This window comes from Oenanthe melanoleuca, chromosome 4 (genome assembly GCF_029582105.1).
Source record: "Oenanthe melanoleuca isolate GR-GAL-2019-014 chromosome 4, OMel1.0, whole genome shotgun sequence".
NCBI lineage: Eukaryota > Metazoa > Chordata > Aves > Passeriformes > Muscicapidae > Oenanthe > Oenanthe melanoleuca.
Window position 1 is genome coordinate 22,450,065 of NC_079337.1, and position 121,896 is coordinate 22,571,960.

Sequence of the window (121,896 nt, forward strand, 5' to 3'; positions counted from 1 at the left end):
GGGCTGCAGGAGCTCCTTCTGTTTATCCAAAGTCCGTCCCTCCTGTGCACAAGAATGGCTCTTTAATTGGGGAAGTAAGCAGGGCATGCCTTGTGCAGGTCTGGTGCACCAGAGCTGTTTTGCAATGAAATACACTGCATTGTGCAGTGAAAACATCTTCATTTCTGCAGGAGGGTTGTTGGCAAGGTGAGAGAAGCATTCTGGCACCTGCACCAGGCCAGCCCTTAGTGAATGGGCAGGGGTGAGAGTTTCATTCAGGATCCTTCTGGGAGAGAGTCAGGACAGGACTTACCTGGATCACTTTAGGTCTAGTAGAAAAGAGATGCTCTTAAGGAGGCTCTGCAGGCTCAGTGCAACACACAGACTGTGCCAGAGGTGATGGTTTTCCACAGAGCAACCTCTGAACACGCACCTGCAACATTGCCCAAGCGTAGATGTTGCTTCATAGCAGCACACCCACACAATTCCTGACCACCTCACCCCTCTCCTGGCACAGGCATTGCAGCTCTGCACTTGCACACAGGGAAAGAGCGGTGGAAGGTTGTTGAGGCACACAGGTGCAGCCCCACGGGAGGTCACCAGCAGAGCCAGATTTACAGGCAAGGTTTTGGCCAATGCTTTAGTCTACACCAGATCACTACGTGCAGCTTGTTGGGATCCTCAGCATACAGAAAATAAAGGGAGGGCAAGGCAACAGCGGTGAGAGTAGGAGTTAAAGACAATCCATCCATCCACCACTGGGACCACATGTTTTGTCCTGGTTTCCATTATCCCTCCTTTATCCATGAATACACTCAGGGCAAGGCTCTGAGCCATCTGGTCCCTCAGACTTTGCAAGGACGAGTTACAAAATAACCAAGTAAAATGCAATGAGTTAAAACAAACACCTGGTGTATCTTGCCTCACTGAGGATCTATTACACCTTTGGATCTTTCCCCTCTACTCATCTGTACAAGGTAGGCATACTGAACTGCTCACTGGTTCTTGATAAGAACTTCATATTAATTCAGTAGGTCTGCAGAACTCGAAGTTTGTTATGGCACATGCTTGATCATACTTTTAAATTTAAATTGAAAGAAAACAACTATCTTCCAACTATGCAAATCAGCTATTTAGAGTGCAAGAATGATCACAGTATTTCTTCAGTGTTCTCAGTGTCAGAGCATTTTTTTTTTCTTTTTTGGAAAGCATTCAGATTATTTCTTATTCTTAAAAAAAAAAAAAAAAAAAAAAAAAAAGATTTTGCTATCCTTTTAGTTTCAGAAGAGCTTCCTGAGTATGCCGTGTAGGTAGCAGCATGCTGAAGAGCCAGAAGTTTTGATTTCAGTATTACTAAATCAGTTTGGTATTTGTGGTAAAAATGTGTCACTTCCACATGTCTGTTTACATGCAAGCATCCAAATATTCCAAGCAGAGTTTAATGCCAGTGTGGCAGCAGGGCTCTACAGGTCGAATGTGTCCTGCAGGAACAAGGCATGGAAATGATGTGTTCAGCATGTGGTAGATTGTGCCATCAGTACATAGTGGTGGTGAAGTTCTGCTATTAATAAAAATATATCTTTTACAGTAGGTGAACCTACTTCAGGTATCAGACAGGAAAAACCTTATTTTATTCATTCCTACTGCTGAAGTGCACATTTGTCACAAGACAAACTTGGTTGTTTTAAAGACATACTAAATCTTTGCAAAGGGGCATTTCATTCTGGAGAGAGGAAAATTGGGCAATACAGCTGTACGAGTCATAGAGCAGAGCATATAATGACTCACTATTTATCAACAAAGACACAGCCATAAGCAGGATGTGATGGTCTGAGATGGGCTGATGTCACAGCAAGGAGTGGGAAGACAAGACAATGAGACTATTATGACTATCTTTAACTACATAGTACAATCTGACACTTTATTACTATTATTAGTCAGTACAACTCTGTAATTCTACAAATCTACTCCATCCATGTGCAAAGTTGTGAAAAATTTATATAGCAGATCATTAATTTTTCTTACAAATTCCTTCTCATTTAGTTTTTCTAAGAGATGTCTAAACTGGGAAAAGAAGTTTTGAAAGAAAAGCACTGAAATTATCCCTTATGAGAACAAAAAAAAAAATACCATATAACCTGTGCAATCCATTCAAAAGAATGAATCAGCCTCCTGGAGAAAGAAGTAGTTCAAAACATAGGACTAAATTAAAAATCCCCCTCATATTCTTTTTATTTGCTTCTCTTGCTTTGCATACTTTGGGCTTAGACTTTCAACCTTTTCTTTGCAATCACAGCAGCCAGAAACTTACTTTTTTATAATGGAAAATGAGAATCCAGTTTAATCACACAAATCCCAGAGCTAATGCTTCAAGGAAAGTTCTTTCCCCTTCAGTTTGTGATTTGGCAGTGCTAAAGGTATAGCCAGACAGTTCTGAGACTTACAGGGACAGTCCAAAAGAGGTAAGCATTTAATAAGCAACCTTTGGTAATACTAAGGGGCTACATAGGAGCAAATTTTCATCCCTCTAAGAAGAGTGAGCTGAGAAGTACAATCTAAGACACAGAAGGTCTATCAAATCCCACTGTGCAATAACCATGATTGAAACAGAACAAAATCTTAGATGCTTTTTACCCAGTGACCTAGAAATCAACAGCCCCATAAGCTTTAAAGCACAGCTTGTCAATACAGTAAGTTTCTCCCTTGTGCATTACCCCACTGACATTCCCAAAAGAAAAATAAATCACAAGCCTAACCTTGGGGGAGCACTCTGAATTCAATGGTCAGTGCAGGGCATCAGGGAGGGAACAAAATCTTTAATTTTTCTCCTGCCCTTTCCTTCTGCAAGCCCACACATTTTTCCATTCTTTCCTTTCCTTGGGTATTATTTTCTGGAACAACAAAAATCTGTAAAACTGAAGCCGTTTTTATTGACTTCTGGAGCCACATATTACATCTGCTCCAAGCTTTTCAATTAATTAGCACATCTCTTAATCACATCTGCTTTAACTCTACTTAGTAAGTTCTCTGGCAACAAAATCTGTTGCCAAAATCTCCAAAAATTCCCTGTCCCATCCAATTGCCTACTGGCACCATTAGCTCTTAGCAGATACTTAGGGGAAAGAGGGAACAGAGAATTTTCCACTGACAGGTATTTTGAGTCTGCTTGATTTCAGCACAGGGAATGCTTTCTGTCGGGGTACCTGGTGACACTTCCTGGGCAGCCAACAACTGCAAGCCAAGGGAAGCTGTAGCACTGCACCAAAGCAGGTCTGTCCCACTCCCTCCTGAAACACTTGGTCTGGTTGGCAGGATGGGCATCCCAGGACTGGGGGCAACACAGTCCTTGCTCTGGGTTCTGCAAATTTTGTTTCATGAAGCATCTGGGCTGTTTCACGTTCCCATCCTTCATATCCTGTCCTGGCATCAGGAATGTGCCCCAGCCAGCAGTGAAAGCAGCAGGTTTTCTCCCCCCTGAAAAATTAGCATGTGTTGGCACAGCACACACCCCCAGGTAACAGCACTCCCTGCCTCTGCAAGTGCCACGCTCTGCTGTGAGGGCATAAACTGCTGCCTGCTCTGCCCTGCAGGAAAGCAGCAGGCACACGAAATGAGGTTTTTCCTCCTTTTCAATTTAACAGTCTCTTGGTACTACTCAGGTAATTATACCAGTGTGTCTCTTTTGTAAGCTTTTTTTATTGTTCCTAGTATTCCCCCCGGCAAAGAATTAAGGAAAGCATTCATTTTGTAAAAGCACTCTGGCATAAGCTGGCTGCCCATGATGTAATGTGGCCATCCCTGAAGTCCAGAGTGTACAACTATAACCAAAATGAAGTTATTTCTTGTTTCCAGAACAATTTCTTTAGCACTGCTAAGAAAAGTCTGTAGAAGAGAAAATGTAACTGAACTGCCTTTTTTTTTTTTTTCTCCATGGGTACAAGAAAACATTTTTGAGGGTCTATTCTGAAAGGTATTTTGGTAAAATGCTTACCCAACAAAACTCAGTGTCTACTATCTGGCCTCTACCAGTGGAAAAACACATATTCTCAGCCTTGATGCTTCCAGCAGTAGGTTTGGATTGGTGATGAGGACGGTATTTTCACCCCAACAAGTCATTCTAGCATTATCTGCAAATGAGGGACAAAAGCATTTTGTAGTAAAAGAAGCACAGCAAAGCAGCATTATTTAAGATGAATGATGGCTAGTTTTGAGATGTCCAGTAAGATAAAAACACAGGGTTTTTTTTAACTCATCTCTTAATATATGTTTGAAATTTCAGGTACCAATCCTTCCAGTACAAGTACTAATGTTAATGCTAAAGAATAAAATGCATCAAAGGGCTCAAACTATTTGATTGCCAAAATATCTAATTTCACTCTTCTGAATGAAGCTTTTCTTTCAGTTTTTAAACAAACCAGACATCAAGCTTATCAAGGTTTATATAATTGAATAAAATTTTTAAACTGTAACAGCTTCATGTGATCCGAAACAGTATTCTGTGGTACCAGTACATTCTTAATTATTTTTGTTTTCCTTTTCAATAACCAGATTTCTCCTGCTGTAAAAAAGTGCAAATAACTGTGGTGAAGTGAAATGAGCCTACTTCTCTTAACAGTACAGCCATAGATTTGCTGTCTCTTTAGTGTTCCCCCCAACTTTCAGAACTGTTCCTCTGAATTCATCCTGTTCCTTAAAAGTTCCCGCAAAGCCCAGGTAACTCCCACACCTCACCCTGTGGCATATAGATTGGACACTCTGAGGCTTACCCAAAGGGCCATTTACAACATGTCAGTATCTTCACCCTCAAATAGTTTTGGAAGACTCAGGGCAAGCTGGGAGATGTGAATTCCCCCTGTTCTCAAAACTGCTGTGAATGAATCTTTTGGTGTAGGAACTGGGTATTGACCCATTTGTAAATGAGGATTTACAGTGACTTTATAGTTCCCACAAGTCCTTACACAGTCTTAGGAGCACGTAGTGCTGGTGTAGCTGCTGCCCTGAAATCTGCAGGTGAAATTACACCCAGACTCTGCAATCCACCCCACTGCTCCATCCAATTGCCTCTCCAGCCACCCTCCCCTACACACATGACACCAAGTCTCACCCACAGCAACTGAGAAACGGCATCGCCTGCTCCTCCAGCCTTCCTGCTGTGCCACTTGTGAAACAAATTACTGCCTTACATAGGGCTCCACATTTTAACTCTTGGCTCGCCCTGCCTGGCCAGTCTCCAGTGTGCTGCTCTAAATATATTGTCACTTTCTGCCTATTAGCAGGAGACGTCTCCTTCAGTCCCAGTTAACTCCAGGGGCACCTAGGCATGTGGAGAAGTTACTGTGACGACCACACAGCCTAAAACTCCTCTCCCCTTTCTGGGACACCTTAACAGGAAGGTTTCCTTCACACTTACCCAAGAAATTTTTCTTTGCTAGTCTCCCAGGCTTAACACCGCATGGTTTGTTTCCACAGTAACAGGATACTCAGGAAGCCAGCCCATCCCATCCATGCCAGCAAAGGGGCTCGGCTCCTTCATCTCTTACTCTAAGGAGCACCCTCATTCTGAGCCATGCTCATCCAAGGCGTGTCCCACCTGCCCTCTCCCAAAGGCTCTTCTAGGTGGTGGAGCTCCCTCTGACAGCGATACCCTCTCATTCATCGCATGCAGTGAGTTTTCAGTCAATGTGCTCAGCATCATTCAGTGCAGAAGGGCCTGGGTGAGGCTGGGTCCACACGGCACGGCAGGGCTGTGCTGCTGTACTCCGGCTTTCCTCTAGGACACACACAGCTCCACCCTGTCAAAGTTACATCGTACCTAAAGGATCTCCAGCCGCAGCCCTCAGGGCTGGACTGTGCTGTGCAAGCACACACCATTTCTCCTGGTGTTATACTCCACAAACAAATTTGGGTTTGACCTGCACCTAAAACCAACAAACAAACAAACCAGCAAGGAAGAATCACTATTTAGGCTTGTTAAAGGCTCAGTAGTGCTTCCTCCTCTTAGCTGATTCTTAGATTTTTTTTAAAAAGAAACGTCTGGTAGGTATAATGGGTTTAAATGCTCTATTACCCTTTTATATTCTTTCTCACCAAGTTCTTGTAGAATATATAAGTCTTTAGGCACTCAAAATGCTTTCCAGCCAACAGTCAGAAAACAGCCTTTGCTGAGCTGCATTTTCTATATCATTTGCATAAAAATACAGTTCAATTCTCACTATATGCTGCAAAAATCTGACTCTTTTATTTCCATTAAGTTGGAAACTGTCCATATTGCCATATGTAGCCATTTTATCTTTCCTCATTCCTTTCTTATAAAGCACAGTCCTTGATGCCAGCTTGCTTTATGTTTTTCCCATTCACAGGGAAGTGAAAAAACCAGCATGATTCCTGAAGAGACAGCAGCAGAACAATAACTTTGCTTACAATCCAGAACAGCAAAAATTCACCAAATCTAACCATTTAAGCCACCCTACTGCAAAAACAAGGTTCAAACTCTGTATTTTCCTAGTAACTGCTCGTTTGCAAGTGTGCTCTTAAAATATAAGTGATAGCAGTTTCCCAATGTCTCATGAAGTGCAGTGTTTAAAATAAATACTTGTATTTATAAATTCAGTCATTTAACAAAACAGAACTTCCTATTTCTGGTTTTATGTGCTACATTGTACTTAAAATCTGTGTGACAGAGATGCACTTCTGGCAGCAAAGTAGAATATCTGCAAAGATTTGCAATAATCTGGTATGAAGTTGGTTCTCTTGCTGTTCCAGCAGATTTCATTTATACAGACAGATCACAGCATCAGCTTTAGCAAAGTTACAGGGAAAGATAAATTCAGTCCTTTTAGTTTGTGTTTACAGAGTCATACATTTTTTATAGGTCTACAGGCAGAGATTTCTGTTTAAAACGGCATTTTTCTGGAGAAGACTACAACACCATCACATGATTTCAAGATGATTATATATAAATGGAATAGATAATTCAGAAGGCAGCCCCTTGTACTCATCACAATGAGTGAGAGCAATGATACAGTGTTTGCAAAAATGTTGACCTTGCAAGAAGAGTTGTTTTTACTAATTGCACTGATTTTGGTCTGAATGCCAATTTTGTATCCAGCTTTACCATCAACATACTGTACCAGCTCCTCAAATAGTCCCATTTTCCCTGGTTTTACACATCTAACAACACCCACTGCTACTCAGGAATCATTAAGTCTAGTCCCATGTCAGCCCTTATGCCTTGTTTGCACTAAAAAAATAATTATTTAAGCCTTAAAAAGTTCTGACCTCTGATTTCTTCACTTTGACCCCACTACAACTTTGGAGAATAGAGCTCAGGAGAAAACACTTTCATCTGACTCATTTTATTGTAACACCCTTACTCTATTTCACAGAGCCAGGGTTCGGGGTTGGGAAGGGGGGAAAGCAGGATTGGGTTTTTTTTTGTTGGATTTTTGTTTCTTTGTTTTCAGGGAGGCAGAAAGATGCCTCTTGAACACAACCAAGTGTGGCTGGAAGAAGGAGGAGCTCAGTTCAGCACCGTGCACGTGTCCAGGTGTGAGGTGACACTGATCCTGGCAGCATCACACAGAGAAGTCTGCTTGGTTTTGGGCAAGTCTCTGCCAAATGACTGTCCTGTCCCTTGCATGTCTGCCCCGGGCAAGCCCCCAGCAGGCACGGGCAGGGAGATGAGCTCCAGGCTGCCACTATTCCCTTGGGCTGGGAGAGGGAACAGCTGAGCAGACAAAGGGGGCATCACCAGTTTGGAAGAGTGGAATGGCTGGATGGGGAGGGAGGGAAAATGTTATTTCCTGAATGAGTCACCTGGAGCTAAAGCCTCTGGTCGTGTACAGCAGCTGAGGCTGGTGCTGTCACTCAGTGAGTAATAAAAGAGATGCCAGCTCCCATCTGAACTCATTTTTTATTCTGGCACTCAGAGAACTCACTCATCTCAGTAACTCTTTGCAGGTCTTGCTTGTCACATGCTGGGTGAGAGCTGCCTGTCCCAGAAAGGCAGGCACCTCCCCACCAAATGGAGAAGCAAAGCCAAGTCCAGAGGAGAGAAGTTTAGCCATGGTGTTTGTTTTGGGATTTCCATCTCAAGTGACTGTACAGGTCACTCCCTGCCCAGCAAACCCTTCCCTCCTAGACTTTCACACAGGCACAGACACACACAGGAGGCAGGGGAGAAAGATGGACTTTACCCATGCCAACTCTAAACTCTCATGTGCCAGAAAAATAGCCATTTACCCTCTCAGGCAATAAACAGCCAGTATGTTTTGGGGGTTTTCTTGCTGCTGTTCAGCAGACACCTACTTTCTCTGTAGGCAAGAGCCAGCCCTGCTCTTTAACAGTTTTCATTGTGTCATATGAGAACCAACAATCTCACCCAGAACCCGTCCAGCTTCAGCTTGGATCCAGTGACACAGTGTGGGCAGGAAGCTGCAACCAGGGCCATTTGGCTCCACTCATTTTGGCACACTGGAGTCCTCAGGGCAACGTTCCCACTGCTGGTACATTTTTAATTTTTTAAATAAAAATATAAGTGAAAGAGCATCCAAATAGCAAAGCTTCCCAAGGAGGCACATTGCCAGTGCTCCTCATTGGCCAAATTGGGCAGAGGAGCAGGAACATCCCTGCAACAGCAAAGGCATTGAGATAGGCAGGGGCTGGATGAGGTGGACTTCTCTGAACAATAACAGGTGAAAGTGGGGGCTTGCAGAAAAAAAGAAAAAAAAAAAAGAAACAAACCAAGAACCCCTAGCCCCAACCAATCAACCAAAAAACACCCCAAACAAAACCCCTAAAACCAAACAGGAACAGGACAAAGTATATAAGGGAAGCTGTATGGTAGTAAGAAGAGTTATACTGAAATTCTATCTTAACTAATGCCATCATCTTAGTTTTCCTTTCTGCTTCCTTCAACACCTATCAGTCATCACATCCTCTTGCTGATCTTCAGCTGCTCATCTTCCAGCAAACTCTCACATGGTTAACTACTGGGAACAATCCCATCCCAGTAAAAGAGAGCTACTAATCTTAGTGAGAGCTAGCACCTAAATTACTATTTCAGGACTAGAGCCCTGGCACATGAAGCCTTCCAGGCAGCATCTGCCACAAAACTGTTCAGCATCTAAAGAGACCTATACAAATTGCTTAAACAATGTTAAAACCACTCAACAATAACCCACTGGATTTGTGCCTGATTGCACAATGCCAGAGCTGGAGCCCTTGCTCCTGCCCAGCCTCCAGCCCCACTGCAGCCCTTGGGCTTGGAGAACACAGCCCTTCCCAGGAATTAATTTATGGAGCTTTTGAACTTTGCCTTTATTTTCAAACACCTTGGCTGGGGGTTTTATTTAAATGTGTTAATCACTTGTGTGTTGTAATTGCAGCACAGCTACAAGCTCATCTTGGATTTCTGCCACACTGATGCACATGGCTTCCATTTAGCAGGCTTACCTGCATGCTGCCCCTCTCTGGAAATTGAGTGGGTAATGTGAACTTCAGCACAAAGAAGTCAAAAGAGTCTTTCTGGTCACTCAAAAGTGATCAGAAAGCATTCTAGGAGTATTTCGAATCTACATTTTCAAGAGAATGAGCAAGATCCACAGGTGTACTATACCAGCAGAATGAAAGTGGTCTTAAAAGAGATTAACTTATGCCAGACACTAATCCTGGACTCTAAATAAATACAAAATAAAAATACAGAAAGAGCAACAGAGTGAGAAGTTGAAGTTCATCTTGGGTGATCACATGTGTTTGTGCCCAAGAGAAGGTAAATCGCCCCACTGCATTGAGGGGGCTGTCTCACATGCTGAGCAACACTCCACAATTTCCATAATGGTAAAAGGTCAAAGCCCTTCCTGGATGAGGCCTGAAGTGACTGTGCAGCCTCAGAAACAACAAGCAGCTAAACCAGATTTTGCCAGAGGGCTAAATAACAAAGATCAGTGTTTAGCAAGTAACTTCTGCAATAACATCGTCCATTTCTTTTTCACATGACAGACTTCTTCGGAAGAGTGAAGAAAGGTACACTGAGTAATTTCTCCAGCTGTAGTGAGCTGACTATGTCAGCCATGATCAAGATCCCTGAAACCTCCATGCAGAGAGTTTCAAGCTTGTTTCCCTGACAGCCAGAAGCACGAGCACACAAGGGATGCCATCGGCAAGGAAGGGTGAAGGAGGCAGGAGAGGGATGCCACTCTGCTGGTGGGATGAGCCTGCAGCTCCCCATGCTGCTGCCACAGCTCCAGCCTGCACCACAGATGATCACCTCCTCTCCTCCACACTGTCCTGGCCTACCAGGCTTACATCTCATCTCCAGCACTTAAAGATGGGAGAAGATCCCTCACCTCAGGGTGAGCTCTGGTCTCCTTTGCTTGTCTATAATACTCCACACTTAGGTAAGTGTGGGCTGGGCAGCAGCCTGGCAGCTTGGGGAAGCACAGGTTTACTATTAAAGGCACTGGGCTGAAAAGCTGTATATCTTCTTGTTTCGTTATCCTTCCTTCAGATGAGGATATATTTAAAGTTTGGGAAAGGATTCCAGTCAGATGAGAAAAAAAAGCCCAACCACTTCCAGGCAGAGTTATAAAACAAGTAGTCTCTTTTTTTGCCTATCGGTTTCTTCTTGCACAGGCTGTGCTTTCGTAATGTGATCTTTTGGCTTGTTTTGTTGTGGTGTTTTTTTTTCTTTAAAAGGAAACCAATGAAAAAAATCATCATCCTAGTGGCTAGTAATTTTCAGGTTAGATATGAGGTAAAATTAGAAGCAGTGATACAACTTTTTGGAGGGTGTACAGAAACAGAAGTGCTGCTCATTTGCACCGGGCTGTGGTCTCGCAAACCACACACAGACCTAACAGCCTGTATTTCTGGTGTGCAACTGTAGATCATATCCTAATGCTCTGCCTTCCTCTCCAGAGCTTTTAAATGGAGCCAAGAGGATTTTTCTGCCACTGACTGGATTCATTCAGTAAATGGGCAAGATGCGCTTGGGATAAAGACTAAAATTCCCACTCTGGTTTTTTATGTTGGTGCCTCCAGCAGCGTTCAACACCCAAACTTGCTCTTCTGGGAGCCTTGCTGATGAGCAGGTTTTCTGCCCCAGCCATAAGGAACATCTTACAGCAAGGAAGGACCTACAGTCCCTGGGGGCAGGCTACACAATGGCCCAGCCACCCCTATCCAGGTTATTTCAACAAAGCAGCCAGTCATCCCTTTTTGTGGATTTTCCCCCACCTGAAGCAGCTGCACAGGACACCCCAATCCCATGGCTCTGGGGGTGCTCTCAGGCACCACACTGTGCCTGGCTCCTGCCACCCTAAATGTACTGTCAAGGCTTGGGGCAAACTTTGGCTGTCTTTGATGCCCATTACACGTATTTTCAGGCAATGAATCCCTGCTGTGACAAAAAATACAAAACAAGGGAAATAAAATTGCATAGGTTGTTGTTTCAGCTTGGGATAATGACTCCAGCAGCATCTGCAGGCTGACACACTGCTTAGATTAATGCTGCTTTCAAGAAAGTGGCTTGATTTTTCTTTTTAACATTTGTCTTTACCAACAAGCCCCTCACCCTAGCACCAAATAATTGACTCTGCCGTGAAGATACTAGAGCTTGTCACGATGCTTTCAATATTGGGCTGCAGCTCTTCCAAAGCCAAGGGAAGCAGCCAAGGGGACACAAAGGCCTCACCTGCCTGTGCCATGGTAGGTTTGGGCGTGCTGGACCACTAGATGCCCTGGTGAGGACAAGCAGCTCCTCACCACTGCTCCCAGACTTCACTGCTCAGGCTTCCCAAAACATATCAAAGCTCAAGGTTTCCCCCAGGTCTGCCTGGTGAAAGGACAAATGGGAAGCACTGCTTGTCATCCAATCCCCCACAATGATAGGCCAGACAGTTCTTCATTGCTTTCTTCCTTTCTTTAACTTTTAAATATTTTAATTAATAATTTATATACACTTTTAGTTCAGTGGTAAAAGTGACCAAGTGCAATCACTGTATAACAGAGCCTCATGATCATTTTCAACCACACACCAACCATTTTCCTGTGCGGAAGAAAACCCACACCCACAAAAATCATCTTGACTGCAAACTACCTTAGCACTTTCTCCAAAGAGATATTTTTCAGTGGTATTTTAAGCACCAAAAAGAAAAGAAAGAAAGAAAAAAAAAAAAAAAAAAAAAAAAAAAAAGGAAACTCTTTGAAGTCAGCAACAGAAAGGTAAGATCTGTTCAGATAAACATAAACGTGACAGCACAATTTTCTTTCGTCTTCTTTCTATCAAATCTAAAAAATTATTTTTTAATTGATTCTTGAGGCAGTTTTTGAAGTTCAATAAATGCTTCAGAAATCAGTTGGGAGTCCACAAATGTTAATAGTATTTAGCTCATTTCAATAAAAATGGCCTCATTAACATGCCAGCTGCTAAAATGTGTGATACCAACTGTGTCCTTCTGCCAGCCTGCAGGGAAGCATTCCTACTTACTACTCAGTTTTGCTTTAAGAGACCATTTAGAAAACATCCCTATTTTACGGTGTGTATGCGTTCAGACAATAATTACTTCACTACTGCCCTACCCCCAAAAATGGCTTTAAAAGTCCCTGTCAGCTCTTCCAACAAGCTGAGTTCAGGCTGGCTTTCTTTGAGAATATTTTTTCCACAGGCAAGTAAAACCTCATTCACTTTCCCATCCATCAGAACAGAAGGAGCCAGGTGAGCGCCGTGTCTGTCTGACACAAGAAGTTTTTCATTATGGCTCTGCTAGGTGGAAATAAATCTTTGCTCAGCTCTGCTGCTGTCAAGCCAACCATTGGCTGCAGCTCCCTGAACTGTGTGTAAGCACCCAACCTCCAGCTCCAAAATTTGAAAGTCACATTGCAGTTAGCACAAGAGCAAGCACCTGTTGCCTTCACCCACCTACACGAACTAAGGATGACCCACATTTTGGTTTTAGAAACATCTTTTCAAGTAGTGTTTATGCATTGTGGCTAGATTTCTGAGACTCTTGGAATGAAATCCATTAGGAGCTTTCAGGAGTGGGGTGATGCCTGTGTTTGAATGGGCACAGTATCCAACCCAGGTTCAGGGCAGGAATAATATCTGGAAACTAATTTTGAAACTTAATTTGCTCCTTCAGGCTCCTTAAGTCAACTGCTGGTGCCACCCTCCTGCCCAGCTGTGGCACGCTGAGGGCTTGAGACACTGCTGTGGTGCTCTGAGGACACACTAACAGTAGCAGCATTAATGATGTGCCAAATTAAACCATGCCATTAGGCCACAAGGTAAGTAGCACTGCACAAGTACTTCCAGAGAAAATGCTGGACACTATTCAACAAAGTACTGATCAAGTCAAGGACATTGGCAAAACCCAACTCAGAAAGGTCACCAACAAGTGGTAACACCAAAACTTCCACATCTAATACATATCTCCAGCATAAAGCTGCATTAATAATTCAAGCTCCCAGCTCAGCAAATAAACACACTGGCCTTTAAGAGCCAGGGTTTGATTTTCAGATGATGTGAATGCCTCTTCCTCGTGCTTACATTTGTAGCTGTGCTTCCAGCAAGCTGCTCACACAGTTAAATGGTGCTGGATGTGCCAAGCAACAGTCATTTTACCCAAACCAGCTTGGATAGCAGCACACACACCAGCCTGCCTGCAAAGCCCTGTCCCCTCTGCATGGCAGACAAGCAGCATGTGACTGGCTGTGCCACAGGTGTCCCTCAGTGCAAGCCAGAGGAGAGGCCAGCAGCCACACCAAGAAACCCTTTTCTCACTGTTTTAGAGCACCCCAAAAGCTTTACCATGACCATTCTATCCCATAAGAGCCAGCAGAGAGGCTGTGAAAACCTTGTCATGCTCAGATATATCTTTGATGAGGAATCACAGAGGGAATTCAGACCCCCATGGCTGAAGAGCAGCTGTGCAGGACACAACCCCAAAAAGCAGGCCAGAGTCTGCAAAAGGCAGAGCAATGATAAGCAAGATTATGCAGCAATGAGGAGCCACTTCAGCAGCAGGTCCTCCATACGGCTACCCAGAAGCTGGGCCCACAAGTCCTTGTCATCCTGCAGCTCCTGCCCTGGATGCTGTCCCTGCAGGATGCAGCTTAGACACTTCAGTGCAAGGATCTGAGTCCATATTGCCAATGGAAGTGGATTTAATCTAAAACAAGAGCCACTAAATAGGCTTATTTGGCTCTCCTACCTCATGCTGCAATGGGAAAAAGGGAAAAGAAAGCAGCACAACCCATTTGACTATTTCCTTGTGCAAGTAGAAACAGTGTCATATGCCTGCCCTCATCCTCTTTTTTACCTACTCACAAATGCCATCTAGGACTGTTACAAAGGTAATGGATTTTCCACTGCTCACATTAGCACTCTGCTGGGTCAGAGGCACAAGAAAAACCTTCCACTCCAGCACCCTCGGACCCACCACAGTTTCAGGCTCTGGCAAACACCAGAGAGACACCCTACCTGCATCCCAGCTGTGTCCCAGCCTCTGAGAAACCTTGCCAGTGAAAAGACAAAGTAAGTGCTTCAGCTCAGTGCACTGCCAAAATTTAGGCAAAGTACAGCACTGGGGGGACTGGAGAGGGAAACATGTCCTGCAACCACGGTGAGCACAGGGCCAGCAAGTCCCATCTGTGACTCTGAGGCCCCGAGTGCTTGGTGCCTTTCAGCACAGATCTGACTCTGCTCCACCTCCTGCTGAAATGAACCCCACAGTCCCGTGGCAGGCAGGGTGACACCCCGATGTCTGTCACCACCTCTGGGCAAGGGAGATGGAGGCGTCAGCCCCTCCCACAGTGATCAGAGCTTCCGAAATGACTCCACTGCCTGTCAGGAATCAGTCTCAGGGCATCTCAAGTGCACATATAAAGCATAACTAAAGAGAAAGTGAGACAGACCACAAGCAGAAAAAGCCACAGGAAGGCTGAACTGGTTATAAATAGCCAGTTCTTCTGAATTCACTGTGAGATGCTGAGCACAAAGCCTGGCAAAGATCCTCCAATGCCACACAAGGAATCAGGGTAAAACCACTTAACACGAAGGTTAAAACACAAACAGCTTCAGAAAGTGATTGGAGATATTCCACAGGAGGCCAGCCTGTCCAAGACCATGGGGTGTAATTGCTTCTGTGCTGTCCTTGAGGAGATCTTAGATGACCAGAGCACAGCCACAGGTCCATGTGCAAACACTGGGACTCTGCCACTGGGCAGTGGCAGCCCAGGAAGGCAGGGCAGAGGACACTGGGGAGGCCCCTCTGCCTCTGGCCACCCACCAGAGGCTAAAGGTGCCCTCCTGGAGGCCGTGGTGGTTTGTGGAGCACATCAGGCAGTCTGTTACCTAGTCCAACCATGGATTTCAGCCATCAGGGACAACTTTGAAGAGTTACAAACATTTTGCTCAACAACTAAGTACATTTTTTTTAGATTTCACTTACCACTCTCTGTGGAAACACATCTCAATAGCTGCAGCATTCTCAAATTTCTCAGCTAAGCATCTTTTGAAGTGCAATTATGAGGGTGTTTTTTTGCATTACAGACTCGAAGGTGCAGGCAGCAGTTTGGTGTTCTCCAGACCCACATGTTGAGAGACTATTCCCTGTAAATCATCAGTCCCACCCCATCCATAGTGCCAGCTCCCATCCTGGGCACCCAGCACAGTCCCAAGGGGGCAGGCACCCTCTTCCCCTCCTGCTCTTTTTTTGGGTCACCCGTATTTCGCTGGAGAGGTCAGAGTGTGGCAGCACAGCTGCGGCTGAGGCCCTTCCCAGAGGCAGGAAGGGAGCACACAGCTTTTGAAGCAAAGATAAGAGAGAACACTGCAATTAGGGGTTTGCAGTTTCTCCGGCAAATTTGCATTTTAAATTACGTTTTGGCATGACTGTGTTTCATCTTTCTTTTCACTCTGACTTCTGTAATTTCTATCATTTCCTAAGGATGGTTTGAAATGCTGTATAAGACCACAATTTTTAAAAAAAGAAACTATTTTATATCAATATTTTTTTTTCCTCAAAATATTCCTTTGAGATTAATCATTAGGGCTCAGGAAGGTAATCTGAGATGAAGAGGAGCAAAATAAGCTTCACCCTGAGGAAGGAGCCATGGGTTCTGACTCGTTACCCCAAGCTCAGTAGTAAGTAAGGGGGGGCTTTAGCAAAGATTTTACCTCAGTCACCTCCTGGCCAGGCAGAGACCCTGACCCCACCATTGGAATAATCCAAATTACCAGCCCCTTCACTCCAGAAGTTCACAGCTTGGCCCTAAGTGCTAGATCTAATTATCTCTAGGTCCCATTATGCAAAGATACCTTGACAGCTCTGCTGTCAGGATAGATTAACCCAGTCACAGACCCTGCATCCCCTCCATTCTGCTGCTGATTGTGTGAAAAGTCAAACAGTACCAGTGTGGCCGGTCTGTTGCTCCTTCATTTCCCATCCCTTCCTCACAGCTCCTTGCCACTCACCAAATACTCAGTGTTGCTCTTGAACTGGGAGCAGGAGCCTTGGCCCCTGACAGGGCTATGAGCGTGCTGAGCCCCCACAGCTGGCTGTCCATGCCATGGGAAAGAAGTGTGAGTTAAGAGAATTGCCACAGCTCCCTCAATACACCAAAAAAAGAATATCTAGATCTCCCCAGCATGCTCTGAAAGGCAAAGAAAAGCCAGTCAAGATGCACTTCAATACATAATAAAACAACACTGCTGCTGTAGTCAGGCATCTGAATGGAGACATGAAGGTTAGATGAGCCTGTGTTATATTTAATGCTGTCAAATACTGTTTGAACACAAAGTTTGTCTTACTGCTGCACTCCCTGCCTGCAGTCTGAAAGGACCTCCAGCATGTAATGGGCTCATTTTTTTGTAATTGCAGAATTCTAGTCAAGAAAATTATGGGGACTTTGTATTTGAATGTCACCTCCAATATGTCATGCTAATTTTCCTTTTTTAAGACCCTCATCTGGATGCTAATGCCAGATGATTATGTTGGTATATGAAACCAATGCAGGCAGGTCTAAGTAAAAGGCCACCAATCCATATCCCATCAGGACAGTGGTCGTGGGTTTATTGGCACAGTGGTCCTGACTTTGATCTGAGTTAAGCCGATATAAATTAAAATTAAAAAAAGAAATTAAAAAAAAAATTGATGTCTGGTGGGGGAAGGTCCTTGGCTGGTATTAATCTGCACATCTCCTCCAAAAGCAGTGCTTCTGCAGAGACTGACCCTGAGTGGACATGTCCATCCCAGCCAGCAAGGCCACACAGGACATCCCAGGGGCTGTTGAGGCAGGGGTAAATGCTGCTTTCATCTTTGTTTGCAGAGCTTTTCTTTGTAAGCTACTTCAGCTGTTTTATACACACCAGGTCTCTGACCAAGGTGAAAGCAGAATGGGGTTTTCCTCCCTCTTCTCCAATCCTCCAGCCCATGCAGCAGTTTCATTATTACTAGATTTTGCCACTATAAAAAAACTTCACTTCTGGGGTTTGGTTTTTTGGGTGAGGTTTTTTTGGGAGGGGGAAGTTTTTTCCGTCTTATAAGGCAGGGGAAAGAACTCAATAAATCAGTGCTCTACTTTACTGCATTGGATTAAGACAATATCCTTAGGATATCACTATTAATTAATGATCCAATCCTTATAGCTTTTCTACAATAGGATAAAAGTTGGCAGAACAGAGAAGCTCCAGATGGAGGAAAACTTCTGCATCAGATAAGGCTTTATGAGTGACAAGCCCCTGCTACTCATGTTTAGGGCCACAGACATAAGCTGCTTGTTATGCTGCAAATCAGCTAAAAATACCCTAAATACAAACATTCCTCTTCTCAAAGCCACCTGTTACATCAGAGGCATTCAGAACATTCTGATTTGTGTGTAGGAAGCACCTTGTTTTTTCTAATGAAAGAAAGTTTAGAACACTAAAAACTAAAAAATAAGAGGGAAAAAGATGACCTCTGGCCATAACCCAGCTTCAAATGCATCCTGTTAAAAGTTTATAAATAAAAAGCTACATAGCACTAGCAGATCACCTGCAAGCTCACACTGGGTGAAATTTTAAGCTGATTGACTTGCCTTTTTTCCTTTTTCCCTGCAAATGCTAGAATTTATTCTCAACTCTAAGCTTTTTGGAGAAAGCAGCTCATGTGTGTTTAATGCCAAGTGCACTGCAATAGTAACAGCCCTAATCCAGAAGCCATAGGCAGGAGTGCAGAGCTCTTTACAAGAGCTCCAGTTCATGGGCAGGAGACCTCCAAGCCAGCACCTGAAACCTGACAGGTTTCTTGAACCAGTAAGGGTGGCTGTAAAACCTCTCCAAAAGAACTATGTTTAGCAGATTAAAATGAGGGCAATAAAACACAATACAGACTGTGACCAGCAATCCATTCCCACACGAGCTGTACCAGCCAAGCCACCACTTTGGCCTTGCTTCAGCATCACAGGGACACTCATGGCTCACCCTGCTCCTTGGAGTTATTCCAACATTTTGGAACTTTTTGGACTTTGGACTTTTCCTGCATAAGGGGGGCCCTGGGTGGGTCAGGATCTCAACTTACACAGTCAAGTCTAGAATTCACATGCACTGACCCCCAACACTGAGTTAAACCCAAACCCCCACTCACATCTCCTGCCCCCAGCTCCCACAATCCTGGTTTACTTAGGCTGTAGTGACCATTTAAACCCTCTCCTCAAAGTTACATAATCTTCTGTGTATTGAAGTGGTGCTTTTTTTAACTGATGAAGATTAAGTATTTCATTTTGCCTCTTAAAATCTGTGCTCTGTATCATCTCATGGTCTTAAAATGTCTGGTAGGATTAAACTCAAGACTTTTCTCCATTAGGACCACTAAAGCCTTTTCAATTTGAATCTGCATTTTTTTTTTATAAGACAAGAGGATACCATATAAATCACTGGAGTCTATTATTTTTAAACAGTGCCCCCCACCCCATCTTCAGAAAGGAAAGGATAATTTGAATTTTAGATTTTAAACACTGATCTCACTTGAGGCTGCTTCTAGCCCAGATAGTGATGTTATGCTTGCTGTCTAATTAGAAAAGATGGATTAACAGATAGATTTATCACCTACCTTGGAAATTACCATAACCATTATTATAATAGTAATGTCTACATCCTGCAGGATCCAAAAGTGCTTAACCAGATAAAGAAATCCTTTTTCATTGAACACAATCAACAACACTGGCATCTGGAACATTACCAAGCTAAATAAAAAAAACAAGCCAGGATTCCATCTAGTGTGTATTTGTGCTAGGTGTAAAGTACATCTGAGGGGTCCTCACTCTTGTAAATTTTCAGTGTAATTCATAGGTTTAAAAATAAATGTGTATAGAAGAAACAATAACAATCCAACCTCCACAAAGTAAAAGATAATTAAAAAATAACCTTGCTTGAGATGGGTTTACATAATTTAGGTACCTAAAGCCATAGTCAGACTCTAAAATTTCTGCTTTGGATGTTGTGGAAGTCTGTATGCATCTCTTTAATAAATGCAGTGCTCCTCAAGGGTCTTCTGGAGAGACAGAAGTATTTCAGCCAAGACAGAGATCAGGATTAGATATTAGAAAAAGGTTCTTCACCCAGAGGGATGTTGGGCATTGGAACAGTCTCTCCAGGGTGGTCACATGGATCCTGTTTGAGTTTAAGAAGCATTTGGACAACACACTGAGGCCCACCACTCAGTGGTGTGACTCCTGGGGATGCTCCTGTGCAGAGCCAGGAGCTGGAATCAATGATCCCTGTGGGTCACTTCAGCTTGTTATGTGATGTTGATGTCCTACATACACCAAAGCCCAAACAGGGTAACAAAAGTAATAGCAGATAGATACTCACATGCCCAAAGGTGCCAGATGTAAAGCCTGTAAAGCAAAGAGAAGCCAGTGCTGGTAGCTACTTTAGCAAGGAAGGGGCTCAGCAAGGGTTTCTCACTAACCTCATCATTCCTTATCCTTCAAGGCACAACACAGCTGCAAAATACACCACCTCTACCTGCTGCTTTGCTCTTCAAATCCTGCATTCCCACAGATCATCTCAGAGACTCCTTAAGGCAGCAACTATAAAACCCCACACCTTTAGAGCAGCAAACCTTGATAACAACAGGCAGGAAGACAGCACAGGCAGGGTGCTGTTAACAGGGCAAGTTCTGCCTCCCTTCAGGAGGCTGAGACAACTCTCCACCAGAGGAGCAATGCCTAAAAAACTACTGGCTGCACCTGGAAGGTGGATGCTCAACAGGTGTCTGTTGTAAAGAAGAGGGAGAACCCAAATGCTGCATTTAATCTTCTTAATTCAGAGGAATGTGACAGAGAAGGTGCATTTTAGCCAAGCGTGTAAATCAGGGCAGTTTGCAATTGTAGCTCTCTTCATAGAATCGTGTGCTAAAATCAGTAATTCTTCCTGGCCAGGAGGAAGATTATCATCTGTTGTAAGTTGTCATACTTCAAAATAGCACATTAATTGCTGTGATAATTTACACCAGCTGAGAATCTCCCCTGGGGACTGTGTTTATTACTCAGCTTTGTGTTTCAGACAATAGCAGTCCCTATCAGGGAGGGGGTCCTGTGGTACTTTCATCATACTCAGAATAATGGAAAGAGATAGAAACCTTCTGTCTTTCCATTTTGGGTAACTAATGCATCAGCTGAACTGGATTTAATTGCATAACAGTGGAAGTGAAGCCTGGAAGCACTGATGGAAATTACCTTTGGGAGTTTTCTTCCCCTTCTCTCCTGGTTATCTTTTACTAAATGATCACCCACATATTTATAACATTGCAGAAAACACATGATTCAGTGCATAAATAGCCAAGCTACATTTTTCCTTTACAAAACCAATTTTGGAATGTGTGTAGTGAGCAGATGAGGAGGGTGCATTGGGGTTAAACTGCCCAGCACTTGAATTTACCCAAACAAATAGTGACAACATTTTTGGCTGGCTTCCTCGAAATATGACTTGTCAGTTTTGTTCAACTTAATAAGATCTTTTAAAGCTAAAAGTAGGGTAGGGCTGGCAACACCCTGCAAAGCTACTTTGGCTTTTCTTTTAAAAGCAGAGCCCTGTGAAGCATTCTTTACTAAAGCAGAAAATGTTTTACAGGAAAAAAAAAAAAAATTTGCAACTCAAATAACCAGCGTACACTGATACCCCAAGAAAAATGCACAGGTGGGGGTTGCTGGGCTGCCTCTCCATGCATCCTTCCCTCTGGGGCCCACACTTGGCCTCGCTGTAGCCTGGGGCAGGACATTTCCAGGAGAGACACTGGCAGGGCTGGCTGCTCCCACAGAGCCCTTCCATGTCCCAGGCACAGAGCAGGGGCTGCCCCACGCTTTCAGTCACACGAAGTCCAGGAGGTCTTTGCTGTAACCAGCTCACCTGCAGCCAAGCTGGAGAGCACTGGAAGATTTACAGGAGCTCTTTTGTTCACTGCATGGCCCCTTTTCCCCTCTCCTAATGCAAACAGGCTCTTAACGATCCAAACGGCAGCCCGGAAATGTTTAGAGCAAATGTATTCCCAACGCTGGCAGGACTGTGACTGCCTGCCAGCAGCTGTGGGGAGCAGGGAAAGGAGCCAGGTGAGGCTCCGAGGATGGTCAGCACCTCTCACTTTTAAAGGTCTCCAGCTTTTCTGGAGTGATGGAGCTGCTTTTCCTATTACCCATGCAGGCTGGATGTGGTCAGCCTGTGTGCTGCAACCTGCAACCTTGCACGCTTGGCAACCAGCCCCCTCCAGAGACAGATGTTCCATCTGTGCTGTGCGCTCCCACTTCTGCCACACTCCTGGATATCAAGAGCAAAGCTTCTGCCTAGAGAAGTGGTGTTACTCAGCTTCAGCACAATATTTGGACCCTAACCCAGCACTGCTACATCTAAACTCTGATGTCCGTATTTGGAATAAAACTTTGTTGTATGAAACGTGAAAAAAAAATCCAGAGGAAGTTTGAGGCATGCTATAAGATACCTGGTATCAAGACAATCTCCTTCCAAGTTCAAAAAGACAGTAGCAGCCACAATTTAGCTCACCCTCATTTCCCTTCACTACCAGGGTAAAAAGCCTTCCCCACCCCCAGCATCTGAAAGATTTATGTTTTGCAGCAGGCTTGGGGAAAGGACCCCACAGCAGTGTTCACTATTCCCATCTCTGTTAAAAACAACATCACATTTGGAAAACACACTGCAAAGGACCTTTGCTTTTAAAAAATTACAGGCAAACAAATTAGCCAGTACCCCTAAGTGGGTAATCTCCAGAGACACCAACTACCCCAGAATGGCTGATGTAATGTCACTTTTAAAATGGGAATGAATTGTCATGGGAAGCATCACACTGCACTCACCCACTTGCTATAGAGCAAGAGTTCCATAAATCCTGATCTCATTCCTCTGATGATGATCTGTCAATTTGCACTGCAGGTGACAAGGACTAAGTCGTTGCCCTGTGCCTTTGTTTTCAGGAAGAATCAGGTAATTTTAGAAGTTTCACATACTGTTTTCAATGTAGCCCAGCCTGACAAGAAAACTGGAAATAGTGGTGACATTCCAAAGTTTAAAACTTCTAACTTCCAATACCATCTTCCCCAGCTGGTATGATCAGCTTCCCCAATAAACAGGCTGAGTTGTTCCAAAATAACATTTTGGGGCATGGGATCAGGAAAAACAGTAAGGCATGAAATAGATTTCACTCCCAGGAGCCATGCTGTGGGGTAAAGATAGCACCTCAAAAATGCACCTGTTAGGGATCCCCTGCCTCCCTTGCACCAGCACAGTGACAAGACTGGGCAGTTTCCTCTCTTTTCCCTCAGTGCAGCCCATGGTGCTTTGCTTTTAGGAATGGCAGATCCCAGATCCCAATGGAGCGGGTACCACCAGTTTTCACTGCTGGAGCAAGGAGGGTTAAGGCTGATGAGTGATGCAAAAGGCAGCAAAAGCATCACCACCTCCCTGCCCACTTCCAGCTGAGCACGAGGCTGTGGGAGCACCCATTCCCTCAGGTTTGTACATGCCTAATAACTAGTAGGCTGTGGCACTCAGCAAGTTGTTGTTCTCAGGCTTTTTATTCCTGGTTGTTGAAGCACAAATGTCATTCCCTGTGAAAACAGGTGATTTTGCTCTCAACCTGTTGGTTCAGGTTTGTACTTCTGGCACTGCCTTAGCAAAAACCTAGGAGGGAAGGAGGGAAGTGGCTATTAAGCTACACAGGTCTTTGATCTGCTCTGTGATGGTTTATAAGGCTTTAGAGCTGGATAAAAGTTAGAGCCTGCACCTCTCATCCACCACTGCCTTGGGAGGTAGAGCAGCAACAAATGCAGCTGGACAAGCTCCCCCACCCCATCCTATGGGCATCCTTTGGCTTCCTTAGGTTTTTTTAAAATGCAAGATGGTTGACCTAGGGGCATGGTAGGAATTAATTCTGGGAGGGCAGGGCAGCTGATAACTCTACTCCATCCCAGTCATGCAGCATTTCTGTCCTCCAGAAAAAGTCCTCCATAGAGGAAGCTTTTGGGGGCTGCAAGGGAAGGAAGAGGCAGCAGGGCTGCCAACAAGCCTCCCTCTGACTGCCTGTTCCTTTGCTTGGATGGACTTTGCCACCACATGACTTGTCTTGAAGCTTAGTTAAAAGACAGCATGTCTGATCTTGCCCAGATGTAGCCCATTCATCTCATGGGATTGATGACACACTTTAATACAAATTTAAATGGTTCAGTTAGGTATTCTTAATGCATGGCAGGGTTTCCTTCTGTGTGTACTCCTACAAAACAAATCTCTTTAAGAAAATTTACATTCTACTTAGCAGAAAGGTAAAGTATTTTCAAGACACTGTGTGGCAGAGAAGAAAAAATAACAGAAAAGCATCTTCAAAATAGCCCTGGCTACTGGGAGAGCTATTTGTGCACTTTACAAAACATGACCTCCTCTGGGCCAGGAGAAATAATATGGTGAGCGCATTGCAGCAAAGAGGTCAGAGAATGTGGCTCTTTTCCTTCCCTCTCATTTGACATCTGCAAAAGCAGCTGCTATTTTTCTCACACATTGGCTGTGGTGTGCTCAGCCCATGGGCTTGTTCCAGAGCTGCAGAGGGTCCTGCCAGGGCCTGTGGGGAGCCAAAACTCCCCACCTCTGTGAGCCAGCACCAGAATAACCAGCCTGATGCACACAGCACTGCATGCTAGAGGCTGCTCCTGAACGTGTGGGGCTAAGGGATGAGGTTCTCTGCTGCAGAGAATCAGAAAGTCACAGCAAGCTTGGAATGTATCATAGTGGCCTCATTAAAAAAAACCAGAAACCCTGCACTCTTCTGTACAGGAAAGACAAGGCAAATCCTCTCTGCTCCAGGGAGGTGCTCACACTGAGAAAACTCAATCTCTAATGTAACATGTTCACAGAGTTCAAGAGAGTTTTGTAGCGTGCAAAAACACCCCAATTATGGTTATGTTATGAACACCTGCAAAAGCAGATTAGATCAGTCTGAGAAAATGCTTAAATAATACCCCAGGTTCATTTTAGTGCAATTACAATCTCCTGCAGCAGCTCATTAATGGAGATGTCAGTGACACTTCACTGCATGGCATGTCTTGCAGCAGCTCCGGTGACCCTCACTGCCCCTTCTCACACCAGTCTGAGCAGCAGCAGCAAGTTTGCATTGAAGCATCCAGTCCCCTGCTTTGGATCCCACAAGATAACAAGGAGAGCATCTGAAAAAGGCCTGAGGTGTCTTTTACTTGACAGTCTTATGCTAGCATTAATTGAGGATGACTCTCTCTCTGACTGTAAACTAAACCAATAAGATGTGAGGTTTAGCAGGGACAAAGCATGTCCTACAAACATTGAAAATCCCAGCTAGCTGTCAATTGCACTGAGTAATAAAAACATTCATAAAAATCCCTTTCAGACATTAAGCATATTAGTCCTGCCTCATCAAAAAGTCTTACTGATCTTGGGAAAGGGAAAACATCCTGTGGCTGCACCTGCCCTGGCTGATTTCCCTGGCAGGGAAATCCTCTTCATGTGCCTAAGCAGCCCATCCCCAGAAAGGCAGCACAGGTGCCTGTCTGCAGTCAGCCCTGCTTCCTGTGCACTGTGGTGCCTTGATGAGTGTCCTCTGCCCATCCACTCCTCTGTGGCCTCGTTTTCCTCTGCTGGACAAAACCAGAGCAGCACAGAGCTCAACTATCCCAGTGTTCCAGTGGAAAACTCCTACTCCAGTATTGGCCTGAAGTAAGCCATTTGTCTTCTCCCTATTTAATAATAAGGTGAAGGACATATTCCTTGTTTGAAGGACACTGATGTTTAAGGTCTTGCCATACATCCCAGGAAGGAGAGATGAACTTTGCCCATTTTCCATCTGAGTTGCATCCACCAGAGCCAACTCTGTTGGTTCAGAGGTGGGGATGAGAGGTACTACTTCTTTGTTTCTGCTCGGTGCTAGTGAAAAGAAAATTCTCATATAAAAAAAAGAATTTCCCCATGTACAAATAAAGATTTGGCTGAAGTCTCTGGGTGAGATACATCTGTGGAAGTCTTTCCAGTGGATGTGGAAATTTGTTAAACGTTTCCATCTGCTGAGGAGTCTGGCCATCAATTTGTCCTCCTAAATTCTTAAGTGGCATTGGTTTTTCAACACTGAAAAATGGGAAATTTTATTTGTGGAATATCCAAACCAATAAATATTACAGAGACATACACATAGGCACACAGGGGAAAAAAAAAAAAAGGGTGGCAGGTAATGCACAGGCTTGCTCTTGCCAATTAGTATGAGAGGTTTAGGAGTACTCACAAACTCTTCATGAAAATGGCCTTTTAGGCAGGCTGACATCACCCAGATGTTTTTAATTACAATGACTCTGGGACTAATTTCTCTGCTTATCTGTCACTGCCCTCCAGCACTGGTTCCTGTTGATTAAATCTGCCTCAGTAACAGAGTGCAGCTTTGGCTGGAGATATTCAGTTTCCTGATGATTGGGTGTTAAGGCTTCACTGCATTTCCACATAAGTTAACAGAAACAAGGGAGGGCAGATCCATAGCATGTAACCTCCTTTGCCCTGGCACGGGTTCAGAATGTGTTCCTGTCCCTCTCTCCACAAAAGCAGCCCTATGTGTCCTCTCAACCCCGAAGGCCAGAAGCCAGTGGCCACAGTTTCCAGAGGGGATGAAGATGTGCAGCTTCATGTTGAAGGGCAAGAAGATCATCTTTGAACACAAGGTCCTCTGCTCTCAGTGTTGGAAATAGTTCATCCTACAAGTGCAAGCCCTTCTGTCTTCCACAGAAGGAAACCTCACAGGAATACATGAGATTTCACAGTCTGAGACCAAGTCATGCCACTCGAGCCAGTGAAGGCATCATCATTGGACTCAGCAGGGTGAGACAAAGTTTATGGACTGAGGCCCCAGCTCCCAACTGGAACAAAGCAGCTGTACCAACACAGCCTGGTAAGAAAGCAAAAGCAACATGGATCACTGGCAGCCCAGAGTCACAGCAGCAGCCAACAAGCAGTAGTTTTTCTTCTAAACCCTTAGTAATTCTCCAAGTTTCTGAGCACTTTAAAAAGCCCTTATGAGTATAGAGCAGGATTTCGGCTTATTAAATTAAGTGCAATTTATTTTTTTGTAAATCTCTGGGAGGACTTCACATCAAAGCCTAGTCTTGAGAGATATTTTCAGTCATTAATTTTCATTGACTTCACTGGGGAGGAGTATATTGCATACAGCTTAAACTGTTTCTGTGAGCCACTTTAAAAAAGCGACAGGGAAGAAAAGCCTCTCCTGACCACAGGTGACCCCTCATTTGATGCCCCTATTACACGGGATCTGGGGCAGTCTGTATCTCTGTTTTGGTCCAAGAATTTCCTTTTCAGGGCAACACTATTAGCTTTTATGAACTTCCCTTTACATATTTAAAGTGACTGTAGTTCCACTAATGGCTATAATTGTTCCAGACACCCATTAATTTTGATTTATTAACTTATTCAATTTCCCGTATTGTAGTCTTGCCCACACTGTAAGTAATTTACTGTTTTAATATTGTGGGTCAATACTAATCATATCATCTGTAAGTTGTTTAATTAATAACAATTAGCACCTCCCATCAAGGGCTCATTTTCCTGAATGAGCACTATTAATATGATTTTTCATAATCATTACCTGTACCCACTCCCAGCTGACTATTCAACGTGTTTCACCAGTAAAGACACTTTAAGCAGCTACAGTAGCTTGTCATCTCCCATGATTTTATCAAGGAAAAATAATCTTGTCATATTTACTTTCCTTAAAGCCTTGGCCCTCCAGATGAGTAATATCATGTGGACCTCACTTTCAATGTAATAAAAAAGTATTCATACAGCATGTGAGTATAGGAAAAGAGTTTGCCAGCATAAACAGCAGCTCAAAAACCAAAGCATAAATAAGAACTAGAATGGTCTTTCTACAGATGTGTGTAAGTATATATTCCTTTCCTTCTTACGATTTTAAGCTGACCTCTGTTTTTTCTGAACCCACCATTATTTTTTAATATCAGCCACTGGCATTACTGTGGTGTTTAACAAGGAATGCATGAGTATAACAGTATTCAAGTCCCTTTCATAAAGCTCTCTCCAATCCCTCTATGGCGTGGCCACTTAATCTTTCATGTCCGAAATAAACACAGAAACAAATATTCAAATTAGTGATTAGTATCTATTTGCAAACCAAATACTCATCTTCTATCAGTTTTCCACCAGAAAAAAAACCTAAATCTAGTTTCTGAATTTAAACTATTAAATTAACCCCCAAAAACCTTCACATTAATATGCAGTGACTTGCCCGGTGATATAGCAAAGGCAATGAGCTGTTATGCATCAACAGACATGGATTGGTCACACTCATTTTAACATAGCAGCTAAGCAGGAATGGAAAGAAAACCTAGCAGGCAGTGTGTTGTAGATGGGAAAGAAACTCATCTGCACAGTGGATGGCCAATCCTGGCAGCACATCCTCCTGGGTGCTGAAAGCTTACAAAGGTTTGAAAGAGGCTTAGATGAGCTCCTACAAAAGAAATCCCTCCAGCACCATTATGGAGCACCTTTTTTGCTGGAAAACCCCACTGTAGCTCTGCTTTCCCCTGGGTGCCCACCAGTGCTTTGGCCAGAGGAAAAAGAAGAGCCAGAGGCTGCTACACCCCCACCCATTGTTGGGTGTGATTCCCACCAGCAGTCTTACCCTTCGTGGCTTTTACATCCAGAAGTGAAGGCAAGGGATCAAAAATTCTGTCAGAGGATGCTACCTGAAGGGCTCAGAAAAGCACTGCTAGCACAAAACCCCTCAGCACCAATGGAAGCAAAATAAAAGACAAAATACACACACAGCAAATTTATACAACGTGATCATAACCCAAATGATTGCTTCTCATCTGACTTCCTGCTCGATTTCACCATGAGGAAGGTGTGTGCTCGGTGTAACCAGCTTAAGTCACTTGCAAACCACACATCACTTTTGTTGCCACATTAGCATAAACCCAGACTTTCCATGTGGCCAACAGAAATGTACACAGGACAGCAGCTCTGGTGCTCTCACAGCCTCCCAAACCACCCCAGGAAATGTGGTTAACCCCACACGAAGTACAGCAACGCTAGCAGTGACATAGCAAACAATGTGGCGTGGAAAAAACAATCAATATTACTATTTTTACAAGATAGGGTAATGCAAAGAGAGGTGAAAGAAGAGATTGAGTAGAGTGGAGAACCCCATTTTAGACCTGAGCCAGGTCCTTCATCCATCCTTCTTCCTTGTGGTCCCCAGCATGGGACGGTCACTGCTCTTCACCACATCCTCACCTTTCCTCCCCTGAACTGGCTCTGCTGTGGCACGTGCCCATGCCAAGTATGCTCTTTCCCAAAGGAGAGAGAGGCAAGAGAGCAATTAATACAAAGTTTCAGAAAAACACCAGACATGGGAGTTAACATGTCAAATGCTGTCAAAAAGATATTTACCCCAACATAGCTGGAAAAGGTGTTACAATACAACCCTTGACAGTCATTTTATCTTAATCTTCCATGTTAAAAATTAAAGACTGTATTAATACAATGTCAGACTAACTTAATAGTACTCTTTTATCAAGTTGATATGATGGTAGCTAATTATTAAATGAGTTAATGTATATCTTGTTATTTAATCTACCATGACTGATAGTGAACTGTGTCAAATACTTATTAGACACTCATTCCCTCTACACCTAGCTGACACTAACATGGCCCACAATTAAACACCCATGCTTCTCTCACTGCCAGGCACAATCCCACTGCCCAATATTAGCCCACTAGATATTCCCTGGTCCAAAATGGGGGCCTCATTCTCCATTTGCCTTATTCTGATATTTCTTCATCCAGTTCAACATCAGCTTTTTAATTTAATTTCTGGCAGAAACTCAGATACAGACAAGATGCTTAAGAAACTCATCAGGCTCTAGAAACTTCATTGAAACATCCTTGAAGCTTCATTGCAAGAAGCTGAGCTGGAATCCATTCAGACATGGCTTTGGGTCACAGCACTGCCAAGGGAGATGTTTCCTTTGACCACAAGAGGTCTTGCACTGCCAAAGGACGACTGTCCTCAGCAAGAGGCAGCTGCCACAAGGCCACAAGTTATTGCTCAGAGCAACCAAACTCCTTCCCCATTCCTGGAAGTGTCCAAGCTCATGTTGGACAGGGTGTTGAGCAACCTGGTCTAGTGGAAGGTGTCTCTGCCCATGGCAACAGGGTTGGAACTGGGGAATCTTTACAATCACTTCCAACCCAAACCATTCTATGATTCTATTATTATATGACTCTTGGACCACATTCTCATTGCTTTTCTTCACTGCCACTCAGTCCACCCAGCATCAGCATTCATAATCGTAACCAAAATCATAAGAAGGAAAGGAATATATACTCACACACATCTGTAGAGAGACCATTCTAGTTCTTATTTACCCTTTGGTTTTTGAGCTGCTGTTTATTCTGGCAAGCTCTTTTCTTATACTCACAAAAAAACCCAAAAGCAAGCTACCTACCTGCTCTCTTCTTCAGCCAGACCCACTGGCCACTCCTTTTGGGGTTGCTATTAGGGTCAAACTGAGCCATGATGTAGGAGTGGTGAATGCTGCTGTACTGAAGCAGTGCTACTGCTCTTGGGACCAGAAAGAGAGAAGGAGAGGAGGAGGAGCAAGATGCAAAGATCAACACACCTAGTTTGCTTTAGGTCTTCTCAAATTGCTGCTCTTTCACCTCTAAAAGAACAATTTCCAGTCAAGCTGACAAGTAACCTAATATTGCATTCACTTCAGACATCAAAAATTACATCCCTCCTTAGCAGAAACTTCTCACAATCACCTAAAGCCACCAACAGAGTGGGGCAATTCCAGACAGGCAAGCACTTTCTAAACACCTGTGTGAGCCATCCTGCCAGCACCCCAGCCTGCCCCATCACTTTGGCTTTGTTTCAGGGAGCTGAAGGTGGGAGAGCAAGTGCTTGGCTTTATCACTCCATTATGGAGCTGGCTTCAGCTCATGTTCACTTTTGAGCCTCCTGGCCAGGGGAGTGAGTGTGTCTGCAAGCAGCCCTGAAGTTCTGACTGTGTGAGCTTGCTAATGGGATTTAGCAAAGCGCCTCTCTGTCTGTTTATACCTCTTGAAAACATCCCAGTGGGCTTTCAGAGGAATCTGAAGGCTAGGAAAGTGAATGCTTTGAGTTATTCACACACCACTCTCACTTCTCTGGAGAAGTTTTTATAACTTCTAGCAGGCTTAGGACAAATCTTTGCCAGAGCTTTTGGCTTCTGTGTTGTAAGGTGGCCTTGCAACATGCCAGGGCATTTTGAAGTTCTTTCTACTGGGAAAAATCAAGAGTGAAGCAACTGGGTATTTTATTTTATTTGCTGACTTACTTGAAGGAAAGGGCAAAAGTCAGAAAGTGTAATATTAAAAATCTGTCATAACTTCAGCTCATATACAGTCTCAGGAAAAGGCTTAGTCCTAAAAATGGAAGAAAGTTGTTTGTCTGCTTATAAAGAAGTCAATTGAAAATAGATTAAAATACAGACTGTATGAGAACAGCTTCCCACCTGCCTGTGAACGCCTAGGGGAAATTACCTGAAAATTCAGAAATTGTTGCACAGATCAAACAAAAGCACTTATCTATAATTACTGGACTTATCTGTTTGTCTCAGGACTAGCAGCAACAGCTCCCATTGTCAGGAATAAATATGTTGCTGTGATTTGTATTCTCTTCTTCTATCTCTTCCACCAAGATCACTCAGGAAGGACTCAGTTTATTTTAAAAAAGTTTCCTTAACCTCACTAAATAAAGGCAGATTGAAGAGATTTGGCCTGATAAACGAGGAAGGGAAAGAGAGCAAGACAAATAGCCAAAAGCTCTTTAGAGAGAATTTTCTGCCCTTTTAATAACTTTAGAGCTGGACCTGCTGGTATCTCAAAGACTTTGGAAAGCCACCTGGGAAACTCCTCACATTTCTATTATGTCCTGGCTCTCATCCTACTTATTCAATAAATAATTATTAAAGCTTTAAGTATTCACAGAGGAAACTTCCTGTTGCTTAGACTGAACAGGCTCCTGCCAACTTGACAAGCCAACGCTGCACCCATGATACCGAAGCCAAAGGAAAATTATCCAGTTTAAATGAAGCTGAAGGAAGTGAGTGCCCTGCTGGTTTGTAATCATTTACTGTTGGCCAGTGGCCACAGGGACTTGTCTCCATCACACACCCTCAATTTACAGCTTTCTTCTGGGATGAGATGTGCCTGTGCAGCTCCCTCTCAAAGGTGAAAGTGGTTAATCATGCTCTACTACTAGAGTTAAGGAGGCAGTTTTAAATACAATAGAATAGAATACCAGAAATATGTCTGTTACCTCCTAGGTATGCCCAAAATGCATCAGTGTACAACATTGACATCCAGAGGATCTGTCTGTGCCACATCTGGCCCTGCACATGGATGGAGACCCTTCCTCTGTGAGTGGTCTCACCTTCAACTGCAAATGCTCACGAGTCTGTGGCTGCTGAGAGAGGACAAGTCACTCCTGTCTGAGCTGCTGCCCAGCACCACTGTGTCCCCAGTGCCACCACCACATGCTGAGGTTCCAGGTGAGAAGTGAGGTGCCTGTGCCCCAATTCCTGCACTCTGCAGCCACCCCTGCATCTGCCAACACCTCCCATCCTGCCCCGCTGGCTTCAGCACCCAACAAGAGACTCAGCACAGCCCTTGTGCCTGGGCCAGGGTGGGAGCAGTTTGCATCTCTATGTCACATCTACAGTGTTGCAAGGAGGTTCTCATGTGCAAGTGGGCAGCACAGAGGACAGAGCAAGGGGCTCAAGCCGTGGGGTCAGATGAAGCTGAGAGGGATGGGGATGTTGGAGGGACGAGGTGGGACTGTCCGAAAACTGCACAGGCTTGGTGATCAGAGCAGCTCCCAGTAACTTCTAAGCCATGAAACTGTCATTTCAGAGAGGATGTATTTGCTAGAGGAATTACTTAGTTAATCATCAGGGGACAGGACAGATCCATTATATAAAAAGAAGGAAAGCTCTGTCCGCAGGGCTCCCAAAAAATCAATTACTGGAAATGGTCTGCTGGGGCTCCCTGGAACCACTATTGGCTTAACTGATTATTTCTAATTTAATACAAATCACACACTCCCCCTCACACTTTCATCCACCCACTTCCTGGAAGCCAAACTGATGCCTGTGCCTGGATAAAACATTTGATGAATCCTGAACCAGTGTTGCTGCAGCCTTTTAGAGATAAGAATTCAGCTGTTAGATACTTTTGAAGACTTGACTGTGCCTTTAGGTGCAGCACTGAGCTCCTCCTCCAGCTCTCTGGACAAGAGCAGGCCCCAGAAAATCCTGAGCCCATTATCCATTTCCAAGGATAGCTCCTTCATCTTCCTTTCTTTTTCTCCAAAGATGATAGAAAGTTGGTACTAAGGTGCACAACAGCAAATTGTGGTGCTCTTCTGTGGAGAAAGGTCCATGCTCTGGTCATCTTCCTACCACTTTCTTCTCACAGGAAAGGTGTAAGCAGATAAACACATGTGTCTGGGCACTGCAAGTCTTCAGACAAGGGTTAGGATGAATTTCTGAATTAAACACACTTTTAGGATAAAATTAGATTTCCCACCAAGTAACCTTCTGCAAACCTTTGGCAAGCTTGCTTTTTCAATAAACCATCTAAAATCCAAATCCTTGGGTGAGGAGGAGGAGTGAGAAAGTGAGAAATTTTGGCTATAAAGGTTTATATTTTAAATCTCTCTCTCCCAGGAGACCATCTCATGCTCCCTGGAAAGATTTTCCATCGCAAACTGTCCCACATCCCACCAGTAACCCTGGAGGTGGTGCACCTGCTTAGCAATGAAGTGCTGTACTACCTAATCACGAGAGCCTGTGGAGAGAGGGAGGTGAACCCCACAAGTCCCTTTAAGGAACCCCAGTTCCCTATGCTGCAGCCACCATCTCCTCCTGCCTCCACCAGCTCTGAGCCCAGCCCTGGCTGCTTAGGAGGAGCATTTCATCATGCACTACAGTCAGGGAGCTGACAGGGAAAAAAACATATGGGGAGAAAACCTGGATCCTGCTAGCTCTGGAGGCTTTCTAAGCAAGTATTTTTGTATTTGTAAGGAAACCAGCTTCTGTCTGCAGCAGCTGTAATGGGTATTCGGGCCAAGCTGTGGCAGATGTGAAAACCATCAGTTTGCCTCTGCACTCTGCCATCCCATGGGTCTCAGTCACTCACCCCTCAGCCTTCTCCCCTTGCTTTCTCCAGCCTCACTGTAGCTCCTTACAAAACAAAGCACTGCACAATGAGACAAATTATCAAAATTTAGCCTTTTCTGGTTTTTTTTTTTGTTTTGTTTCGTTTGGTTTTTTTAACGATGGCTACATTCAGAGGCCAAGTGTATTTGAATGGTGAGAGTGCAGTAGGCTGTGTGATGTCAATGTTTTCCCTTTCAAAAGCAAATGATACTGAAACTAGCCTCTTCTTACCTTCATCTATTTTTTCTAGCTTTGGGGTTTCCTTAATATGCAGCAGGGAGTCTTTTAGGAAATGTGTTCTCTTCACAGCTTTTTTTTTGTCCTACAGTAACCCTTTTTAAAATGCTGAGAATATGCTTGCTCAGATAAATGTGTATCTGAACACACAAGCAATTATCCTATTTTCATATAATTAATTTTTTTCAAGCTTCTATATGCATTTCCTGCTCATTTGACCATGCAATAATTAATTAGCATTAATTATCTTAGATTACACCTTCTCCATCTACACACAAATTCAATTAGAAAGGCACGCTTTTTACAGCCCGCTTCAGAGGGAACACCACAAGCAGTGAAAACATATCTGTGGTGAGGACATATTTCACACCTGCCAGAGTATTCTGAGAAACTATTACTATTTTTCAAGAAACACTAAAATCAAAATCAAAGCCAGAAACCCACAGAGTCTCTGCTGCATCCATTCCAGGGACTGGACCTTCCCCCTTTTCTTTCACCATCCCTCTTTTCCACATCCATGGGGATATTTCCTTCCTGGAAGAAAGGATATTTCCTTCCTCTGGATATATCTGTACTTTGAAAGCTTTCTTGCTGTCTGGACCAATATCATGGCTCTTTGATGTCCTCTTGTCCATCTCCAGCTGGTGCTTGCAAACACACAATTTAAAGCCCTCATGTCCCCCACTCTCATTACTTCCAGCACCTCTTTCTCTCCACTTCAGGAGCCAGCAATTACAACTGAGGACCAGTATCTAACATTTCTGGCAGATGAAAGGGTTTCACCTCTGCTCTGCTAAAAGCTGAATATGTGTTTTTCCATGCTGGGTGAGCATTTTGGTTTCCTTCCGGAGGGGCATGCCCACTCAGTCCAGAAAGAGGCAGCTGGGGAGACTTTTCTGGTAGCATAACACATTTTCAGCCAAACCATTTCACCAGCTTTAGACCAAGTCCTGCAGGAGTGAGATTGGAGGATGTCGTGGTAATCACTGTCCTCCTAAATTATTAGGGATGAGTGGCAGGGAAAATTATCACTCCTGGATAGCTAATGCCATCTGGATGGTACAAAAAGCCAACCATAAGCATGAAAGGAAGGAGCAAAGTGCAAAAACCCAGACAGTACAGCTTAGCACAGAGGAAGGGAAGTGGTAGCACAGTTTTCTTTAGAAGACCAGCCACATAAGAGAGTGCCCCTGGGACTGAAGCTTTTGAAGTTCCAGCACAAGGAGATTAATCATCCCGCCATTGAAAAAAAGAGAAAAATATATAAAAAAACACATCTAACCTGAGACTGTGCAGATGAGCATCACACTGATGCAGGAGATGAATCATCTGCCACCTGTGCTGACTCAGAGCAGCACCACGGGAAGCAGCTGGTGCCAAAGGCTGTGCTGCTGAGCCCCTGCACCCACACACCAGAGGAGACCGCCCCTAAAACCCCCAGAGGGAGAGAGGGAGGGAGCCAGGGATGGTGGGGAACGTGTGCCATGACATGACATCTCCATGCCACTGAGTCAGACCCAGCTCACTGATAAAAGCTTTGGGTGCACATGCCATACACATGCATATGTGTGTGCATATAAATATGCACATATATAAATATATATGCACGTGTATGTGTGTGACTGCCTATGCATCCTATGTATACCCCGAGACAATACATGTAATTTGGCAGCTATAGGCACTGAGGGATGCTTGTGGCTTCTGAGAAACAGAGCATCCTTCACCTGGAAAAGGGAAAGGAGTTTCCCCTCAGGGCATGCAAGCAGCTTCCTATCCTAGCCTTCCTAGCAGGGCTTGGTCCAGTCACAGTCTCCTGCCCAGTCTCTGACTAGGGGATTAATTTCCTTGGCAATGTTTGTTGCTTCTGAGATCTCTGCTCCCTTGCAGGGGAGATGGCAGTGATATAATGCCTTAGCCCCTTCCTTATGAAGCCCCTTTCTGTGGCAGGAGCCATTTCCTCCCCACCAGCTTCTGCAAGGAACAAACTTGGCCTCTAGGTACAGTGGTAGGTGTGCAGCCCACACCTGCCCATGCAGCTGGAGACTCAGTTTTGGCAGGAGAACACCACCAGCACCCCTCTCTCCCAACAAAGCCAAGAGGAGATGGGAAGGGAGGTGGGAGAGGCATGCAGTAGCCACTTTTCCAGTGTTTTGATCTGGTCCCTTGCAGAGCTGGGTGAGGAAGCAAGAGCTGCCTGAAACGAGCATGATGAGGCTGTATTTTTGAGTCATGAGCCTGCTGTTCAACTGATGGTCATAACTTTGCTTCTGGAGCACTTCAGAGCATCTACCAAAATGCTCTTTGGTTCTCCTAGGGTTCCTACATTTGCCTGAGTATTTTTAGCATGTATCTCCCGGCAGCACAGCCATTAGGCAAGCCAGGCATTCATTTGTCTCCTCAGACTCCCTTGAAACTGTTTTTGGCAGATGAGATTAAACCAAAGGGCCCCAAACCACCCAGCAGTTCTCCTTCCCACCACGCACATGGGGACCAGCCCCTAGGCCAAGCCTACCTCCGTGCACAGAACTGAAGGAATGAGGGAGGATGGTGTAAAGCAGGTCAAAGGATGTGCCATCACCTGAGATGTATCTGCACCTTGTGGCTTCCCAGGCCCCTCCAAAAAAGTGTCTCCCATGGAGGAAATATGCTCCCCAAAGCATCCCTCAAGTCCTTGAGCACAGCTTAGGCACATGTGATGGCGCTCCTCGACTGGGGATGTGTGTGTGCAGCTCTCTCTCAGGAGGCAGTCAACAGGACAGCTGTGGTTCATTACAGACAAAAAATGAGGCTGCCAGGCTTTATTTGCTTATAGAATTTAGCTGTGTAAAGCAGCACCAAGGAGCTAAATTTTGTTGGGCAAATTATTTTACTTACACTAGGTTAATGATTTGTATACAGATAGATATGCCAGGACATGGTTACAGTTCATTATCTCATGGAGCCATGACAAAAAATTAGAAAATACTCCCTCAGGACAAAGTCTCCCAAATCCAGCAGCTGGGCAGATAGTATTTGTAAGAAGGTTTTCCACATCTAAGGATCCTTCCCACATAGCAGACCTAAGGATGCAAAAGCTGCCCTCAGGGCTGGCATCCCAGCCAAATCCTACAGGAAACCTCCTGACACCTTCACAGTTGTGCAAAAGAGAGAGACTTACACATAAGCATTCAGGAGGGGAAATCCATGTCCCTGCACACTTAAAATCCTCTGGAAATGCCTTTCTCGCAGTTAAATGGAGTAAATGAATTAGTGTTTAACGCCACCATAGGCTGTGCCAGTAGCTGGCATCCCCAGCGGTGTCTCTCGCCGGTGGATGCCGAAACCGCAGGCACCGAGCGGTGCCGCTGGCAGCAGCAGCCTCTCACCTCGGGCAGAGTTTGCACAGGGAAACCTTCCACGAGACTGAGAGGCGGCTGCGGGGGCCGGGGCTGCCGGCGTGTCAGCAAAGGGCCTTTCATCCGGGCAGGGCGGAGGTGATGGGGAGGAGGGAGGGAGGCTCGGAGGAGCCCTGCTCGTCAGGCAGTGACTCCCGCACGCTGGGATGGCCCCAAGGGTCGGGACTGCACGAACGGGGGGATGAGAGAGAGGGGGCTCTCCCTGCTCCCCCTGCTCTGCGTCGGGAGGAGGAGGAGCGCAACAGTTCGCGGAGAAAGAACCTCCCTGTTCGTGTTAGGACAGCTTCTCTTCCCCTCACTGTCCCAAGGCAGATTTAAGCTTTTCCTTGTGCCTAGCCCAATGCCCAGCTCCATGAGACCCAGCTCCCCCCATGTTCCTCATGCCGTCTCCTTGCACCACGAAATGCCGCAAAAAGGCTTGTGCCTCTCTGGGCTGAGGAATGCTGGCATCTCCTTCTCCCGCGTCCCCTCGGAAAACAAACCCAGTAAGGGACAGTGACAGAGGATGAGGACAGAGTGGAGCAGCACACTGACATCTCCCACACCTAACCAGGCTCACCCTTCCTCTCAGCTGTCCCTGCTGTGGACTACACCAGCCTAAAAGCAAGTTCTTGCTGTTCAGCTCCAAAGGAGACCGAGCCCTTCCCGAGGCTGCCCTCTGAGAACCATAACATTTTGTCAGAACAAGACAAAAAGCCAGAGAAAAACCCAAAATGTCCCAAACCAAGCGCTCCCAGACTTTTCTAAATGAGAATGTAAATGTCTGCCAGCCTATCTGCTAATAGCAGAAAGCAGATTGTGAGTGTAACAGGATGCAATCGAGGCAGACAATTCCAGGGAGAGCACCAGAAGGCTTAATATTAGAACTATTGGCATTCACAGCCTTTGCTAATGCTTAACGATTGTTTGTGGTGATTTGGGCTGGCTTGCAGTGCAGAGAACAACACTGTCTATTCAAAACTCTGAGAGACCATCAAGGCTTTTACTGACTATCTTGGTGGCTGCTTTCTTGTAAATATGTATTTTTCACACCTTAATGTTAAATAAATACATCGACAAAATTAACAAACAAAAGTCAACTCCCCAGATTGTAATCTCAAATTATGGACGTTTATAGACAATTTTCTACCCAATACCATTACCTCAGGAGAAAAAACACACCTGCAGGACTCAAAGGGATTTAATGGCATTGAAATCCTGCAAAAAGCACCAAAACAAGACAAGAGGTTTCTGCTGCCTAGGGCTACCCCTCTCTTTAGGGAAATCCATCTTTAAATTGTCCCTGTTGCAACTGGGAGCTGTGCTGCTCTCTTCAATTTGGTGTTAAAGTGTTAAAGCCCAGGCAGGCTGGGTCACACTGTCACTCTCAGAGATTGCTCCCCTGACTTTAAAGTGCCTGTGTATTCAAATTAAAAGCATCTCTCCATGCTTTGGAGGTGAGTTTGGCTGCTCACTGAGCTGCACCAGTTGGTGCCCATCCTTCCTCAGGATGCTCTGCCCTTAAGATTCATCCTGTACCAGCACAGAGGTACTTTGGAAAGAGCTCCAAGCCCTCACCTCTGGGGAAGGGGCACCAAACAGAGTAGGTATGTGGGGATGGCCACCACATATGAGACTCCCAGCCACACATGTCAGACTAATCAGCACATGCAAGCTAAGTACAGACAGCTCAGTGTCTATTGCTTAGCACCTAACAGCAGGAAAAATGTCAACACCTTTTTGCTGGCTTAGAAATAGATGTTAATCATTAAATCTCATTTAGTGCTTCCCATGGGATGAGGCCTGACATACTATGAGTGTTTTTTTTTTCTAAATCCACTGACAGAAGGAAAGCTAAGTGGGGAAAAGTGGGGGAAAATATTTTCAAAACCTGAATAACCTTGAAAGCCACAGAACAATCAATGAATCTATTAGGAGGAACATCCCCAGACCCTCAGCAGCCTGCAACACCCCACCTTGAGCAAACCAATGTTTGCTTCCCCCTTCCTTGGGCAGTAGTGCTGACAGCATCCTGCTTTCCCCACACTCAGGCCAGCCCCAATTTGTGATACCCTAAAACAGGGCTGGTTTTGCAGCACAAAGAAAAGGAGATGAGTGCAGGCCCCTTGCTTTCTCAACTGCCCTGGGGAGAGGAAGGATGTACCTAAAAAGAAGCTGTCCATGGCTGCATTCTGTGGTGATGGGAATGCCAACCAGTTCCCCGCAGAAAGCAAAGGCTGTGGCTTTTCTGTGGGAGCACAGGGTGGACTGGAAAGGTGACTAGGAAAAGGGATGAGAAGGAGGAAGGATGAGAGGAAGATGAGGCCAGGACAAGCCCTTTACCTGGCAGGTTTCATTAACATCACATTTCATACCCAGCTCAGTGCTCTGCTGAGGGGCAGCTCCCTTCCTTTACCACTGCCATACCTAAAGATAGAAAACAAATCAGGAAAGCAAGACAGGGAGCAGGTAATGAGGGCATTGTTAAAAAAAAGGAAACTCCTTGCAGCTGCTGGATCAATAGAATATACATACAAGGTCTCTGCATGCCCATGCTGCTCTCTACTCTTCCCCACCCACAGATACCACTAAAGGTATGCATGGGCCAAAAGGGCTTGGAGGCATCATTAAAACAGACTGTCACCTCCCTCCACAGGTGATGCATGCCAGGTACAGCAATGCCATGAGGAGGCTTCAGACGGGGATTTTTACCTCCCCATTGCTGCTGATCTGCATGTAGCAAAACCATGGAGTTGGGAGAAATATATCAATGAATTTAAATTCTAGGTGACGTTCAGCTCCCAGACTGGATCTTACCTTCCTTGCCTCAGGAAAGTTTGTCCCTAGTGAGACTCAGACTCTGACCTGCACTGAAGCCCCAGTGACACAGTTCATTGCTCAAAAGCTTTTCCAGAGAAGAACAGTCTGAAAGAATCAGCACGCTGTGGGGGACAGGATAAATATTACCTGCTGGGAAAACATCATTTTCAAAGCAAAAGAGGAGCAAATGAGAAATTAAGAGCTTGCTTTTCAACATGCAAAGTGTGGGTCTCACCTAAGTTTGGAGTGAAGGGGCATTATATTCACCAAACTCCTAAGCTGTCTTTCCTGAGAGCATTTATGCATACAAAAGTTTACATCCCTGTCACAAATCTAGTACAGATACAGGGACACATGTACACACGTGCAGGCAGTATCTACCTTCACTTGGGGTCAGCATTTTTGCCCTGAGTGCAGCTGAGCTGGTGAAATCCCCCAGCAGATGCCCAGAGCTGTGACAAACATCAACCTCAGCAAACATCAGCTCTGCTGCCCGTTCATTCTCTCTAATGCAATTAGGACAGATTAACATGGGTGACTAGATGTGAAAGACAACTGCACCTCACCATCTCCATCCCACCCACAGTTATTAATTTGAATCCTACCCTTTCCATAAACTTGTTGCTCTCTTGACCTCCCTCAGATAGAGGGTTTTTTCTTTCTCAAAAATTAAGAGTTCTGGCAGGGAAAGACAGCCAGCTGAAACAGCCAAAGCCACAGGAGCCCAACAGCAATAGCCCACAAAGTTTCTTTGATAACCAGGACATGTGGGAGCTCCCTAGTGGGCTAGCAGCCACCTCTCTTGACTCCTCTGTCAATCCCTGACAAAAAAAAAAGCCCTGGAAGGACTGTGAAATTAATACCATTACAATTCTTTTGCATGGGACATCTTGATTTTATCTGTTCACTTTGGCAATCCCAGGCATCTGCTCTCTGCATAGACCTCCAGCAACAAGGCAGACATTTTCAGGTTTGTGTCACACTTTAGTCACAATAACAGCACAAATGGCTTAAAAGTGTGATCTACCAACTAAATTGGACAACACAATCATCCTTTCTGGCTTCTCACACAGCACAGCCTTTAGGTAGCCAGCTAAAGAACCATGACATGTCTTTTAGACAAACCCTTGATGGAAAGGCTCTGGCACTTCCCCTGCTAAATTATTTCACAATTTCACAAAAAAAAAATGCCACTTGCGCTTAAAAATGAGAACCTTTCAGGCTGAGATTCTCCAGCTTTAGCCCTCATCTACTGTGTTTTGTTTTGTCTTTGATCCCAGGTTCAGTCCACTCCCTGGCATCCTAGCAAAGAGCAATGTAAGGTGTGCCCCCTCCTTCCCTTGTGACAATATGTTCCCTAAGTGTGGACAGCCTAGCAAATGGCACATCTCCACTATTTATCTTACTCCAAGCACCCAGATTTTATTTCCTGCATATTCTCCAAAAGGGACACTATTGTTCTTCCTGAGACTCTTAAAAAAAGTCCATCATTTTCTTGACATGAAGGAAACATGGGTCTGTGACTGTAGGTGGTTTCTGGTCCATCTATGGCCTGTGTGGATGTTTCCTGACATGCCTTACCCTGCTGAGCCTCTGGTGTAATATCTTCTCCAGGCAACTTTTAGTGCAGAACAATCTTTCCAGTCACATCTATTGTCCTGGCAATAGATGTGCATGGCTGCCAATTAGCCCAGGTTTTTCTTGCTTTATTTCCAGAGGCTGTGAAGGGTAGTCGCTGCTCAGCATTTTAACAGAATTTAACATGGAGCAGATGACTTACCATGTCCTCACAGCTGCCAAAATCCCAATTCAGCAACTCCAAACCCTTCTGCTCGGGGGAGAGCTTTGCTGTATAAGCTGTCATTCCTGCAGACCTCCTCTGAACTCCCTCATCCAATATATTACTGGAAGCAGCTCTCCAGCTGGCTGCATTTCTCCATCCAAAGCTTTACCAAGCTGTGAACACGAGAGGATACCTCCTTGTGGGGGACATTTGCCCTTGGACAGCACCATTGGGCTGGCTGGCTCCAGAGCAGCCTGTTCTGCTGAGGCTGAGCCTCTGCCCCTCCTGGAGCTCTGGGCAGAGGCAGGTGTCCTTCACTGCCAATGGGTGACTGCTCAGCAGCTGCTTGGGCAGCACCTTCCTAAACACCTCCCTTCCCCCAAGTGGGCTGTAACAACCCTCCTCTTGACACCCTCCTCTCCTTCCTCTTTACCTGTCTCCAAAGTCATTCAATAAATCTTCCTCTTGCTTCCTCACAAATGTCAGATGATGAAGAATATTTCCTGGTATTTGCTGCAAAATTTAACCCCCATTTTCTCTGCTTAGTTTTCCTAAATCAGCCGTGCCCTTCCATATGCATCTTTCCAAGCTGTAATCTGTCCCCCAGAGTCTCTGTGGTGCCTGTTAAATCCTGGTCTGCTTCTGTGCTAAGTATCCAAATACTTCCTGTTTATTTTCTGTACTTCTGGCATGATTTCTGAAGGAATTAAAGCCAAATCTGTTTATCTTTGCTAAATCCCTCTCCTGATAAGGGTATTACTGTTCTTATTTACAAATGGAAGAGCAAGGCAAAGTAGGACTGGAAGTAAAAATCTCATAAAGTGAGTCTCTAATTTCAGATGTCCTGAAAACATCCAGCAGTTGAGTTTTCTGAAAACGCCAGATAAATATCCTCTAATTCATGCCCCTTAAGGTGCTTCAGATTAGGGACCTCCAAACAGTGGCATCCTGGCATCCTCACTCCCTTGGTACTGAAAAAAATTGAGGATCCTGCCACAGAGGTGGACAGCTCACCCACAGTTCTTTTGTGGAAAGATATAAGTACATTGCAGGCTATGTGGCAGTCAGAGTCCTCAGTCACAGATAACCTTCTTCTATCAGAGCAATTACTTTTTAATATGTCTCCTAACTTTTCAGAGATTGAATTAGCAAGGCAGACATCATCCCAACAGCTATAATGTTTTTAACTTTTTACAGCTTCGTAAAATCATTATTTTCCTTGTGTCTCAACACCTTATTAAGGGAAGCAGAAGAGGGCAGGTTGTCACCACCAAGAAGCACTACAGCTATTTCATTTTGACAGTGCATACTACATTGGAGGCAGTGGCTGTGTGCAAAAGTACTTGTTTAAGGTTGATGGTTAGTTTAGGGCTGACCACTGAACATGCTTTGGACTCCAGCCCTCAGCCCTGCCCAAAGTACCTGCTGATGTCAGCAACCAAAAGCAACTCCCACCTGCATCACCCTGCTGCCAGCCAGAAAGGGGCACACAGTGGTACATTCTGATGACAGAGGAAACCTTGTGATAGTGAAAGTTGCCCACATGAGCCAGGAAGGCAGCTGCCTCTTCCTGAAAGAAGAGAGAATTTATGGGGTTTTTAAGCTGCTCAGGGTGGCAAGGGCTTCTGCTGGTGCCTAACAGCTGCTGAGCCCTGACAGTCTACTCTTGTCACTCTTCAAATCCTGAGATAAAAATGTGCCTTTTAATATAAAGCAGTGACTGTGACTCTGATGTATGTTTGCATCTCTCAGCAGAGCTTCTCACCACCTTTTTGAAGAAGGGCAGAAATGAAACTGTTTATAATCCCCACATTCACCCAAAGAAAAAGGATTGAATGCCCAGCTCCTTCCTCGAGCTGCAAAACCCCAGGCTACTGCCAGTTTGTGTCCAAACAGGAGATTCCTTGGGTGCCTTGCCCCGATGGGATACGGTGCTGACTCCCTGCCGCAGGCACGTAACAAAAAATCAAAGCAAGCTGACAGCTCAGCTAGGACCACAGACAAACTGCTCTGCCAGAGAAGGAAATCAAAAGAGACAAAGACAGATACAACATTTATCTTCTCTATACAATGCTTCTAGATTAGAAAATCCACACTAAAGATATCACCGGCACGCACACATTCACATTGCTTTTGAATACTATTTAGCTGCTTAAATGCATGCTGCAAAGCACTTAGCTTTGCATATAGCTTTCATTTACTGGGTAAAATTGATTTAAGCAGAATTTAACTCAATATAATTGTGCCTGCACTAAGGGTATGACCAAATATGACACTTCTGCTCAAGGTCTGAGAATTTCTGAGTCACAGAGCAATGGCAACTCTGTTATAAGATTTGGGTTTCTCATCTAGATGCACTGGGAGAACAGCAACTAACAGGTAAAGTCCTATTGAGATTGTTAAAAAGACTAATGATTAAAAATGTAAAAGTAAAGCTCTTTGAGTCACACAACCTTGAGGGCCCTGCCTTTCCCAGCTCCTGCCCAGGCACACAGCTAAGGCTCCTTCCAAAGACTGGGATTTGATGCATCACATTCCAGGTGTATGTATATCAGCCTGTCTAACTGCATCATCAGTCTCTTTTAGTTTTCCCTTGGCACTTTTTCCTATGAAGACTTTCTTAGGAACCAGCTTTAATTATATGCCAGGAAATCACAGGATGCACTGCAAAAAGGGGCATATATCCTCAACTTCCCTCAGTTAACAGCAAAACCTCCTCCTTCCTAACTGAGAGACAAACTGTAGAAAATGACCAAATTCCTGATACCTAAAGCTGTATGTTTAAATATATACATTGGAAAATATCTAACCTGAAAGGTTACTGATTACTGAGACTGTCACTAGTGTCACCAGCGGACATCAAGCTCACCTGGAACAGACACTTTTCCTCAGTGCTACAGACATGGGAAGCCTGTTTTCAGCCACCTAATTTGAAAATATGGTTTCAGAAGATCAGTGCTCAGTCACTCCTTCATTTTCTACCATGATGTTCTGAGGAATCTGAAGTCAGTTTCCAGGGAGAAAAGATATTGAACCCCTCTCAGAGCCCAGCAGCTGTAGGAATTTAGCCTTCCATCCATCCTGTTCAATTTATAGTCAAGCAAAAGTCATGTTCAGGGACAGAGGAGAGAGAGGCCCTTGAAAACAAGCCACTGTTCAAACTGGGACACTTTTTGGTAAAGCTGAGAAGGCAGACTGAGAACACTACTGATTTCCAGCAACAGAATCTCCAAATTCCTGCAAAAGCCTCCTGCACCTATCCCTGCTTCACATAAGCCCTAAGGTATTCATGCAGCCACAAAATGCTCACAGTTCAGGGGTTATCAAAGGATTTTAATTCCTCCAACAATCAGAGAATGGATGGATACAGCTACCAAATGTTGCTCTAGCCCAGCAATTCAGTGAGAGATGCACATTGTCACATTCAGAACCTGACACTAGTGTAGTAGTCCTGGTGACATGCCATTGCTCAACGATTCTGAGGAGGGTTCAAAGCACAGTTTTCCTCCCCAGAGCTGGATTGACTGATGGTGTAGCTTCAAGCCACCTGATGGCTGCGTTATGCACTCGACAGAAACACAGCACAGCTCACCACACTTTGCTGTGACAGGCATTTGCCCGAGGGAGAACATTCATTCACAGCAAGCCTGACTGATGGAGTGAGACCTGCTGCCCTCTCTGCTCACAGGGAAGTGTTTTGGGGAAGGGCAACCATGCACTCTGCTCCTGTCCCCCTGTGTATGTTGGTCTATGGTACTGGGTTAATGCACTTGTTTTCCCAGCTTTGCTGCCTTTCCCAGAGGTGCTGCAGTCCAGGAGTGAACACAAATGAGCAATGCTGGCAGGCCAGGGAGTGGGATGAGCAGAGCAGAAAGAACTGATTTTGATCCCGAATGTCACCAACTCAGTTTCATCTAGGATCTATACACACTGCTGAGCACTCTTCCTTTGCAGACCAGCTTCTGGCCCTTTCTTGGAAAGTTATTACCAGAAGTCAACAAAGTAAAGTGCCACTCCTCAGGAGTAATCACAGACCTGGTGTCCATTCCTTAGCCCAGACCTTCCCCTACATCCTGTGAGTAGAGCTTCTGCTTCTCTTGCATGGAAGATTCGAGATTTTACTTCTACAACCATGAAAAAGCAAGCTTGGGATCCCAAAAGGACAAGCTGTACATTCAGAAAGGGTCTTTCTGCTTCACCTCTGTTTTAGCCTCCCTTACCCCTTCTCCTCCGCCAGGGGCTTCCTTCCCCCAGGGCACTCATCCCAACCATGATCCTGGGGGCAGGAATTGCTTAGGAGATGTCTAACGTGCCAAAATTCAAGCTTTCCAGCCATAAATACCTAGGAAATTACAAGGCTACAGTCACTTAGAGCCATAAACACTGAAGAGCAGCACAAACACATCTACACCCACTGGCAAAAGCCAAGGGTTGAAAAGGTGAGCCATCTACAGGAAACACACATCTCCCACCAACAGAATGACAGCACTGGGCAGACAACACATCACAGCATCCCTAGAGGCATCCCAGCCACAGGGCACATCCCTCCCAAACAAACAAAACTCCCACGTGTTTCCTCTGCAACTTCCTGTCCAGGGTAGGAATGCAAAGAAATGACAAATAATGATCTTTCATGAATTCAGGGGAAAAAAGTGAAGTGGCATCCTGTCATCAACATGAGTCTGGCAGGGCCACCTCCCACTGTGTGCTGGCTTGGCTGCAGCCCCAGCATCAGTGTGATCCCCCAGCTCTGAGGCTGGACTTTCAAGCTCATGGATGAGCAGGTGTCTCAGGACCTGAAAGAGCCCTGCTGAAAGTATAAACCGAAGCAAAACAACAGCTCACTGAACTGGTCCTGTTGCCTTTCCCTCACCTTGTGCCTCTAGGGCTTCTGGTGGATGCTGCTGCCCATGAGAAATCAGTGTCCCTTGTGACAGACACAAATGTCTGTGTGGAGAAAAGACATGAGAGATTTTCTGTAGGCCCATCATATTACAGCAGACAGTTCTCTGGGCTCCAGAGGTTTGCTCAAGCAGGTGAAATGGGGTATCTAGCAAATTTCTTTCCTCTCACCTGACATAGCTGTTCACATTTTATTATGGGGGCAAGACAACATGAATAAAAACAATGTGAAAAGTTGAAATCTCAGTAGAAACAATTGAATTATGGCTCTGAACTGGTTATTGCACAGAAATTTAAAGTCAGAGTTCAATTTGTTCCTGCAAGCTATGTGAAGTGGGTAGCTAATACAAACTCACTTATTCTGCAATGCAGGGCACAGGATGAAATATTATCTGCACTGTACATCTCTCTGGATGTTTCATTTGGGGCTTTGAGGAGGCCAAGTACATTACATTCCTTCAGTAAGTCAGTCAGGTTCGCTCCCTGCAGCTTTAGGAGGAATCTGGCTTCAGCTCTCGTCTTGGCCACCCTGACATCCTTGACAGTGAGCAAGTTTTCCTCTAGCAGAGGGGCAAGCCCCACACTCTTTGGAACCACTGGATTAATTGTGTGCAATTACACGCTGTACACACAAGCCCTCTAACTGCAGGATGCTTTTTACCTGACGTTTTGCTCATGAAAAATGGTGTGGCTGGGATAGCTCTAGAAACAGCTCCAGAACATTGTTTGAGCTAAGTGCATTCCAGCACATTTCCAAAGAAGCTGCATATCTGGTTTTTACAGCAGATACTTGCTTTGAGGAATGCATACAACCTAAGCCAGGGAACTGCATGTTTGAGAGGTAAAAGACTTTTTGCCCCCAATCTTTAAGGGTGAAGAAGTGTGGGGGGTTTTACACCACTTCTCACTGTGGTCATGTTCAGTCACTTTTCTCCCCGTTTGATAGATACGACAAAGCAAAATGTCTCTTTCAATAAATACATTAAAGCAAACAGAACTACTCCAGGGAGAATTTAGGTTCATGTGCCTCCCCTCAGGCTGCTAACAGATACCAAGTATCATGCATTGTAGAGCACTCTACGTTTGACAGAAACAGAAATACAACAGAAAGCCATTGTCTTGCAAGACAAAAGATCCTGGCTTGTCAAGATGCAGCAGGATGGCACCGGGTCGCGTAGGTTTGTAGGTCGGGACAGCTGAGCACAAGCTGGCGGTGCAGGGGAGGCTCCGGTAAATGCGCCCTGTGCTCCGGGAGGCAAGACGGCTCTGCTGGTTCAGCAGGACTGCTCCTGAGTTTATTGAGCCTCGTGATTACAACAGGCTGTCATTAGGGCAGTAAAGTTTAAAGAGAGAGAGAGTGAGAGAGCAAAGACTGGGGAAGGGAACCACACCTATGTCAGGAAGCATTTAAAAAATGCACGCGTTTCTCACATTCATACGTGCAGGTTACACGTGCATGAGTGGTCCCTTATCTTCAGCACAGGAGCACAGTCAGAAAACAAAAGAATCCCAACTCAGTTCCAAACTCCTGCTTGTGGCTTTTGGGCTTGGTGGTTGTTGGAGAGTTTTTCTTTCTTTCTTTCTTTTTTTTTTTTTTTTTTTTTTTTTTTTTTTTTTTTTTCCATTTTACCCACCCCGTCAGTTACCCAGGTTTGCAGCTGCTTGCTCATGCAAAGGGAAGAGAGGTCTTTGCTCCGATACAAAGAGGTCCTGCCAAAACCAGCCACAAAGGGCTCACGGGCACCGGAGGGATCTGAGCCATGCAAAGGAGGGTCACCTCTCCCAGCGCAATGCAAATTGCTGGAGAAAAGCACAGAGAGAGGAGCCCCGCCAAACCCTGTCGACGCCGAGCAGAACAAGACGATGAAGAGGATGGAGGTGTCTGCAGTGCCGTAAGAGCAGCTCTGGACGAAACAGCGCTTTGAACCCACTGAGAAGCTGAGCATGTTCGCTCCTTGTCGTGTCAGCTGGATGTGCTACACCAGGGGATAAAGCAACCCCAGGCTTTAATAAAACAGGCAAACTTAAAAGAGTTTTAAATACTGATTAAAGCCCGCTGGAAATCAAGCAAGGGCTATGAAAGCACAAAAAAAGGGGCAAAATTGAGGCAGATCTTGACCGATATTTTGCATTACTTACTTTTCCAAAGAGAGAGACCTGAGTCTATTTGCATAGATTTAGGCTACACTAAATGCTGCTGAAGTTACCCCTGCAGATATAAACACAAAGGTCTTTGTCAGAAACCCCACGCATTTTCCTACAGGATACGGCTAGCCAGTCCAGCACCTTTCCAAGGGCTGGGGAGAACGAGCCGCCTTGCAAAGGTACAAAAGTGACACTGCCACCATCACAGAGCTATTTTAGCAAGTTGTAAGGGCTCTAGTGTACTTCTGAAATGTTTCACAGAAATTAAAGTAAAACCAAAACTCAGGCAACAACCTGTGACATGAAAAACAAATTACTCAATGATGACCTAAACTTCCTAGAAATCACTCCGATCTGCATCAAATGCACCAGATTTGTCATCTCGATGAAGCCCTTTTTCACCAGCCCGCCTTTGCCAGGCAGGGGACAGATGAGGATTCAGCATCTCTTGGGCACCACTGATGAACGCAGCGCTTGTACACGTTCTCTTGGCACCCGCTGGGGTGAAGGACACACCGGAGAGGGAGAGAGAGTCCGGCCGGACAGGTAATGCTCTCCTAAAGCTCTCCCGGGCCCCGCACGCGTCCCGGCCCGGCCGGAGGAAAGCGGTCTGGAGGCTGCTCTCCTCGGCGCAGCGGGAAAAGTGGGACCCGCTGGAGGGGACGCCCCGGGGTCCGTCCGGCTCTTGGGACTCCGGGCGGTGTTTCGGCGGTGGGAAAGCCCAGCGCCTGTTCCCAGAGAGGCGATTTTGCGTACTTTTACTTCTGCTCCCCGCAGCTGCCCAGCTGGGAGGGCTCCAGCTCCGCCGGTGAACGGCGGCGAGGGCGCACGGAGCGGACGGCAGCGGGGACCCGTCCCCGCCGGCGGGGCTGGCAGGGGGCTCGGGGGCACCAACCTCCGCTCCCGGGGCTGCGGGGCTGGCACCGGCAGCCAGACCTCCTTCTGTAGCCCCAGCTGGTTTCTCCTGCGGCGAGCCACGAGCCCATAGTTTGGGAATGGTGCCGCTAGTCCCGCTCCTCACGCACCGAGCCGCGGGGCTGCGGGCGCTCCCGGGAATGAGCGTCCAGCTCAATCCCCGCTGGCGGCCCGCTGTCTGCGGGCATAGGGCTTTATTTTGGGGAAGCCTGAGGAGACTTTGTCGGGTTTTCCCCCCACTTTTGTTCCTTGGCTTTTCTTTTACCGTGTCAGCGGCCACCGAGCACTACCACACTGCACCCCCGAGCCTCCCGCCGCAGCCGGGGGAGAGCAGCCCGGGCACAGCAGACGGACTCTCGGAACCGTGGGAAAGCGCCGCCGGTCCCCGGGCATGGGAGGGATGCGGGATGAGGGGAGTCCCACGGGGGGCGGCGCGGGAGGGCGGGACCCTCCGCCCCGCCGCGTCCCGCGAACCCACCGGCGAAAGCAGAAAAGGCGGGGGGGCGAGAGGGCGGGGGTGGGAATCCCCAAAAGGCAGAAAGAGCGTCAGCAGCCGGGAAAAAAAGCCCCGCGCGGTCGGGAGCGGGGACGGCGCCGGTGACGGCGCTGGGGGCGCCCCCGCGCCGCGCGCTGGGGGGGCCGGGGGGAGCCGCGCCGCGCGCGCGGGGCGGTGCGCGGGGCGGGCGCCGACGTCAGGGCGCCGCGCGCATATTGATGCGGGGGCCCGGCCGCGCTCGCCAAGGAGCAGAAGGAAGCAAGATGGCGGCGCTGTAGGAGCGGGGAGCGCGGCGCCCGGGCTGTGCGTGCTGGATGTCGGCGAGGCTGAGGGACGCGGCAGAGGTCAGAGCGGGATCCCCGCGCCGGCCGCCTTCCCCGCCCGGCACCGCGTGGAGGTGTCGCGGGGCAGCGCCGCGCCGCGCCGCCGGGGGTCGGCGAGGAGGGGGCGCCGCCGCGGGTCCCCCAACATGGCTGATTGACAGGGCCCCCTCCCCACGGGGCCGGACCCGGGCTGCGCCTCGCCGCCCCTCCCCGCGCCTTTGTCTGCGGACGGGGGCCGGCGGCCGGAGGCGCCCCGGCTTTGTGCCGCTCCCCGGCCCCGGGCGGACACAAAGGCGGGCGCAGCCCGGGGAGAGGGAGAGGGGCGGGGGGCTTGCGGCGCCTGGGGAGGGCGAGGCGGTGGCGAGCGGACCGCGGTGCCGGGGGCTCGGGAGGAGGAGTGCGGGCGAGGCGGGGGCTCGGAGCGAGGCCTCCCTTTTCCCATGCGGTGCTCCGCACGCGTGTTTTGCCCGCGTTGCTAAACCCCGCCGTCGGGGCACAACGTGACCGCGGGATGAAAAGGAGAATCACTTTCCCGAGCGTGTTCCCTTGAAATAACGCTTTCGGCGAGGTCGGGCTCGTTCCCCGCCAGATGACAGGCAAGAGCAACAACCTCAGCACGCCCGAGTCGGACGCGCGGCAGTGCGCGCTCGCTCGCTCGCATCGCGGCGTTTATCGGCGTTAAATCCCCCCTCAGACACCAGCACCCATTCCCGTGCCCAGAGTTAAAAGAGGGCTTTTCGGCTCGCGGTCTGAGTGTTGGAAATTCAGCAGACTCTTTTCTGTTAAGTAATTTTCCTTTTCGGAGTGAGGTGAAGGGAAAAGTGATGTGGTCCAGCGTGCTTTCACCGAAACGCTGCCGCCAAAGATCTCATCACAAGATTTTCTTTCCGTGATGAGCGGCATGAGAATGTGCAGGCTCTGAGCAGTGATCGGCAGCTCTGAATATATGTTCAGCATCATTTTCTTTTCTGTTTCCTTTCGATGTGAAGTTTAAGAGTTTCAGAGATGAGATAACACTGTCCCTAGTGAAAGCAGGTCAGTGGGTGTTGTTTGTCGGCTAATGAGGCCGTTCTATTCGCGTGTTAATGGCAGGTTGACTTACTGCAGCAGGGGGTGAGTGCAGTCACACATTCACTTGTGTATCTGCGTGTGTATTCCACTATGGCACTTTGGAGGTTGTAAAGTGCAAAACAGGACGTGGTTGCCGAAGATACTCAGCAGGGAGATGTCAGTGGTCAATAGTCATGTCCAAACTCGAGTTATGGGAGGGAATCTGACTGCTGCTGTTAACTCTCTGAAACAATGTACCCGCTCCTGGATTTTATCCCGCAGAAAACCACCATTGGGAACCAATGAAAAAAAAAATCTCTTGGCAGTATTTTGTCTCTCTCATAGAGAGCTTAGTTTGAACCCTGACAGTGAAGACAGAAAACATTTAAATCTAGAAACCAGGGTGAGGGGAGAAGGGAGAAAGGGAAGGCAAAGATGTGGAAAACAACGATGTTTTGGTGGCGGGACTAAACTACTGTTGAGATGAAAAACTCAAAAGTCACCTTTCAGTGGAAAAGGGTTGTTACATCTTGGGAAGTGACATAAAAAACCCTTTGTGAATGCATCCAGGGAACCTCAGAAAGTGGTTTTGTATTGCCTATTCCAAACAAATCTTGAAAAGAAGACAAGGTTGAACAGGAGACACTGAGGCACCTGAATCTACCCAATTATCACTGTTGGTAGCAAGGTTTTTAGCCAGAACTTTGGCATTGTGGTGATTCATTGTGGTGGCTTTTAGCCAGGAAAACTGGTATTGTTTTGATAGAGTACACATGGTCTTAGACTTTGGCATGTCAGCATTGTTTAAAGAACAAGAAACGTGTGCTTGTTGCGAGTTACTGAGTTACTATGATGGTCTTTTCTTGGTACCAGTGCTGCACTGGGTAGCAGAAATACGAGGCTGTAAATGTTTTGGCTTTTGCATGGGGAATCAGAAGAACCTGTAGTTGCTGCTGGAATGGACATTTCAGCTGCCAAAGTTGGATGGGTCTGTTTCTTCTTGCCTAAGCACTTTAGATGCTGCTGACCTGTGTCTTCCATACTGTTCATTTAAATATTAGCAACAGCTCTAAAGAAAAGAAAAGGGGAAATAAAGCCCTCATCATGTTTTGGAACAAATCTGCTCCTCGAAAAAACATGAAGGTCAGGTTGGATTAATGTTACTGATCCTGGTCAGGTTTACAAGGAGTGCCTCACTCCTAAGTTACTTGCATGGACAGTAATGTTTTTATCAGTGTGCCTAAGCAGTGACTTTAAATCCCTTGTTCCATTTCATTCCAAATGGAAGACACATTTTACGTTTCTATAAGAGCCAAGTAAGGTCCTTTTTAAAAAGCTGACAATTTGTCAAGGTGGAATTCCAGAAGAGCTGTCAAATTTGGCTTGTCACAGCGAGTGACCCCTCTACCTCTCTCACTGGGCTGCTGCACAGTAGCTCGAGGCATGGTAGCAGCATCTGTAAGCCAGCTTCACAACTGGAGCTTGAAAGTGGTAAAACAAAGTTGCCAAGTTTCAAGTAGAGTTGGTGGTTATCTTGGAAACTGCACTGGAGAACACAACCACAAATTATTTTGGCAAATAATATACAGTATTTATTTAGTCCAGCTCTCTGATTGCTGTTAAGGCAGTCAGCCAGCAGCATTAAGTGTTGTGACATCATTTTGAAAGGCAATGTGCTGGTTCTGAAATGGAGTGGGATGTACTATGATTCATTATTAAAAAAAAAGCTGTAGTCTGAACAGAGATAAAGCATATGACTGCATCATGGCTGAAAGCCAAAAACAGAATTGTGTGAATCAATCACACTTGCAGCATTATTCCCATCCCTTACTTCATAAGGCAGTGAATACCATCTTACTCATTTAGTGATATTCTGCAGCAGAAATATACTTTTGAACACTGAACAAGTAACTACTAACAAGTTGCCATAGTTCTGCTTACTTTATCATCACTGCTTACATGTTCAATTTGCATACCTCATCCCAATAAACCTAGATAATAAAACTTTACAAATGGAAAGTACTGTGAGTAATCATCCTCACAGTCACCCATTGAAAAGAAATCACTTCTGCCTTACCTTAGGGTAGATGAGTTTGCTTTAAAAAATCTATTATATATATATATATATATATATATAAATATATGGAAAATCACCCATTTTGCCGAGGAACTACTCAGTGAGTGGATACAGAGATGGTGGGGTTAAGGAATGAAATTATGACCCTCCAGCATCAGCTGGACTAATCCCAAGGACAGCTGATGACTGACCCAAAAAGATTGTTTGGATTAAAATACTGGGAATGTGCCTTGCATTATGTAGCAGGGAGGAAGAAGGTAGAGAAAAATAAGGTCTGAAATAGAAAGAACAGCTAACTAATTTTATGCACATATCTCACACTGTTCTTGAAATTAAGAAGAAAATATGTCCTAACTTAGAGGTGGATGAGGAAGAATTTTATACTAGTTTTTTACTGTAAATAATTTGAAATCTGAGGTCACTTTAAAGACAATTGCCTTGCTTTGAAAAACACTTGAACAAATAAAAGCCATAAAGATTTAGATTCCTGTCTGTCTTTTCAAGCAGGCTTGTTCCTCTCTGTAAAACATTTTCCAGAACGCTGAGTCATCTTAGTTACCTGAACAAAATTGAGGCTGTCCTTAAAAAGTGAAATTTTCTGTGGAGATGGGGATTCCAAGTTGGAGTGTTGTTGCCTTGTAGTATACACGTGGCAAGAAATCCTGGAAGGATTATTCTAACAGATAAATAAAGGCTTGCAGTATTTGACCTAATTCCTTGTGTGTGTGTTTTTCCTCTTACTAAAACAAAAATATAAAATTAAACGCAGGAGGCATTTCTGCTGCAGTGTGGGAAGGAATAGGCTTGTTCTCTCTTCAGGTTCAGCAAGAAAGGATAATTCAGCATTTTAAGGCTAATCAAGTACAAAGTTTTGTTAAACCTCAGCAGACAGTTTCAAAGAAGTGAGCAGGTGAGTGTTTAGATAGCTAAGATAACCAGAAGTAGCTCAATAACCAAATACCCCTTGGAAGTGTCTTCCCCATGTACAGGGCACTATCATCCACACTCTGATTAAATACTATGATGCAAATTAGACAACATGAATTAATCTTCACGTGTTCTGCAGCATTACCTCTAACCTCAAATATATTCCACGTTTTCCCAGCATACGAATATTGGTTTTACCAGGTGTATGCATGGGGGAGGGGAAGTTTCCAGGTTTAAGTTGAATTTTTGCAGCTGTATCAAGAACAATATCTGCATCCTTTACTCTATATGAGTTACCCTGTCCTTAAACTCCCATTTTAATGACTAAAGTTGAAACAACTCTTCTGCCTAATCTCCTTTCCAATAACGCATCAGCAGTCCAAGTTTGTGTTCCAGTGTCCTGGCGTGAGCTGCTCTAAGTCACATCGTGTTGGGAAAGGATTTGGCTCCATTGCAGCGAAAGCCCGGCTTACCGAGTGGTAGGTTTAGGTCAGGACGATGACTCTCCATGTGGTTGCGTGCACGTGGTGTGAGTGTTTACAAACAGTGTCCCAGCATCCTCGCAGCTGCCTTGACGCAGCCAGTGAGGACAGAGTTCTAGGAATGTCCCTGGTCCTCACGGACAGCGGAGGAGGGGAAAGAAATAAAAAAATGCTGAGTTTTAAGAACACATATCATAGTTTGGGTTTTGGCTGAGCTTTCTGCATCTGTGTTACATTCTAGACCGCTGGATCCTTTGTCAAACGCCACTGTTTTTTTCCCTCTGCACTTGAGCGCAGTCTGGGCTGTGTTGACGGGTTTGTCTGGAACAGACTGACCCGAAGTATCAGATGGGGGTTAAGGGAATTGTTGCAAAGGTTTCAAATTATTTTGTGCCCCTCCTCCCCTTTTAAAAATGTATAATTCAAGTCCCAAAAGCTTTTATCGCAAAACAGCTCTTTACGATATAAGAGTAAATGGTTATATATTTTTTCCTTAATTAAGTATGATTCACTGCCTGTTAGGATTCTAGAACAATTCCCTTTTTAAAGAACAAGAAAGAAATCATGAATCCTACCAACTTTATGAGTAAAATCAAATAGCTGAAAGTCCTCATTACTTAATGAGGCATGTTGACACAAAGAGGTGTTGCTGTTACGAAAGTTTTACCTCTGCAAAGCAAGTTTTGGATCTCCATTAAGTGTAAGAAGCCTGGTGGAAATTTCTGCATTTACCCAACCAAGTGAATAATGCCACCAATCTGTTGCTAAAAAAAAAAAAAAAAAAAAAAAAAAAAAAAAAAAAAAAAAAGAGTGGGGAGAAATACAGTTGGTTATTGGGGATGCCTTGCAGAGATGAAAAGGCCCTGTAGCACAACGTGTTTCATGCTCTCCCCTGTGGACCTAAACCGAACCTGTCAGGCCAGTTCTGGTCTTCAGAGGTGCTTGAAGCTTATGCCCTGCATGTCCTGTAGGGTCTTATTATCAGAGGTTCTAGCATTCCTTATCCAGTCCCGTGCACATTTTTCAGACTTTCTTAGGCAGTTTTGCAGGAAGCACTCAGAACATAGTGCAAAGCACATCACTTGCTTTACAAAATGAATCCTAAGATCTGTTTTCTCCTCATAGGGAGGAAGGAGCTGGTACAAATGCCTCTTCCACGTTCTGAATTTATCTGGATGAGTCATGGTATTCACTGTCATGCAACAGAGTAGGAAGGCTGATCACAGATCTTGTTATACACATGGCTTCTGCTAGCAGTTGTATGTTCACATTGTATGCTCCCATTTTCTGTCGATGTCTATTACAACACTGTAATTTTGTAATTACACTGCAGTAGTGTCTTCTCATTTGCAGGACAAAATTATTTGTGTCACATCCAGAATCTGCTTCTGTTTCAGTAAGCTCTTTATTACCTCTCATTTTCTTTTCCAGCCTGTTTTTTTGACCTACAGTTCCTATTACTCTTGCACTAGCTTGGTAGAAGAAGGTAGGTAGCAAGCAAGAGTAAAGCGTGTGAGAGAATATGTGACAAAGGCATTCCTGAGTTTGTGCTATTTGTTCCTTCTCTTGCCACTTCTGGCACTATTAGAGAGATCAAAGTGTAAACATTAGCCCTGGGCCTGATTCTGGTGGCAGAGTTTTGCCCTCATCTTCTGTGTCCTTTAGTATCTTTCCAGATTTGTCCTTTCAAATGAAAGACAACAGCTGCTCATGCAACACTCACCCCCATTTCATGCCCCTGATGCTTTTTTTCATCTTTGTTTAATCTGTTTGTTCTTTCAGTGCTACTTCACTTGTGTTTGAAGTCACGTTCTTTGAAGTTATAAAATTTTTATACTTGCCAAAGGACACAAAACTCTTTCAGCTCTTATGTAAGCAAAAAGGAGAAAAGAATGATTGCATATTTTCTCTTGTGTGCAAGTAGCATTATGCTCCTGCTCAAAATGAGGAAAAGAAATTGTCACAGTAAAACAGAAGTTTTTGCTGTTTTCCCAAAGTTAAAGACTACAGAAGTGAGGTATTTCCATGAAGCTTCAAGTGCATGTACAGCTTAATAAAAGGAATGCCATTTATCCCTAAAAGAGAACATAGGAAAGCTGGCAAATACATGGGACTCACCTCTTCCTGGGATATGGAGCAGTGGCGGTATGTGTGGGCACATATTGCAGATTTTAACATACTTTCTTTTCAGGTTACCAAATTTTTGCTCCCTCTGCACTCCTTTGCTTGCTTTTCTATTTCAAGTTTGTCTGCCCAAAAAAGCTCTGAAGTGTTACTTAAATGGCAGCACTTAAAATCAAAAACATGAACAACTGGAAAGGGTCAGTTTTAACACTTACTTAATTTTTGTGTATCTAGTAGACATTTTTGTGGGAAGGAAAAGGTATGCTAGTGTGTTTCCCATTCCATGCATATGTAGTTGCAAATGTACACATCACATACTAGGAGCAAGTGAAAATACAGACCAAATAGAGAAAAACACTCCTGATATTCATAAAGATGAAAAAGAAAAGTAGTTTTGGGGGCACTTTTTTTTTTTTTGGGACAGGGAGAAGAAATGGATCAAAAGACTACAGGTATAGAAGTTAAAGAACAAATTTTTAGTTATAAACCCCAACTTTGAAAAGCAGCTGCAAGATTAATAAGATGTTATGCTTCTGGAAGAGGGGGTCTAACTACCAACAGTACCAACAAAATAGCTGCTTTTTCTTGAAACAAGGAGCTGGTTGAGATACTTTGTTGGACAAGCTGGAGCATGAGTCTAATTCAAGATGGCAACTCTAATGCTTCTAAATATAAGGAGAGTGGATAGAGTGAAATTAATTATTGCACATTAGGAGGCACCTCATATCCCAGCCACGAAACAGAATCCCACTGTGCTTGGGCCTGTACAAGCACAAGCCATTTTTATCCTGTCTTACTATTTAATTCAGTGAAAGAGGCAGAGAAAAGGGGTCTGGCAGCACGCAAGGGGCCAGAGTGTTAGTAATTCTTGTTTATAGCAGAGGCAGGCAGTTCCCTTTCAAAAAACTAAATATTTGCAGTAAATAAAGCAAAGCTGCTATTAGTGCCTGCTCTGTGTGTGTGTGTGTGTGTGTGTGTGTGTGTGTGAGAGAGAGAGAGAGAGAGAGAGAGAGAGAGGAGCTCCTGAGCAGCACTGCTGCAGCCTTTTCCCCAGGGTGCTGATGTTAATGAGCAGGCAAAACACGCAAAGAAGGAAAGAAAGGGTATAAAATTAATAAGCAACAACTGAGAGCCAAAGCACACAAAGATCATGCAATGTGGTACAAACCCTGCTGGAGTCATTCATTTTCCGTGCCTTTTTTTTCTTAACCCTAGAGGACCTACAGGAAAGCTGTGGTACAGCTGGGAACTGAACCCATATCTCCTAAACCCCAGTGCTTTACCCATGATACCCTCCTTCCTGCTCATTCAGAAGTTTACAGATCGTTTTCTCTGCTTACTAAGATAACAGAAGTATCAATTTTAAGAAACAGAAACTAGATGCTTTTCACTTTTTTTTAGAGTTCGGTTTTCTGTTCAGTAGCATTTTCTGTTGATTGACAACATGTTCTGGTTTTGCTGCACAAACTTTCGGACCTCTAAATCAGCAGTGCTTATCCAAAACTACTCAGCAAATTAAAATTAAATGAATCTCCTCAGGGAAAAGGATGAGTTTTTGTTCACTGTTTTGTGGCACTGTTTAAACCCTCCACTCCCAGTGAGAAAGGATGCAGGGAAGAATATTATCTCCATTTTACTGACACTGTAGGGACAGTACCTCCTTGTACCTCCAAACAAATAATTAAAATAATAATTAAAAGTAGTAGGTTGTGTCAGTTAATCACAGTGTGTGAAACAGTTATGACATTTCTATAAGTAGATACTCCAGTTAACTCCCTTTAATACCCTTGATCCTCCTATTCATTCAGGCAAGATTTCCCACAGTCTGCAAGCTGTTCATGTACATCAGCTCCAATCTACCACACAATTCCCATTTGATCTGTTTTATCAATTAAAGGTTTGTCAGGGTCCACAAACCTTCATGCTGACATCACACTTGGTAGCAGAGCTCAAAGGAGGGAAAAATACAAAAATAAAACCAATTTTAATTTGTCGTCAGAAATCTCTCTGCTGGAGATGGGATGCACAAACCTGCATTAACCTGACATTTACCATAGCAGCATTCATAGCTTTCTGTTCAAGAGTCCACCTTCATCTCCTAGACCCAAACTGGAGATGGCAAGCTTTAATGTTTCTGGTCTTTGAGAATTCCTTTGCTGTGAGTCCTAGTCATAGCTCAGCCTGCCTGGTTACATAGTGCATTTAACCAAGAGCCCACCCTACCTAACTTCAGCACATTCACGGTCTTGTGATACAATCCATGATGAACTGCATTTGGAAATAAAATCCAATCAGTAATTTAGCTCATGCAGCATCTCTGGGTGCTGGCAGAGGCAGCTGACCATGAAGGACAGATGGATTTTTCCCTGCTGTGTTTAGAGTTACAATACCACTGCGAACTACTTTGGAAAAAGATGGAGCAGAGCATTCAGACTTGCCTCCCACAGTTGCTCCTCTTCCACAGCAGTTTGGAGGTTCAGCCAGCCCAGCCCCACGTGGCCCATGTGCACGTGGCCGTGCTGTTTACAAACACCCTCCTAGGTGTCCCCAGGCACCACTGGGTGCCACACTGCCGCTTGTCAGAGCTCCTGTCTTTCACCCAGCCGTGGCTAAAGGCAGGACTGATGGGCTGTGGAGCCTCCTAGCTTGTTCAGGTTTGCTCATTTTACATTTAAGCACTATTCAGGCCAGGGGTTTAGAGCAAGGTCGTCCACAGTGAGTCAAAAATAGAAACTTCATTGCTGGATAGTGTAGTAGCACTGGAGAGCGCTAGCCAGATGTACACACAGCAGTGAGGAAGGTACTTTTCTGCTTTCCAGAAACACTACTAAGGAATTGAGTAACGTTTACAGTAGGGAGGGGTTTCAAAAAGCCTGTGGAAATAAATTGACACTTTTATTTTCTTTTTTTTTCACTAACAAACCAGGGACCACTTCTTGTCCCGGTTTAAGAGATGGGGCTCAAAAAACCACAAATAGTTTGGAACAGCTATTATTTAAAACCAGAGCTGCATTATCACTCAGAGAAGAGTGCCTTAGTTCTGCTTTGTTTTAGCAGGCCACTGGCATACAATAAGAAAGAGGTTTGAACAGCTGTGTGTTGCAGTGTTAAATGGCCTCCCAAAGCTGAGGCACAAAAAGACAAAGCCTGTTTCTTTCCAGCTGCTCAGCTAAAATTGTATTCACTTACTTTTGCTACTCTCCTCACCAGTTCAGAGTTCAAGGACTCATATATCTACCGTACTTTGAGTTCAGATAACAAGATATAACTACATGGAGGGAAACAAACAGAAAAGTTCCTGTTCTTCAAAGACGTGCACTTTTTCTGTACTTGTTCCCCTGTTTTGTTTCGGGGTGTGCACAGTTTATTTTTCTCCTTTTGTTTTACTCTCCCTCCCTGCACCCCCGCCCGCTCACCCTCTGCTGTGTGCACACCCTCTTCCAGCCGCCTCTCTGGCTTGCCTGGCCGAGAAGTGCAGACTCAGCAGAGACTGGTAACACTTTAACTCTTTGTCCTATTCTCAGCTCTCCCAGGAAAGGTCAAAGCAAATGAGACTTGCAGCTGCGCTTGAAACAGAGCCGTTATAATGGAGAGGACATTGACCATAGACTGCTCCCCCTGCCACGTTTTGTGAAGCATATTAAGTGGGGGGACGGCATGAGATGAAACTTTGCACAGGTTTGGGTGGCTGGATCTACTTATTTCTCATTAAGAGGAAATGAAAGACTTGTGACTTTTGTTTGTACTGGCCATATCATGCAACTTCTCCTGATAAACAGGAATAATTTAGGAGCTACTTCCTCTAATGCCTGAAACGTGGTCTTAATTTCATCAGTGCAAAGCCAGCAAAAAGCTATTACAGACACGAATACTCTGTTATGTATCTTTGAAGTAATTTTGGAAACTTTGGCAATGTGCCCTTATACAGTTCTTTTCCGTAAGAGCTACAGTTTTGCATTGTGTTCTGGGACCATGTGGGCTCCAATTTTAGTGACTTAGGGCAGAAAGGAGTTCCATTTTTCTTAAGAACAATTCAGCACTGCCATTTGCTTACACTGACAGACGAACCTGCGGGGCCACCATCAACATTAGCACACATCCACGTGTGCTACGTACAGGAAGAAGGTTCCCACTTGGTGTCCCACGGGGCTGCGAGGGGTGTGCGCCAGCCGGGGCGCTGGCGCTGCTTGGCTTAGCGACATCGCCCTGGCGCCAAGCTTTACCTCTCGGCTTTGGCACTCCAGGTCGTGCTGGTGTCTCGCCACGTGCTTACGCACATGGCAGCAGTGTTTACAAACATGACCCCACAACTCGTACGGGAGGTTATGAAAGAGGCAGTGCCACATCCCGCGCGCCAGCCTGACCTAGATCGCCAGCGCTGGGAACGAGCAGCGAGGCGCTCGTACCGACACGGGCTCTGGGAGACGCTCGAAGCAGATGATTTTGCTCCCAAACTGTTTTGAAGTATCAGTGCCACCATGAGAGCGTTTTCCACCATAAACTAAAAATAGCTACTATTAACTAGCAGGAGCGGCGGGTAAGTGATTCAGCAACTCAGGGATAGAAGTGACTGTGTTCTTCAGCACTCTGTTTCTGCCTTGAACTAACTCAGCACATAACATTTTTGCAACGGGAAGGAAATGCAAAGCTGGCTTACTTTGGGTAAAAGAAACGAACACCATGATCATGTAGTTCCTGATTGACAGTTCCTTTTTTTATTCCTCTATTAACACTCAGGCACTTTGTAGTCAGGTTGTGACCATCCATTTAGGAAAAAGATGCCTTATTAATTTCAAATGAAGCACTTCCATCTACAAAATATGAATACCATTATATGGCTGATTTGGTTTTTTGACACGGGCTTAAAGAAAAAAAAGCATAGCTGAAATGCTGCTTCAGCAAACCAAGCACTGAATGCTCAGTTGTCAAATGTCCGTGTTCTATCTTCACATGTATATTTTTTACAGTACACATCTACTGAAAAAAAGAAAGCATCCCTTCCTCATTGTTGAAGCTCTTGAAAGAAGTTTGTATTGTATGCCAAAGTACTCCAAAGCAGTTTGCTTTCTAGAAGTTAGCGGTTTATAGTAAAGTGGAGCACATGATCCAAGGATTAGTTTTTGACAGATTCTAGCATTCTTGAAGTTGTCTCAGAAATACACGTATGTGGAGGAAGACAGGTATTATAACTGTGAGTGATTGCTCAAAATAATCCGTTTTCTTGAAAAAGCTGCTAAATGAGCAAAAATAACCCATCCTTGTTAAAAATCACTTCCAGTTTTTACTGTTGGAATTGAAGAATTTAATCTCAGCTTTGCAAAAGCTTCCTAAATAATTAAAATTATTTTCCCCCTCTCAAACAGAAAGTTTGAATTCTCAGAAGCAGATGAGATGGTAGAAAGATGGTAATTCTATTTTATATTAGTTATTGTAATACGTCTCAGTGTTTGTAAATATCATAATGATAAAGCCTGTAGGAAAGACACACTGCAAGCTTTTCCACGGCTCTTCTGTAATACAGTTCAATGCCACTACTGAATAAAATTTTTCTAATATAGATTTCATCTTTTCCAACCATACCCATGGCAGTTCTGCATTAGAGTTGTCAAAAATTCCTGCAAGCTTTATTAGCTATGTAAACAAAATGAAACAAGAGAAGGTTACACATGTTCACTCTGGCTTGGTCACTAGCTCACTTCATGTGGTCTCTGATAGCTCTAACCTGAGCTGGGGTACTGCTCTGCAGGTCAGCCCCTGACTCACTGCCAATTTTGTTCAGTCTCCTATTTTTAATCTTGTATTTAGAATGAGCAGATGTACTTGGTCAGTTATTGATGTATTTTCACTGCTGAATGTTCATTACAATGTTCATTACACTGTATATAATAGACTTAGAAATAAGAATGGAAGTACTGAAAATAGGTCACTGCTGTATTCCTATTTTAAGAGCTCTTTGTAGCATTTCTCCTGCCTGAGGAAAGCAAATCCACCTTACTGTGAAACTGTACAAGTATGGGCAGAGTGGGAGAATGGAGAATTAGAGCCTTAGTGTAAAATCATCCCTTAATGTATATAGCTTTCCTCTTGGGTACATCATGGTGCATCCTCTAGAGTCTTTCCTCAGAAACCCTGAAGCACTTTTTAAATTGTTCTGAATCAGAAAGTACTGAGGTTTTCAAGGACTGGATTATTAGTAGTATTTATGATGACTGTGGACTTTACCAGTACATTTAACCAGTGTAATGACTATATAGATACACAAATTCTGTCTGGTGAATCTTTTACTCGGAGAATTTTCTTATTGTTTATAATATTTTCTTACATTATATGAAGAGCTTCTTTTAGTCACCCAATGAAGAGTATATAAGGGAAGAAGTGCTGTTTATTATGAAGTTTATTTGATTCAATGCTTTTAGTTGGGGGCAGGATGTAAGGGAACAGTGTAAGATTACCATTGTATGCAACAGGGTGAATACCGCCATTGTGTCAGTTTAGATGAGTATCTCAAAATAAATACAGACTCTGTCATGAGTTTGTCCTCTAGGTAAAAAACCATTGGAAATCTTGTTTAACAAGTTCAGCAAAAGGCACACCTAAAGTTTAATTATGCCTTCAGATGCATGTATGCAAGTCTTACTAAAGAGTTTTACTCAACTCCCAGAGAACAGACTTAGGACTTTCGATTTTTCTTAGATGGATTGATCTACAGTCATAACAGTGCACAGTTTGGGGAAGAAAATCCCTTGGCATAATAAACAACTATTCCCAGCCACAGCTCTCTCTCCCTCCTAGGTGTGTGGGAAAGAGCAAGAGATTATTCACGAGTTCATATTTTTCAGTCAATATTCCTCTTTCCTCACCACTCTGAAAAGCCAGTCTACCAAAAAAGCAGGGGAAGATGGAGAAGACATGAAACAGCACTTCTGGTAGTTACCTGAGGGTTTTTTATTAATGTCTCTTGGAACTGGGAATCTTGGATAGGATCTGAATTGCACATCAATTGTGCTCCAAAAGTTGAAGCACTGAATGAGGCAGTGAGAGGACTTCCTGACCTAGAAGGTAGACAGATGGGGGTCAGATTGTTCCTTTGTTTCTCTTACTCACTGTTTTCTCAGCAGAATATGGTTCCTTAACAGACCAACTGCTTACTGGTTTTGTGCACAGAGAATAAAATTTACAGAACACCTGCTGGACAGTATATTAATTTACACTAACAACTGCCCACAGCACTCATAGGCAAGGTGGGAACATGCAACGGGCCTCCAAAATACATGTTCAGCATAAACCACTGGCAGAAAAAAATTTTTTCCCATCATCCTACTTTAAAACATAACAAGTCCTGTAAATTCAAGAGTCACAAGAACTATAATATGTGAATAAGAGAACAAAAACAATGCAAGGAACAAGAAGCATTTCAGATTTTTTACAGTACTGGGGAAAAATGCCCGGAGATGTTTTTAGGAAAGCAAGAAAATCCCACCTTATAGAGTAAGTTTAAAAAACACAAGAGATGGCTGAGCCATACCAGCAATGGCTCTTCTTCATATTCACAGGAAGAAACCAGTGAGGTGCTAAGGTTTCTTCCCATGTCGTTTCCTACAAGAAACACTACTGTTCTTCACCCACCAGCCTGACTTTGGCCATGGCCAACCTCCAAACCTTCAAAATATGACCAAAGCCCTATTTCTAGTAGTCAGGTTATATATCAGTGAAAGAAAGCAGCTGCATATATTTAACAAGCTGTAGAAACCCTGATTTATGAATTCAACAGAGATTCTCCAGAAGGAGCAAAATTAGACCTTCTCTACTACTCATGTTTCACTATCCTGGCAGCCTTTTTTTTTCCCTGATTTTTTATCCTTGCTATAGGTCCACAAACATGGAGTATGGTTGTCTCAAGAATAGCAATTCCCATGAAACTCGATGCTAAAGAACGTCATGCTTCAGATGTAAGGTTTTGATGTGGAAAATTAAGGTTAGTTTAATTTTGAGGGGAAGAGTGGCCAGTATCTTTCCTTTGTGAACTCCTTTTTGGCCTATTCAAACTTGCTTGCACCGTTATCCAGGAAACTTCTCATCAGGATACACTAAACAGCCTCTCCCTGTACCAGTGCACAGCAGTAAGAAAGATGGAAAAGCTGTTCCTAAAAGTTGTCTGAAATAGTCATGGAAGAGACCATTTGTTCCATCTTCTTCTCCCAAGTCAGCCAAATCATAAAACTGGCACTTTTGATAAAAAGGTGGATAATCCGCTCTAGAAGACCTCTGCTAAGAGAGATTCTGTACTCTTCCAAGTCTTCTCATTTTGATGAACACTTTTGCCTTGTGGACAGATAAAACATTTCAGTTGAAGCTGGCTTTTTTAAGAAGAAAAGTAACTTAATGCCTGACAAAGCCACAAAAAAGAGCCTGTGCAAAAATTACCTTTTTTTCTCAAAAAGGTTGACATAACTGCTCAGCTTGATGTTCATTCTAACTCCAGGAACTCCTGTTCCTCATTCAGTGTTTTTGCTCATGATTGTTCTCATCTTGAGACATTGCCCTCAGGCGATCAATACAAGAAACCCCCTAAAAACCTCAGGAAAAAAGCTAGTGTGTGAAACAGAGAAGGTGGTGTCATCAAGGAGGAGGAACTGCATAGTGAGAGGATCTTAAGTAACTACACTTTTTTGTGAGGGTCTGGTGATCCATTAGAGTGTGTATTTCTTGCCAAGGACCATGCCTGTGTTACCTGGGCACACTGCTGCGTTTCTGTGCATAATGCAAAGAGTTCTCTGCCATGGAAGAAGATCTGGACAATACAATGGACAGCTTAAGTGTAGGCACTTGCTCAATGTGGCAGTAAAGGGAAGTGGGGAAAACAGATGCAACACAGTATTTAATTTTAGCAGTATGTATGGCTTTGTTAAAATGTAGTGAATGAAGACAGAAACATGTCTCAGAGAATGCAAAATGCTAGAAAATATTTCTCTTGAGCTATAGTGCCAGAGGTGTACGATTTGTCCATGGGAAGATCTGAATTCTCCTCCTTTTTCTTGTTCCAGTGGCATTTTCAGATGAAATTTGCAAATTATGAGTGTTCCCATATATTCTGACTCCAAATACAATAGCTTGTGCTGGATCAGGGCCTCAAAGCAGGCAGCACAGAATGAGGGAGTAGGAAGTAAAGCACAATGAAAATAACTCTGGAGTGTGAGCTAGATAACATACACTGAAGACAAAGAAGGGCTCTGAGGAGCTACCTTTGGCTCTCTAGCACAATTTGAAGAAAGACAGTATTTAAAGAAGGTAGCAGCCAACATATTTCAAATTGCTGAAAGGAAACAAAGACAGTGGGTGTGCTTAAATCTAAAGACCTTGCCATCACAGACTGTCACTTGAGCAGGTTCCTTTGTAAGTAGCAGACATTTCTCTGAATTAGGACCATGTCTAGGCTCCAGCTCCTTAAGTCTGTAGGGGGTTTAAATCTCATGGTTTTAGCTATCATTTGGAGGTTGGCTGAATCATTACTGAGTGATTATACATTTCTCTGAGGCATTTGCCCTTTAGCAGACTATGATAAAAACAGACAGTTGTTTGCTTCAGTGTGGCACTTCTCAGCTGCTGCTGGCTGTTTCCCTGTGTGCTCCTTCCTCTAAAGACTTCACCACAGTGCTGCAAAAACACGGTCCAGAAAATCTCTTATCAGGAACACGTACAGACTGAGTGCATACCCCAAGAAGCTATTTTATTTATTTATTCATACCAAAAAGTTGTAGTTTATGCCACCAGCAGCAAGTGTGGCCACTTCCACAGTTCTTCGTAAAGCAGTGGCACGAACTGTTTAGTTATCTAAAAAGAGCAAGCAAGTGTTGGGGGTTTTTAAAGATAAGATTGAAGGAACAGGAAAAAGCTCTCTCCTTTAGTTCTTTCCTTTTGTTTCCAGTTTTAATATTTAATGAACATGTGATATTGTTTTAAGCTAGTCCTGATGGTCTTGTGAAGTTAGTATTTAAAGCAGATGGCTGCAGTGCTTTAATAAGCTGGTTACTATAGAAACACAGCACTGTGAAGGCAAGAGTTTCTGTAATGCATGGTTCCCTCACTAAACATTTTAAAGACTCCTGATCTACATGTAGCAGGCCCAAAGAATACTAACCAAGAATTGGAAAAGAGAGATAATATGCCTGGAATATTTACTTCAGCTGGGGTCCACTTAAACCTAGCTGGATAGCTAACATTTTTGTGGCTTGCTAAAGAGCTGCTTGAAACAACATGAAACATGAGAACAGAGATAAGCAAAAATATTGATGGAGGGGATGACTGTGTGCAGGAGACAGATCATTTCAGTTATCTTTTTTTAGAAGGCAAGTTGGACTCAAAACACTGACACAAACAAATTTTAAAAAACAAAACACCCCCAAACAGTTTGCTAATACACCCAAATATTTACTTCGTAGTCCTTGTTTACTTCGTCCTTGCATATCTAATGTTGCTTATTAACAAACTTACTGCAACCTAATGCATGGAGATGGACACATCATGTACTTTCAAGAATTTGGGCTTTTTATTATTGCCTCTGGTTTTCTTTATTTTGCCAAAATTGTTTTAACCAGAAAGTACCTAAATTTCTCTGCATGTGCCAAAGCATTTTACAGGCTCTGACACAGACTTTAGAAATCCTTTTAAAATGTTAATTATATATATTATTTGAACTAAATCAGGACATTCAAGGGGGTAAATGGTCTTTCTGGAAGGATTACAGATTCTGTATGCAGAACTGAGCAGGAAAGTGCTACTCATCTGATTGTATCCTTCCCTCCAGGGAATTTAGAAGTAGCTTTCAGCAATCTCAGAGGGTGAATACATGGAGATTGGTTGTAGAACTGTAGAAACTATGAAGCAAAGAAGGTTTCAAAGCAACACTGGATGTAAAGATAGCACTTGTGAGAAATAAACATCCTTTCATACAATCTGGGCATCCTGCAGAAACTCCTGTCTTGCACTATAGTCAGCAACAGTGCTGATCTGGACTAGGTTCAGAGGAAACTGGAGACAACCAAGGCCTTTTCTTTGTTTTATTCTTTCTTTTGTTTCTTTCTGTTGTCCTGAACTCAGCAGATATTTGTGCTTGCATGTTTTTTGCTTCCCTTCATACCTTAAAACACCTATACTGAACAGGTTCAGTTGCAGGGTTTGCCTCTGTTAGGGAGCTGAACACACCATCGTTTTAAAAGCCAGAAGGGAAAAAGAACCTGTGAGTAACAGTCAACTAACAGGGTTTTCCTCTACCGCAAGACTTAAATTCTTTCTTCAGTTCCTGTTTCTGTATGATAATACCTGATTCTTTATGGGCTTTTTCTATGACTTAAAGCTTTCAGACAAGGAAAATCACATGTGATCTAAAACGCCTCCCACTTTTCTGCCTTGTCACTGTGACCCTCACCACTGTCATCCTCTTCACACCAGTCAAGGTACATCTTACCTTACTTTGCTCTGTCCTTTAGTTTCTTTCCTTGCAAAAATCCTCATTTTATACCCCATCTCACTTATGAGGCTTAGCCTACCTCACTGCTCTTTGTATTTTTCTCATGCCTGTGAATTATTACTGTGAGTAGCACTGCCCACAGCTTTGCAAGTTTAGCAAGTGCAGAAGTCAGAGGTATTCCCTGCTCTGCTTTACATACTATCTGCTTTGGTTTTGATGTATTTGCAGTGAAGCAGTAGAGCTATAGAAAGATGCTCAGAAACAGGTATCAAGCCCTTATCTCATGCTCAATTTTAAATAATTCTTCAGTATAGCATTCACTCTTTGAGGATGAGGAAGCTCACCCTCAGACTAGCTCCACATGCACGTACAGGTACATTAAACAGACAGGCACATCACACAAGAACAGACATCTCTGTCTCTATTTTCATAACAGGAATATTTTTAGGCATGACAGATACTGTGAAGGAACTCTGCCGGGCTGCACTCAGGATAGATGGTGCAGGCTATTTTAGGTTATTACATAGCCGTTCTTAAAAAAGAGCTTTGTAACTTGCAGGCAAAAACTGAGGGAAATCTGTCCCTCAGGCAGCAAGAAAAGGAGCCCTAAGGGGATGGGTAGCCCTAAGGGAATGACCCTGTGGTCTGTATGTAGATTTAGCCCTGGACCCATTTGGTGGCTTCAGGAGGTTCTGTGTGATCCACGAGCACCTGTTTCCAGTTCAGGCCTTTGACTGCTGCTCCGTGTAGAATTGTAGTCCCTGTACTGAAAATCTTTTTTCCCCTTTTCCTTTCATTGAAAAGAACATGAACATGAGTGCTTTTCCATAGTGCTGATTAATCAGTGTCACAAAGAACGTCACTGACTGCAGTGAGATCACATGTGAGAACTTAGGTGCATCCATGGAAGAGCTACTCTATAGCCCTTTGAGAGGAAACATGTAACAGTGAGGGGAGACAAAAGGACATTTTATATCCTTTCAGTGTCTAACAGGAGGCCCCCTAGCTCAGCAGATGCCTGAAGACATGCCTATGGTACATAAATAGCACATAAAATATTTTTTCTGTATAATCTGTTAATTATTTTTAAGTGCAAATACTGGGTGGAGGTGCAAAGCTTGGAAGTACATCGAGTGAGATGGTGTAAAATTGGGAAATCCTTGCACCCTAGACCTTAAAGTTCTGCTTTTATGGTAGAATATGAGTCAAAAGAGGCCAAAAGCTCTTTGTAGGAAGATAACAATAGAAAAAAAAAAAAAAAAAAAAAAAAAAAGACAAAAAAAGACTAAGCCATGCTTAGTATGGCTTGCAGTAAGAACATTCTGTCACTTGTCTATGGTGGCAGTGGCTTATCCTTCACATAAGCAGAAGCAGAAAAAAGGTCTGGTGATCACAGCCTCTGGGAGATTATTTCATAGCACTATCTGGGTTAGTACTAAAGGGCTGGAAACCTTTTACGTTGATGCAGTTATAATTAAATGTGATCCAATTGCATTTGTGGAATTAACTAATCACCGGTGTGAGTAAAGGGCTCACGAGTCAGCCAGACGTTACTGTGGGAAAACCTCTGTGGGTTAAACTGAAAGCTGTTGAGAAATGTTGATATTTAAATGGCAAACACAGTAGCTCAAGAACACGGGGAATAAGCAACTCTGCTTCTAACATTTCCTGGCATATGACAGTTTTGATAAGGGGATTACTCTAAACAAAATTCTCAGTCTCACGTATCTTCATAGCTTTAATTAGACCAAGAGTAGATGGAAATTCACAGTCTGCTTAACTTATTTAAATCTTGCTGATATGTTCCCTTTGCACACCTGTTTGAAATAGTGTGAGTGGAAAGAATAACCTCATGGTGCTCTTTCAGGTTTTATTGTACAAAATAGGTGGCTTTGTCTGCCTGAGTTGCCTTAGTTCCTTAGTTTTTAGAGTATTTTTCAGTAGACAATTGGAATCTGTGTGTGGAGAATGCTTGTTGGTGGGTGCAGCAGGAAACTGGAAGGAGCAGGCTACAAGAGGATACTGTAACCCAAGTAGCTAAGACTACACTAGCTAAGTCTCATAAATGGCCATGATCATGTGCAACTAACAAATATCCTGTCCCAGTTCTGCCTGTAAATTATATTTTCTTCAGTAAAACTCTACTGTTCACTCTTTTAAAACCACAAATTTGAATGTTACAAGCTAAGGGAGTGGGTTGCTGCTGGTCAGCAGGAGCTATCCTCTTAGGTTAAAGTGTTTGCTACAGGGGATGTTAGGTCTGTTTAATTTTGAAAAAAACATATGCAAGGGGGATGAAGATCCTTACTACAAAATAAAAGAAATCACTACTGTATGGTAAAATTAAAGTGGCAGCTGACAGATGCCAGCATCACAAGGATTACACAGCTGTGCCCACCACACCTATCAGCCTGACCGAGGAGACCACAACCCACAAGCTCTGCTCTCAATTACAGGGGTTGCGTATGCGCTGACACTCTTTTTAAACCAAAATTCTAAAAAGACCTTCTCACAAGAAGATGTAACCACATGAGAAGATTCTTGATTTATTAAAAAAAAGAAAAAAAGTATGCCCTGTGAAAGTTCCTGCCACACCCCCATAAACTGGTGCTTTTTTGAACTGCATTCTAACCTCACTTTAGTGAGTGAAACAAATCTAATTTCAGTGATCTTGGGATTATATCTTTAAGTTTGATTAAGCAAATGCTGACCAAGTGCCCAGGTATAAGGCTGTGAAGATCTACATAAACTTTTCATTAGAAAGCTTTCATTAAATGCCCACCTGAATTGTATTTCTAATGAGCCCACCAACCTTTGGGATCAAAATTCCAGATTATTTATATTTTAGCAGCAAGCTTGCCTGAACACTTGAGTATTCTGGGGTTTTTGCCTGCTCATGTCTCCCCCTCTCCCTCCCTTTTATTTACTCTGTTCTTTTCCTATCAGTACGTGCCACTGTACTGTACATGGTGCAGTTACATTAGCATTTATCTGATGGAGCTGAAAGCCCAGATCTTTCTCTGTAACTTTTGTGAGCCAAACTTTAAAAGCTTCTTGTTCTCCTCCCCCTCCCAGATCCCTGCAGGGAAGAAGCAATATGAACAAGAACACGCACAGCTCTCTCAAGAATACAAATTATGTTCTGAACAGAAAGTTGGCTCATGCATGTCAATTACTTGTTATAAAGAATAAAACATTCACCTATAGTTAACCTTCAGATGGAATGGAAAACACAAAGTTATTGCTTGCTATATGCTTTTTACTGGAGTAGCAACTGGCAGGATGAACTGTGAAGGGGGGAAAAAAAGTTGCTCTAGAGGATTCTGGGAGAGTAATTTTGAGCCAGCAGAGAGAAAGTCTTGCAGTAAAGGACAAAATTGATTTGTTGCCAGGGTGTGCAACATGGGAAGAAGAGACATGCTCAGCAGTGCTGCTTAATTATCCTTTTTATACTCACTGCACAGTGTGTAGTCAGGGGGAAAAAAAAAAAGAAAAAAAAAAGAAAAAAAAAAAAAAAAAAAAAAAAAAAGCCCAATCTGAGTCAAATAATGGAAATGCAGAAGAGTTTTGCCTGCCTGATCCAATGGACCTGCTTAAGCTCCTTGCTTATGTGTGTTACTAAAACACCTGTGGTTTTGGTCACTAGAAGATGTGCCATGAATTATTTACCATGCTTGTTTCTGGTGTATCTATTAGCATTAGTAGGTGCCTTTTCAAAATGCTTTTTTCATTTTTGCTCTCTGTTGTTTGTTCTCAAAGCAGTAGTGTCTTCAGGAGAAAATTGCATTAGCCTATAGTGGCACAGTTGTAAACCTGTCACTCTGATTAGACAGGATCATCATACTCCATGACTTACTAATGTAAATATAAGGAAAAGTATAATTACGAGGGCAGGAGGAATAGGAATTGCTTGGCCGGAGTGAAAGTATCAAAGCTGATGGACAAGACAGTAAAACAACCTACTGAAATCAAATAAACATTTTTAATGGAGATGTAAAACCACAATTAGATTACCTAAGCTTGGCTCTTTTTTGTCCTCCAATATTAATAAGGAACTAGACCTCACTCACTTCTACCCTTGCCTCAAGTCCATGCTGCTCCACACTGTTAAGGAAAACAGACTCACACACTTCACACTGAAGTGTTGTGCTATAGACTCCTTCATACATTGCAAGGACTAAAATATCCATTACAGTTTAGTAGATAAAATAAACTTCTTAGGGCACTTTGGAAGCTACAGATTAATACTATTTTTTTTTTTTTAATAATAGAAATATTTCCTTGGGCTCTCTCTGGTGCCTATGTATAGGTATAAAGTTTGGTTTCATAACAGAAGCCAAAGGCTTCTCTGTTCACAGTTCAGACCCAAGTGGGAAGTTGACATGTGAGGTAATTTAGTAGTCTAGATCCTGACCTGATGATGTGTACCTCAAAAGCCACGAGGAGTAGTTCAGCATCACACTTGCTCCAGACACTCACATTCCTGACAGAGAGGCTGGTGCATAACTGTAATACTATCCATGGTGACAGTCAGATGATGGGGTTGTGGCTGGGATTGCTCAGGTCTTTATATTACTCTTGACTTATGGTCACCTTCTGGAGGTGAAAGCAGAGTACTTGAGCTAGGCATCCAACTAGACCATTGGGATGTAAAGGGGCACAGGCACTACATTGAGTCATTCCTGGTTTGTTTGGGGTGGAAGGTGTTAGCCAAGGGCATTTCCTTCTTTGGGAAATGTGTACTTGCAATAGAAAGTTATTTTTAGTTACTCTGTGCTTCAGGAATTGATACACAGAGCCTTGACCTGTCTGCTGATAACACATTACCTCATTTGCAGCTTCACTGTTGACATGTACTCCACTATGTCCTTGGTTGAACCTGACAGGCACCGTGTGGTACAGTTGTCATGGCATTGTCTGAAGAATTAAGCTGCAGCAAGAAGGTTGCTACCTTTCAAACTGATGCAGAAACCCCAAATAAATTCTCAATAGCAACATATCTTAACAGGAATGCTTGAGGGATAGGCTGACATCTGTGTTACACCAGGAATATCTGGAATGGTCCCATTTTACAGGAGTGCAGTAACAGCCTCACTGTGTAATGCCACTGCTCAGACCTTGAGCCAAAACTCAACCAATATGACTGCTGAAATCAGGGGAGCCATCCTGACCCACAGCAGTGCAACACCTGTCCTGGTCTCTGCTATTTCTTGCAAAATACCAGATATTTTTGTGCAAAGCTAACAGGGCACCCTCAGCAAGCGCTCAGTCTCCTTATAATGCTCATCACAAACAATGAGTGGCTACCCAACAGACTCTCTTCCTCCTCTCTGCCAGGCTTTCAGTGCTGCCAGCACAATGCCACATCCATCTGGACAGGCAGACAAGTCACACTCCCTGTGGAGGCAGCCAGCTGCCTTTCCATGGACTGGGGCAGGGATGGCACGGCGGTGTGCCGGGGCACTGGAAGCCTTCCGCCGGGAGTACGCGCGTCACCTCTGTGGCACGCTCGGCGTCCCTTGGCCTGAGGCCCATGGCCTGCAATCCTCACTCAATGCTCACACCGGGTCTGTCACCCAGCTGACAGTGTAGTGACCTTACTCCAGGACACAGATTTGGTTCCACGTGCTGCAGAAAAGATATCGTGTAAGCCATTTAATCATTTTGAATGGGGAGTTCACAGCACTTCTTGTGAACTAACTAGATAGGGAAAATCATCCTCCTGTATTTTTGCTGCACCAGAGACCTTTTTTTCATTGTGGCCACACCACACTAGCTCTTAGAAGGAAAGAACAACAACAACTGTCATACACAGAAGGCTGAAGTCCACAATTCTGTTAGATTAGTTTTAAAAGAAAACAGAAAATCCTACTTCTTATCTCATTTCTTCCCTCTATAAACTCTTTTTCACCTCTCACTTGCTCTGTTCACTTTCTGCAAGTTGAAAAATATCCCTGCTTTATTTCAAAACATGCTTTTGTAAGCTTTTTCTTCTGCTATCTAGAACCTCTTTTTTCATATCTAGCCTTTTCCATTTCACATTCTCACTCATCCCTTCTTGCCCTCCTTTAGGATCCTTCCTTTGATCTCACTGCTGTTTCTCCCAAAGAAGGCCAGACATCTGAATAATCTAACCAAGGTCTGCATCTGTATCTGGATATATACAGCACTCTCTGTAAACCCAGTTCTTAGCAGATGCATGCTCCCAAAGCACCTACACATTTTCTGCCTGTGTGTCTACCCTGCTTCCCTTCACATCCTTCAAACTTCTCTCTTCAGTTCCTGTGACCAAACTTTGCAACTATGTTCAACTCTTTCCTAAACAGTTCCCTTCCCAACTTAAAAATTAGGAAGGGACTACTTCTAGCATATTCCCAGCTTCCTGTCCCTTTTAGTTCTGAGGCTCTCCAGCTTCTCTTTCATGTATGTGTTACTTTACTGTGTGTGAAATGTTCTCTGGGAAACTTGTTGACTGGTACAAAATTCCTACCCTGCAGTTGCATGACTTAGCATGCATTAAAACAATACAGAATTTTTCTAAACTGTACGACCTGTCTGCCCTACCCCCTTCTGAAGCATTGCTCTGGGCTTTACTTCTGATTTACTTTCTCCAAAATGTTACTTATCAAGCTTCTCTCCATAGAAGACAAGAAAGCTGTAAATTCAAAGTACTGTCCTCTAACCAGTAAGTCTGTTGCTTCAAAAAGACCTGCACAGTTTTACTTCTTATCTTCTCACCTCTCTCTGTGATCCCAAACAGGGAGTGTCTTCCATGAACCCATTCCACTTGCCTCTGGAGGAGCTCCTCACATAATCCCCACTGGGGATTGCAAGGTCCAGAACTTGACTACTGTCCAGACTTCTTTAAAATTACCCTTCTCTGTTGTCTCCTCTCTACTTCCAGTTCTAACAGGTAGTGTTCCCAAATGTCCTCTGACTTGTGGTTAAGGTTCTGTGTCTGACAGCTTTCTGTTGTTTGGTTTGAACATATTTTCCTTATCCGTGAATACCAGCAATAATTCTGCTCACTACCACAAGCTATTGCAGTCATACATCCCTCCTGTGACTAGAAAAATATATATTAAGCTAGTTTCCCACCAAAGGGAATAATATGGAATGAAACTGTGCATATGCACATGTCCATCCCCCACAAAGGAAGTCTGATTTAGCCATATATGACAGTTTTGGTGCTCCAACTGTTGTGAAGATCAGAAGCTGAAAAAAAGGAAGAAGACCCTGTGAACATCCCAGCAAGGGAACAACAAATACATAACTTCACATGTTATTAAACACCAGAGAACTGTCATGAGAGAGAGCCCTTAAAAATGTTCCAGCTACAGGAAAAGCTTTCTATGAAGCAGGAGAGTTTCACTGCTGAAACTCTCAGTCACCCAAGAAAAGCAAATCCAAGGTAATCTTAGTCTTCCTGAGGCTTGGTGCTCCTGAAACTACCTTTTTGGAAACCATGCCATAGGTCCCAAATCAGGAGTAGTTCCCACTCCAGCCAGAATAATTTAGCATTTGCATTTCAGCTCAGGAGTACCAGTTAGTTCATAGCATGTGTTCTTCATTCTCAGAATACAAGTAACATTAACGGTACCAGAACCCCTGGAAAAGACCTTACCTGGTAGGTTTGCATTGTGTTCTAAAAAGCTCTGTAAGTCAGGATAATGACAGGTATGTACTTATTCTGGAGAAATCAGCCTGTTGGGGTTATTGATCTACTAATCCTCATGTTATAGCACTTCTTCAGCAATGAGGTTTCTGTATAACCTGCTCACTGCAGAATGATCTACTTCAATGGGATAGAGTAAAGCTTTACAGGATCTTAATATAAGTGTTTATTCAGGGGAAACTTCAAGACAAACCAGGAGGTTTTGAGGAAACCTCAGGCTACATAATATTCATACTGAAATAACTATCATAAAAGGCAAGAAAAAATTATTTTACATAGTGCTAAAGTGATTTAGAAAAATCTATGCAAAGCTATAGGGAAGAAAGAAAGCATATTCTGGCTTGCACACAGTGTCATGCTCACTTACACAGTTATTCACATTTCTATATATAGCTCTGTGTATCCCCAAGATTGTCAAGGTGTTCTGGATAGTTTACATAAATAAAAACCCAACATGTAAAGATCACCTTTTTAGTTCCTGCCCTTTCCTTACTCTGAACAAAAATGTAGTTAGCTATTTCAGAGGAAAACAGATATTTTGTGCCTGTAAATCAGATTACTTCATCTTTTTGTGTTGAGGGTTTGGAGCTAACATAAAGGGAAGATGGATTTATGTGTGGAAATACGAATCCTACTTCCTGTAGCATTTGGCTTTTCCTTGTTACTAAGTTTATTCACCTGCTTAGCAAGGGAGGTCCAGTATCAATGTTTAATTGCTATTGCACTTTTTTGGGTTTGTTTTGTTTTGTTTTCTTTACACTTTGACCTCAGCTTCATAGGGCTGATTCTGGCAGTTCTTCACATATTGGCAGGATCTTGTGGAGCTCAGCAGCAGTTCCACAAACTACATATAGGACTGCTAACTGAATGGCACAGGCTGGTGTTATGGAGAGTGGTCTACCAAAGCACCAGCAACCCACAGCAAAGCTCAGGTATCCTGTGGGACAGTTGTGTTCACAAGGATCTGACCTGTGCATTCTGTGGTCACCAAACCTGCATACCTGACTTCTGGTCAAACAGGCCCTAAGGACCATCTCTCCAGCAGCATTCAGATGTTTGGAGAGTCAGGCTGGTATTTCTGGAATTTCACAGAGTTTCTGTCTATGTAAATTCCCATGATGTGTCCATCTGCATGTCTATGTGCTTAAACACCACTGCACATTTTGGCCCATCTTTAGCTCATATCTTCAGCCTCACACTCAAGTTTTGCTGAGTGCCATGCTGCTGTCCCTTCATAGCCTCAGCAGGAATAACCATGGCTTCCCCTCCTGTCCCTGTGCACTTTGGGCACTCACCCAGCAGTCTGGCTGTGCATGGAGAGCTGCTTCCTCAGCAGCTGGCTCACACCCAGCGAGGAGGCTGCCTCCAAAGCACGTGGATGTGCATGCAGCTTTTTCCAGCACAGCAAAGCTGTTCCTCTCCAAGCCTTGAGATCAAGGCCCTCAGAAGGAGCCAGCTTGTTTCTCCCTTAGGAGTTTGTCCATTCTGCCTACAGGAAAACTCTTATATGCTTGAAAGTTTCACAGCAATTATTCCCAAGTTTAGACAACAATGAGCACACATGCACTGGAATAGTAGTGAAAGCAGTTCTCAGCGTTTCGTGTACACACAGAGCTGATGTTAGTCACGCACAGCAGCCAGATAAAAGTCCAGCCTGTTGCTTCATGATATCTGATCTCTATGGAAATCATTCTCTTGCCTGCTTTGCAGCAGTCACCTCACCACTGTGTTCTCCTCCTGCATTTGCTGGTTTTCCCCATTACACAACCCACTTAGCTATTTTTCCTGAATTAAGGTTACTCCCATTCCTTGCATGTTTCAATGATTACTCTATGGTTATCTATGATGTAATTAAGAGCTCTGCCTATTTGGCATGGTGTATGCTTTCTGGAGTAATGTAGCACTCTGCAATCCTACTTGGTGCCTTCTGGTTTCCAAGCAAGGCCATGGGAGGACAGACATTCAGCTGAGCAGCAGAACTCAAACGGTTTCTCACTGGCTTCATGGAAAATCTCTTTATTCTCCTCACAAATACCCAAAATACTTTTGGAATAACAGAAAGAGACTTCTTCAGCTTCAGCATATTTCCTCCTTTTTCACTATAATTAAGAATTGCCTGGAGTGACTCACCTTTCCCCATACACCTCCTCTTGACAACTTCCTCCTGGACTGTACCCTCCCAGCAATGCTGGCAGCCATTGGGGTGTGAGAGAAGAAAGGGACAACCACCCTTGGTATTTTCTTCAGACAAAACTGTTCCTGAAATGTTCTTTCTTTGGTGTGTTCATTATTGTTGCCCATAAAATAATGAAAGGAAAAACGTGCCTATGTTAGCCTGTCAAGGGAAGGAAGCAGGGTAAGAGGCTTGTTTTTAATTAGTAATTTTGTGAACATTTGTGCAAGGACAGAATCTGCTGCCAAACAGCATCTCAATTAGCATGTCCCTGTGGGCAGACCTTGCTTGGATTGATCTGTGACTTACAAAGGTGACAGAGAGAAGACGCTTTTTTTATTACCCCCCTCTTTTTGTGTTGCTAGGAGAGGAGACTGGTACACTGGGTGGTGTCTAACTGAGAGCAGTGACCCAGTTCAATAAACCTGGCTTGGCTCCTGTGGGATTGGAGCGAGACAATGCAGGAGAGCAGACTGGGACCACACCAGGCACAGAGCAAGAAGCTGTTTCTAGTGCTTTGTTAGGGAAGAGGTTAAACATGAAGCAGTAAGGCAAGGATGAGGAAGAATTTGAGAAAGTAAAAGTACACTGAGCAAAGACACACAAACCCAGAGAGCAGGTTTTGTCAGTGGTTAGTAATTCTTTGCAAAATATTTGTCAAGTTCTCCAAACTTGGAGAGGATTTTGGGGATGGCTGGAGAAGAATTGAAGGAAAGGAATGCTTTTTTCTTCAGAAAAAGTTAATGAAGAGTACTTTTTCCTGTGAAAACAAGGTGTGCATCCAGGCTTTAAAACCCATGATATTTCACTAGAGAGATATTTTAAAGGTTTTGGTAGTTTTGTCACACAGCAGAACAGTGTTTTGCATCACTGAAATTCCCTGAGGAGTGCAGTAGCATTTCTCAGCATGTTAATTGTCACATAGTGCTGCGGGTAGCTTCTGCTCAGGAGAGGGGGGTGGCAGTGAAGAGATTAAAATGATGATTCAATCAGGAGACTCTCAGAAATCTGCCTAGTGACAATTTTTTTTTTAAAGACTCAGGCTCTGTGGCATAGTTACAAAGGAGGAGTCTTAATTAAAATTAGCAGGCACATGAAGCATTTGAATGGGCATCTTTCAATTCTTTTTTCCTTTCAGCTCACAGTAAACCCTCTTCTCCTTTTCTCTTTTCTCACAACAGCTTAAGTTTGCTTGAACAGTTTTGCTTGTCCATTTTTTTCCATCACAAAAAAAATCCTTTAAATTGTACTCTCTCTAGAGTGCCATGCAAATAACTTGCATTTCTAAGATATCTTTAAGCCAAGAACAATTTAGAGGCAGTTCTGCTTATCAGTCTGTGAGTTAGTCTGTATATCACTAACTATCCTGTTGTAGCTTGTGAAACAGGCACAGAAATTAACTTAAGGTCTGCATCACAAGTAGCTTGTGCTGGATGTCCATAACAGAAGTTACACATGGTTTATTTGCAAGTTTATCAGATCAGAACAGAAATGTTGTTCAACTCTGGCTCCAGCTGCTTCTGTTTCTGACACCTGTTGACAGTTAGGGATAAAATTTTATGCTCTAGGACAGGCAAGCAGAAACTCCAACTGTGGAGATCCTAAAGCTAACATGAGCCTTTGAGCTTTCATATATACATATACATACATACACACACACACATATATACATATATGTATGTAAAACATGCAAGAATTCACTGCTACAAGCAAAAGTCATGTCATACTACATGAATTCAGATATAGGTGTTATAAATTACAGTAATCAACAATTTAATTTGCCCTCCTGTTTCACTACCCTTTCATCATGCAGGAAAAGCAGGCAAAGCTGCATTGCTTGCTTTCACAGAGAAATGAAAACCCAAATCCATTTCATATCCTTAAACCAAATTTTCCTGACTGAGCAGATAGGAAAGAAAGCACATACTCTTGAGTAAGTGACAACATTTAAAGGACAGACAAATGAAATCTATTTTTGATTATCATCATCATACAGTTAAACAGAGCACAAGGCCAGGTAACTTGGCTTTTAAGTTTGTTACATTCCTAGATTTTGGAACAGCTTTCAGCTCAGCAACTTGTTATGTATGTGCTTTGCCAGGCAGAACAAGCCAGCTTGCTGTATTTCTTGCTAGGGTTTGGAATTAAAATGTAGATTCAAAGCAGATGGGGATGTTTCTGCAGCAGCTGAATAGAAATACACAGAAAATTAGAATACTCTTCCCTCCCCTCCCCCTCCCGAACAAAGTCAGCTATCATCTCCTTCTGACAAAGGCCTATTCTTCTGCAGACCACATAAAATTATCTATCTGGTGAAGATCTGAATTTATGTACTATCAGGGCCTTTTGTGAAGTGCTGGTGAGCCCTTGGGCCAGCAGAGCCTCATTGCTCACAAGGCCACTCTTGGTGAGGAGCAGAGCGACCTCTGTTCAGGAACTCCTTCAACGCTTGTTTTACATACAAAGGGAAGGGAAAACAAAACAACGAGAACCAAAATCAGTGAAACAGAAAATGATTTCCTAGATGGCTGGTACCTCATCAGCATTCAGTCTAACCTGTTCTGTAATGCAGCAGCAAAACAAAGCCATCCTCCTGGATTAGAGGTTAGTAAGCACAGACAGCTGGCCTCCCCCTGGATCTCTCCCCTACACTGACCTTGCACAGGGAATCCCTCCCTCCTTTATCCTTAGATAAACTCCTGTTGTCCCTGAAACTGGAATAACTGTGCCATCTCACAGTCACTTTGCAGCTGTCATGCATCATTGTGAATCACCTTTGTTTTCAGCAGGGAGTTTCAAGTCATTACCTGTCTAAAGCAGGATTCAATCAATTTGTTAGTGACTCTGACAGTTTTCTTTACCGAGGCATAGGAAGATCTCTTGTATTTGGATTTTTCTTTTTTTTTGGCTATTAACTAAGTATTTAATCAGATGATGACTTAAAAAATTCAAACAAGAAAAAACCCCAAACCCCATCCTGCCTCTTTCTTTCTCTAGAAAGTTAGCAAATCAATTCAGTTTCAAATCTGAATGCTAATCTTCCATTCTTACCCTTTGTGGGTGCATTTTACTTCTACAAGCTTGGATTCCCCTTTTCACTGTTGCGGTTTCTTTTTCTTAGTCTTTTCAGTGTAATTAGTCTCAGCTGTGATACTACATATTTTCTTCTTCCCCTCGGCAAACTATCCCCCCAAACAGTTTCTGTCTGTTCTTTTCCTCCCTCTTTAAATAGCAATTTACCTTTTAAGAAAACACAACTGCCTCCCTCTGTGATACTGTCCTTATCTCCTCCATGCACAGCAAGAACAAGAACAAGAATTTCTACTCCTTGAGAAAACACCTATAAGCTCAGGGGGAGAAAAGGTCAATGGTGACAAGGATTATGCATTTCTGAAACTCCTCCTCGTATCTAGAAAGATTCCTATTTTATGTCTGAACTACAGAACTAGGGTTTATCCTTGCAAAAACAAAAATCTTGCTATACCTCTTGTATCACCTGCTAAAAGGTGATGATACTGTTTTTTCATTATGACAAAAGCTTGTTTTTCTGAATGCCATTTAAAGCTGAGAAATAATCTTTTTCCCTCACCCCTAAAGATAGTCAAGAAAGTTCTTAGCTCTATTTTACAATGGGAAGGAATAAAAGAAAAAGCAATATAGAACTTTTTCTGTGAGACAAGAAGTATAAGTATGAGATTTTCCTAGATTTTCTTTCTTCCTCAGCAGCTCTCAATTACAGCTAAAGTTGAAATGAAGACAATAAAAGCAACCAACTGTGAGGATTGTAGAACTGAGAAAAGAAAGATTTCTGCCCATCCAACACTGATTCAGTTTTCCACTATAAAGCATTTTTCAGTTCTACTTCTAAGACAGGCACTGAACATGGACCAAAGTCAGATGGGGTATGAATTTACATACCTTCCTTGGTATGGGGAATCTTTCAGTAATATCCCTCTTATCTAAGACTTTGTGCTGTCATTTTGACTTTCCAGGGCTCTGCCTCAAATGCTCAGATGCTAAATATGCATTTAGGATCAACATCATACAGGAAGGAAACTAATGCATCTACTTTGTACATTTTAAAATCACTGAAGATTTTAAGTGAAGAAGCACAGTTTCTCATTTTTCATCTGGAGTGACTTGACTTTAACTAAGCTTTGTGTCATGAGTAGAGATAACAAGTGAGGGAACTGTGTAAATCTTCCCAGCAGATGATCTATTTGACAGCCTAACTTTGTCAAATGCACTGTCTAACTATAACATTGAAAGAGAACGCTGATGATCTTTGCTCTTTTGAGGTGTCAGGTACTTAATATTATCTGTCTTCTTCATTCAGATACTATAAATCTCTTTTTTTCCCTTTGAGAAAAGAGAAGATTAGAATGAGATGAGAAGATGAGAAATACAGAAACTAGAGTTTAAAAAGAAAGGGTTTTTTTTATATATATTTTTAAAGGCTTATAGAAGAGCTTCCCTTACAAGCAAAAAATTACAAAGAATGCAAATAAACATTGTCAAGCCATGAAGCACTCAGTATTACAACAGAAGAGCACTGTGGGAGTTACTGGGCCATGACCAATATACAAAATACCACCACTATTTTTTCTGTAATTGATGCTAGCACCTTTCAGTTATTAGAATCTGTAGTGTTTCTGTGTAAAAATCTAATCTCTGGCCTAGTCAACTTCAGTTTTTCCATCCATTGCAGTGGATGCAAAAGTTTATGGTCCTCTTTTCTATGTCCAGTCCATGGAAATTAAAGTATTAATAAAGTAACAAATCTTTTCTATGTACATTCCATGGAAATTAAAGTATTAATAAATTAACAAATAATTTTGCAGTTATGTAAGTTGTTGTACCTAAATCTAAATGATGATAAGATCACAAATGGGAACAAAAGCTAGTAACAGATTGTTACAGCTGCTCCTTTTTTTAGTCAGCTTATTGAAAACCCACTAAGTCTCAAGTCAAGCAAGTTCATTTAAAACTTAAAACTTAGCTGTTTGTTTTACAATGCCTATGAATAGTTCATCCCTGAGCTCCTGGTAGGAAAAAAACACCCTGTATCCTGTCCTATGTGCTCAATGTTTTGCCATGCCATGCTGTACACAGTTCATGGCCTGTGGCCACTGTTTTACAGTATCTGGCCATAACATGCACTAGTTACTGTTCATGTCTTCATGTGTGAAGTGCAAATCTACCTCTGAAAGATAATGTTGGCAGTACTTGCCTTAATTAACCTGGCTCTGTGTATTATAAATACATACCTGTAGCTTTAACAGAAAGAGGAAACAATGATGCTCAAAGTGCTTACAGAATGTTTTTCCTGCATTTTGTGCATTGTTATGTATTGGTTACTGCAGTTCCCTGTGAGTCTGCATCTGTGGTTGTGACCTATATGAGCAAAATAACTGGCAAAGGCTGCTGCCCTGTTCCAGCTGGAGCCCAGAGGAAGTGGTGTCACGTGCAAGCGCCAGCATCACTCAGTAACTCTCTGTGGGGAGTGAGAGGGCTCTCCAGAGGCAGCCTCAAAGAAGTGGCTTCACAAATCCCACAGGTGGGATTTCTGGTCAAACAAGTGTGTGCTGGTGCCAGGCTAGATGGGAGGAGAACACTCCAGTGCCAGTTGGCAGAACTGGGAAGGCTTACAGAGCTGATCTGCACTGGGAGGGGTCAGAAGGTCGGATGGGCCAGTTCCTATAAAGATTGATTTGAATAATTTGGAAACGAGTGCCAGGGTTGCAAAGCATGTGCTTAAAGTTTCAAATAAGTCAGAGCAAATTCTGCAGTAGGTTCCTAGCAAGCCAGATCCAGGGGGAAGCCTCTGTAATTAACACCCAACAAAGGGTCACTGCCTGCTGATTCCAGGGTTCACAGGTCAATCCTCACAGATGCTGAAGGGGCATCCCAACAATGGAGACTTGAAGGCTGTTGGTTGGTAGTCCTTGGTAATTTCATTTCTAAAAACTACTGTCAGTGTTTTTAGTCATCAAAACTTTTAGCCACAGTCTCTAGCTACTGCACTGCCTTCCTCCAACTTCAACTTCCTGCTGTTCTGTGGAGCACATTCCCTCATCCCCATCCACTTCCTCTTGTTAACCTTGTAATGGAAAATCTCTCTCAAAATCTCTCTCCCTCTCTTCCTTGTTGCTATCTGAAGTACACCAATCTTTCCTCCAACACAAATACAATCTGACACAACAAACAGAAGGAGAGTTATTACTGCTGACCACATATTTAATCTTTTATAGCAATTTCCTTTGGAATCCTGATTGAGCTTTTCAGTATTCGGTAGACACAGGCTGTTCCCAATGAGTCTCTTGTAAAGGAGACTGCACATCCTTGAGCTCTGTATTTCCCTCCTTTAATTTAAAGCAATAGCAGTGCCTACCAGCATGTAGTTATTTCCATGATAACCTGTTTAACCAAGTCAGGATTAAAAACCGAACATCAAAGAAGCATCTTCTGTATCATGGAGGTTTGATTCATTTACAAGGCTGTGCACATTTTTACAAAGCAGTTCCTCAGCCATTAGCCCACTATATCAGCCTGATTTTAGCATAATGTCAGGATCTTTTCTCTAACTCATTGGCAGCAGCACCACTAGAGTTAAAATGTTTTGGTGTTCTGTTTTAGCTCGAATATCTTTTTGCTGATTTCCAAGTATCTTGTTTTACAATAGCCTCCTTCAGGCAATAGACTCCAGAGCAAAATTTAATCTTCAGAGAGCATAACAAAAGGAATCAGCCTTAGTTACCAAGAGATCATTAAGTAGTACCAGCTGTTTTCAAGACATTGAATTTTTTCAATGAAGACAGAAAAACTGAAGTGCAGACTAAGACTTTTGTGTGCCTGGTTACACTGCAGTGTATGAGAAAACATCTAACAACTCTGGAGACGTCTTCCTCCACAGCTCCAGGAACAAGGGCTGGGGCAGGGAACTCAGGCAGGGGGAGGTTGGGAGCTGCTGGGATCCCATCAATTTCCAGAATGGAACTGGGACCCTGCTGGATGATGCTTACACATGTCCTGTATATACTGTGTGCCCAGCTGGCCCCCCTGCTTGAAGAGAGGACATGGTTTTGTTGGGACCTATCAGTGACAGGACTTTCAAGTGCTAGAGAAATAAAGGTAGGAAATGGGATGGCCTTGGAGCCATCAGCACCCTGAACATAGAGTCTGAACAGCTTCATGACATAATTTCCCTCTGTGATGCTGCACAGTTGATGCACAGCAGTATGGGAACATGTTCTGTCTCTAGAATTCACCAGATCTGCTTTAGTCCTCCACATGCTTTGATAAAGGTTAACTGCACGTACTCCAAGATATATTTTTTTCCCATCTTGTTTTCAGTTCCAATTTTAGGTGCAGCTAACTTTTCAAAACATTTGCTTAATTACCAATACCTATCATAGACGTTTAATACAATTTTGGATTGGGAAGCTGAGGCACACATTTGATTAATCTGCAGAAAGCTTTTGTGAGTTAGATGAGGTTGTTAGGAAGGTTTGTTTGCTGAGGAGTGTAATAAGCAGATAAACTTTGCCATTCATCCTTGTCCCTCACCCTTCCCACAGTAAAATTATTAGCTCATTTACTCATAATCAACCTGGCTGACTCTCAAAGGTTAACAAAACAAAGTGCCCTTACCTACATTAGACAGTGGCATGCATATTAGCTTAACTGACTGCATTAGACATTGAGTATCCTGATAGATGTCTCCTCTCTTCTCCCAACTCCCCCTGCCTTTTTTTTTTTAAGAAAAAGCAGCTGTGCATTGCCCCCAGAGGGGTATAGAAGTAAAACTACCAATCACAGACTGCACTGTATTTCTTCTGAGTAAAACCAGTTGCATATATCAGAGCTTAATGCCTATCTTCCTTGTTTTGCCCTCCAAACTGTTCTCTCCCCGATGTGTTTTGGGGGACCAAGGGTGACAGAAGGATCATATATTTGTGTTGGCAAGAAAAGCAGGGACTGTGCTGTGCAATCCACTTGGCATACGAGGACACGCACACACTTATGGGAGCTCAAGCAAACAATGCAGGGCGTTCTTTCCTACACCTGCATTCCTGAGCTCAAGACCACCACAGCTATGAGGCTGCTGGCTGAAGGACTAGCCTGGCAAACACTCTGCATAACCTTGCCAGGTAGGAGCAGTTCTGCAGGGCTTGTGGGATCAAGTCCTCATTGCTGGAGGTGTGGATTTAAAGAATGAAAAGTCACCTGACCCTTCTGAGGAGAGCTCCCCTGCTTAGGTCCTCTTAGGAAGACTAAAGAGAGGCATTTAAAAGGCTTCCATTAACTTTCATCGTCTGTAGGAAAGATGTTTACTCAAGCTGAAAAAAGACTCAGCTATGATTTATGAGTTTCATTCAAAGTAGTCCCAAATCTTAGATTTGTCTGTAGTTCCCAGCTTTCTAAATCCAGTTGAGTGTGTCTTTGCAATGGTGAGCTTTTCATCCACACTGCTTCTTTGTGCACTAAGAGCATGGCTGTGTTATGGACAGACAATAATTAATTAGTGAAATGGTATCTCGTGACTGAGAATATGAAGTGGGCTTTGCAGAGGCTGACAACAGCTCTTTTAACTCACCCATTTCTGTATGTCTCTTAAACATCACAAAATATCAAAGGTCTTTCATTAGTTTCAACCTCTCTCAAATCCATGCAGGCCACTATGCCTCAGAAGACTGTGAACTGATGTGAGCCGGCAGCAAGTGGCAAATTGCCAGAATGAAGAACAACCGACTGTTTTCAAAGCTTTGAAAATATTTGAAAAGGAAGGACAGAGAGAGAAGTGTTGCAGTTCCCTTCAGGACTGCTCAAATGCTGCTCTTCCAAGTGTCAGCTGTGGGAGTCTAAAAGTCTTAGTGAGAGTTAAATCACAATCTGCCAGTTCCCCTGGCTCCTTCTAGCTTGGCAGCAGTGAATTTTCTGCCTCTTCATGTTGCATCCCACCACAAAGGGAAAAATTTAAACAGGAGAAACAATGTTTCTTTGAATTACTGGAAATTAAAGGAAAGCAGGAATGCCAGCTCGTTCTGGGGTCCCAACTGTTTCTGAGCACAGCAATTCCAAGTTTTTATCCAGTCTTTTAATTTGGTGAAAGGGAGAAACTTTCATGATAGAGCTGTGTTTTTAAGCAATCATCTCATTCACAAAATCTAGACTTGTTACCGGCTTCCAGTTTCCCTGGAATACCAAAGTGGTATTTGACAGAAAGGAAAAAGCCTATATCCTTGTAATAATCTTTTTTTCTCTAGTAGTTTTTTGAAATGTTTTCTTAAATGTTTTGTCACAAAATACATAGAACTCCCCATATACTGCCCTTTATGCTTAAATACTAAGAAGTTTTAAGTGGCTGTACATAAAACTGGCATCCTTTGTAAGTGGGGATAGAACAAGGTAAGAAGTAACTGGGAAATGGCCTCAGTTGTGTGGAAGCATGAACTGGAACCTATCATTTGATCCTCAGAACAAGATTAACAGCGGTCTTGCCTAAAAACTCTATTGGCAAGGGATATAAAACTAAAATTAGAAAGGGAAGAAAAATACTGTAGCCAAGATGGTAACTACAAAAAATTTGTTTTTCGGGCCAGGCTTAAGAAGCTAGGGTATAACTCCTCAATAAATGTTGCCATGATGTGAAGTTGGTGTCTCTCAACTGACAATTTGTTTGGGTCCTGAGCCCTTTTATCTAAGAAGATCAATTACCAAGTTCTTCCCAGGCTTGCATATTGAGCATTCAAAATGAAAACGTAATCCCACATCTATCTTCATCTCCAACCTAAAGCTGAAGAGAATGGCAACAGTCGAGCTTGTGCCTGGGCTCTCTTGTGTGCTTGGAACTGTGGTATGGCAGCACTGGCTCACATTTTGTTTTTCCCCCAGAGTTTTGCCTTTATCAGGATTAAATCTTGACTGCTCTTAGATTGTCAGCTGGCTCTGGTCATCAAAACCACCTTGTCTTTCATCTCTGGTACATCTGAAGAGGTAGACTATAACTGTTTTCTCAGATCTGGATTTCAGCCCAATAATCCATGCCATTGTTCTGTGTAGATTGCAATAACCCACATGAAGACTGCTCCTGAAGACCACACACAAATGCAGAAAAGCTGAATGGCAATCATAGCTCCAGGGAGCATTTTCTCATAGACCTCTAAAAATGTATTAGATTGTTATCTTCTGTGGTGCCCCAGCAACAGTGGAAGTCAGAAGAGATGTTTGTGCAAGTAGCTCAAAGACTTAAGCAAACTGAATGGTTTTAGGGAAACAACCTTTTCTATAAAGCTCTGCTAGAAGTAACAAGCCTGTTCTGGTGATTTCAGTGTGATTTATACAGTGAGGGAATAAAACTGCTTAGTTACTGAGGGGAAAGTCAAGGTAATTCACACAGGTTTTTAGAAGATCATACAGATACACATTATAGCTGCTTGTATATCAAGCATCTGAATTTGGAGAAAATCTAGCAGAGTGTAGCATGTGCATAATGTCTCCAGAGGACAGACTGTGGATTTGCTATGTGACCTCCATGCATTTGGTCAGGGAACAAAGGGTATGGATATAGATTCACTCAGGGAGGATATTGGATGTCATGAACTGAGTTGTTTATTCTGTCTAAGGGGGAGCATTAATGACAGTCTTCAGTTACATGAAAAGAAAGAAGTCATAGCACAGAAGGAAAAAAAACCCTGCTCTGCATGTCTGTGGCAGATGGGATGAGCTGATCTGTTATGTTTTAAATGGTAGAAGCTTTCTAATAAGTTAGATTATTGCATGTAACTGTGTTATTATGCAACCCTCATCATCAGAGACTTTTGAAAACATGTTGGAGTGGACTGGTACAGGTCTGGCTGGTGTTGCCCTGAAGCCAAGGAATAGGGCACTGACAAACCTATTTTTCCCATGTGTTTATGAGCAATTGGTCTGATTTGTAAGTTGCAAAAGGCACAAATTAGGAGGAATGAAACTAAATCACAAGTGGGAATGAAAACACATCTTGAAATTAAATCATGCAACAATTAAAACAGTGTAAGATGTTTCTAAAACAAGTACCTTGTATTGGCTCAATTCCTCCAGCTCCACTGAGTGGAAGTGAAGCCCCAGCAGGACATGCAGGGGCAGGCAGCATCTCTCACAGGGACACAGGGCATCTTGTGGCTCACTGCCCCTGGCAGGGATCCCCAGAACCTGCCCCTTGGCTATACTGGCACACACAAGGTACACTGTGTAGTGTGGGAGCTGCCTCTGGCTGCCTCTCATTTCTAAAAACACAGCAGCCAAAAGTTGAGTTCACTACAACATCCCAGCCTAGGTGTGGCAGAGCCACGAGAAAAACAGAGGAGGAATGTGTAGAGGGGTGTCAAGGCTACACTAGTGAGGCCAGTGAAGGGGCTGAAAGCTCTGCTTTACCACCTGGACATGCAGGAGCACCAGTCAGAGTTCACCTTGGAGCCGTCAACCTTTTCTTTGCATTCTCCCCACTCTCCTCTCAGTATGACCTTCAACTTTTAAGAAGAAACTTAAGAAAACTGCATTTTGTAAAAAATTCTGTTTTCAACAGAACTGTGAGACCAACAGGATTTCCTATTTGAAGTTCAAAGGATAATGAAAACCAGAGCTGTGTAAATAGGTTTTCTGAGGACGCTGCAGCCCACAAGGTTTTATTCTCCTCTATCAGTTCTTCCGCTCATATGTCTATTTTCTAATGTTACTGACCCAACACGATGAAACCTTGAAATTTTTAGCTTGCCAGTGGCTTTTTTTCCATCCAGCAGTTTTCACTCTGCCAAAAGCTGTGATGAAATGATCATGGATAACTGACCTTTGACTGATGCTAGGAAGTCATCAACCCAAGAAATCTGTGCTACATCCAGGTCTGAAGCCAAATGGACAAAGATCACAGAAACTGGAAGATAATGATGACAGTGACCTCTTGGTAACCCTCCCTAAACAGCAGGTAGATAACATCAAGTGTGCCTTGAGGAACAGTTCAGCCACCAACGCTTGCTTATCCTGGCGTGCTCGCAAGAGGCTGCACTGCAGAACTTGGCCAGAACAGCAAGAGAAGTCAGCTGTTGCTCTCAGGGAGGTGATTTTAATCAGCAGCCCATATCACCATCGCCATTTGACACATGGAGTAGCTGAAGCACTGAGAGGAAAATCATCCCTCAAATAAAATCTTTTCCCCAGACATCAAAAATAGGTCAAAGCACCAGTTGTGCACCTGATTAACACTGCTCAATACACCTAGCCTAGCATAATAGACTGAGATGAAGATAAAGAGGCTTTGTTCTGTTTTCCAACCCCAACATCTTTGCCAGTGTTGAATTTGCAGACACTGGGGAATTACCTAATTATGTCCTGTGTGGGTCACAGTTTGAAATAATTTTGCTGGTCCAGACTTCATGGAGAAGTTTCTCATTATGCAAAAGCATCTCACTCAACATACACTCATTTGAGCACCCCTGAGATTTAAGGCTGTAACTCCCATTCCCACAGCCTTCCATTACTATTATTGGATACAAAGATTTTCAAATAACCAGCAAAGATGAAAAGGTGCTTTAGTTCATCTTCCCTGTATTTGTTAAAGACATCTAATAGTCAGGGTGGTGCTCAAGAAATTGAGTAATAGTGCTCTTAGAGTAAGTTGGCATCCCAGCACCCAAGGTAGTGCCAAACAAGCTAACCTAGGGAGCAATGCAACTCCATGGGATGGCCTGTCCATACAAACCACTTGGATCCACCATACTCCAAAACTAAACTACAGAAAAGAGCTCACAACTGGCAAGAATAGACATAGATGCCAACCTCATCTTGAATTATCTGGTTATTGCAATGGGATGGTCCTTTTCTTTCTTAAAATTCAGCCTGGTTCTGAAGTTTGACCTTTCGGGAAACATTTCTAATGTGATCATACCATGGTGGCATTTAAAGCATGCTTGAGGGGCTTGGTGTTTTCCTAGAAGTGCTACATGGTACAATTAGGTGCAAAGTTTGTATGGAACACATATCACAAGAAATAGGAACTGGAGAGCTGTGTGGTGTGACATTATAATTCTTGTTTACTCATATTTTATAAACCTGAATTAATAACCTTTGCATAATTTTTTTTTTCCACCCGTATTGTAGAGGCATTTAATTTTTACTTCCCTTGATTTTATGCAATTGTTAAAATAGTACAGTTTTTCACATCTGGGTAGAAATTATGCAGTATCCAATATGGTTATGTAATATAGGAGAGGAAATCACTGTTTAGCTTTACTATCATGCCCTCTATATTAAGGTCAAAAATCAAACTGATTCAAGTGCTTTTGCAATTAGACCACTGTCCCACTGAAATGCAGGAACTGGTGTCAGTAAATTGAGGGGGATTTAGCACTAGTTGATTTAAAAAATGCATGAATTTTGAAGTGTCTGGCTTGGATAAGGTTTAATGAATTATTAATCCTCATATGTCACAAATCCCATGCTCTTCATTCCTGAATGTCTGCTTATATCTATATTCGCTAGTCACCATTTTCCCTGTAAATTAAGGATGAATTAGCTATAAATTAGGTAACAAATTTTATCCATCCCACATTTTCTTTTGTTTGACACAGATTATTGTAGATCTAAATGCCAGAGAAGACAATTATATTCATGTAATATGACCTTCTGCAGAATACAGTCACAGTGTCATTGAGGAGTTTTTAGATTAACCCCTTAACTGCTCTTTAAAGCTGCAGTAAGAAATCAATACATATATTTTAGCTTTAACTAAAAATCTTCAAGGGACAGGCAAGGTATGGCATCCTTACTCAAGTTTTTTCCAAAGCATTGCTAATATCCTACATAAATAAACTATCCAAATGAAGAGACAGCTGAATGTAGTGCAAAAGGACCCTATTGTAAGCCATAGAGCCCAGCTAACAACAGATTGTCCTTGTCCTTCTGGGCCTCCTTTACACCTGCCTTGAGGTTTCACTGTGTTTTCCTCACCCATCACATATGCAGTGGGGCAGTATAGCAGTGATGCTGGTAAGGAGCAGAGCAAGTCCTTGGGGGATGTTGTGGGGTTTTGAGCCTCAGTTCACCTTGGGTGTGAATGCAGTCTCTCTTGAATCTGTCCTGGTCTTGCCTCTCCTCTGAGTTTCCATATGGAAGCTCACTTTGTTTGTCTGTGTATAAACTACAGTACCTTAAGTGCAAAACATATAGGAAATCCTTAAACTATACCATGTGTTCAACTTTTTATCCCAGCAATAACAGAACTGTCTCACTAATAAGGAGCTTTGATGTGTTACATCACCCCTTAGCCATCTGAGTTCACTGCACATCTTTTCTCCTCTAGGGGCACTGGCAGTTGCTTACAGGTGTTAACCCAGGGCACAGCTGCAGCAGCTGGTCTTTAGCTAGGCCAGGGAATCACATCCCATAATATCAAATCGTGGTGTTATGTATCATTGTAACTGCTTACACATCTTGTTCCAATATTAAAGAGAAAGCTTTCTCATAGGCTTAATCAGAAACAATTCTGCATGTATGCAAGTCCTGAAGATTTAAGGTTTTAGAACAGAAATTGAGATTTCTGACAATGTCATATATGGGTGCCCTTACCTAAGTAATAACCACTTGTGCCTCTTCTCAAATTTTCATTCCTTAGTGAAATAGGAAAAAACCCAAACCCCTAACTTCAGGAGCTTTGTCACATGTTGGAAGTTCAGTATTTCAAACCCTTTGCTAGATGCATGGACTTCAGAGGAGAGATGCAACTGCACAACAGCACATAAGGATACATAGCCACAAGTGAAGCCAGCTACCATACACAGACAATGGGAGCAGGAGAGTTTAAGCAGAAAGTACAACTTACCAAACTGGAGTTTGGCAAGACATATGGGCAAATTCACCTCCTGTCAAGAAAGTGCTAGAGGGGTTTCTTGTCTGGGAGCAATTTAGACCTCTGTGTCATCTGGCAGTGGCAGAAGGGTGCCAGAAGGATGGAGGCTGTGGCAACACTCCAGGAACAACCCAGTGAGCCATCAACAAGCTTCTGGGTATCTGACTTCTGCCTTCCCGAGTCTCAAACCGATAATCAGTTGAGCACAAGTCAGCTGAAGCTTTGATCTGAGGATGTGTATTTCTGCTGGGGAAAAAAAACCTCAGAGGAAATAAATGTCGATCTCAGCTAACCCCAGAAGGGGAAACAACCCATCTGACATCCCACCTTTTGGTCCTTTTAGGTGTACGAATGCTCTACCACAGCTATTCCCCCACCTACTTTTTCTTCTGGGAATCTTGCCCAGTTTTGCAGAAGAAGTGCTCCCCTGAAGTGGGTGTATTTATCCATTCATTCATCTGAGCTGCTTTGCATTCACAAACTCCCCAGATACAGGTGCTATAGAAAATAAGATATGAACCTTTAGAACTGGCTAAAGCTAAAGAAAGATTTTCTGTGAAAGAAAATGATACAACTTCTGTTGCTGCAGAAATGTCTGTGGTGCTTGTAACAGCACCTTCCACAGTATACTGATAAGAGGTGGCAGGAATATGCCAAGCTTGTCCATAAAATAAACAACAAAAAACATCTGAGGCTCTCATTCAGTGCCTAGTTTCCAGTTTGTGCCCCGTGTGCAGCAAGAAATAAATGAACATACATCGATTGCATCTGAAAAAGTCAAACAGTGGTAGTCTGAATTCTAACTTGAATGCCTATTGGTGGGATGAGATGCTGATCCATTTGCACAGTAATGTGCTATATTTAAGTCACGCATCACGGCATCTTCAAAGAGGCCAGTCATAATTATGATGGATTAGACTGCAGAGTCAGTCCTAGATGCAGTAATTGTTTCACAGATGCTGATGATGTGACTTGAATTTCTGATGAATTATAGCTGAATAAAAAAATATGTGGAGCTTCTAAATGGTCTGGATAAAATACAGCTATGGGAAAGACTAAAAAGACTAGCTACTGCACTTGGGGGAAGGTAGATTTACTTTGAGTGGTAGAGAGTTCATCCCACAATGATTGTAAGGACGACCACTAAGACGTTTTAAGGTGCGAGCAAGTAGAAGTACTACTTCATGGTGTCCCAGTTAAAACCAGTAATAAAGACATCGTGGCCATTTATTTTTTGCCCCAGTTCTACATTACAAATTACATTACTTTACATTTGCTGTGATTTGCAGTTGCTTGAGGAAGATTTTTACTTGGGTGTGACTTGAGGATAGTGAAGAACTTGAGTGTAGACAGAGAGAAAGAAGTATAATGCAAGGTCACGCCCATCCTAGATGCATTACAAAGAATACAAATCTGGCACTTTTAATGCATTAATTAACTTTGTATTTTGAAGAACCAAATTATTCCTATGTTCTTTGCAATGTCTAACACCAGTGCCTTTTACACTGAAAGTGGTCAGAATTTGGGGGAACATAACCATGAGAATGTGAGAATGCCATGAACAATAATTCAAGATAACCTTGTGGGTTTTGAGGACAGCACAAACCTAAGGTTTTTTTCTGACCACAGATGTGCTCCTTTGAAAGGTTTGCAAGCTAAGTTTAGAGAAATCAGGGAGCCCCCACTTCTGAAGAAAATAGTGGTTTATCTGATAGATAGTTAGATAGATAGTAAGGAGCTGAGAAGAAAGATTGCCTGGGAATTCCCAGAATTCCCACAGGGTACAACACGGGGTACACCAGAAAAAAAGCCGCGAGGCAGACTTTGAGGGCTAGACAAAGTTTCTCACAGCTTAGTTGCACAGACCAAAACTTTTTTTTAAAGAAATAATTCTTTTAGAAACAGCTTGACAGCACTATGTTAATCACTATGGTGCCCTTTATTTCATTTCATACTTGTGAAATGCAGCAGCCTACACACTCATGTCTGTGGTTCACCTGCAGTTTTTAGGAATGAAAGGTGTGAAGGCAAAGAATGGCATTCAAATTAGTCTGGCATTTTATTTTTGAGACACTCTGGGAGCATCATTCTGCTGCCTGACCTAGAATGATACATCAGAGGAATCCTTTTCACACAGCTTTCTGCTAAGCGTGGAACATCATCTCCCTAGGAAAGCTGCAAAGGCTCATGTCTTGTGGTACTAAAAAGCTAGGGTGGGAAATACCTCTAGAAGGGAATAAGCCTACACTACCATGTCAAAAAAACCCAGGCAAGACTGACAAACATATTTTTCCCTCTCCCTGATCTTAGCTTTCCCTGCAAAAATTCTTGTTTAAAGTACTGTTACTTGCAGCAAGAACTTTTCTACTTCTGTCATTAAAAAAACATAAATTGAGTAAAGGAAGAAAAGAAAATAAACTTCAGGGGGTCAAAAGTAAATCTGAAAACAAGTTTGGCATTCAAAGGAAATTAATATAAATTATCATATAAGTGCTTGCTGGTCAAAATGTGCATTTGAATTGTCCTGCTACTGAAATCAGACCTGCAAGCAGAGAGAATTCTGCTGGATGCAATGTATTTAATGAATTAATATTACTTACAAGAGCATTTTAAAATCATATTACTAAACTGAGTAATTCTGCACTGAAAACTATATAAATTGCATTTAAATAACATTTTAAATTATATTTTAATAGCATAAAAATATTAATGTAGGATAAATACATAAGCAGAGCAACCATGATGGAAGGATTTTTTCATTATAATAGTTCTTCCTATGTAGTGGCAATACCAGCCACACATAATGCTTCTCCAGACTCTGACGTCTGAGCAGAGCTGACCTGGTAATGGAGAATCCTTCAGATTCTCCTTTATGCAAACCAAAAATAAAAGCTTCAGAAAAGGCATGCATGTGTCCAGATTTTCTCTGTGCAACTTCAAATCTGTCAGTCTGCCTTCTGTCATTTGTGACTGGTTGAGAACCATAAATGAACAAAGAGGAAATTACAAGCAGAATCAAATAAGGGGTTTATCTATGTTAGCTGGGTCTGTGAATTCTGGGAAGATACAGGTGAAGAGGATTAGCTTGTCATTGTGTGGAACTTACTCACTGCATATTGTCAGTACTTTTATCCAGCTAAAAACTTCACTTTGTAAATAAAGAGTATATGAGTAAATGGGATTTCCCAAGAAGAAAAAAATCCTAACTCCACAGCTGCAGAGCTCAATTCAAAACCCAAAGCACAGTTTAAGCCATGCTTGATGCCTATATGTAAATTTGAAAGGACATTGATACCTGAAAAAAAGCATTTCCATCAAACCTTTTCAAAAATCACTCTATTTCTGTCAATGTTACTGATCTGTTCATGAACTGTAAAAGTTTCTGTGGACAGCAGTTCAGCATGGCTTTCTCTTGTGTATTGTGCCACTTGCATGGTCTTTAGGAATGGCAGTTTTAAAAGACCCTGTCAGGCAGCTGAGGACAGAAAAAAAGGTTTTCCCCTCTTATTGGAAACTTGGTGGGAATACTCCTTTAAGTCAGACAAAAAAGGTTTGGCCCATTTAATCAAATTACAGGATTAGCACCAAGTCTGGGAACCATGGTTTCAACATGACTTTCTGCCTTACCAAGGGCAAAATGTGATGATGGAGGAGTCTATGCAAATAATTCAAAAGCAGAAAATATTTTTTGCACCACTACGAGAGATTTATTCTGCTAAAATATCTTCTTGTTTGTTAAATAAGGAAGAGGGTAAGGAAGTCACTCTGTATTTTCACTCTCTCTTCATCTTGGAGAACAAGCCTTTAAGAAAAAGGGAGACCTGGGGCTGCAAGATGCATTAGGGTAGCAAAACACCCCTTAGGTGTTCTTGCAGGCTCACACCGGGCCTGGGAGTTGGTCAGGGCAAGGGGTGCTTGAGTGCTGCAGGAATTGTCAGTAACTGGCTGTCATTCAATGGAAACTCAAACTGACTTAGATTCTCTCCTGTTTCTTTTCTCTTGCAGATTTGTTCAGAGGGTAGCCTTGTGGATGGCCCCGGAGCAGGCCAGATGGAACAGGACAGAACCAACCATGTTGACGGCAATAGATTGAGTCCATTTCTAATACCACAGTCTTCTCACGTTTGCCAGGCAGAGCCTTCTGCAGTGAAGCTACAAAACGGGAGTCCAGCAGCAGAGGGGCCTGAAGTGGAAGTAAATGGAGACCACAAGCCTCTATTCAATAAAAGCAACTTTGGAGTGCCCCACCCAAAGGGAAATCCAAACAACCGTGTTAGTCCTGACCTTTTACAAGAAAATAAAGTATATTCCAAATATATGCAAAATGGTGGGATCAAACGCACTTTTAGCGAGCCCTCTCTGTATGGACTTCATGAGAGCAAGAAAGTGAAACAAGACAAAGAGGTAAATGGAGAAAAAGCTGAGCCAGAGGACAATATTGAAAAACCAAGTGTCTCCAATTGTTACAGTGAGAAGAAATCTGAGAGTTTTACAAGACAAGAAAATGAAGCTTCAGATTTGATACCGTCTACAAGATTCAACAGTGTTGGTTCAGAAAACCCTCATGACCTTCTGATTCAGGATGAGCAGGAGCGGGAAAATATTCATTGCCATAACAGGGACATTGTCTTACTACTTAAGAACAAGGCAGTGCCAATGCCTAATGGTGCTACAGTTTCTGCCTCTTCCATGGAAAGCATGCATGGTGAACTCCTGGAGAAAACACTGTCTCAATATTATCCAGAACGTGTTTCCATAGCAATGCAGAAGAACACATCTCATATCAATGCCATTACCAGTCAGGCTACTAATGAGTTGTCCTATGAGACAACGCATTCATCCCATACCTCAGGGCAGATCACTTCCCCACAGACCTCAAACTCTGAGCTGCCTCAAGTGCCAGCTGTAGTGGTTACTGAGGTCTACAACACAAAAGACTCCAGTAAACCACCTGCATTGCCAGGTAGCTGTTCACTTCAGAAACCAGATCTACAGCTACAGCAACAGATTCCAGGCTATGATCCTCACCAGTTACCTGTAGGAAACAGTAATATTCATGGAAGCATAGGGCAGATTCCCAACCAAGACCTCTCTCTAAGTTCCAGCAGTAACCTGCAAGCTCAGAGCACTGCTCTGGAAAGGTACTCTGGGCAAGCAGAAAATAATGGTGCTTTCTTTACACAGAACTCAACGTTTCACAAAGATTCCTCCACCGCTCCTGCTCCAGAAATTAACAGTGCACTGTCTGCCGCGGTGCAAGAAGGACGCCATTCCTATGACAACAGATGTGATGAAACTCTTCCTGGGGAGATAAAAAATGAAGGGCAACAGGAGGGACCAATGTCAAAAAGTCCCAGCCTCAGCCAACAACAACTTCACCCTCAGCAGAACCTTCTGCAACAGGCACAAACATCACACCAAGATGTCAGTGAAAGCAACCCGCAAGCTGCTATGGCCGCCTCGATTCCGCAGCGCCCCGAAGAAGTGACGCTGGCATCAGAATCTCCCCTCCAAAACCCGCACGCACACAGAAGCGAGGGTGAGTTGCAACAACACTATCAGCATTTCCCAGGACAGAGAGAACCTGAGACTCCTCCCGACAAAGAAAAGGACCAAGTGAAAGAGCCTGTACAACAGGCTCAACATTATTCGAAACCAGCCTGGATAGAACTAGTTTCCACCCAGTTTCACCAGGGAGAGCCTCCCCAAAAGCCCAGCGAAGCATTATTGCGGTCAATTCTTCAGTACCAGGCAAGCACAGCCCAAACAGTCTATACAAAACAGTATGCTGGAAGTCCTGATTCATTAAAGGGGCCTTCAGGACAGGCCCAGAGCCAGAAGATAATGCAACAGGAACAATTTCCTCCACTGTACAAAAGTGAGAGTTCCCAGCTGCAACCGCATCCCCCAGCTGACCAGCAGCTGCCGTTCCAGAAGCACTCACCACAGCCACAGCTCACAAAGGTGGATTCCCTTCTCAAGTCCCAAGTGCAGCAACACCCTCCACAGCAGCTCCATTTCCAGCCAAGATCAGAACAACAAGCTGAGCAGCCTTTAGGGGCCCCCTTGAAACAGCAGCACTTGAATCCCCAGCCAGGAGAAAACGGGCAATTCTTGCATTCACATATCTTGCAACAGATGCTGCAAAAACAGGTACATCCAGTGCAACTGCCATGCAGTCCACAGCTAACCCCAAACCAGCAGCAGGCTCCACAAATGAAAACGAAAGACTTGCCCCAAGCCATATCCCACCCCCAAAGCAATGCTGAGCAGCCTCTAGTCAGGACATCCTTCAATCAACTTAAAGTAGATGAACATTTCCAAACTGGGAGCAAGTATGCTAAATCAGCTGCCTTCCCACTGCCTAACCCTCAGCTAGGCCTAGAGCAGGTGCAAGCCATGAACAACAAAGCTCCCCTTTACACTCAGAAGGCAAATACCAGTCTCCAGCACCCTTGCCCAAACAACAGGCACCTGATTTCCGAGAAGAAAGGGAACGCCGCAAATATGGAACGCTTTGGAGCCAACAAAATGCAGGACTTGCAGCACGCACAGTATTTTTCAAATAACTTGACCGCAAAGCAAGATGTGAATCATTGTTTTCAAGAACAAGAGCAACAGACACAACAAGCCTCAGCTCTGCAGTTGCCACCCCTCCAGCCCTCACAGGGCTATGGTGCTAGTCTGAACCAAGACCTCCCAAGCAAACAAGCTCCACAGATTCCTCAGCAGTACTTACCACACGGCCAAACTGCCCCCCACGCCCAAGACCAGAGAGGCTGTCATTTGCAGTCCCAGACCTCTAAGGATTTTCAAAAGCATGCTGCTCTGCGGTGGCATCTTTTGCAAAAACAGGAGCAACAAGCATACCAGCAACCCAAAACTGAGATTGGTCCCGGTGCAGCACGCAAGCCTATAAAAATTGAGGCTGGCACAAAGTCTAATGTCTGCATGCGCCCATCAGCTGGACAGCTGGAAAACAAAATGTGGAAAAAAACAATTAAACAAGAGAATCAGCACTTTGGCTGCGAGAACGTGCAACAAAAGAGCATAATTGAGACAATGGAGCAGCAGCTAAAACAGATACAGGTCAAATCACTGTTTGATCATAAGGCTTTTACTCTCAAATCACCCAAACATGTGAAGGTTGAAACAGCAGGCCCTATTACCATCCTATCACGAAATACCAGTGCTGCAGATTTTGACACTCAAACCCCAATCTCAGATCAGCAAGCAAACTTGTCTGCTGAGAAAACCCCGACCAAAAGAACAGCTGGAACTGTTCTCAATAATTTTTTAGACTCACCTTCCAAGTTATTGGATACTCCTGTAAAAAATTTATTGGACACACCTGCCAAAACACAGTATGATTTCCCGTCTTGCAGCTGTGTTGGTAAGTGCTGAGATGTACTAAAAACATAATAGTTCACAGGAAGGAAATGAGCCTTCAATTTGGGATCACAGGGTTAGTTGGATGTTTTTGTTGGAAGATTTTTTTGGGGGTTTTTTAGGATCAGTAATTAGTGAAGACTTATAAAACTGAGATTTTACACACTTATGCCCACTCCATTTACTAGCCCTACACATGGGCCCTTTCTCATTATTTCATGAAGCAATTACCTGTTTGATTTTTCAGTCAGAATGCTTATGGCCTCACATCCATTCTCCTTGAGCAGCAGACATGTAACAACAACATAATGATAAAATGTAGGTCATAACTGTATGACCTAATTTATTTGTCAAGGTTAGATACAGCTTTAAAAAAAACGATCCCGGTCCAAAACTTTAGAGCCTTATGTCCATTTTTTGCTCTAACAGTGAAATTGTTGAAGTTTCCTTAGTAAAGCCTAAGCAAAAACAGATGTCAGATTATTCCTCCCTTGTTGCAAGAGTTTATCCTCCTTTTCAGGCATTTGTCTCCTGTAAGGCTGAAGAGCTCCACAGTTTCATAGAGAAGCTACACAAGCAGTACCAAAAAAAGCCATGGGGGGACCCTTCTTGTTGCTTGATGGCAAACCCTGTCTCCGATAGGTGGAAAAATAGAGCAGAGGGAAGCAGAGTGACAAGCATGGTCCCCTAGCCCAAGCTTTCATACAGTATTGGCATTGCATGTAGCCAAGTGTAACAGGCACTTTAAGACTCTACTGGATAAACTATTCAGGCTGAGACAAAAGGTTCAGCACCAAAAATAATAATAAGAAAAATAGTTGTTACAGTTTCAATTACTAGGATTTTGTATCAACTATAAAAGAGGAAAGTTGAATCAATGCTCCTCCAAAATGTAAAATGGATCTTTTTGCCTTTTTGAATGTTGGGGCTATGTCTCAGAGATGATATGTGGGAACAAAACCAGGAAGTAGTGAATTTCTAGAGCTCCCAGACAGAACTCCAGAAGCCAGTTCCTTGCTGTTACTTGTTTTATAATAAACAACCTTCAAAAATATAGGTTTTTTTAAAACACAGTGTCATTTGTTGAGATTTTTTTATATTGTTTCTTCCATGTAGTTAGCACAAGTTTTTCTGACAGTTACTTCCTTATCTTCACTTTCTTTTTTTTCATACTGAAACCACTAAGCAAACTTAAGAATTTATCCTCCATTTACATTTTAATTCTTCTGTTTTAGCAGACACTAGGAAATACAGGAGTATGAAACTCTCTCTGAAGAACCCAGTGCCACAGCATAATCTATAAATTTATTGCTCTTTCTTATCAATATTGCTGCAAGCAATGTGCAACATTTAATCTTAATTTAATTTAATCTTTAAAAGATTAAATGAAGCCATTCCCCACTGACGCATTCAGATTTACACCATGCCTTCATCGTGCTTCCAGAGGCTGGCTGTCAGGAGTAGCACCACCCATCCAGCCCTTAGAGTTAGCATGGCAGAAATCATTAAGTCAGCATTCAGACATCAGCCAGCACAGCTCCATCATCTCCTGAAGCCAAGCAGGGCCTGGCCAGTTCGTTCACACAGCTGGAGCCTGCTTCCCAGTATCAAACCATGCAAGCTTGTATTGTGACTGCTGATATGGTCCTACCTACACGCAGAAAACTGAGGCCACATTCTTGGCATACAAGGATTTTGACCAGGCCTTGTGCATGATTTTTTTCAGCAAACTTGGGATCTTTTTTCATTTCACAGTCTTTCTGTGGGTGGCAGGAATTCTCTGTGTGACCTTAGTGGCCAGTTTTTCAAGCTGTAGGTTCCTGCAACTGTAACATGTCTGCTGAAAAACAAGTATGGTACAGCTCCCTAACATCAATATTTACCACTGTTATCCCATTTATCCTCCATTCTATATACTGGGAGAGGAGAAAGTGGGAGAAGGAGAAACAATTGTTTGCTGATAACAGGAAAATGCCAATTTGAACGTCAGTGTAGAGTCTGGAATGTGAAATAAGTGTTTGTGCTAGGGAAAGGCACACAGTCTCTGTCACAGCTGTTTGCAGGATTAGCCATTGCTTTGCATGTTTTATACAAACTGTGTGGGCAAATATCTTAGACAAAAGTGTTTGAAAACTGACCCCAGGCCCATACAGCAGTCTTCAAACAAGCTAGAGGTAAGCTTTGCAATGTGACATTTTACGTGAAAGAATTAAGCTTCAAAGTAATAACCTTTATTTTGTTTTAAACAGAGCAAATTATTGAAAAAGATGAAGGTCCCTTCTATACCCACCTAGGAGCCGGTCCTAATGTGGCAGCTATTAGAGAAATCATGGAAGAAAGGTAATTAGTGCAAAGGCACAGAGCAGATTAACATTTATCCTTTTGTGGATGTCAGAATTTTTCCAGCTTTTGCACATAAAGAAATAAACAACTGCAAATCAAGTAATTACTTGTAGGCTTAGCTACTCCAGTGTTGCCAACATTACGCACCCTGCTATTCACCAGAGAGTCACAATATTTGACAGGGCTAATAGTCTGCTGGCTGGCACGGGCTGTGCCCTGGGAGACAGATGCCAGCAAACCCAAGCCGGAACAAGTCCTCACCAGCCTGCCAAGCAAGGTGGCTGGCAGTGGCTGCAAAGGCAGGCATGGAGCTGGTGTTCCCTCTGGCTAGGAGAATGCCAGCAGAGAAGGAGGATGAAGAGCAGAATACAAAATTTCAACATTAGTTTCCCCTCACCAAATTACTAAATGTCTAAATCTCATTCATTCACATCCAGAGGAGTGCCACAAAATTGCTGGTTGGGATTTCAGCCCAAGAACCAATAAGTAGTGTTGTGAGAAAACATTCCCCTGCCTTGGAGTATTGCACAAACCCAGTGTTATCTTGATTATGAATCCCTGTTATCATGTTGCATCCTGTGGTGTATTTATTATATCAACACCAACCAAGCTAGGAATTTTTAAAGGCACAGAACAGATACATGATATGTGCTGTTTTAAAAAAGCACAAACACCACCAGCCTAAGATATACAAATTAAAAGCTATCACAGCAGTGATTTCCACACTGTGAATTCTGCTTTACTTGTAGCCAATAATGACCAGATTTTTAGAGGTATCTGGGAATTCAGTTCCCCGAGAACAAAGAAACAAATAAAAAACTCTTCAGTTAAGTCAGAGACAGGTGGGAATTTGATTTGCTAGTACCTTAAAAATCTGGACTCCAAAACAGCAGTGAAGCTCCAGCTAGTTGCAGAACCCAAAGCAAGGGAGCATTATTGCAGTGCTGGATCTGAGCTAAGGAGGACCATTTCTTAGCAAGGTCTGTTAGCTTGTGCTCATCACTGCTCAACCATGGGGCACTTGTAGCCTATTAAACCCTTCAGATTAAATCCTAAGGTCCTTTCTCTTTCTTGGCACTTCCTTCCCTGTGACTCTTGTGCATGGCTTGCCCCAGTAATTTTCAGCTTTGAGAGCAGCTCAAGTGCATGTTGACTACATAAATCAACTTCCTTCTGGGAAGGGAGAGTGAACACTGACTGTCTGAAGAAATTCTTTACCATCTGTTATCTCCAGAGCTCTCATCAATTGGTTCTTTATTATTTACAAATAATAAATAAAAGAGGAAAGTCATTAATATTGTAATGTCAATTACAGAGATGAAATTTTTTCAGCTTTTTTACTTTGGAAAGTAATTTTTCATTCTTAATATCGACCTTAACTTTTTTCTTTTCTTTTTAAATGAATTTCATTTCATGTTGGCAGAAGGAAATTATGAGATAACATAGGTAACATGCAACTAATCAGCCAGGTGAAGCAGAGTACAGCAGCAGGCACTTGAACAATGGCTAGCAACTGTATGGTATGAACTGTGAAATTCTCTGACTAAGGAACTCCAAAATTCATTAGTAAATTTTTTTATCCCTAAGTAAAAAAACCCAAACCCTTCACTGTAAAGATACTCTCAAGCATACATCTGCAATTGGTGACAATCACAACTCAAGCACTTTTAACCTGGCTTCCCATGCATATAGATTGACTTTTAAGGTATCAGCACTGCTAAAGAAGCCAGGATTTGGATTTAGACTTACAATTAATATTTTAGCTATACTAGAACTAATTTCTTGCAGAATCCACAACAGCTACAGACATTTTTACCTCTTCCTTCTCCCAATTTGTACGTCATGCTCAGTGAGATTTGCTCTAGTTGTAAAGCCTGAAAGCAAGCATGACAAACATCAGGCACAAATTCCTCTCTGACAGTTGAAAAAATGTGGGATGAAGTCCATTTAATTTCCAGTGTGTCATGTACAACATACTTCTATAGAGGCATCCACACAGTTGTCCTGCAATCCATATTAGAAAACTGATAGAAAATATTAAGATTTAAATTTTATTTTTTTAAATGTGGTTAATTAAAGAAACAAATAAATACTAACATCCAAGCCTAAGCAGGAAAAAGTGACCTAAGAGTTGCCTGCAGAACACGTGTAGTACAAATTGATTTTGTTTGTATAATTTCCTGTGACACTGAAACTTCACAATGAGATCACATCTAAAAATAAACATTTTTCATTTCCTTTACAGGACAAAAGTTTAAATACAGATACTGGCCTTAAATATGTTACCAAGATTTTAGTGCAAAAACAAGAGGAAAAAGGGTCAAAAGTTCTTAAGGCATCACTAAATGGCTGCATAACAGGAATATACCTTGATTGCTCTGTAGGTAAAGCCAAAAAACAAGGAGACTTTTTCAGTCAGTCCCTACATTTGGCTATCAAAAGTTAACACCAATGAGAGTGGCAGAATTCCAGAAATGGTGATGGAAGTGCAGTTTGCCCAGTGCCCAAGGAGCAGCTGAGTGGCCAGAGTGGCTCAGTCTGTAACACTGTGGCCACTGTGGTTTCTGCCCCAGTGTGCTCCCAGGCTCAAGATATCCTATATATCCTCACATGGCATTTCCCACATATTTCCACCTGGAAGGTGGATCCTCTTTGCTCTGGCAACAGCACTGCTTGCACAAGGAGCTTGCACAAGAGCCTGCCTTGAGAGCATAATTCCCATGTTTAAATGCTTCAGCAAGAGCTGAGCTTGCCCACCTTGGCCACAAAGAGACCCACAGATGGTGTTATTTGAGGGCACCTTGTGATCCTAACTGGAGCATAGAAGTCAAGTAGAAGTAAGTAATAATTTATGAGTGGATGATAAAGTCAAAAAATAGATATGATGCAAATTAATCCTGACTTAACTGATTCACACTAAGACAGAAACAAGCACAGAAAATTAATAGAGTGACTGTTACATGCCAGCTGTTCTGTGACAACTTAATTATGTACATTTCACAGAAACAACTTCAATCCAGAAATTAAAAGAAAAAATTCTTCACCAAAATCTTCTATTTTTTTTAAGCGAACTTTTCCAAATGTCATCTATAACAAATGCTCTAAAGAAATGGTTGAAATATTTGATAATATTAATGCGATATTGGTAATTTTTTTCCATCTGGGATATATATTTGCCTCTCTTAATATATCATTCCACCACTGTAATAAAATCATGATGACAAACCACATTGCACATCTTTCCCTGTAATTCACAGTATTTATTTTTCTAAGATAAGACTGGCAAACGTGCTCCATCTTTTCAGTGTCACACAGAACCAAAGGAATCTGCTTATTGTACATGTTTTTGTTTTGTTTAAGATTTGGACAGAAGGGTAAAGCTATAAGAATTGAGAGGGTTGTCTACACTGGGAAGGAAGGCAAAAGTTCTCAAGGATGTCCAATTGCAAAATGGGTAAGTGATGTAAACAAATTAATCTAGTCCAGTATAATGGTTCATGTAGCTGACAGCAGTGACATGTCCTGTTAACTGACACTAGGAGACAAAAAATATCTCAACAGCAGCAGTAATATATGGTGGCTGTAGCTCACTCTCACCCATCTCTCACTCCATTAACTTGTTCCACAGAGAATAGCAAGAAGAAAAAATAAGTCTAAGACATGAAAACCTAAAAAGAAGGTCATATTTCCTTAGATTTAAGTTTCGCACCAGCTGACATTTTCATTGCTGTTTAATTTTAGCCTACAAATAAGTCCAGTAAGTGCACTGTGATGTCTTCAAAATACTCTCCCAGTTTGAGAGAGGTGTTAGGACGCCCCCTTAGCAAACATTGTCGTACTTTGGAACAAATTACTGAGTGGCTTGAATTGCTGGAGAAAGACAGGATGAGGAGAAACTAATACATTATAGTTTTTATGCATGCCAGATTGCACCCTTTTTAGGAAATGCTTCTCAGTGCTTATGCTACTGGAAAAACATCTACTGCTTTCCTCCCAACACTGTAATGTTTGTATGTAGTAAGAGCAGGTCACAAAACTCTGAGGCTGGTTATGAGTATAGATGATTTGGAAGGGAAGGGGACAGAGTTCCCATGTCCAGGTATTAAGTCCCTTCCTTACTGCCTGTCTTTCCCTGCATGCTTCCTGCCCTAAGACAGGTGTCCACTACCCAGCTCTGTGTGGGGAGACACATCACTGCTCACTTTCTCTTGCTCACCAATCAATCTGGGCCACAGCTGTAACATAAATTCAGGAGAGGAATCCAGCTGAATCAGAGCATGGAGGAAACTTAAAAAGCTGGTTTCCACCACCATAGCTTTCCATGCCATCAGTTAACCTTTTAGGGTCAGCTTCATTAAACACCAAGGGTAGCCCTGCCATATCGCAGTGAGAAAAACAGAATGAACTGCCAGAAGCAAAGAGGAGGATACAAGCAGAAGTAACCTCCCCACACACACAGTAATTCTGAGGTCTCCTATTCTCTTGCCCTCCACACTAAGAATGCCATCGTTTGTGTTGGGGCTCTGGGGCGTGTGTTGCTGTACATGCAGGTAGTCCGCAGAAGCAGTCAGGAGGAGAAGCTGCTCTGCCTGGTGCGCGAGCGAGCGGGACACACGTGTGAGACGGCTGTCATCGTGATTCTCATCCTGGTCTGGGAGGGAATCCCAACCAGCCTGGCTGATAAGCTCTACTCTGAGCTCACCGACACCCTGAGGAAGTACGGCACGCTCACAAACCGGCGCTGCGCCCTGAACGAAGAGTAAGTGGAGCAAAGGCTGTGCTCACCAAACCTGCAGCCCCATCTTCAGAGCCAGCACCTCTACTCATGCTGTTACCCTGAAACATCTACAACCTTTACAGCTACTTTAGGTGGTTTGAAAACACACAAACTTTGTAGGAAACCCAAACTAAATACTCTTATAAATAGGGAGAAACATTTTCCCAGAGTTGTGAAGCATCTCAAATATTTAAAAGAAGAAATCTCAGCAGGGGCAAGGATAGCTGATACCTCAACCTTGAAATAAAAGCTGAGTGCACTAAACCATACTTGTGTAAACTGACACAGACTAGCCTCAATCTAAAGAAATTGCACTGTATCTTTTTCCCACGCCTTTCTGAGAGACAAGAACATTTAGATCAAAATTACCACAGCAGTCACTCTATGTTACTATGGCTTCATGGGTAGTGAATTTCAGGAATTATTGTTCAGCCCCTGTCAGAGGGCTCCCACATTCTTGCAGTGCTGTCAGCACAAGCCCCTGAGGCACCATGAGTATCAGTACGTAACAAGGCACCGCACAAACATACATTCACCTGACCAAAGCCAGGTTTCCCACATAGGTGTAGAATCCCCAAAGATCCTGCTTTGTAACCATGAAATTATTCACTCTGATAAATTCTTCTGTGTATGTCTCCCTCTTGCACTTCTTCATTATTTACTGGTGGATGATGATCCACACCACTGGTTCCCTGGAGCACTGGCAGAACACTGATGGCCACTGCTGGAGCACTACAGGGAGACCTGCCTGCTAACAGCTGTGTTCTCTTATCTTTTAGACGGACTTGTGCATGCCAAGGGCTGGACCCTGAAACTTGTGGTGCTTCATTTTCCTTTGGTTGCTCTTGGAGCATGTACTACAATGGTTGTAAGTTTGCCAGAAGCAAGATTCCAAGAAAGTTTAAGCTGATGGGGGATGACCCAAAAGAGGTTGGTGTCCATTTCTGAAATGAGCTTCATGTGCAAAGAAATGTTTTCTATTGCTCTGTAAATAGAGATACAGTACAAGAGAGCAGGGCCTGAGGCCTCCCTGAGTGCTGTACATGTAGAGTAATGAAATAACTGCCAGTCAAAACCAATTGATTCCAGTCACTGAGCCAGCTGAATTGACTATCCAAATTCTGACAGCTGGTAAAAGCCCTGAGACTTGAAACCATGTTTGCAGGCTTTCACAATTAGAGGAGAGGGCATGGCCTGAATAATTCTGGCTGTATTAGGCCTGCAATTGAGCATTCCCCAGTGGCATAGTGGAAGGTTTACCAGCTAATGGCACATAACACTGCAACTGGAAGCCAGAGCAGACTGGTTCAATGGAGAAAAACATGATGAAACTCTGAGATGACAACACAAAGAAGAGGATAGGAAGACTCATCTACATACAGTCCTGCCCCACTGAATGCTTCCAGACTGGGCTCTGAGTTACAACAAACTGGCAAATGTTTAAAATGAGCCAGAGTAATAAACACTGACGTTAGCCAGGACACAAGATACCCTGAAGTTATGACTGCAGTGACTCCTGGACACCTCCAGCAAATCATGTGAAGCTCCACTGGCCCAGTCTGCTTTCTGGCAAGGATGTGCAGATTTATTCCCTTGCCTGTGTACTGGCATGTTAGTGCACAGTTTCACTGTATTCTGATGTCTTACACAAATCCAAGCATTACTCTGTCATAACCAGAGACAGGTACTTCTGCATCCTACAGACTGTGCTGAAAAAAGTGCACTGTTCAGAATATCCTCATAACTAACTAGGTTTTCCTGCCCACTGCCCTTCACAGCACCAAGAGCTACAGAATAGCTCTCCCTCCTATGAGCTCTCCTCCAGACATGCTGTGGCACAAAGCCTTCTTTATCACAGCTTGCCATCCTAAACTACCTAAGATGCATAGCTGACCAGAGGACCACCAGGGCACTCTTCCAACTTGTATTCTTGGATTTACTTCTGATGGAAGCTAGATTTACAGAGGAAAGAGGGTTTTACCCTCCCTCCAGTCCTGGTCCCAAAGTTGGGGGCAGCCAAAGCATGCACCCAGACCAGGGGCTGGGTTCCATAGCACAGACACAGTTTATAGGCAGCACAAACAGAATCCTCACCAATAAAAACTGGAAGTTACACTAACAAATGCTAACCTACATGCCATACAAAAGCTCTGCATTCTGGCAGCAGGCACGAGGTCACACAAGGCATTTTTTGACAATTTTATCTCAAACCAAACTAGGATATTTTCCCATAGTAGAGAATACAAACTTTCAACACATCTAATGCATTCCTCTCTGAAACCTGTTTTCTCACAGCTCTTCACATCTTCCTTAAATACAAAAACTCCTGAAAATGAATACGCCACTCCAGTATGCCACCATTCTGTATGCACTTAAAATTAAAGATAAGGGCCTCATACAAGCAAGGTTTTGAATTTGGGATTCTCATCGTTAAGTGATGGGGAACAATTCTGGAGTATGTTATTAGATTCTTTTTTTAAAACGCTTTATTTTGACAGTGTACAGTTTAGAGAAAAAAGGAGGTGTGGTCATTCCCACCTCCCTGTCAACAATTACTAGATACATCCATGATTCTTCATTGCTTAAGGATTGGAAACTCTTTGAAGGCTGCAATATTTAAATGTTTTTAATTTCTGCATGTAAAAATATTTCAGTATGTCAGTGTTGTCATTGCAATGTGCAAAACCCTTAAATTAGCCATATTTACTTGGACCATTCTGATGGTATTTCTCTCAAGCTTTCTGAAGACTATTTTTCCCCACAACTCCAAAAAGGAAAAGAATGAAGATTATCACATTTAGATGTAAAACATATCCACGTTGAAGAATATGATTTTTCTTAATATAAAACAAATTAAGAGTATAGTATGTGATGTTCTATTGCAGGTTTCCCACTACACTGCTATAACTGCTCCATTCCTTTAAAGGCCTTGGAACAATAAAAGTAAAAGAAGATTCACAACAGTCACTGTCTAAACACCAGTGATATTGGTTTATGTGTTTACATAACTGCCAGTGTAAACATGATTGTGTAAGATCCTAACTTGTTGGATCCCAGATGTACAGTATGGAGATGTCATTGAACCCTGTTTCATCCTTAACAGGAAGAAAAACTAGAATCCAGTTTGCAGAATCTGTCAACCCTGATGGCACCAACCTACAAGAAGCTTGCGCCCGATGCATATAACAACCAGGTATGATGGGGGAAAAAAGGAGTATGAGCAGTCATGGAAATAACCCAATTCCCAATGCTTCAGCCTTGCGCCAAACCATTATATACATTTTGTGCCAACATTTCTTTGATATCAGCATGAAGACAAATAGAAATGAAAAATTCCACTTAAAATGCTCTCACAAGTAAAACTAGCAGGATTTGGTCCACTAAGAAGAATTAATCTTTTCACCTACATCAACACGATAAAATTATTTTACTCTTCAGCTCCAAAATACAAATATCTCGATTTAGCATGAATTACCAGCAAACTAGCAAAGCTGCCATGAATATGGTGTGAGATTGGCAACAGTTTGCACTTAAGTCCTGAAGGCACAGTTTCAGTTCTGCTCTCTCAAGCAGCAGATGAATTTAGTTTTCACCAAAACAGCCTTTATAAACATGCTTTAAAAATGAAGTTTTTTATCTGAATACATTCAGGCCTGTGTATACACACAAGTGTCTGCACCAGCCTTCTTGCATGAGGAGATCATGTATGCCTGTTTTCCATGGGTTCTCAGACACCAGCACATTCAAAGCTCTGATGAAGTTCCCAGTGTGGCTGTATCTCATCTACATTTCATTATAAAATGTCTTTCAGACAGTTATACCAAAATTTGACAGCACAGACCACCTACCAACATGTAAGTGCTGACCTTCATTTTCATTGCTCAGGTTTACTACCATTAGGAACATTCACTAAACTTGCAGTCCCCAAACTTTCAGCATCTACTGCAAACTGTGACATCATCCTGCTTTCCTACTGACAGCACTATACAACCAGCACAAGACAGATTCTCAGCTTTAACAGAAACAGTACTGATGCAAAACTGTCCATTATTGTCTGCTGTAAAATTCACTACTTTACTGTGTGTTTAGTACCAGCTAGACAGGGTAAGCAGACTCAGTGCAGACTTACCCAGTTTCACTTACAGAGTTTCACTTAACCAGTTTTGCTGACCAGAATGTTTGGAGACTCATGGAGAAAATTGTGGCTGTGTGCCCACTAGCTGTGGTTATCTGTCCAAATATCTGAGAGACATTCTGCAAGAGAAAATAGGAAGAGAAAGAAAAAAAAAAAAAAAAAAAAAAGAGATGGTGAATGGCCAATTGTTTCTTTGCTTGGGCTGCTTTTCTTTTCCCACAAAAATTCACTAACGAACTTTCCTCCAAGTAAGCTGTGGTGCCACCCAACACTTGTTGAAAATACATACTTTTACAAGTTTCAATTTTTACCTTATGTAATAAGGCGTGTATATAGCTTGGCTTATTTCAGGGGAAACTGTACTTGAGCTACTGTCAGTGACTTTAAAGAGAGAAGACTGAGTTCTAATTTGTATGATATTGTAAAAGGTTCTGAAACAAAAAAAGCACTAAAACCACATTTCAAATTCCCAGATTTATTCTAATCCAAATCTGGACCACTTCTGGATTACAATCAAGAACTGGAAAGGCTCTGTTTCCCAACTGGACCAAACAGAACATTTCATAGAGCAGGTGCACCCCTATAGTTTGATCAGACAATTATAGTCTGGCTAACATTTCAGACCACTCGAATTTAATTCCAAAGAAGTTTACATATTTTTCAAGTTTTGTCCTACTTTTATTTTCAGATTCCAGGGAATTAAATAATCCTGATTTGAAAAATAAATGTCTGTGAGTAAACAAGACATATTTTTAGTGAGTTTGAATTAAGACCTGGCAAAGCTTCTAGTTTGAGCTTAACTTGAAAAGGAATCTATTAAGTTCCATTAAGTGTGGATGCTCTGTGAATACACTTGAAAGGTTCAGGAATTTCAGCAAAGCATTTTATAATCATGTGGTTTATAAACCACATATATAATTTTCTAAATAAAATATGAAACCATCATTTTTCTAAGACTTTATCTTCCATTACAAAATCCTTTCTTTTTGTGTAAGGTTTGTTGTTGCATTTTGAGTTCTTTGCAAAGCTCCTTAATAATGACTGCATGGGTACAAAGTACTGTCTTGACTGAATTCTCTCTCTTTTTAGTCAGGAGATAGATTTGTACTTAAGCTTACGAAATACATGTTTAGCATGCCAAAATATTACAAATCAAAGAGCAAATTATTATTTTTCATTAAGTCATTCTGAAGTAAGTTTTCTAAAGCCATTTTCCCTTAATAGCTTGGTATACTTCCAGTCTATACACTCCATACACAGTCTATATCACTCTCAGAGTGCCAGTCATGGAAACCATGCACTATATTTATCATGTAAAAACACCAGCCTCTGGCAGAAAACCAGAGTAATACACAAGGAAAAGTAGTATTGACTCATGTCACAATCACACCAGAGACTGAAGGTACCAAGGAATGAAGCATGGATACAAAATGGCCATCGAATTGCTGTAGTTTATTTGTTTTCAAGATGTGTTTGTTGTCACGTCCAAGACGTGAGGAAGACCTGCCCTTTGTCACAGCAGAGCACTTCTTGTGCACTCTGTGTCCTGGAGCACGCAGTGAAACCTGTCCTGTCTCCCCAGATCGAGTACGAACACAGAGCCCCCGAGTGCCGCCTGGGTTTGAAGGAAGGTCGCCCATTCTCAGGGGTCACCGCCTGCCTTGACTTCTGTGCTCATGCTCACAGAGACTTGCACAATATGCAAAATGGGAGTACTCTGGTAAGTCTGGGATGTGTAACAGCTTCCTCACTCCAGCACTCAGCTCATGGCTTTAATTCATTATCTCCTCTCTCTTAAATTTATACCACATAATGCAGATTAGTAAAAAAAAAAAAACATTAGGCAGTAAATAAGCTAACTTATTACCCCCTACACATTTTTGTTTCAAATGTATGAGAGTTAAGGTATGTTAAAGAAAGGTTTAACACAGACCTTGTAAAAGAGGAACTGTGAAGAGAATGGGAAGAAGGTCCCAAGCAGAGCTGAAATGCTGCTTCAGTGGTTCCTGGCACAAAATGGTCCATATTTAACCTCTTGAAATCCTTATTTTTCTAACCACTTTGGATTATATCTTCTAAGAAAATAAAAGTAGAAACAAATAACTTCTTTCTGAGAGAGTTTTGGAAATTTTGGATTTTATTCCTGCTTTGGATGAATAGAAAGTCTGCAAGTCCATGTACCCTTTACTCTCCTCAGTTATGATATCTGGCCAGTACAGCAGAATTTCTGTAGAAGATACTAAAAAAGTAAGCTGGTTTTCAATTGGATTTCTGTGACAAAACAGTTGGCTCAAACACAGGAGAGAATACTCTTCAGTTCTGAACAATCATAAAGGTTGTAGTTTGAAGCAGCTCCCTAGATTCACAGTGCAGCTCTTATTACAACCAGAGAGAGTATCTGCCTTTTTAATGCAAACTGAATTTTTCCTGTTTCCAGGGTCTGACTTAATTCACAAGTTAATCACCACCAATACAATGTACATTTCCAGCTGAGCTTTCTTCCCCAAGCTGGGGCAATGATTTTGCTGCAGAATATGCCCCTACCAGCATCTTTTCCCACAAAGATCCTCCCAATACTTGTTCTAACTAGAACTAATACAACAGGCTTGCTGCATGTCAACAGTAACTCCCCTTAATCTTTTTATTGACATTACGGGGGGTGTGAAGTACAACACCAGTGTACTATACTGCACACTCTCTCTAACAGGTAGCTAGACATCTCATGTATTGTAGTGAAAGAATCTTCAGGTGAGTACAAAGTCCCAGATTCCACAGCTTTAGCTCTCTGGCCACAGTACAAAGGATCACAGAGTTTATTTCACATGAGGGTAATCCCTAACTATACTGCTCATTTCAGCACAAGTAAAAGAAATAGATATCTATACACCTTCTGTTTCTTTTAACATTTTCCAGCAAAGTAATGGAAGAAATTACATTTGCAGGCTTGTTGTGATATGCACAGGAACTTACAGTTAACAAAGAACTTTCTAGATGCCAGTGCTGACAGTGTCAGGGGAAGGTAGAGTTTCAGATCTCTAATACACTTTTCTAACAGGTTTGCACACTGACTAGAGAAGACAATCGTGAAATTGGCCAAACACCAGAAGATGAGCAGCTCCATGTGCTCCCATTATACAAAGTCTCTGATGTGGATGAGTTTGGAAGCACTGAGGGCCAGGAGGAGAAGAAGAGGAACGGCAGCATCCAGGTCCTTACCTCCTTCCGACGAAAAGTAAGGATGTTAGCAGAGCCCGTTAAGACCTGTCGGCAAAGGAAGCTAGAAGCAAAGAAAGCAGCTGCAGAAAAGCTTTCCTCCTTGGAGAATGGGTCTAGCAAAGCTGAGAGAGAGAAGTCTGCTGCAGCACGCAACAAGCAAGGCACCTCTGAAGCAGCAGGTCACGCAAAGCAGCTGGCAGGTAAACACAGGAATCTGAGCGGGGTCAGCAGTGGTAAGCGTCCTACAAATCAGGGCTAGTTATAAACAGCCTCAAGAAAACCATTATTTTCAGCCCAAGAATGTATTGAAATAAAAAGGCAGAGAAGAAAAATTAAAGAAAAGTTGCAATGAGAAATCTTTTGCTGTTGGATAGTTGACATTTGTAGAAATCTAGAAACAAACTCTGCTTGCCATCCAGTGTATTGTAAAGTATCTTTAAAGGACTAATAGTGCTAGAAGCCATGAAGAGAAGTGTGTGGTGCTGCTGCCAAAGAATGACCTACACATCACTCAATGTCTGCCTCTGTTACAGAGAACCTCCTAATTTCAGGAGATACAAGCATAATCACTTTACCACTATTTATACTCTCTGCCTCAAGACCAAAAGCAAAGCAGGTTTTCCATAGTGGAGTAAGAGTTTATAGCAGTTCTCAGCAGCAGATCTGAGAGTCCTGAGCAAAGGAGTTATCAGAAGTATTTTATTGTTGCAGCAGCTTTCCCAGAGAGGAAAAAAGGATACATCCAGGGCCACCCAGAAGGTCACTGAAATACCTATGAATAGAAGCCAGCTGTCCCATGACCCAGGCAGGGGTTGTGACCATTAAATGATGCCATTGCACTTTAATGAATGGTATTTTTGCTCTTATGTCTTCAGTCAATCTCACTCATTACTGCACTGTTCTGTCTATCAGTGAATGTTGTTTTTAACATACTGCTAGGGACATTTCTTGGAGTCAGTTCTATTCATGTAGATGAGAAGAATTATTTATTTGCAGGGAAAAGAAAGTCACTTTGTGCAAGGCTGTTTGGGAGCACTTTGATGCTCCATTTCATGGGCTACTTAAAAAGATTATTCAACTCTTTGGATTTTGTGCATGTGACTGTGAACAGACTGCACTGTCCTCTTTTCCCCACTGCCACTAGCATCTGATCTTTTTGGATACATGCCAAAAAGGAAGAGTAGGCTTAGTATTTATTCAGCTTCTTAAAGGATGGTGTTTGAGAAATGAGAAGGGGAACGTCTGTTAATGAATCTACTTTTCTTAGAAATTTCATATAAAGTATGTAATTTGTTGGGTGGTTGGTTGGTTTGGGGCCTTTTTTAAAAAGCCTGTTTGTTGTGTGGTTGTTTGTTTTTTCCTTTTTACATCTACAGATCTTTTACGTCTTTCAGGACCAGCCACACAACAACAGCAGCAGCAACATCCACAGCGCTCTCTCCCTAACAACCCTCAGTCAAATCCCATTAACTCTTACTCGGGTTCAGGTTCTGCAAATCTCTATGGAAGGTTGCCTAATCCAGCCAATGCTTATCCAAACTCTTCGTACACTTCAGATCCATATGGAGGGTCCAACCCCATGAACCTCTATACAACCTCATCACAGTCTGCGGGGTCTTATTTGAATTCTTCCAGTCCCATGAACCCTTATTCAGGATCTTTAAATCAAAATAACCAATATCCCCCCTACCAATGCAATGGAAACATAGCTATGGACAACTGCCCCTCTTACTTGGGCTCCTACTCTTCCCAGCATCAGCACATGGACTTGTATAGTGGCCAGAGCCAAGACCATATGTCTAAACTAAGTCTACCACCCATCCAAACATTATACCAGCATAGGTTTGGGAATAACCAGAGTTTTGGTCCCAAGTACTTGAATTATGGAAACCAAAATATGCAGGTAGACTCCTTCAGTAATTGCACCATTAGACCAAATTTACACCACGCAGGGTCATTTTCCTCTTACTCGACCCATGAGGCCAATGGCCATTTTATGGAGATTGCCTCAAGGTTAAAATCTAATCTGAGTAATCCAAGCATGGATTATACCTCCATGAGTAAAACAGGTGAGCATCATCACATGCAACCCCCTCCACATTTATCACATGACTACAATTCTGCTCCAAGTATGTTTAGTGGTCCTCCTAATTCACTGCATCTCCAAAATAAGGATAATAAAATGATTTCACATGCAGTTAATGGTTTGTCTAACATGCTTCCAGGTCAAAACCCTGACAGGACTACTCCCCAGGGTGGTTTAGATAAAACTGACGTGCTGAATCCAGAAAAAGCAGAGGATCCCGATGAAGTCTGGTCAGATAGTGAGCAGAACTTTCTGGATCCAGAAATTGGAGGAGTAGCAGTTGCTCCATCTCATGGGTCAATTCTCATAGAGTGTGCAAAACGTGAGCTCCACGCAACGACTCCCTTAAAAAATCCCAACAGGAACCATCCTACCAGAATATCCCTTGTATTTTACCAGCACAAAAGCATGAATGAGCCAAAACATGGTCTGGCTCTGTGGGAGGCAAAGATGGCTGAGAAGGCAAGAGAGAAAGAAGAGGAATGCGAGAAGTACGGCCCAGACTACGTGCCTCAGAAATCCCACGGCAAAAAAGCCAAGCGGGAGCCCGCGGAACCCCACGAGCCCTCTGAGCCAACGTACCTGCGCTTCATCAAGTCCCTGGCACAAAGGACACTGTCAGTCACCACGGACTCCACCGTAACCACATCTCCATATGCCTTTACACGGGTTACAGGGCCTTACAACCGATATATCTGACTTCACACCTTGGCTGGTTACCTCATCTGAAAAAACACCTTGTCACTAGGGAAGTAGTGCTTTAGGTTTCGTGGAAGGCAAGGGTGGAGAAGAAAACAGTGTTTTTATGGAACTCATCAGTGGAAAACACCTCGGCACACCAGCAAAAAGAGGTAAATCTCACTAGAGCACTTGTTTTCCACTGATTTTTAAGTGGTCATAGATGGCACGTAGGAAACAAGACCAAAGCATCCTATGCAAAAAAAAAAATTTAAAAAATTTAAAAAAACAGAAGAAGAAAATAAAAGTAAAGGAAAAAGGACGGGACACAACAAAAAAGTGTTTCACAATTTACATTAGAAAACACTGGCTCTATTACTGAAAGAGATAATCCACAAATGGAATTTTTTTTTCTTACAGTTTTGCACATCTGTGGCCACTTTTAATGTCATCAAGTTTGCATAGTCATGGAACAGAAGCAAAAAAAAAAAACCCTAAAAAAATAATACTGTAGTATTACAACTGCAGGAATCTTAACATCTGGTGCTGAATCTATGATGTACTGAAATACTGGAATTATGGCTTTTTAACATGCAGTTTTTACTGTAATCTTAATAGTCTTTTGATTTTATTTAACAAAGTAGATAAGTATAAAACAAATAGACAGCAAAACACTGAATTTGTTTGAATATTCTAAAACCATGGTGCTATCTAAGAAAATGGTGTCTTTATTTTATCACTCAAACAGTTAATGCCTTTATAACAAAATGTCAATGATGTTGTCAAATGTTCTTCAGCAACAAGGAGGACCTTTTCATTCATGTATGTATTGAAGTTACCTGGTGTTAAAATAAGCTTACTTTTTAACATATGGGAATTACAAAGACCTCTGGATTTTGCTCATCCAGTCAAGTCCTAGAAAAGGACAATAAAATAGAGAGATATTTTTTTTTAAATAGTGTTTCAAAAGCACTTTGTCTACCTAAGCTTGGCAACTTGAACAATGCTAAGGTACTAAGACATTAAAAAAAAAAAAAAAAAAAAAAAAAAAGAAGAGTTTACTTTGATTTTAAAATGCAAAGATAATTTTTTTAAACTAAAAAAGCTTTTAAATACTTTTGGTTTAGCCATGCATCAGCTAGTGGGCTACATATCCATTTTTAATACAGTCAATTATGGTAAAAATGGGGCTTACTGGATATAAGGGAATACTTTAGTACACAAAACACATTTTTTTCTGGTGCTCATCTCACACAGCTATACTGTAAACTGTTTTCTACAATTATTATGACAAGTTCATTGCTCAAATATGTACAGTTTTAAGGAAAGAATTTTATATTAACCACAGGTGATAATTAGCAGCATGCAACAAACTACACCTAGTTAGCTTGGGCTTCTGCTGTTTCTAGAGATCTGTGCGCTCCCACTATGGAATGGCAGAACTGCTTTTGTGTTGATAATTATGTACATTGTGGTGCAAGTCATTTCTCGGTGCAAGTGGCCTCTTTTCCAGGAAGACTGAGCAGACCGATGCCTACACAAGATGAATGAAACAGGGTTAGTTCTGTGCGATTCCGTTGATTAATAGAAAAAAAATAGGCAGCTGGCTTGCTGTGGTGGTTTTAAATCATTAATTTCTATTAAAAAAAAAAAAAGCAGGAGAGTTGTATAGTAAATTAAATTGTAAACAAAACTTTTTTTAACGCAATGCTTTAGTATTTTAGTACTGTAAAAATATTAAATCTATATATATTTGGGTTATGAGCTGAATTCACATCATGGTGCTACTCAGCCTGCTACAAATATATCATAATGTGAGCTAAAAATACATTAAAAGGTTTGAGTGATGTTCCTACTTGTCATATACCTCAACACTAGTTTGGCAATAGGATATTGAACTGAGTGTGAAAGTTTATATATTGTATACCATCTTTTTCCCCCAAAAGCCTTTGGAAAAAAAAACAAACAAAAAAACTAAACAAAAAAATCTCTCAATACTTGATATTTTAGCAAGTATAACTTGAACTTCAACTTTTTTTTCTTTTTTTTTTCTTTTTTTTTGGTTCTAAAAATTCAGGGATATTTCAACTCATGTTCTCCTATGCCAACGTGTCACCTGTGTGTATGTAAAGCTGTTGTAGGTTAAATATATTATTCTTGGGTTTTTTGATTTTGGTTTTTTTTTCAGGGATTTAATGTTTTTCTTTTGAATCCCTTCTCTTACTTTTCTTGTACATTTTCTTGTATTGTGTAACTAAAACTAATTTTGTAAATTTGTTAGCTCTTTTTATTGTAACAGAAGTGTTTAAGAGATTTAGAATGTTTTGACTGTTTCAAATGATTAAACAAAAAGAAAGTAGAATGCACTGAGCTGATTAAAGGGAAAAATGTAAGGCAGGGGTTTGGCAAGTGACTGTTTGCTAGAGTTGTTCAAGTCACTCTATAAACAAGGCTTCTTGGATACTGTAATGAATAAAATAAAATATAAAAAGGTACAGTCTGTACAAGGGCTTCCCTAAACATGCAAACCTCCATGTCCCAGCTATATCTTGTGCAATATACTGTAAGATTAAGTTTGGTCAAAAGAAATTCTATCCAACAGAATCACAACATAACTTAAGTAAATTAAAGGAGGCCTTTGGGTTTAATGGTCAAATATTTATTACAGCAATTTTGTTTTTTCTGACTTTAGTCAGAAGTCTACTTTATCCACTCACTGAAACAAAAGTTTCACTTTTGGGAAAAAAAAATTGTTATATGTCAGATTAAGTAAATCATTATGTATCTTCATCTTTTGGTGATTTCTTTTTTAAAATCCTACCTAATTCATACAATCCATAGTAGATGTTTGGTTAATATGCCGTACACTGTCATTTGCCAAACTGCTGGCAGCAGGAGCAGGAAGCTTAGTTGGTGAATCAGTTTTGTATTGTAAATACCTGAGCTGTAATTTTTGGTGTACAGAACCCTGCCTCAGTTGGAACGAATGACAAAGCAGACAGAGTTGCTTGTATAGGATTATCAGGTTGACTATAGCCATACTTGAAGATGCTTCTGAGAGTTGTCAACTTTACTTGAATGAATTTTTCATCTTGATTGACGCACAGCAGTACAAAGTTCACTTCTAAAGCTAGTGGTTAACTTGTGTAGGAAACTTTAGCAGTTTGACACTAAGGTAATGAACTTCTGTGTGCATTTTCTATGCTTATGTTCTACTTTTTTTTACTTTAGTTTCATTCATTTTCATGAGATGTTTGGTATGTCTATAAAAAGAATCTGAGGATGGTTATAAATACTGTAAGTATTGTAATGTAATGCAGGTTATTTGAAAGCTGTTTATTATTATATCATTCCTGATAACGCTGAGATGTGGGTGTTTTTAATAAAATTTATATTTATTTAATGCACTCTAAGTCTGTCTTGAAGAAACTTGTCTTTCTTTGTTGTTTTTACCAGCTAACAACAAAGCAGGCTCAAACAAAGTGCATTACTAGGGACTTCACAACAAGAAGCCTAGGCATCACATTTGTTCCTAGTTCTGCTTTGTCTCTTACCTCTAACAGGTTGGGACCCAGGCTGCTGAGCCCAGGCTACTGCTCCATAAAAATCTACGTTTATAGGGAAGGAGGGAGACATTTTTATGGACAGGAAGAGAC

General features: G+C 42.8%; 1 protein-coding gene across 2 annotated transcripts; it reads left to right on the forward strand.

Annotated features, from left to right (window-relative positions):
• Positions 1 to 50,657: 50,657 nt before the first annotated feature.
• Positions 50,658 to 121,653, forward strand: TET2 (tet methylcytosine dioxygenase 2). 2 transcript variants are annotated; one of them, XM_056489390.1, is made up of 10 exons: positions 50,658 to 50,781; positions 97,622 to 101,009; positions 103,255 to 103,345; positions 106,709 to 106,802; positions 107,899 to 108,107; positions 108,905 to 109,055; positions 111,229 to 111,318; positions 113,843 to 113,980; positions 115,316 to 115,676; positions 116,853 to 121,653. In XM_056489390.1, the coding sequence occupies exons 1-10, from the start codon at positions 50,752 to 50,754 to the stop codon at positions 118,259 to 118,261; spliced, it is 5,961 nt and encodes a 1,986-aa protein (XP_056345365.1). In that variant the 5' UTR covers positions 50,658 to 50,751; the 3' UTR covers positions 118,262 to 121,653. The 2 variants fall into 2 exon arrangements, with proteins under 2 accessions (XP_056345365.1, XP_056345366.1); XM_056489391.1 differs by having other exon boundaries at positions 50,674 to 50,781; positions 116,871 to 121,653.
• The last annotated feature ends 243 nt before the right edge of the window (positions 121,654 to 121,896 follow it).

What these genes read in the sequence shown, in the direction of transcription:
- TET2 (XM_056489390.1), top strand. Translation starts at nt 50,752, where the DNA reads ATGTCGGCGAGGCTGAGGGACGCGGCAGAG. An exon ending in CCCGTCTTGCAGCTGTGTTG is followed by an intron (nt 101,010 to 103,254) that starts GTAAGTGCTGAG and finishes TGTTTTAAACAG; the next exon opens with AGCAAATTATTGAAAAAGAT. An exon ending in CGCTGCGCCCTGAACGAAGA is followed by an intron (nt 108,108 to 108,904) that starts GTAAGTGGAGCA and finishes CTTATCTTTTAG; the next exon opens with ACGGACTTGTGCATGCCAAG.